Source organism: Cryptomeria japonica, chromosome 6 (genome assembly GCF_030272615.1).
Source record: "Cryptomeria japonica chromosome 6, Sugi_1.0, whole genome shotgun sequence".
Classification (NCBI taxonomy): Eukaryota; Viridiplantae; Streptophyta; class Pinopsida; order Cupressales; family Cupressaceae; genus Cryptomeria; species Cryptomeria japonica.
Genome location: NC_081410.1, coordinates 247,099,033 through 247,243,211, shown reverse-complemented (window position 1 = coordinate 247,243,211; position 144,179 = coordinate 247,099,033). Strand labels below are relative to the sequence as shown.

General features: G+C 36.6%; 1 pseudogene; it reads left to right on the top strand.

The window, feature by feature from the left end:
• Nucleotides 1-38,295: 38,295 nt before the first annotated feature.
• On the top strand, nt 38,296-120,494 carry LOC131079744 (damage-control phosphatase At2g17340-like; annotated as a pseudogene).
• Nucleotides 120,495-144,179: the final 23,685 nt, after the last annotated feature.

The following is a 144,179-nucleotide window of genomic DNA, read 5'->3' as shown; positions in this document are numbered from 1 at the left end:
TTGATGATGTTTTCATTGAATTTGATGGAATCTCTGTTCGGTTTAAACTTTCCAAATGGTTGTTGACTGCTATCACCCTTATCACTCGGAGCCATAGGATGTGATTGTTCCATTTGACTCACGGTCAGTTGATAATTGTGAAGAGTGGCACACAACTGTTGGAAAGAAGTAAACTCAGAAAACAGAAGTTTGTCTTGAATATCTTTTTGTAAATTAGAAATAAAGATTCTTTGAATATCATTGTCAGGCACTGGAAAAGAAATTTGAGCATACAAATGCTTATATCTACCAATGAAATCAGTCACTTTTTCTTTAACACCTTGTTTACAATGCATTAAATCAATCAAAGTAACTTTAGGACTTATATTGTTTTGAAATTGTTGAATGAAAGCATTTGCAAGTTGTTCGAAAGAAGTAATAGAATAAGAAGGCAACGAGCAATACCATTGTAGGGCTTTGTCTCTTAATGTTCTAGTAAACAATTTTGCAAGCAACCTTTGGTCATAAGCAAAATCAGTACAGATTGTTTAAAAGGTCTTAACATGTGTTAGAGGATCACCCTTACCATTATAAAGCTCCAAATGCAGAATTTAAACATGTTTAGGAGGAATAGCTCAAACAATGTCAAGAGAAAGTGGGCTCGCAACATCAAATGTGGGCACACTAAACTTAGATTGATTCATAGAGGCAATTTGTTGCTGTAAAGAAGAGACAGTTTGTGCAAGATTGTTAATGGTCGCTTCAGTCGAAGAGTTCATATTAGATGTGTTAGATTGAGATGGAGGTGTTGTGTTATTGAAAGAAGGCAAAGAGTAAGGTGGTGGGACCCTATGATAATTAGTCATAGGAGATGATTGGACAGGAGGAACACTACAAGGAGGAATGGAATGATTAAACGAATTGCCCCCTTGCATCATGTTCATTTGCGGAGATGTAATAGGAACACTCATTGAAGGAATGAATGAAGAAGTCGGATTGAATGAAGGAAGAGGGTTAATTGAAGAAGAAGGATTGCCCCCATGACTGGTGATCACAGGAGGAATGTCTTGTGTAGAAGTAGCCATTATGTTTGATGTAAAGGTAGGTATGCTAGCAATAGAAGTCATCAAAGGAATAGAATGATTGACTTGAGTAGGAGGTTGTGTATAACCTAAAGTTTCAGCACAACTCTTCATAGGCATCACATTTGAATCCACAATGTGTGCAATACCATGCAAAATATCAATTCCATTCTTATCACTTTGAAGCATACATTTTAGATCCTCAATTAAAGCAAGAGCTTGACTATCGGGGTATTCTTGAGACATCCATTGTCGAAAATCATCAAATTGGTTATCCAATTTCGAAATTTGTTCTTCAGAAACCTCATGGAGAGCTTCTTCATCATTAGGAGGATTAGAGGAATTACCCATGTCCTCGTTAAAAAGGCTATTCAAATTAGGTTCCATCTCCTCGGTAATTAAACCTCGGAAAGACTTAATTCTACGGCTTCGTCTAACGGGAATAGTGTAAGTAGGGCTTATTGTCGTAAAACTCATGCACTAGAGAAGGAGAGAAAATTTTGATTTTAGAGGTAGCAATTTTCAGTAAAATCAGCCAATCTTCTGGATTTAAGCTGTTAAATGCAATCACGACAGTCTCCCGAAATTTCGGGAAAAATGTCCGGGACCGTGGCGCTCGGAGTGCAACACGGTCCTTGCAACTTTTTTCAAAATTTGCAGGGATGAAAGGTATGATGATTTTAAAGCCAATCTAAAAAAATTGAGTGGTTTTACGATCTGTAGGTAGGCCAAATTAAAGTTGCAATCTCAAAATTGAACCCTACCCAGATTGTCGAAAAATGCAAAATTTGAATTTTGAAAAAGAGAGGGAAACTGAAATTTTGAATTTTATGATTTTAGAGGGAATGTCAAAAGCAATGCAAGTTTTGAAATTTAAGAATTGACTCAATTTCACGCAAAATTCAATTTTGAAAGCGGAAATCAAAGTTGTTGTAATTAAGCACTTAATTTCAAAAGTCACAAAATGCAAGAATTTGAATAAAGCACTGAAATTTTTAATGAATGTTAACACACTTTTCAGATTTAGGACAGTAAGAACACAATTTTGACACAAAATTTCAGTTTCAATGATTTTTTGAATGTTTAAAAGCCTTAATCCAAGCAATTACAAGACCAACTTTGACTGTAATTTTGAAGGTGTTAAAATTGATAAAATCAGCCAAAATTCTTGATTTTAGTAGGAAAATACAGTAAGATCTCGCTCCCAAACTTTTGAAAAAAATGTTAGGGACGATGGCGCTCGGAGTGCACACGGTCCTCGCAACTTTTTTCCAAATTTTCAGGGATGAAAGATATTGTGATTTTATTGCGGAATCCAAAGTTACAGCTGATTTGGAGATGTTTTGATCAGTGAAATTGTCAGTCAAAGGTTGAATCAAGAAGGTTTCAAAAATTAGGGTTTTGACACTTAACCACTTAATTTTCAAAATTAAAGCACAAATATGAATTGATAATTTGTAATAGAAGGGCAGATCTGAAACAAGCATTAACATTTAGACATTTCACAAGCTTAATTACTAAAAAGAAATTTTAGGGTTTTTATGCAATCACCTCTAAAATTTTGCAAAAGATCAAACATGGAAATGTAATCAATTTTTTTAGATCTAAGCATGAAAAATCAAAAAGGATGTTCACGTCGGGTTCACCAAAATGTAAAGTAGAAAATCGCGATCGAACCCTAGTTGCTCTCCCCTCTTCCAACTCCAAGGAGAGAGAAGGGAGATTCACTAGGGTTGATGGTTTTCACTTAGGGGAGAGACTTTACATTCAAAAGAGGGGTTGAAACCCACAAGATCCAATCCCACACAATGCAAGATTGGATGCTAAATGAGTTTCAAGGGGTTAAGACAACAAGGCTACCCTCTTTTGTAAAGAATGTGCATAGGAGAATTAAGCTAGGAATGCATAGAAAGTGACAAAGATTCGCTTATAAACTGAGATAGGAATACAGTATGAAGCTGCGGACCTGGAATTAGCAGTAAAATGTCGATACGGCGCTGTCCTGCAAATTTGAGCAAAAGTTGTCAGGACGATGGCGCCCGGCGCCATGGTCCTCCGAAAAATCCGCGAAACAAAGGGGGATCTGTTCGTCTCTGCACAAGGATTCCAGATCTTCAATTTCAGCCGCGTACCTGCAACCTTGTTCTAAGGATGTTTGTATCCTTATGTGCGAAGGTTTAGATGTTGTATGTTGTATGTTGTAGTAGTATGTGATCTCCTCTTCAATGGTTGAATCCTTGTCTTGAATGCAACACTTAGCCTTGAATGGAGACTTGAAGTGATCAATTGCTTGAAGGAATGCTTGAATGCTTGAATGCTTGAGTATAGTTTCCACGCCTTTTCCATCATATCGAATGAAAGAGGAAAATGTAGTTTATATACTTGTCAATTAGGGCTGATAGACTGATTTTCTCGACCTTAGGCCGACCAGGAAAGATAATTTCCAAATTGCAAACAAAAAGACCCGAGACCCCTTAGGAGACCGGGCCCAAAATAGGACCCAGGGACCAGGGCGCTGGGCGCCATGGTCCTGGGGACCAGGGCGCTGGGTGCCCTGGTCCTGAAGGACCAGGGCACTGGGCGCTTTGGTCCCACCTCCCGGGACAGCAGGGTGCAAGGAGGTTCAGGCCAGGGTGCTTGAAAAATGCAGTTTTCAGTGTCGTAATCAGGTTTTGGGGTCTCCATTCAAGTTGCGTGTTGCGTCGCCATCGTGAAGACCGAAATTCAGTCGAAATTGCAAGTGTCACAATTTTAGGATGCTACATTTAGCCCCCACTTTAGCGGGAGTATGTATGCTCATACTTCCGGTAAAGTACAAGGAAACAACATTGAAAGACTTTCACCACGTCAAGGAGGCAAGACACACCAAGCTCCCAGTGGACTAAGGATCTTACGACTTCGATTGACAAAGTAAAAGGGAAGATCACGAGGGAGAACCATGACTGTCAGTAGTAAGGTTCCCTCACTATGAGTCATGCAAGAAAGATATCAAAAATTCTCAAGGCAAGGTTAAATTTTCCCAGGAAATTCTCAAGTATCTTGAAAAGATATGAACGGGATGTATGCCCCCCTACGTTAAAGCGATTGCACACGCATCACCGGGGGTGATTGCTTTAAGGTAGTGATACATATAAGAATGAGAAAGGAAAGGAGCACGTTATCGCAAGGATTTAGTCCCCAAGTGTGAGATAAGCCCAAGGATAATAGACACAAAACACAAAGCACAAGGTGACTTCGCTTTCCTCCGGGTCAGTATGCTGTATGATAATTCATGTATATATATCATATGTATGTATGCATAATTGTTCTTCATTCCCCAATCAAGCAAGGTCACCTAGAAGAAGGGAACACATGTGTCTTTTGAGTCAACATGAGAGAGACCAAAAGAGATCTCAATGCTTTGCATCATCCTCAAGTAGACAACACCAAGGACAACAAATAGAAGAATGAGAATAACGTATAGAAGAAGTAACACAAGAGAGGAGGAGAGAATCTGCTATGCTAATGTAACTAGTCTAGCACGTCATCTACCCCCCGATCTTGCTGATCAATGTTTCGGGAAGGCAGGGAACATGCTAGAGGAGGAACATCCAACATAGCAGATGGAGCTATCACAAGATCCAAACAAGGGCTATGTTCATGTTCCGAGCCACGTTGTTCTTGTCTAGGAGCTAGGATAAGTGCTTTAGAAAATTCATTAGATAAATGGTTATCAATATCAACAAGTTCATATTCACTATCAGAAGCAAGAGGAGTAACATTTTCATCTATATCATCATCAAGATTTATAAAAATAGGATTTTTAACTCGCACAGGATCAAGACCATCATGCATCTTATGTTTAGGAGATTTAGGCTCAATGTCCGGCTGAGGAGAAAATGGAATAATGCTTGTTGAAGGTGTTTTTGGAGATTTCAAAGTTTGAGAAGTAGCTACTTGAGCTCTAAGACGACGCTTTCGTCGGCGTTCACGTGTAGAACGATTTCGTCTAGTCTTAGTAGGAAGTGAAGAAGATTGAGGAGGAGGAATGTTCTCATCCCTATCACTTGGGTGTTTAGGTTGTGGTCTCTTAGGTTGGATAATAGGAGAAGAAGAAGGTCTCTTCTCTCTATAAAAGGAAGGGGGAGGAACTACTCCATATAAGGGAGGAATATTTGGTTTAGGAAGAAGACCAAGTCCATCATGACGAGGAGGTATAGGTCTACGCTTAGAAGGTTTATTAGATAAAGGCATAGTCACATCCATAGGGATGGGTTGGGAATCTTCTTGAGGAAAGACATTAGTTTTATCTTTCAAAGGAAGAACTTCCTTCTCAAGAATGATAGGAATGTCAAGTTTAGGTGTTCTAGGTTCACTTAAAGATAGGATCATATCTGTTTTCCACTTTTGATAAGATTTGAAAAGATGATCACTTCGCGGAGGAAGGGATTGGAATTGTTTAGGCCAAAAGTAATCAATAGGAACGCTAGAAGTTCTTTCAGCTGGTTTAAAGAGACTATGATTGACAGTAACAACTTCACCATTATGGGGAAATTTCAAACACTTATGAATAGGAGAAGCAATAGCTTTCATGGAAGATAGCCAAGGATAGCCAAGCTTCACACGAAATTGTTCGGATGAAGGAATAATAGCAAAGTTCACATCAAGGGATTTGTTATGGACCTCAATAGGCAATGTAATAGAACCAATTGCGGGAGAAGAAAATGCATCAAATAGTTTCACAATCACATCTGTTTTGTCATAGATCACTTGATTCAATTGCAAAGTAAAAAGAAATTCTTCAGTAATAACATTAACCATGCACGAAGGATCAATAAGCACTCCACGGCAAGGTGTATTCTTGACTTTTGCAACTATGTATAAAGGACCATCAGGTGCCCTAATAGTTTCACTGGAATCAAACGTGATGGAAGGTTCTTTAGGGTTTTCTTGCTGCTCTACAAAGTTAATCACACTCAGAGCCATAGACACAAGACCATCAGATGAAAAAGAGGAATCATTAGTCTCAATCGCATTAGAGGTATGAGAAGGTAATGGATCAGTGAAAATCTGAAGATTTTGATTAGGAGGAGCTACAGATGTATTGCCTTTATCATTCACTCCAGAAATAGAAATAGTATTATTATCAATCAAATCTTGAATTTTACCCTTTAAAGAAAAACATTTTTCAGTATCATGCCCAGGCTGACGATGAAATTGACAAAAGGCTTTGTTATCAAAATAAGGTGAAGTAATCTTTGCAGGATCAATTTGCCTTATAGGAGGAAGAGTAAGCACATTTTGTTCCAATAATTTATTCATAATACTATGCAATGATTCATCCAAAGGAGTATACTTTCTTTCTTTCTTGAAAAATTTAGAAATAGGAGGCACACCTGATGCTGCATTCACATTGTTGTTGATGATGTTTTCATTGAATTTGATGGAATCTCTGTTTGGTTTAAACTTTCCAAATGGTTGTTGACTGCTATCACCCTTATCACTCGGAGCCATAGGATGTGATTGTTCCATTTGACTCACGGTCAGTTGATAATTGTGAAGAGTGGCACACAACTGTTGGAAAGAAGTAAACTCAGAAAACAGAAGTTTGTCTCGAATATCTTTTTGTAAATTAGAAATAAAGATTCTTTGAATATCATTGTCAAGCACTGGAAAAGAAATTTGAGCATACAAATGCTTATATCTACTAATGAAATCAGTCACTTTTTCTTTAACACCTTGTTTACAATGCATTAAATCAATCAAAGTAACTTTAGGACTTATATTGTTTTGAAATTGTTGATTGAAAGCATTTGCAAGTTGTTCAAAAGAAGTAATAGAATAAGAAGGCAACGAGCAATACCATTGTAGGGCTTTGTCTCTTAATGTTCTAGTAAACAATTTTGCAACCAACCTTTGGTCATAAGCAAAATCAATACAGATTGTTTGAAAGGTCTTAACATGTGTTAGAGGATCACCCTTACCATTATAAAGCTCCAAATGCGGAATTTCAACATGTTTAGGAGGAATAGCTCGAACAATGTCAAGACAAAGTGGGCTCGCAACATCAAATGTGGGCACACTAAACTTAGATTGATTCATAGAGGCAATTTGTTGCTGTAAAGAAGAGACAGTTTGTGCAAGATTGTTAATGGTCGCTTCAGTCGAAGAGTTCATAGTAGATGTGTTAGATTGAGATGGAGGTGTTATGTTATTGAAAGAAGGCAAAGAGTAAGGTGGTGGGACCCTATGATAATTAGTCATAGGAGATGATTGGACAGGAGGAACACTACAAGGAGGAATGGAATGATTAAACGAATTGCCCCCTTGCATCATGTTCATTTGCGGAGATGTAATAGGAACACTCATTGAAGGAATGAATGAAGAAGTCGGATTGAATGAAGCAAGAGGGTTAATTGAAGAAGAAGGATTGCCCCCATGACTGGTGATCACAGGAGGAATGTCTTGTGTAGAAGTAGCCATTATGTTTGATGTAAAGGTAGGTATGCTAGCAATAGAAGTCATCAAAGGAATAGAATGATTGACTTGAGTAGGAGGTTGTGTATAACCTAAAGTTTCAGCACAACTCTTCATAGGCATCACTTTCGAATCCACAATGTGTGCAATACCACGCAAAATATCAATTCCATTCTTATCACTTTGAAGCATACGTTTTAGATCCTCAATTAAAGGAAGAGCTTGACTATCGGGGTATTCTTGAGACATCCATTGTCGAAAATCATCAAATTGGTTATCCAATTTCGAAATTTGTTCTTCAGAAACCTCATGGAGAGCTTCTTCATCATTAGGAGGATTAGAGGAATTACCCATGTCCTCGTTAAAAAGGCTATTCAAATTAGGTTCCATCTCCTCGGTAATTAAACCTCGAAAAGACTTAATTCTACAGCTTCGTCTAATGGGAATAGTGTAAGTAGGGCTTATTGTCGTAAAACTCATGCACTAGAGAAGGAGAGAAAATTTTTATTTTAGAGGTAGCAATTTTCAGTAAAATCAGCCAATCTTCTGGATTTAAGCTGTTAAATGCAATCACGACAGTCTCCCGAAATTTCGGGAAAAATGTCCGGGACCGTGGCGCTCGGAGTGCAACACGGTCCTTGCAACTTTTTTCAAAATTTGCAGGGATGAAAGGTATGATGATTTTAAAGCCAATCTAAAAAAATTGAGTGGTTTTACGATCTGTAGGTAGGCCAAATTAAAGTTGCAATCTCAAAATTGAACCCTACCCAGATTGTCGAAAAATGCAAAATTTGAATTTTGAAAAAGAGAGGGAAACTGAAATTTTGAATTTTATGATTTTAGAGGGAATGTCAAAAGCAATACAAGTTTTGAAATTTAAGAATTGACTCAATTTCACGCAAAATTCAATTTTGAAAGCGAAAATCAAAGTTGTTGTAATTAAGCACTTAATTTCAAAAGTCACAAAATGCAAGAATTTGAATAAAGCACTGAAATTTTTAATGAATGTTAACACACTTTTCAGATTTAGGACAGTAAGAACACAATTTTGACACAAAATTTCAGTTTCAATGATTTTTTGAATGTTTAAAAGCCTTAATCCAAGCAATTAGAAGACCAACTTTGACTGTAATTTTGAAGGTGTTAAAATTGATAAAATCAGCCAAAATTCTGGATTTTAGTAGGAAAATATAGTAAGATCTCGCTCCCAAAATTTCGAAAAAAATGTCGGGGACGATGGCGCTCGGAGTGCACACGGTCCTCGCAACTTTTTTCCAAATTTTCAGGGATGAAAGATATTGTGATTTTATTGCGGAATCCAAAGTTACAGCTGATTTGGAGATGTTTTGATCAGTGAAATTGTCAATCAAAGGTTGAATCAAGAAGGTTTCAAAAATTAGGGTTTTGACACTTAACCACTAAATTTTCACAATTAAAGCACAAATATGAATTGATAATTTGTAATAGAAGGGCAGATCTGAAACAAGCATTAACATTTAGACATTTCACAAGCTTAATTACTAAAAAGAAATTTTAGGGTTTTTATGCAATCACCTCTAAAATTTTGCAAAAGATCAAACATGGAAATGTTATCAATTTTTTCAGATCTAAGCATGAAAAATCAGAAAGGATGTTCACGTCGGGTTCACCAAAATGTAAAGCGGAAAATCGCGATCGAACCCTAGTTGCTCTCCCCTCTTCCAACTCCAAGGAGAGAGAAGGGAGATTCACTAGGGTTGATGGTTTTCACTTAGGGGAGAGACTTTACATTCAAAAGAGGGGTTGAAACCCACAAGATCCAATCCCACACAATGCAAGATTGGATGCTAAATGAGTTTCAAGGGGTTAAGACAGCAAGGCTACCCTCTTTTGTAAAGAATGTGCATAGGAGAATTAAGCTAGGAATGCATAGAAAGTGACAAAGATTCGCTTATAAACTGAGATAGGAATACAGTATGAAGCTGCGGACCTGGAATTAGCAGTAAAATGTCGATACGGCGCTGTCCTGCAAATTTGAGCAAAAGTTGTCAAGACGATGGGGCCCGGCGCCACGGTCCTCCGAAATATCTGCGAAACAAAGGGGGATCTGTTCGTCTCTGCACAAGGATTCCAGATCTTCAATTTCAGCCACGTACCTGCAACCTTGTTCTAAGGATGTTTGTATCCTTATGTGCGAAGGTTTAGATGTTGTATGTTGTATGTTGTAGTAGTATGTGATCTCCTCTTCAATGGTTGAATCCTTGTCTTGAATGCAACACTTAGCCTTGAATGGAGACTTGAAATGATCAATTGCTTGAAGGAATGCTTGAATTCTTGAATGCTTGAGTATAGTTTCCACGCCTTTTCCATCATATCGAATGAAAGAGGAAAATGTAGTTTATATACTTGTCAATTAGGGTTGATAGACTGATTTTCCCGACCTTAGGCCGACCAGGAAAGATAATTTCCAAATTGCAAACAAAAAGACCCGAGACCCCTTAGGAGACCGGGCCCAAAATAGGACCCAGGGACCAGGGCGCTGGGCGCTCTGGTCCCACCTCCCGGGACAGCAGGGTGCAAGGAGGTTCAGGCCAGGGTGCTTGAAAAATGCAGTTTTCAGTGTCGTAATCAGGTTTCGGGGTCTCCATTCAGGTTGCGTGTTGCGTCGCCATCGTGAAGACCGAAATGCAGTTGAAATTGCAAGTGTCACAATTTTAGGACGCTACAGGGATCATAGGCTAGGCATGTGGGATGAGTGTGGTATTCACAACACTCAACCAGTCACATTACAAATAATGCTTGTGCTTGCAAGAGATTAGGCAAATATATCTCTTCTCTACTTCAAGTACACGATGTGGTCAAATCTTCACACTATGTTGTGTGGGTAGTTTGAAGGTGAAAATATTTCCTTTCATAATAAGATTATTATGCAGAGATGAAAAGTAAAAATGACAAGTGAAACTTCACCATGGTTGGGTATTTACTTAACACATTTCAAGTAAAAAGGAAATTTGGGAGAGCAAAACCCCTTAGTAAGGAATTTAGTTACCTTTGTAAGTATTTTTGGAAGGGTGCAAAGCCCTTTTCATCCAAAAGGTAATTATTTTTATCCTAAGCAAATAGTCACTAATGGTTGATACAGTGCCTCACTAACATAGGAGGTATTCTTCGAATGCAAGTAAAGGTATGACAATACATTTTACTAATAGACCTATTGGTTTTTACCCATACAGATGAGAAATAGATTGTTCAGTGAATGCCAAATGAAATATTTTTATGAAAAGTCTAGCACAACAACAAGATCTTTTGTCAAAAGTGAAATTTTTCACTCAGGAACATAATGCAATAGAAAATGTAATTTCTGTTAAAAGTGACATATTTTTCATTAGGGGACATTCTCCTGGTAAATCAAAGGGGAATAGATTTTTATCAAAATATGCAAGTGAATTCTTGTACACGGAGGGTGAAATATTTCAAGGTGAATATTTAGACAATAACATCTAAAAATGTTTATTTTCACCAAGATGTAAAAGTCATAAAAGGGGAAATATTTTTATCGAGAATGGGAAAATTGACAACATATAAGAACAAGGCAATGAAGATATTCTCAGCATAATAAGGGGGAAAGTTCTAAAAATATTTTTCACATTTAGAGATAAATGCAGCAAAGGATGATTTTCTATCAAAGTGAAATATTTTGAGAAAGGGAAAAATGTAGAAAATAACTTTCACAAAAGGGGGAAATTTTCAGCTTTGGACCTGAGAGGAAAAGTAGGATTTTGCAGTTAGATGTGACATGGGCCAAAAATAGAAAATGTGGAGCAATGTGCAGAAAGGAGACTTGACAAGTACCTACTATTTTTAGGTTTTCAACATATTTTTCTAGCAGGGGTTCAGGTGCAACTTTTGACAATTTTTGAAAGAAGAAGAGTGTAGATTTTCAGAAGTGCAAATCTCAAGAGGAAGACATGTCATTTTAGAGATGCCTTTAGGGTTTCATTAGGTTTTATTCTTTTGATGTATATCTTTTCTCTTCTTCTAAAAAAAGAGATTCTGAATGTAACTTTTTGTAAGTGTTGGAAGCAAGACTTCCATGCATAGTTCTAGATTTAGAATAGTTTAGAGTTTTTTTTCTTAGCATGTAATCTTTTGATTTCAAATAGATGTAGTCAATGTACAATAAAATTTTATGAGTTTTTCTCAAGCTATATTCTTCATGTATTATTCTCATTTTATGAAATAAAAGATGAAGCATCCTTTATTTTATCCCAACAAGTGTGATGTTATTTTATCTTTAGCTTCTCTTCAAGGAAGAGACTAAAATTCCTAAGGTAGAATGAGAAATGGTATAATGTATATGCATGATTTTAAGGATGGCTGCAGGAAAGCTTCAATGGAGAGTGTTGATGTCATGAATTAGTGCTCAGATCTAGCTGGTTATGTTCACTCTATTTGGATTCACTTGTTACTTCTTGTAGGTTGACTCTGCTGCCCTAATAAGGCACTGGTCATGCGATTTGTTTTTCAGTTTTTTAGAATCATCCCCTTATTCAAATATCTTTTAGTTTCTACATTAGGAATAGGATTAGTGTAGTTCAACCCAACCTCAATGAGTGCATAGATGTTTATAAACTAAAATTGTAGCCAAAACCAAGAGTTTATCCATCTCCCTTAGTGTCTTTCATTGGGATGATCTGTTGTAAGTTGTAATGTCTTGAGTATTTTGAAGCTAAAAGTTGTTTAGATATTACATAGGATCACTCACCTTGGTATCGTAGAGCCAAAAGTGTAGGAGACCTCAGTCTTATGACTGAGTCTCATTCAGTTGGTCGAATCCTTTCCCAAGTTTGTTGATGAGTTAGTGGCAATTCCTCTAGGACTTGGAAACTATTGATTTGGGAATCGACCGATTGGTGACTCTGTTGGGTTTAAGTATCTAGAATCTCCAATTGGAAGGATAGAATCATTACATAACATAGACTCTAGTGGCCTTCCCATATGATTCGTAGCTGTTGGCCATTTGGTGGAATTGATTATGTGTTGCATTGATGTTTTGTCATTGATGCCAACACTAGCTATTTGGATGCTTTACCGACACCCTTTTGGTCCCGATAGGTTGAGTGGATTCTGGTTGTTTTGGATCTGACATGATCTAGTAGGCTCTAATATAGTTTGGTGATGGAATTGGCTTGTTGATGATACTCATGCTCATATTGGGTCAGTTGGTTTTGGTTTGGTGATCGGATGCTAACTTGCTTGCTTAGAAGCTTAGTTTTTGGTTCTGGTGAGGGTTTCACCGGCAGAGCTTTTGATAAAGATCTTTAATGAATTGCATAAGTGGTGTTGGTGCAGCTTCTGGTGGAGTTTCAAGATGTTGTTGGTGATCATGTTTGATTCTTGGTGGATGGAGATCATTGCTATAGCATGTGGACCTATACTGGGTCTCGGTTGATCTAGGTTAAGGATCGTCTTTAATGTAACGTGTAGATTGGACCTCTCAATGTGTTTCCAGGATGTCTTATGAGTTGGATATTATTTTTTTTGTATAAGGATAACATGGTTTGTAATTATTTAATTGGTTTATTATCCAGTGGCCGACCTAATTGTTTATGGTCGAGGATTTGTATATATAGATGTAAGATCTCATTGTAGATCATCATGGTTATGTTTTTTTTTTTATCGATAAAAGGTCGAGGCCAAAGAATTTTATTAATTTAAAAATAGATAGATTTACATTTACACCTCCATTCGGTGTGGGCACCGATAGGAAAGAATGGAGGAGAGAAAACCTCTAGTCTAGCCCAGATCCCTCAAGGATTAGAAAAAAAATTAAGAATGCGATACAAAATGGAGATACAAGATCAGAAAGGGAACATGTCCAAAATAATGAAGATTGTATGTAGAAATCCTCTGTGTAAAGATGAGCAACAGATTGCCCATCTCTTGGGGTGATGCTACAATTTGTGGGTGACAGTTCTTGCTATTCCTGAAACATAGGGTTAAGCTTGCTCTACTCCTTATGCTGCACAAAATCTTGAGAATATCTCTTACCAGAATGTTAGGAAAAGGAAAACTGAACAAGTCAACTTATATAATATATCATACCTTCCTGGATGGTCACCCTGTTAGGATACACAACTCAAAATATTAGTCTCAAAAAATCTCTAGAAACATAATGCGAGAGTGGTTACCCATCGAAGAGAATAAACTCAATAAATATTAATGAGGCAAATTCCATAAATATTCCTGCAAAGAGATCGTGGGGAGCTACCATCTTAAAGAATATGGTTCAAGAGCCTTCCAGGCCCTAATTGAGTGTCATGGGAAAGCTTTAAGTGACATAAAATTTTATCAGGTCGACCCTTAATCTAATAATATGATGCTGGAGATTATTGGAAAGAAAGAGGAAAATTGACATATGCATCTGAGACTGATTTAACTTAAAACTGAGAGAACAAGCAGGAAAATAGGAAACTATATATGAATACGAATATATAGATGTGAGTCTGAACAAAATCCTAATATATAATGTGAATGATGATAAATATATATAGAAATATAAATACAAATATATATATATATACACACATACATATATATATACATACACATATATATACATATATAGATATATATACATATACATATATATATGTATATATATATACACACACATACATATATATATATATACATATATAGATATGTACACACACACATATATATATATATATATACATATATAGATATATATACATATACATTTATATATCTATATATACATATATATATATATATATATATATATATATATATATATATATATATATAGTGACCATGGGGGGCCTAGAAAGCCTGAAGGTGGTTGGGACCGATCATACATAGGGAAGAGGATGATGCACAACATATACACAGCTTAACAAAATTACGAAGGTAAGTTAAAGTAGCCTAGAGACATTAAAGCGTGAAAGCTTCTTAAGAACAAAACACGAGACAAAACATCAAGAATATAGGGGATTGAAAAGGTAAAATAGAGATGAGGATAGCTAGGTAAGTGTTAGTCCTAAAAGAAGGCAATATCTACATAAATAATAATACCTATATATCCATGATCACATATATCCGAGAGTGAGATATGCCAGCACATTTATATACCTATGCTCATTAATGTAAGGTATTGCCTCCTTCTAGTCTTAAAGCTTATCGGTAGCAGAGCGACAAGACTTAAAAAGCTAAATTTCAGAGTTTTAAAGGAAGATAAGTGATGCCACCTATTGAGCATAAAATTTGAATGATTATCTGTGGAGTTAAATTATAAATGTCCCCTATTGTTAAAAGAAATCATCATTTTCATTAATAGAATGGTATCCCACAAGTCAACAAGCGGGTGTAATAGCATCCTATTAAGATATCCGGGTTTAGATAATATCGATGAGACCCAACGATGTCTCATCGATATAGAAGGGCCATCAAAGAAAGGAAGCGTTGATGAACTTCAGAAAAGACTCATCAAAGATAGTAATTCCATTGACAAAAGATATCGAGGAAAGCGAAGATGGTTTTCATCGACGAGAAAAGGTCTTTGAGGAGATAATACCATCGGTGCAACATAACTCACCAAAAGGAATGATCTCATCGAAAGAATAATGTCAATCAGAAAAAAGGAAGCTGCATCGATAAAAGATATCAATGAGGAAATAGGTTTCGAGGAAGCTAAAGGGCATGCCTCTGATACGCATGGTTTCACCGATGTGACTTTATCAGTGGAAGATGATAAGGGAGGATAAAGAAAGGCTTCGGTGAGACAATAGATCCATTCACTGACATGGCATGATGATTTCAATGGAAGAAGTGTTTCGGTGGAAAAATAAGGGAGGTCATCGAAGCCCGAGGTTTCTTCGACATAAAAACCCAATGGATATCAGATAGGTATCGGTGAGGAGACAACCAATCATCCTATTAAGATATCCGGGTTCAAATAATATCGATGAAACCCAACAATGTCTCATCGATATAGAAGGGCCATCGAAGAAAGGAAGCACTGATGAACTTCAGAAAAGACTCATCGAAGACAGTAATTCTATCAACAAAAGATATCGAGGAAAGCGGAGATGGTTTTCATCGACGGGAAAAGGTCTTCGAGGAGATAATACCATCGGTGCAACATAACTCACTGAAAGGAATGTTCTCATCGAAAGAATAATGTCGATCAGACAAAAGGAAGCTACATAGATAAAAGATATCGATGAGGAAATAGGTTTTGAGGAAGCTAAAAGGCATGCCTCCGATACACATGGTTTCACCGATGTGACTTTATTGGTGGAAGATGATAAGGGAGGATAAAGAAAGGCTTTGGTGAGACAATAAATCCATTCACCGACAGGGCATGATGATTTTGATGGAAGAAGTGTTTCGGTGGAAAATAAAGGAGGTCACCGAAGCCCGAGGTTTCTTCAACATAAAAACCCAATGGATATCAGATAGGTATTGGTGAGGAAACAACCATAGTGACTGAATACACAAATTCCATCGACAAAAGATATCGAGGAAAGCAGAGATGGTTTTCATCGACCAGAAAAGGTCTTCGAGGAGATAATACCATCGGTGCAACATAACTCACCGAAAGGAATGTTCTCATCGAAAGAATAATATCGATCAGACAAAAGGAAGCTACATCGATAAAAGATATCGATGAGGAAATAGGTTCCGAGGAAGCTAAAAGGCATGCCACTGATACGCATGGTTTCACCGATGTGACTTTATCAGTGGAAGATGATAAGGGAGGATAAAGAAAGGCTTCGGTGAGACAATAGATCCATTCACTGACAGGGCATGATGATTTTGATGGAAGAAGTGTTTCGGTGGAAAAATAAAGGAGGCCACCGAAGCCCGAGGTTTCTTCGATATAAAAACCCAATGGATATCAGATAGGTATCAGTGAGGAAACAACCATAGTAACTGAAGACAGTAATTCCATTGACAAAAGATATCGAGGAAAGCAAAGATGGTTTTCATCGACAGGAAAAGGTCTTCGAGGAGATAATACCATCGGTACAACATAACTCACCAAAAGGAATGTTCTCATCAAAAGAATAATGTCGATCAAGAAAAAGGAAGCTACATCTATAAAAGATATCAATGAGGAAATAGGTTTCGAGGAAGCTAAAAGGCATGCTTCTGATACGCATAGTTTCACCAATGCGACTTTATTGGTGGAAGATGATAAGGGAGGATAAAGAAAGGCTTCGATGAGATAATAGATCCATTCACCGATAGGGCATGATGATTTCGATGGAAGAAGTATTTCAGTGGAAAAATGAAGGAGGTCACCAAAGCCCGAGGTTTCTTCAACATAAAAACCCAATGGATATCAGACAGGTATCGGTGAGGAAATAGCCAAGCATCCTATTAAGATATCCAGGTTCAAATAATATTGATGAGACCCAACAATGTCTCATCGATATAGAAGGGCCATCAAAGAAAGGAAGCATCGATGAACTTCAGAAAAGACTCATCGAAGACAGTAATTCCATCGACAAAAGATATCGAGGAAAGAGGAGATGGTTTTCATCGATGGGAAAAGGTCTTTGAGGAGATAATACCATCGGTGCAACATAACTCACCAAAAGGAATGTTCTCATCAAAAGAATAATATCGATCAGACAAAAGGAAGCTACATCAATAAAAAATATCGATGAGGAAATAGGTTTCAAGGAAGCTAAAAGGCATGCCTCCGATACGCATGGTTTCATCGATGCGACTTTATCGGTGGAAGATGATAAGGGAGGATAAAGAAAGGCTTCAGTGAGACGATAGATCCATTCATCAACAAGGCATGATGATTTTGATGGAAGAAGTGTTTCGGTGGAAAAATAAAGGAGGTCACCGAGGCCAGAGGTTTATTCGACATAAATACCCAATGGATATCAGATAGGTATCGGTGAGGAAACAACCATAGTTAGGTTCAATCCAACCATGGATTGAGCCTAACTACCTGAGTTAAAGTCTAGGAGAACAGATATATGGGCATATTTAAACTGACTGTTTGTCTGAGTATCTATACAGAAATACAGGGGGTAGGAAGAGGAATAAATAAGGGGGTTAAAATAGAATCTGGGCAAGAGAAACATATGGGGATGAAAGGAGAAACATGCTAACGACCACTTAGGACATGAAAACAAAAGAGGGAGTTTCCTTAAGGTGGCACCAACAGGAGATTGATGCCATCGGCTCCCAAGTTGGCCAACTCATCCTCTCTTTTATTGCCCTCCCTATAAATATGATTGACTGTGAACCTATCAAAAATTTTGCATAAGTAAAGAGCTTTTGACAACAAAGTATTTAGTCTCCAATTAGGCATACTACCTTTCCTCAGAGCATTGACAATTATAGCCGAATCTCCTTCAATTTCCAAGTTCTTAACTCCAAGTTTCCTACCTAGATGCAGACCCTCCACTGGGGCCATAAGTTCCACCCAATTGTTGGTGTTGATGCCACTCGGAGAGGCAAGGGTTGCTAGTTCCTTTCCTTCCCAATTATGAACAACACAACCTATCCTTGCTTGCCCTGGGTTGCCACGGGATGCCCCATCAAAGTTTAGCTTCACCCAACCTTCGCCTGGGGGCTGCCATCTGCATGCATCCCTTGATCGAAGACTTGCAATAGGACCATCTCCTACAAAGGGAGGAAAGGATAAGCCTTCCCAACATTTTATCATTTTTTCATCCCAATAAGTAACAGAGGCATTCTTCAATGTGCCTGATGACAGTCGGTTGTTCATGAGCTCAATGATAGCTAACTCTATCCTGTTAATGATTCTGGGAACCTCTAGTTTTTCATTCTTAAAGAGACATATATTTCTCTCCTTCCATAGTTCCCACATAATGGAATAAGGAAGAGTTGTCCATAAACCTTCAAAGAGATAGCCATGCTTGAGGAGAGGCCATGCCTTGAGAATTCCAAAGATGGTGTGGGGGAAGGCTGCAGACCATTCAAGTTTGTTGGTGAACTAGATCCAACATTTGTGGGAAAAGGGGTAGTTAAGGAGGATATGATTGGTGTCTTCCTCATCTGCCTCACAAAGAGGACATCTACTAGGGCCCTCATACCCCATTATTCTAAATTTGTCCGCAGTTAGGAGCTTGTTCTGAACCGCAAGCAAGGAGAAGATACCTGCCTTAGGCAGACAGTATTTATCCCAACAAAGTTTCAAGGGAAGCTCAGTCATAGGTCTTAAAAATGATTTGGAGATGAGAGAGTACCCATCCTTGGAGTTGTATTCTCCTCTTAGGGAGCCATCCTAGATAAGCTTGTCCTCATTCTAACCTAAGGCAATGTTCCTTGATTTAAGAATTGCCATAAGTTTTTGTTTATCCCTTACCCGGATATCCTCATCTTCCTTCTTGATCCACTGCCAACTAGCCCCATCCTCTAAAGGGGAGATATAGTTGTTTAACAGGGGACCTCTATGAGATTCAAGAAGGATACGAGTAGCACCAAAGTCATGGATATTATCAATAGCCTTATATCCACCCCATGAATCTGACCAGAAAAGAGCTTTATCCCCGGACCCTAGGTTCCAAGTAAGTCTATCAGAGTTAATCCTCCTGCAGTCTAACATAAAATTCCATAGCCAGGACCCTCTAGGAGGGTTGGTTTCTCTAAAGATTTGGATAGAATTCCCTCCATTAAGGTATTTGTGGTGCAGCAAGTGAGCCCATTTGAGGTGGGGGGTTCTGAACATCCTCCAGACTAACTTGGCACCCAAGGCTTTGCCCTGATCACAAAGGTTTTTAATGCCAACTCCTCCTTCTTCTTTAGGTTTGCATATCTTGTCCTAGGATATGAGTGATATTTTACGATTGTCATTAGCACCTTGCCAAAAGAAATTTTTGAGATGCTTGTTGAGCTCTGCAAGTTTAGAAGAAGATAAATGTTGACAGGAGAGTTGGTAAATGGGCATAGCTGACAAGACCGATCTAACCAAGGTTTCTCTGCCTGCAGATGGGAGCCATTTTCCTTTCCAAGTGTTAATCCTGGACTTGTTTTCATCCACCAAGTTGTCCCATAATATTGAGGGTCTTCTACCCTTGTCAAGGGGAATGCCTAGGTATTTGTAAGGAAGATTTCCTTCACTAATCTCCAGGATATTGCTGATCACTTTTCCTAAGGAGGGGTCTATGTTGAACATGAAAACCGTAGACTTGGATAGATTCACCTCTTGACCCGAGGCTAGCATATAGGAATTAAGGATGCCTTTGAAGGCGCTCACTTCCCTTACACTTCCCTACCCAAAAAGCATCGTGTCATTGACAAATTATTGGTGGGTAAAGGGAGGGAGGCCGCTGGTAATGGGGATTCCTTGGATCCCACCTTCTTCTTTGGCCTTAGAGATGGATCTACCTAGGGCTTCAGCCATGATGATGAAGAGGAAGGGGGAGATAGGATCTCCTTGCCTGAGCCCTCTTGAGCTGTTGAAGAAACCTTTAGGGGAACCATTAACCAAGACCGAGAATTTGGGGGTGGATATACATTCAAAGATTAGGTTGATCTAGGATTTGGAAAATCCAAAGGCCTCCAAGAATTTTCATAGGAAGCACCAATCAACTTTGTCGTAAGCTTTGCTTATGTCTAATTTGACTAGCATACTTGGGGCCCTGTTGAGCTGGACCAAATGAATGTCCTCTTGGGCTATAATAACCCCATCATAGATTGATCTATCTACTACAAAGTTAGTTTTTTCTTCACTAATGATAATGGGGAGAAGATTCTAGAGTCTGGTTGCTAGGGTTTTGGTTAAGAGTTTGTACAGAGTGTTGCAAAGGGCTATTTGTCTGAAGTCATTAAAGCTCTCAGGATTCTCTTTTTTGGGGATGAGAGCTAAGAAGGTATTGTTGATTTCTTTGAGAATCTTACCAGAGTTCCTAATACCTTCTAAGGAGTTTGTGATCTATGTCCCCATAAAACCCCAACATTTTTGGAAAAAGCTAGTGGGGAAGCCATCTGGGCCTAGGGCCTTGTTGGGATTCATCTTCATAAGGACATATTCAACCTCCTCCTTAGAAAATTTCTTTGACAGGATTTTGTTGTGGTCATCGTTAATGAGTTTTGGAAGATTCTTGATAATATTGAGTTGGCCCCTAAGGTTGGAGCCTTCAATATTGTTTAAGATTTTATTAAAAAACCTTGCTGCCTTGGAGGCAACATCATCCGGTTTAGACGGGATGGAACCCTAGCAATTCTTAATTTTAGAAATTTGATTGACCCATCACCTTTTCTTAGTACTATTGTGGAAAAACTTAGTATTTCGGTCCCCATCACTCAACCAAGTCTCCCTCAATTTTTGTTTCCAAAAGATGTCTTCATTTGAGAGTGTCTTTTCATATTTAGATAGTAGAGCCTTTTCTTTGAGGAAGAGATGTTCATCCATCCCCTTCTCAAGAACCTCAATGTTAACATTCTTAAGATCATTTTCTATTAGGAGTTTTCTATTGAAAATATTTCCAAAATTAGTCATGTTCCATTCTAAGAGCTTCCTTTTGATAAGCTTTAACTTGCTTGTGATAATAAACATCTTCGAACAAGAGAAAATAGAGCTTCTCCACTAGTTCTCAATTAAGTTTAAAAGTTATCATCTCTGAACCACATGCTCTCAAATTTGAAGGGACATTTTTTAGGGGAGTGGTTAGATAATAAGATTAGTTGGAGGTCATCATGGTTATGTTAGAGGTCATGGTCAAGGAATGTAATGTGAGAATAATGTAATATCATTCAGGAAGAGGATTTGGTCGATCATTGGAGATCGAATTGGGTTTATGTAAGAAGATTCAGTCCTCTGGTATTGAGCTTAAATGAGATTGTACTCAGGCATAGGAGATGTTATCTTTTGCAATTCAACACTTCTCTGGATTGTAGTCAAGATTTCTATGTAGTCAGTGAGGCTCCTTTTGTGATGAGCAGTGTGCTCTAGGTTGTTGGCCTTCCTGCAAGTGCAGGCCCCTCAATTGTAATTCATATACTTACTACAGAAGTATTATCTGACTCTGGTTAGGCTTCCCACCATGGTTTTTCCCTTTACTGGGTTTTCCACATATAAATCTTGGTGTCATGTGGATGGTTTTTATTCTATGATTATTGTTTATGCTTGATTGGTTTAAATTCTATTATGGTATTAAAGTTTTAAATTGCTAATAGTTTTGGTAATCTGTGAGAACCAATTCATCCCCCCCTCTCAGTTGTCTTCTGGTAATTTGAACTGTCTAACAACAACAACCAACAGAATGGAAAATTTGTTGGGGAAAAGCTTGTCAAAAGTTTATTGAGCCGCCCATGAGTCTCTGGTTGAATGGTTTTCAGCCTGGAAAATAAGTTTTGTAGAAGCTTATGTGAAAAAAGTTAAATGACTCTGTTGTTGGAGAATACCTAGAATAGAAAAATTCTTTGAACAACTCTCTTCTATCAAAAAAAAATTCCTCTACAAGGGGGTGGTGACTTTGTACTAATATAACCTGATAACGAAGCAAGAAGAGCTCCCGTTGTGAAGGAGTTCTCAGTCAAAAGCAAGAGAGAAACTACTACAATATTTTCTAGGTATTCTTCTTTTAAAACATTTATGTGAAACCATAATTTATGTAGTTTGAAAATGAGTTCCCTATCAAGTATAGTAGCACTAGTAAGAAGGGAAAAGTAGTTATTTTCAGCTTTCATACTTCTTTGTTGTAATTTTCGTACAAAAGCGTGTTATGCTGAAAATATGTTATGTTGTCAGTAGGCACATTTAAGTGAGTCCTTAAGTATGGTTTTCAATCATTCTTATATCATTTTTGCTTAAGGATTTGTAATGAAAATAAAAGGGAAGAATCATGAAATGTGTAACTGCAATGTTTGAATGATAAGCTTGTAAAGTCCAAGCAAGATGTATTGTCATTATGTTGTCCCAAGCATAATGAATAATCATCAACTTATTCAAATCCCACTAAGGGAAGTCTTTATCCCCAAGATATACAGGCCTCTAAATTTTAGTAACATTGAGGGATACCCACATCCTTTCCCCATTGAATTTAAGGATCAAGTTCCCTTGTCCCATGCACATGAATCAGAATCAACAATACACTATGTCCAGTCATTCTATGGTTTCATTGAAGATTTTCAGTTTTGCAATGAGGAAATTGTTATGAAGTTCTTTGTGAGATCATTGAAGGATGGTGCAAGAGACTTGTATGGAAGTCTGTCTACACAAAGTATACCATCTTGGTAGTGCTTTAAAAAGATGTTCTTGGATAGATTCGGTGATATCAGTCGAGGTTGTGAGCAACCCCTTATTCCTTATAATATTCCTGCATATGAGGATGTGGTGTATGCACAAGAGTAGCATGTGTCAAGTGTTGAAAGTGCTTTTCAGATTGTGAATGTCCATGTTGTCCCAATCCATGCTTTTTAGCCTTATGATCAGTTTTATCAGCCTCAAGTCACATATGAATGCAGTCCAAGTCCTGTAGATCTAATGGAATTTGTTAGTGCACACCTAAATATGAAAAGGTTAGAGGGTGAGCCACCATATGCATTATTGTCAAGATTATTGAAAGCATTGCAATCTATTCCCATGAGCTTCATGCTTCAAGAATCCGAATGGGTAGATTTTTTTTTTCAAATTTATGAGCCTATTGTTGCTCATTGGTCAAAGAGTAGAAAATAATGAGCCTAAGTCAAATTATTGGATGGATAGACAAAAATGAGGGTTTCAAGTCTAAGATGTAGCTTAATGGTGAAAAACTACATGCTGATAATTAGGGGTTTGAGCAAAAATGTGAAAAACAAATAGAGGAAAAGCATACACCTAAAAGTGAATGTTATGATAGCCTAAATGAAGTTGAAGATGAATTCCATGAGGGTCAACACTTTCTTTCAGATGGTGACTATGATTTTGAGAAGGTTGTTGGAGATGAAATATCCCATAACATGACAAACATATGCTCTTGTGAACTTAGTGAGCTTTCAGTTGAAGAAGACAGTGATTTGCAAGAGGAAAATGTTGAAAGTCTTGGTGAAGCCTTAAAGGATAGCAGTGTGGGACATATGAATGAGCAAGAGGACACTTGTTTGATCAATAGTGAAGGGATCTCAAACTTGCTAGTAATAGAGTACCCGAGGTATGCATATGGAAAGAGTAATTAATCTATACATCCTGCTAATTTGTCTTTTGACAGTGAGGTTGTCTCTTATGATGCAAAGTGTAATGCACCCGTTGTCAATTTCCTTCCTATGCACAAACTAGTTGACATGCAAGAAGACAAAGAGATTGAGGGCATGGGATTTTTTGAATACAACTATGATTTATATGCTGATACTGAGTGTGTGTATGCTAGAAAAAACTCAGAATTTTATTTTGATGACACATGCATAGCTAATGACAATGATTTTCCAAGCAAGGGTGATCTCAAAGAAGGGGATTTAAGTGTGGATTTGTGCGAAGGCATCCTTTTTGATGAAGATGAACATTATGATGAGGGTCTTCATGTTGAAGAGAAATCAAACATTAGTTTGAAATAAGATTATAATGATGATGACAAGGTGTATGCTTATGTGGGGTTGTGGAAAGATGATAATGTTGATCCCACATGCATACAAGTTTGTTATGTGAATAGAATTATGTGGGACTCAGACTATCAAGATGTTGAAAGTTATTATCAGCTCTACGATTTGCAATTACCTAAATGGATCATGAATGATCTTTTTTCTTTTATTGATAATGGTTTGTGTGGTGTGTGTGATCTGCAAGGAGGTTCCTGTCAAAGCCAAATTTCTCCCATGCAAACTAGTGATTTGAATTATGCCTATGTTCTCAACTGTGTGTCGGATAATGAGCCTTTTGTGTCTTCATTTGAGTGATGTTTTTATAGGGTGTGATAGTGGTTTCAGTCATGATCAGTGCTACATTCACCATGAAAGTGTTTCGTATGATGAGCATGACTGGTTTTTGTCAAACAATGATTTGTATTTTCAGTTTGTGCACAAGTTTCAGAGGTTTAATAATGATGACTGTACTGATAGTTTTCAATATGATGGATAGATGAAGGATGTCAATGTGTTGGGTCAGCAATAATCCAACTCTATCACCCGATTGGCTTCAATGCAATCAAAAGAGAACCGTGTATATGACAGAGGGAATCATTGGCCTTTTTATTTAGGTGGCCTTTGGCCATCACATGTGGTTTGATCATCAAGCTAGAACAGTTTGGGGTAGAGAAGACCTTTTTGACTCTGCATCCAATGGAGTAGGAACTCGGTCTACTCCTTAGAGATCTGAGATCTTGCCATGCCTGCAAGGGGCATGTATCCTCAAGCTAGAGCCACTATTGGGACTTCAGATTTTTTTTCAAATTTTGAAGGCCTAGGTTCAAAATTTTGATTTTTGCACTTAGAATGCACTCTACTGAATCAGCTCAAGTAGCTAAGTTTGAGATCCTACATTTTTGCACCAATAGTTTCATGAAAATCCCTTGTAGGGGGGGGGGGGTTAAGAACCTATCTAATGTAGGAGCATCCCCGGTTTATAGCAATCTTACATCAACCAAAAATATTTCCATTATGTTTTGCTTTTGCAGTTTTGACATTTCTTTTTGTGTGTCCCGAATTTGGCTCACCGGAACCTGTGGAGTTGGATTTTTCTTGAAGACTTGATCATCTTCCTTACTCCCAAACTATGGAGCATTTGGACCATTTTCTAAAAAGTTATTGCTACCAGTTTGTGAGACAATTTTCTATTACCGGTTGCCTCGACCTATCTGCATTGGTGATCTATCGGATCCTTTCCATAGCTTGCAGAGCCCCGAGCATTGATTTTGATGTTCCTTGGTGTGTGGCTGACCTTTACCTATGATCTATACTTCATTCTTTGGATTTTCCAGAGGAATTTCTTTGGCAGAGGTTGACCTTGTTGGTTTTACATGTTAGGTCTTGTTCTTCGGGTTTTGGTCCCTTTTTGGGCCGACCAGATCCCCTTGGATCGTATAAATCATTGTAATAGAGCATTAGAATGTAATAAAAGAAGTTAGATAGAGAATAGAAGATAGATCTTAAGATTTGAGGTCTTGATTGTGACCTATTCTATATTTTGAACATGTTTTAGCGGGCCTGTGAGCCGGTTTCTGTAACCCAGTTGTTACTGGTTGGTTGTAATCAGTTTTCATGGTATAATTCAATCTGTTCTACATTGCCTCCATAATATCTTTGTGTTTCCATTATGTTTACTCTTGCTGACTGGTCTGGACTAATCTCTTTGCACTCCCTCCCAGTCGATGAATGCTTCACTATTAGAGATTCTATATACCTTTTTTCAGCCTCCTATGATCATTTGTGATGAATTTGTGAAGTCTCCTTTGGAGGTCCAAAAGTTGGCTTGTTGATTTGCAACAGTTTACCTTTTTTGAGTTGCCCTCTTTGAGCAGTTATATCTTTGTTCCAGTTCATCCTCAAGACAAACAGAGAGTTTCTCATGATTCTCTATTATTTTTGGAAGCCCCATGACAAGTGGAATAGCCTCACAAATCCATTTGCTCAGTTTTCTAAGTTGAATCCATTTGCAAAAGGTTCAGTATTGCAAACTGAACAATGTCAAGCAGCAAATTGGAGCCCTCTACATGAATTTTTATTTCACACCCAGTAAACCTACACATTAAAGTGTTGTACCCCATGATTCCTTATAAAATTGTCCACCACTTCCCAGATTTGTAGCCCCCTAGCTCATAATTTGATTAGTTTTCAAATCCTATTCCAAATGAACTTTTTCAGGGTTCAGACGCAACAATTTCTAGATTTTATGAATAAGCAAATTTGGAGGTTAATATCTTTTTCCTCGAATGTCGTAATGACGATCCATCTGAGGCCCTAGATTCTTCATATTATAATCTATCAGTGTGCTAGGTTGCAGGCTTTGATCAGGTGTTTGGGTTAGTTTTTAAAGCCAATTTAGGGGTTTATCTAGGTTTTTTAGCCAAAGTTCAAAGTTACTAAAATGTCACATCCGATGATTGCTCAGTCAATTTTTCATATACAGGTTCACTCAGTTGGTGATTGAAAGAATTTATTGGTGATCAATTAGCCAGGAATGAAATTTTTTTTAGTCGGGCCCACCAGAGGCCCGGTTGCTGACAAAGCCTAGACAAACAGATTCATGCTTATATTATTTAAATCATTTATATTTAAATAATATTGTAATGTGGAGTTAATTTAAATGGAAGTGATATGGGGCAAACTCAAATAGAATTATTTATTTGAGTTATTTTATCAATCTATTTTGATGTTTAGTGACACCAGATAAAATTAATAGAAGTAAATCATGATATATGACTTCTTGGGGGAGAGCAAGAAAACTAATATTCAACCATTATGTAGAACTCCAACAATTAGAGGATTAAATTCACATGAATGTGGGGGAATAAATTGTATCCTCAACTTTGCCTTATGACATAAAATCATGCCATTGCTATGCATTGTGGGAAATGGAAAGGTTTTGGTTGGGCTCGATGTGGAGGGTTTTAATGAAAACATTACCTCGCAAGATTTTTTGAAGCTTTAATTTGAGGTGTGGGATAACAGGCTAGCCATGAAGAAGGCTCTTCCCTGCCACCCCACAACCTTAAATTGGGGCAAACAGAGCATGCATGGGATAGGGAGGAGTGGGGCCATCCCGCCACTCGACGACTCTCAGCCAATGCAAACAAAAATAGTATAGGACAAGAAATAAGCCAAAGGTATTTGGAGAGAGCACTCCTGCCATCCTAAGAGATACACAAGGCGACCAAGAAGACATTGTGGGATAAGATAAAGTGTGCTAAGAAAGAAAGAAAAGAAAAGTGACAAATGTGGGAGACACATAAAGTTAAGGTATCTCAAGAACCAAGTGCAAAGAATGAAGTTTTAGGGTTCTCGTAGGATACTCACTCAATATAGGAAATGTCCATGCCGCTAGGAATGAGTTCATGCATTTGTGTCACCAAAATCTACACAATGCGTAATGACTTCCATCATTTTAAGAAATGTTGTATCGATGGGGAAGTGAGCATTATAGTTTTGTATGAACCCTTGATGCCAAGGGCACAACTTATATCAAAACAAGTCCATGCAAGAAGGATATAACATGATGTCTTCTTGGAGATGATGACAATTTTTAGGGAGTCTTCAATCAGATTACTTCCATCAAATAAGTATCTAGAAGGGAGCTTGTGTTTTCATGTTTTCCTCTAAGCACCTCAGTGTTTTAGAGTGACCCACGTGAAGCTTCTGCATAAGTTGTCTGAGATTTCATTCAAAGAAGGGATAGGTTCTTTTTCTGGCAAGAATAAGTGGTCTACCTATCACACAATGGACTCACAATATTTCTAGTAAGGGGAGAAAATTAAATCTTAGGGATTTTGAAATGCTCACAATCGTTGAAATTCATGAGGGAAATGTGATTTGGCAGGATGCTTTGATTATAAAATGCATGATATGCACCAGCTGCGTTTATGGAAAAGGCATAAGAGGGATTTTGTGAACTCTGAGCGGGTATGTGTTTTAACATTGTCTATGTTTTGAATACTGATCAATGTTGAGTGCAAGCATAAATTGGATGGAAGTGGGGAGTGATCCTCATAGTATCAGATGGGTGGGAGAGAAATCAAGGCATGTGAACCATTTCATGTAGTGCTTCTGGGAAATGGATCTCATGAAATGCCATGATTACAGAGCACATTTGACTCCAGGCTTTGTAATCCATCTAGCATCCCTTCTACCCTATGTAAATGGATATATGGAGTAGGTCATTCACAACCACCAAAGCATAATCGAGGTTTATCAAATTCTATAGATTACGGAAAACTAGTGGTGAAAGTATGAAGTGTCAATGTTAAAACCCAAAAGCATTTACCACCAATAAATTTTGTGGGTATTTTGAGACCCTAGTTTTCTTGTGTAGGCAGAAATGATCGAATCCACAAGCCCTCCACCAGCACCCTCCTTTCCAATGCTAAGATGGGAATTCTAGTGTAGTTTATTGACATCCATCACAGTGTATGAAGTGGAGGCACTCTGTCAATTCCTTGATGCAGGCATGAATGCACAATATGGGATCACAGGCTTGGCATGTGGGATGAGTGTTGTATTCACAACATTCAACCAATGACATTAAAAATAATGCTTGTGCTCACAAGAGATTAGGCAAATATATCTCTGCTCTACTTAAATTACACAAGCATGTGGTCAAATATTCCCACTATGTTGTGTGGCTAGTTTGAAGGTGAAAATGTTTCCTTTCATAGTAAGATTATTACGTAGAGATGAAAAGTAAAAATGGCAAGTGAAACTTCACCATGGTTGGGTAATTACTGAGCACATTTCAAGTAAAAAGGGAAATTGGGAGAGAAACACCCCTCAGTAAGGAATTCAGCTACCTCTGTAAGTATTTTGTGAAGGATGGAAAGCCCTTTTCATCCAAGAGGTAATTATTTTTATCCTAAGAAAATAGCTACCAAGGGTCAATGCAGTGCCTCACTAACATAGGAGGTATTCTTGGAATGCAAGTAAAGCTATGACAATGCATTTTACCAATAGGCCTATTGGTTTTTACCCATACAGATGAGAAATAGATTGTTCAGTGAATGCTCGATGAAATATTTTTATCAAAAGTGAAATTTTTCACTTAGGAACATATTGCAATAGAAAATGTATTTTCTATTGAAAGTGACATATTTTTTGTTAGGGGACATTCTCCTGATAAATCAAAGGGGGATAATTTTTTATCAGAATATGCAAGTGAATTCTTGTACATAGAAGGTGAATATTCAGACAATAACATCTAAAGATGTTTATTTTTCACCAAGATGGAAAAGTCATCAAAGGGGAAATATTTTTATCAAGATTGGGAAAATTGACAACATGCAAGAACAAGGCACTGAAGATATTCTTAGCATAATATGGGGGAAATTTTTATAAATATTTTTCACATTCAGAGATAAATGCAGAAAAGGATGATTTTCTGTCAAAGTTAAATATTTTGAGGAAGGGAAAAATATGCAGAAAATAACTTTCACAAAAGGGGGAAATTTTCAGCTTTGGACTTGAGAGGAAAAGTAGGCTTCTACAGTCAGATGCAAAAGGAGCCAAAAATAGAAAATGTGGAGCAATGTGCAGAAAGGAGACTTGATAAGTGCCTAAGAGGTATTTTTCAGGTTTTCAACACATTTTTCCAGTAGGGGTTATCTCAAGAAGAAGACATGTAATTTTAGAGATGCCTTTAGGTTTTCATTAGGTTTTATTCTTTTGATGTATATATTTTCTCTTCTTCTAAAAAAAAAAGAGGTTTTGAATGTAACTTTTTGTAATCATTGGAAGCAAGACTTCCATTCACAGTTCCAAATTTAGAGTAGTTTAGAGTTTTTATTCTTAGCATGTAATCTTTTGCTTTCAAATAGATCTATAGTTAGTGTAAAAGAAAATGTTATGAGTTTTTCTCAAGCTATATCCTTCATGTATTATTCTCATTTTATGAAATAAAAGATGAAGCATCCTTTATTTTTTTCCAAAAAGTCTGGTGTTAGTTTATCTTTAGCTTCTCTTCAAGGAAGAGATTAAAATGCCTAAGGTAGAAAGAGAAATGGTATTATGTATATGAAGGATTTTAAGAATGGCTACAGGAAAGCTTCAATAGAGAGTGTTGATGTTATGCATTAGTGCTCAGATCTAGCTGGTTATGTTCACTCTATTTAGATTCACTTGTTACTTGTTGTAGGTTGACTTTGCTGACCTAATAAGGCACTAGTTATGGGATTTCTTTTCAGTTTTTAGAATCATCCCTTATTCAAATATATTTTACTTTCTGCATTAGGAGTAGGATTACTGGATGTTGGTATGGTTTTTTCATTGATGTCAACACCTACTGAGAACAAGCACTTTGGAGATCCAGCAACATTCACCAGCAAACAAGTAAATTGTGCAACAATTATTGGTATATGGTTCACTGGTAGGATATAATGTTCACCGGTACCTGGAATGATATGGAAGACACTTGGTAATGTTGAAGACATCATGTGGACACTTTGTTTTGAAGAATTAATCATTGGTATATTCATATTTGCATATTTGCTTTTACCGACAAATAGGTCCAAGTTATCTAGGGTTACACCGGCAGGTTTATCTTTTCCAGATCAGCATGGCATGCTATGGAAATGATTTATTAGTGTTGTAAATGCATCAAGCTGACATGTTCAATTGGTTGTTGCATTGGATATTATATTGTATGTAAAATGATTTTATTGTAATATCTTGTAGAGGTGACCTACTAAAATTGGTCTTAGGGTATGGTATAAATGTAAGATCTTATTTGTAATATCAAGTGTGGAATGCGAAAAAGAATTGAGTGAAGGTATATGGAAGATCAAGTAGGGATATACATGAAGACATCATTTGAAGGTGAAGCTAGGTTTTTGTAGAAGCATATCAACATTACACCGGTACTGAATCCAGCATATGAAGATGCTATTTTGTGCAGTACATTCTTATTGGATTTAACCATCCAACTGTAGTCAGTGTGACTCCCATTTTGTGATTGAGCAGTGAGCTCTAGGCTGTTGGCCTTTTTGCATGTGCAGACCCCATTTACATAAACTTACTATCTACAGTAGTATCATCTGATCGTGGGTAAAGTTTCCCACCATGGTTTTTCCCCTTACAGGGTTTCCACGTACAAATATTAGTGTTATGTGTTGTGGATGACTTTATGTTTATGTTTCATGCATTAATCCTTACTGGTATAACAATTTACTGTTAACATTGTCTACCGGCATACTTAACTGGTTTACCGGTATTAAGCATTAAGTTGGTAAATAAGTTTTTGGTTTGAATTTATTAGACAACTGATTCACCCCCCGCCCTCTCAATTGTCTCCGAGACCTAGCAATTGGTATCAGAGCTTAGTCCTCTTTTGTAGAAGTTTAATTGAGGAGATCCAATGTCTACTAATTATTTCAAGAAGGACAGTCCTAAACTTGATGGAACCAACTATGGGATATGGAAGATCAAAATGGAGACACATCTGAATTGCATTGGTAAAGACATCTGGGAAGTTACTAAGAATGGTTATACTGCTACTGTAGCTGGTCAGACTACTCAAACTACCTTAGCTAAAGATGAAGAAAATGACTGCAAAGCAAGAGAAGCACTTTTGAGTGCATTATTAGATCAACAAATCATTGGATTATCAGATAGGTCTACTGCTAAAGCTATTTGGGATCATTTGGAAACACTAAATGAAGGAGATTCCACAATCAAGATTGCAAAACTTGAAAGCTTCCGAGTCAGGTATGAACATTTGAAAATGAAAGAAGATGAAAGGATTTCTGCTTTTATGGAAAGAGTAAATGAAAGTGTTTTGGGTATTAAATGTTGTGGAGGAACCTTGAGTGAGGATGAAATTGTTTCAAAAATCTTAAGAGGTTTGCCACCGACATATAAAATGAAGGTTACTACTATAAATGAGTTGAGAACAATGCCGAATACATCAGTAACTAGGGATACATTGATTGGAAAACTTTCAGCCTTTGAAATTGAGGAATTTGGTCCTGTTGCTACTATAAAAATTGATTTAGCCTTTAAAGCATCAACATCATCTACTCCATCATTTGACAAATCAGACTGGAGAGCCTTTTATGCAAGAGAACTTGAAGAATCTAGAAAGGAGAATGAAGAGCTTGAAGAACTTGAAACACTATTTGCAAGGAAAATGCCAAAAGGTCCAATTGGAAGTAAGTATGAAGGTAAAGCACCCTTTAAATGTTGTAACTGCAATAAGATTGGTCAAATGGCTTCAAGATGCCCTAATAGACATGCTAGACTAAGAGAAGAAGCTAGAAGAACATACAAGCCTAATCCTGAATATCAGAGATACAAATTTAAGAAGAACAAAGATAAATCTTGTTACATTGCTGATGAAGGTGTGACTGATGATTTTGATGAGGATCCAATAGACAATGGATGGGTTTTTGTTGCTATAACAAAAGATCAACCGACACCTATTACTCAACTGGTAGAACAAGCCCTAGCAGCTAAAGTTGAAGCAAAGGATGAATGGATCATTGACTCCGGATGCTCACATCATATGACTGGAGACAAAGGTAAATTATTGAACTTCCAAGAATACAATGGAGGTTTAGTAAGATTTGGAGATGACAAAGCTTGTTCAATCAAAGGTAAGGGTTCAATATCTCTTGATGGTAAGCATAACACTGACAATGTCTACTATGTTGAAGGATTAAAGCATAATCTTTTAAGTGTTGGTCAATTAGTTGAGAAGGGATTTCAGTTACAATTTAAAAATGGAAAATGCAAAATCATGAATAGAACTAGTTTGGAAATTACAACCGGTAATCAGACTAGAGGCAATATCTTTCATTTGAATAACAGTGAAAAGGCATGCTTAATTGCACATATAGATGAAAGTTGGTTGTGGCATAAGAGATTATGTCATGTAAATTTTGATTGCATGGTAAAAATCAATACTTCTAAGGTAGTGAGAGATCTACCTAAAATTGTGAAACCTCATAATACAATTTGTAAGGAATGTCAATTTGGAAAACAAGTTAGAGCTAGTTTCAAAAGTATTCCAGAAAAATCCAATAATGCTCTTGATTTAATTCACATTGATTTATGTGGTCTGGCTAGAACTAGAAGCTTACAAGGTGATAGATACTTCATGCTAATTATTGATGATTATTCTAGAATGTGTTGGGTTACTTTTCTCAGAGAGAAATCAGAAGCACTTGGAAAGTTCAAACTATTCAAAGCAATGGTTGAAAATGAAACCGGTAAGAAAATCAAATGTTTAAGATCAGATCAAGGAGGATAATTCACATCTAAGGACTTTAATACATTCTGTGAAGTGAATGGAATCAGAAGATAGTTATCAGCACCTCGGACACCACAGTAGAATGGAGTTGTTGAAAGGAAAAATAGAACTATCTTAGATGCAGCTAGAAGTATGTTATCAGAAGCAAATCTACCACATGTGTATTGGAGAGAGGTAGTTAGCACTATTGTCTATACATTCAACAAAGTTCACATCAAAGGTGAAACCGGTAAGACCCCTTATGAACTATGGTTTGGTAATACTCCTACTCTTAAGTATTTCAGAATTTTTGGAAGTAAATGTTATATTAGAAGAGATGAGTATATTGGCAAATTTGATCCTAGAAGTGATGAAGGAATATTTATTGGTTATTCATCTAAAATCAAGGCATATAGATGTTTTAATAAGAGATTGCAAAAAATTGTTGAGAGTACAAATGTAAAGATTGATGAACAATTCAGAGGAACTTCAAGGTATATAAACTCTAAACTGGCAACAAAAATTGTGACAAATGAACCTATACTGAATCCACCGATACAGAATGAAGATCCAGTTACCCTGGTATCATCAGAAGATTCCATAGTAATTGAAGAACAACAACAAACTAAGACACCCCGGTATGTAAGATTGAATCATTCTGAAGATTAGATAATTGGAAACAAATTCAAAGGAGTTATGACAAGAGGAAAATTGGCAAATGAAGAGGTATGTCTTATTTCTCAAATTGAACCATCATCTATCAATGAGGAATGTGAAGATAAATTTTGGATTAAAGCTATGGAAGAAGAATTAGGACAAATTGAGAAAAATAATACTTGGACATTAGTTCCCCGGCCTAAAGATAAAAATGAAATTGGAAACAAATGGGTATTTAGAAACAAACTTAATGAAGATGGTAAGGTTGTCATAAATAAAGCAAGACTAGTGTGTAAGGGATATTCTCAGAAAGAAGGAGTTGATTACAATGAAACCTTTGCATTGGTAGCTAGAATTGAGGCAGTTAGATTATTTTTGGCTTTTGCAGCTCACAAGGATTACAAAGTTTATCAAATGGATATTAAATGTGCATTTTTTAATGGAGATCTTGAAGAAGAAGTATATATTGAACAACCTGATGGATTTTCTTTGATAGATGACAATGATATGGTTTGTAGGTTAAGAAAAGCTATGTATGGATTGAAACAAGCCCCAAGAGCTTGGTATGCAAGGTTGGATAAGTATCTTTTGAAGATTGATTTTACTAAAGGAAATGCAGATAGCAATTTATATTACAAAATAACTAATGATGACATCTTGATTATTGAATTATTTGTTGATGATATAATCTTTGGAGGAGAAGATGGATTATGTAAGGAATTTTCTATTGAAATGCAGCAAGAATTTGAAATGTCTATGATTGGAGAAATAAAATTCTTTTTAGGTTTGTAGATTTCTCAGACTGATAAAGGTATATTATTTAGTCAATCCAAGTACTTGAAAGAATTACTAAAGAAATTTGGGATGGAGAACTCTAAACCGGTAAGCACACCTATGACTACAAATGTCAAAGGGATGAATCTACACCTGTTAATCCAACTAGATACAAATCTATGATAGGAGGTTTACTGTATTTGACACAAACCAGACCTAATATTATGAATGCAATATGTATTGTTTCTAGATTTTAGAGTAATCCTAGGGAAAATCATGAATCAGCAGTAAAAAGGATTTTTCGGTACTTACAAGGCACATCAAATCTTGGATTATGGTATCCTAAAGATGAAAATTTTGATCTATGTGCATACAGAGATGCAAATTGGGTAGGAGATGTGGATGGTAAAATGAGCACCAGTGGAGGAGCATTCTTTCTTGGAAAGAGATTAGTTTCTTGGTTGAGTAAGAAACAAAGTTGTACATCTTGATCAACAGCAGAATCAGAATATGTTGCAGCAGCAACTAACTGTACACAAGTATTATGGCTTAAGCAAATGTTGAAAGACATAAAGGTAAAATGCAAGGAACCCATTACTATATACTATGATAACACTGTAGCAATTGATATATCTAAGAATCTGATATTACATTCTAAAACTAAACATGTTTCTATCAAACTAAATTTTCTAAGGGAAAAAGCTGAAGAAAAGGAGATAAAACTAGTTTATGTGAATACTAAAGAACAACTTGCAGATATTTTCACAAAACCTTTGCCTAAGGAGACTTTTGAGTACCTCAGAGATCAGCTTGGAGTCATACCACCACCAGTAGAGACTTAGACAGTTGATGATTGTCATCAACCGGCAGAATTAAAAAGACAAATCTTTATTCCAGTATTTGATGAGGAAGCTACTTCTCAGGGGGAGTAGTTGGTATTTTGTATGACTTGACTTTGGTATTTGATGTCAAAGGGGGAGAGATATCTATGGAAAAACACATTATCTTTTTTGGGAGAGATTTTTTTTGAAAAACACACTTAAGGAAGAGATTGGTATTGAAAATAATCTTTGGATAATCACATGTTACTCCCAGGGGGAGAAATGGAGATTGTTGGTTTTTGTATTTGGCATTTCTGTTTTGGCACTTTGATGGTTTTTCCATCTTGTGTTGCCATCAATGCCAAAGGGGGAGATTGTTCTTATTTTGGTATGGTTTTGTCATTGATGTCAACACCTACTGAAAACAAGCACTTTGGAGATCCAGCAACATTCACCGGTAAGTAAGTAAATTGTGCAACAATTACTGGTATATGGTTCACCGGTAGGATATAATGTTCACCGGTAACTGGAATGATATGGAGGACACTTGGTAATGTCGAAGACATTGTGTGGACACTTTGTTTTGAAGAATTAATCATTGGTATATTCATATTTGCATATTTGCTTTTACCAGCAAATAGGTCCAGGTTATCTAGGGTTACACCGGCAGGTTTATCTTTTCCAAATCAGCATGGCACGCTATGGAAATGATTTATTAGTGTTTTAAATGCATCAAGCTGGCATGTTCAATCAGTTGTTGCATCGGATATTATATTGTATGTAAAATGATTTTATTGTAATATCTTGTAGAGCTGACCTACTAAAATTGGTCTTAGGGTATGGTATAAATGTAAGATCTTATTTGTAAGATCAAGTGTGGAATGCGAAAAAAGAATTGAGTGAAGGTATATGCGAGATCAAGCAGGGATATACATGAAGACATCATTTGAAGGTGAAGCTAGGTTTTTGTAGAAGCATATCAACATTACACCAGTAGTAAATCCAGCATATGAAGATGCTATTTTGTGCAGTACATTCTTATTGGATTTAACCATCCAACTGTAGTCAGTGTGACTCCCATTTTGTGATTGAGTAGTGAGCTCTAGGTTTTTGGCCTTTCTGCATGTGCAAACCCCATTTATGTACACTTACTATCTACAGCAGTATCATTTGATCATGGGTAAGGTTTCCCACCGTGGTTTTTCCCCTTACAAGGTTTCCACGTACAAATATTGGTGTTATGTATTGTGGATGACTTTATGTTTATGTTTCATGCATTAATCCTTATCGGTATAATAATTTACTGTTAACACTATCTACCGGCATACTTAACTGGTTTACTGGTATTAAGCATTAAGTTTGTAAATAATTTTTTGGTTTGAATTTATTAGACAACTGATTCACCCCCCCCCTCTTAGTTGTCTCCGCGACCTAACAGTGGAGAAGCACAACCTCAATGATTGCATAGATGTTTATAAGCTAAGGTTTTAGCCAAAACCAGGATTTTATCCATCTCCCTTAGTGTCTTTGATTGGGATGATCTATTGTAAGTTGTAATGTCCTAAGTATTTTGAAGATGAAAGTTGTTTAGACATTACATAGGGTCACCCGCCTTGGTCTCACAGAGCCAAAAGTATAGGATACCTCAATCTTGTGACTAAGTCTCGTTCAGATGGCCGAATCCTTTTCCATGTTTGTTGATGAGTTAGTGGCAATTCCTCTAGGACTTGGAAACTATTGATTTGGGAACCAACACCTTCATTGATGATTTCTGTTGGAAGACATGAATATATTTTTTGAAGAATAAAGATGAGGCCTTTAGTAGGTTCATAGAGTTTAAGGCTCTCATGGATAACCAAATAGGGGGAAGATCAAGATACTAAGATTTGATAATGGTGGTGAGTATACCTTGAATTCCTTCAAATATTTATATGCTTGAGAAGGTATCAAGAAAGATTTTATAGTTTTGTACAACCCTTAGTAGAATTGGGTTGTTGAATGGGAAAATAGGGCTATAGTTGGAGCAGCCAAGGCCATGCTTCATGAACAAGATCTACCTTGGTTTTTATGGGCAGAAGATTGCAATATTACCATGTATTTATAGACTAGCAGCCCACACAAAGTTCTAGGAAAATTGACTCTAGAAGAGGCATTCACTGGGAAGAAACAAGATTTGGATCACATTCGCATCTTTGGATGTCTTGTGTATTATCATATTACCATGGAGAAAAGAATCAAGTTGGAACCAATTATAGAGAAGGGTATCCTAGTTGGATATAGTGAAACTTCCAAGGCCTATCAGGTCTACATTCCTACCATTAAGGAAAATGATTCTTCATAGAGATGTGAAGTTCAAGGAAGATATGGCTCTTAAAAAGACTAGTAGCTTGATGGATGAGGAGGAGAAACCACCCATGGTTGAGGTAGCACAAGAAAGCTGAGCAGTTTGATTAGAAGGAGGAACAAATAATTCCTTGGCCTCATATTCATATTACCAAGAAGAGGATAAATAGGATGGCTAAGTAGACACTGAGAGATGCCCATGAGTATGTTGGTGTTCCTTAGGATTCAGTCAGAAAGAGAGACTCCCAAACATTATTTTGATTATTTGACACTTATGAGTGGATTAATTAAGGTGGAGCCTTCCAGCTTTTAGGAGGTATCCAAGCACCAGGTATGGAGGGATGCCATGATGGAAGAGAATTCTTCCATCAAGAAGAATAACATGTGGGAGGTAGTGCTGGGACTCGAAGGTAAGTTTTTGGTGGGCTTGAGATGGTTGTATAAGATTAAGCATGTATTAGATGGCAGTGTGGAAAATTTCAAAGCCCAATTTGTGGTTGAAGGGTTTTATCAGAAGGAAGGGATTGAATATGATGAGACCTTTTCTTTGGTATCCAGGTACTCATCCATAAGGGCTATCAGTTCTATAGTAGCACAAATGGGTTGGAGGATTCACCGGATGGATGTGAAGACAACCTTCCTCAATGTAGTGATTGGGGAAGAGATTTACATAGAACAACTTGAGGTTTATGAGGTGCATGGGAAGGATTCCCATGTATGTAGGTTGAAGATAGCACTATATGGGATCAAGCAAGCTCTCAGGGCATGGTATGCATGTATTGATGGTTACTTGTAGAGTGTGGGCTTCACCAAGAGTAAGGTTGATCCAAACCTATACAATGTTCAGGTGAAGGGCAAACTTATCATATTGGTGTTATATGTTAATGATGTGTTTCTCACAAGGACAGAAGAGCTCATAGCACACTGCAAGTGGGATCTTGGAGGAGAGTTTGAGATGAAGGACTTGGGATTGATGCACTACCTTTTGGGATTGGAGTTATGGCAAAAAGAGGGAGAGATCTTCCTTGGACAAGGAAAGTACACAATTGATATCCTAAAGCAATTCAAGATGGAGGACTATAAGTCAATGTCCATGCCACTTGTGACCAACTGGAAGAAGATTGATGATTCTACATCAGAGGCAATGGACCCAACTTTATACAAATAGTTGACAGACTCTATTATGTATCTAGTAAACACTAGGCCAGACATTTGTTTTACAATGAACTCAGTCAATTTATGGTGGAACCTAAACATGTGCATTGGAAATATGTGAAGGATGTTTTGAGGTATCTCTAAGGTATAGTTGATTATTGGCTGAAGCATATTCAACAAGATGGGGTGAAACTCAAGGGGTTCTCTGATGCAGATTGGGTAGAAAATATAACTGATAGGAAGAGTACTTCATGGTGCAATTTCAATTTGGGGTTAGGAGCAGTCTCTTGGTACAATATGAAATAGAATTTAGTTGCACTAAGTTATGCAAATGTCAAGTATATGACAACTAGTATGGCTACATGTGAGGCTATTTGACTTCAAGATATTCTAGGTAGGCTCTTTGATTAGGAGCAAGATGTGATAATCAAAGTTGTATCAAACTCTCTGATAATCCAATGTTTCATGGCAAGTCAATGCACATTAAGATCAAGTACCACTTCACCAGAGATTATGTGGAGAAGGTGAAAATGAAGCTACAATACATTACTATGAACAAACAAATAGCATACATCCTAACCAAGGCCTTGATGAAGAGTAAGTTTGTATTCTTCAAAGATAAGTTGGGTGTTGTGTAGAACACCTTCCTCGCTAAGAGGGAGTGTTGATATTTTGTAGCTCGAAAGGTGCTCAATGATATGGAGTGTGGAGTTGCTTAAGTGTAGCTTGAGTTGGATATTCAGTAATAACATGTTTTCTTTTCTATAATAGAATGTTTGTGGACAATGAAGTAGAGTTGTGAGATTGAATTAACTCCAAGAGTGGTTTTATGTGTAAGTTAGGCTGAGTTATGTAAGGAAAGTTTCTTTTCTCTTGCATCATGTAAGGAAAGTTCCTTTCCCGAGTTATGTAAGGAAATTTTATTTTCTCTTGCATCACATAAGGAAAGTTCCTTTCTCTTGCATGTTCATGAAAATCAGTAGGGCTATATATGTAAGATTTTTGTAGCAATATTGCATTATATTCTAGAAATGTGTGTTTTTGTAATGGGCTTCTTGTTATTTTGCTTCCACTATTATCATTGTTAATTAACCTAGAGTATTAGTTGTTACAAATTAGGTAGATAAACATTATTCTTGTTTCTTTTCTATGAAATTTGTTGAGCAGTTAAATCTATGATTGAATTATAGAACTTAACATGGAGATGAGAACTAATATGGCAAGATGAAAGGTAAACGAGCCTACTTGTCAAAATGCAAAAATAGAGATAAAAGACCCACAACGTGTGCATATATTGGAACACACAACTACAACCTTTCCTCAATACCAAACTACAAAACCTTGGACTTATTCAATGTTGGAAAACAAAAGTTCATTTCAACATGCCATGAACTTTGCATTCTATTTTGCAACATGGTGAAAACACTCATGAATTTTGAAAACCCCTAAACTCCCTTGCAATGCAGGCAACCAGTAGAGAAAACCATTGCTGCTATTTCATCTTCATGCAATACTATGCATTCTCTTTTCCTGAAACATGGTGTTCATGTTCTTTGAAATGTGTCATACTCCTTAACTTCCTTCTCCACGTGAATGAAGCTAGAATAGAGAAATTGTCCTCCCACAAGAAGAATACAGAAGCTTCATCAATGCAAACAACATAAAACCCTGGACTCTACATGCCTTAAATATGTCAACATAAACCTTTTAATGTGAGAAGTATTTTAGAGCTTTTACCAAAAATAATATTTCTATTTTCTCTAGCGTTTGGTTCCTACGACTCTAAGAGAAAGAGTATAAAATATGAGAAAATTTTTTTATTGACATATCACTGTCAAGATGGAAAAAAAATATGTCAACAAGGATATTTATAAGCAGTTTGAAAATAATTTGAAGGTGGATAGTTTGTTCAAGTTGTTTGAGGAGGAAAGACTTACAAAAATATGATTTTCTTGATCAAGATCCATAACAAAAGAGCTGACTTAGAAAAATCTAAAATATTATTGGATTTGGAACTTTAGATCCCTTAGACCACTTGATCTTGTGAATGTTATTAAAATTTATTCCTTCATTTATGAACTTTTTCTCAATAGATCCTATGGATAGCTCAAGAGTATAAATAACAGATGAAGTGGCAACTTGGTAATGAAGGGAGAACGGGCATCCGAAAAAAGCCATCTGAGATTAGTATGTGCATCTAGAATCTAATACAAACACACACTACTATGCCATAAAGTGGAACTAGACAATTTATTTCCCACATTAACCCTTAGAGGAAAGTGATTGCAGTTTAAGATCTTCCCAGATCAAACAACAGTTTCAACAACATGCATACATTTAGATTCAACAACACAAAATCATAAAATAAAAGAAAATACATAATAATAGAACACATATTTACCATGGGGAATACCCTTTTAGGTAAAAAACCCCACACTCCAAAATCAGAGAGCCATTGTATTATTTAGCAACAAAATATAGTTACAATACAATCTTTAGGCTCTATGCCTTAACATGGAGATTTACATCTTGCTCCATCATAGAAAAAATCTAGTAGCATAAACCCTGCAATAATGAGCTCCTCTCTTAAAAACTCCTCTAGTAATTCTTATATTTATAGAGCTTACAATGCAAAAAACAATAGTCTCCCAAAAGCATCCACATTTAGTGTATCTGTGAATGTAATTAGAAGTTTCCTTTTGCATAAATCTTGTATAAATAATATTTAATACAAATATTATATATTCCATAAATACAAATCATCTAAGATGAGATAAACAAGCCTTTTGATAATTCATTTTTTTTCATTTTGCTCTAAGCCTATTCGAGTGGAAGATTTGGTCCCACTGGTGCCTCCTTGTAAAATTGTTGTTGACCTTACAAGAAAAGTATGGATCTGGTTGGAAAAGAGAAGCAAAACTTGTAGATAATTACAAAGCATCCAATGAATGAAAAATTACACTATATTAATGACTACAAAATGCATAATTTATAATAAAGAACCAATGCATGAACCAAACTAATGGAGAAAACATTGAAATAAAACTAGAAGAGGTAGAGAGAGTTCAAAATTAGAACAACTCCTTCATTAGCTTCACAAATAGAGTATTCGTAAATCACATAGAGAATAGAAAGTAACACTAATTCCCCTCCTTAATTCTAACTAAGGAGATAAAAGCCTGAGGAAGGGAAAGAGGAAAGAAGAAAGAGAAAACCCGGTGGGAACAAAACCCCATCAAAATTAACACTAATTATGAATGCAAGCTTCTATATATGTTGCAATGTCCTTCACCCCAAGAAGGTCTCAATGAAAGTGAAAAGGAATACTCAATGTATCCCCCCATAATGTGTAGTTAATGGTAGATGCTTGAAACTAGATGTAGAAGATGTCCCACAATCGTTGAACAACATTCCTCCTCATAGGATGAAAAAAATCTAAAAGTGTATGCAAGATATCTTCCCATTTTTGAAACAAATATGTGGGAAAAAAATTTGAAATAAGTTATCTCTTTGAACTCTTCTCGATGGTCGCCATGTTGATGTTGAAAGTTGTCATAATCAAATTAGACATTCTTGTTGGCAATTGACACTCATCTGATTTAGTTGTGTTGTCATTGATGGCAACACATATCATTTTGGGTTTGACACTTAACCAATACTCATCAATATTCATGTTTCAGCAACCGGCATTCAGGGAAACTAGAAAACTAGGAACTGGTACATGAGGCCAACATAGGAGATTGATCTGACAGGTCTACACGGTAGCAATCATCAACATCGGTCATGAAGTTTAATTTATTTATTTTTGTCTAGGCCGACACATAAATAAATTATAATATCATTGTAAGCCAACATAAGGAATTTATGTTTATGTTTGGGAAGGGTATTTAAGTCAGTTTGGTTAGGATATTTTGGAGATGATATGATATTGAGAGATATACATATGATGTGAGATATAGTGTTATTGTGCAAACAATATTGATCGACTATATGCAAATATAATATTTTGTAGTCAGTCTTGGTTATTGGTTTAAAGGTTTGGGATGCAAAACAAGTTACTGATAAAGGAGGACATAGTGGAAATCGGTACAATGAGTGCTTGAACTGGAGATCATCTAGCATAGCAGATTCATTCTTTGAGTTTAGAATTTTGTTTGTAAACCAGTATTTGGTGTTTGTAATCAGTAAGGCTCCTTTTGTGATGAGCAGTGTGCTCTAGGTTGTTGGCCTTTCTCCATATACAGGACCCTATTGTAATATTTATTCTTTTAGCCAGTGGATAGATATTGTGGGTCACCAATCCCACCATGGTTTTTCCTCTTTGAGGTTTTCCACGTATAAATCTCTGTGTTATGGTGTATATTCTTGTGGTGGCATTATTTATACTTGTTATTATATTTTTTTATGGTTACTGGTTACTGAAACACTTTGTTTTTTATTAAGGAAAATCAGGTTTTAAGGGACCCAAAACCCGATTACATTATGAAAAGATAAGCATGAAAGAAGCAAGAGAGAACAGGACAAAGATAGAAAAGCTGCAAAAGACTAGCAGAAAAAATAGCAGCAAGGGAAAGGGACAACACAAAGCCAATGAGAGACTGGAAAACAAAGACCAATATTACATATCAGATAAAAAAAATTATACTCTTCCATGTCCTTCACCAACATCATCATAGCCTTAGTAGCTTCTCTTAGGTCTTTGTTCTCTTGCTTCAGATGAATGTCTTTAGTCTTTATCTCCACATCACAAGTAGTCTGCCTACTTCTTCATCTGGATGTTTGGGGAGCAGAGCTGGAGGTTGGCATATCATCAATGATCACCATTTATTTGTTCTATTGATTCCTCTCTAGACAATCCACCAGGGCATTCATATTATGAGACAAAATCCTCAAGACCTCAAGACTGTGATTCATAAAATTCTTCAATGCCTTCTCAATTTTAGCAACCTGATTGATGATGATTTCATTTTCAACCTCAGCCTTATCTTTGACAATTCTGATCACATCTTCCAGATGCTTCAAGTCTCCCTTAATCATATCTTTTTCCGACCAATCCTGCATTTCAATTTCATCCTCTACCTCACTAGTTTCCACCTCCACATCCTTTTTCCTAATATTTGTATCCTTAATCAAATCCTGAATCTTATACTCCACATCTCTCTGATTATTCTAAATACTGGTAATATTTTCAATTACTCATTTCTGGAAATTAAAAAATTCCAAAGTGCTATTTTTGGCAGCATTCAAAATGGAGTCCGTCATTTTTCTACCCTACTCAGAGCTCACAGATTTAGGGTTAGCTTCCTCCATGGTATTCTAGGCAACATTCCTTCTACCTGAGACAATAGGGTTTGAAGCAGGATTTTCAACATAAACTTTTCTCTTCACCTCCTCCTCTTCTCCTACATCCTCTTTCTTCTTACTCTCTGCTTCATAATTTGTCACCTTCCCCTATTCCTCTTCCATACCAGCTTCCACATCCATGTCCTCTTTATCGACATCATCAACCCTCCCTTTTTTTATGGAGAGGAGTGTTAGACGAATCATATTCAGACTCAGAGCCATCATGACTATCTAAAATATGGGCATTTTCCACCAAATGATCATCCTTACTAACCCTAGCTTTTTTCTTCAACTGTTCATAAATGAGCAGGATGAGACCTTGATGAGCTAAGGGATAGGATTTGGGTTGTTTGGCATGGTCAACTAAGCTCTCATTCAGGGAAGAAGCTAAACAGAAAGGCAAAGATATCTTAACCCCATGGCGGAAATGGTTAAGAATAGCAAAATGATAATTATAAGCCTTCGTAAACCTACCATCAACAATTAGGTATTCCATAAAAACCCTTAACATCTTTTGCTAGAAGGACTTTACCTGATGAGGGAGGTAGTAAGAAACATTGTCTTTCTTGGTGAGCTGAACCTTCTCATCATCAGTTTTAGGGAAATTTTTAATAGCTTCTACCGCAAACTTTCGATCTCTGTAAAACTTGATGCCTTCCTTCTATAATCCCATTACTTCCACCACCAAATCCTCATTGAGATTCCAGGTCTCCCCAAACAGAGTGACTTTGTTGTTGTTCCATCCCTTGGCAAAGCCTTGAGACACCGGCTTTTTGTTGTCGTGCAATTTTTCCATGTAGTCTGTGAAACCATGTCTATGGAGCCTCCTCCAAACTTTATGCTCACTTTTCCAATTGTCACAGCCCGAGGGCTCATTCCAGTTAAGGTTACCTCCCATGTTGAAATGCAGTTTGAGGTTTTTAATAGAACACAAATTGCTCATAAACTAAATACCAAGACTTAAGCGCAGGCTCTTGAACAAAATGTTGGGTTGAAAAAATAGGGTACTTTCCTTGAATTTGAAAGGGTATTTAAAAATAGTCACAATGAGCCAACACTTATTATGATTAGCCCCATCACACCAGTGATCATATTAACGATGCCTAAAAAAAATCATTGACTGACACTTCACATAACCCCAATCTCTGTCTTTGATATCCGGACCCAGAGAGGTAATGATATAATTAACTTGAACCATGGACACAATCAAATAATAATTCTGCTCGAACATCCTTCTTACAGTAGGCTTCTCTGATATATTTAGCATCCTCCTCTAAATAAACCCCCTCATTAGCTAAAAGGTCAACAAATTTATTACCTTCCCTTAGAGTATGGGAAATGAAAACACTATCATAGTCATTTAATAACTTTTTAGCACTTTCAGTAATATTGAATATGTTCCAAGAGGGAGAGCTAGTACCTTTGATAGCTTGAATAATATTGAGGGAGTCCCCTTCTAGCCATATTTTTTTAAATTTAAAACCCTGAGCAAGCTGGAGGCATTTGACCATAGCCTGAGCTTTAGCAACATGATTGTTTTGAACTCCAAAGGGAGAGGCAATAGCAGCAATACAAACACCATGAGTATTTCTGATGACTCCTCCCCCTCCTGACTTCCCAGGATTGTCTTTGGCTGCCCCCATCAAAATTCACCTTGACCCAATCATGATAGGGAAATCTCCAAACAAAATTTCCTCTCCTAATCTTAAGGTCAGATTTGCAAACCTTGTGAATCAAATTCCATTTGGTGAGGATACCTTTCTCACTATCATTCATGTTAGAAAAATTCCATTGCTTGTTGTTTCTATGAGGAATGTCTATGTTTTCTTTTATAGCCCTACAAATCTTTTCAAAAACCACCTGAGGTGTACACTTAGCCTCCCTAAAAATTCTATTATTTCTCTCCTTCTAGATATACCAAGAGGTCATAGGAAGGATCAAGGACTAGAGGGTCTTGATGAGAGGATATTTAGTGGGAAAGATCCATTGCCAAATAACTTCCTTGAGACTGTTATGCATAACCCATTCAACTTTCCATTGCGCCCAAAATTTACTCCAAATTTATGAGGTTAAGGAGCAATGGATAAACAGATGATCCACTAATTATTCTTCTTTCTAACATAGCTCACACCTATTAGTAAGCATGAAACCTCTACGAGCCAAGTTATGAATGGTAAGAATCCTGTTGTGAACTGCAAGCCAAAAAAACATGTTAACTTTAGGAATAAGAACTCTATTCTAGATTTTAGTCCATATTGGGTTGCTGATCTGAGTAAAAGTTTTTTTATAAGCAGAAGCAACAGTGAAGTTACCCCTAGGATTACTCTTCCAAAGAAAAACATCATCAAAATATTTATTAATAGAAAAGGACAGCAGATCCTGATGAAGCAGTGAAAACCCAACATTAATAGAATCAAGCCTCACCCATTTATTCTCTCTCCAGTAATTACAAACCATAGGCCCATACCTTCTTTTGCATTCATCAATGAATTGACTCCAGCCCTAATTTAAGAGAGGTTCATCTTTAATCCAAACATCCTCCCAGAACCTAATCTTGTCGCCTTTACCAAGAACCCATCCAGCTCCAGCTTTGGCAACTTTTAGGGACTTGATTATACTATTCCATATGAAAGACCCAGTAGGGATGTCTTCAGAGTAGAGAACAGAATGAAGAGGTTGGTCCTAAATATATTTATCAAACCACACCCAATTCCAATCTTTCTTAATGCCATAAGCCCTCCATATCTGTTTGGCAAGCAGAGCTTTGTTAAAAGTTTTAAGAACTTTAATACCTAAACCCCCCCTGCACTTAGGCTTACATACCTTGTCCCAAGTGACCAAGGCAATCCTTTTTTTTCTTCAACTCCTGACCAAAGAAATCTTTTCTGAATCCTCTCTAAAGCTTCAGCAAATTTAGCTGGAATACCAAATAGACTAAGAGCATAGACAGGGAGATTCTGAAGGGTTGCTTGAAGAAGCTGAAGCTTTCCTACTTGAGATAACATAGATCCTTTCCAGCCAACCAATTTCTTGTTGATTTTATCAATTAACAAGTTCCAGGAGTTTGGGGGAACCAAACCCAGAGGGAGACCCAAATAAGTGGAGGGAAGCATTTCCACCTTGCACCCAATGATGTTAGCAATTCTCTGCTGCCTTATAATAGGGGTATTCATGAAATAGATAGCGGACTTCCCCCAATTAACTTTCTAACCTATCACCAAAGAATATGAGCTAAGAGCACCTTTGAAGGTAGCAGCCTTCCCAACAGAGGAGTATCCCATTAAAATTGTGCCATCAACAAACTGTTGATGAGTACAAGACACATTAGCAAAGGAAGGTTGAAGACCTTTGATGGTTTTATTCACTTTTATTTTTTGAATTAGTCTACTCATACTCTCCACCAAGATAGTAAAGAGAATAGGATAAATAGGATCTCCTTGCCTGAGCCCCCTAGAAGATTTAAAAATCTAGACGGAGTCCCATTAATAAGTATAGAAAAAATTGGAGTGGAAATTAGTTCTCTGATTACTTTCATTACCTTCTCATCAAATCCAAAGGCCTCCATAATTCTAAAAAACCCCTACCATTCCACTCTGTCATAGGCTTTTGCCAAATCTAATTTTATTAGAAAACCTTCTTTGTTAGCATCATTAAGAGAATGAATATTCTCATGCATAAGAATAATAGAACCCAAAATTTGCCTACCAGGGACAAATCGTTTTTACTCCTTAGAAATAATAAAGGGTAGGACAACCCAAAGTCTGGAAGTCATAACTTTAGAGATAATCTTATAAAAGGAGTTACAAAGACTTATTGGCCTGAAGTTTCCCATGGAATCCGCCCCAGCCACCTTAGGAATTAGGGCAATAAAAGTAGAATTTATTTCCTTAAGGATTCTTCTGGATCTGAAAAATTCTTTAACAACATTGACCTTATCTTTCCCCACAATATGCCAATATTCCCTAAAAGAAGAACATAGGAAAGCTATCCAGTCCCAGAGCCTTATCCTGTGGAAAAGAGAATACAACTTTCTTAATTTCCTCAACAGAAGGGATAGCAGAAAGAGCCTTATTCTAGTGAGGTTCAATAATCTTGGGAATGTTATCAACCAGGTCCTGTTGCTTAGAAATATCAATATCTCTACTACCAGTAAGGAGCTGAGAGAAGAACCTAACAGCTTCATCCCCAATGTCATCATCTTTAAGAAAAATTTTATCATCAGCAATTAATCCTGATATTCTATTAGCAACTTTGTGTTTCATGGAGGTCATGTGAAATAATTTAGTGTTTCTTTCCCTAGCTTCCAACCAAATAGCCCTGGATATCTGTCTCCGGTAGATTTCCTCCCTAGATATAATATTGTGAAGTTTGACTAAAATATCATCTTCCTTAGCCTTGGGATACTTATTATAACCATCTTTTTGAATAGAGTTTTGGATCTGTTCTAATTCCTCCTTCGGCTTTTTTTTTATTCAAAAAAATCTCCAAAAACCTTCTTATTCCAGATCTTAATGTTATCTTTGATGTTTCTAAGTTTTTTAGCAACTTTGTACATGGCTGATCCATCCACATCAATATTCCACCAATTGGCAATGGATTTTTCCAAAGAGGGGTAAGTTATCCACATTTTCTCAAACTGGAAAGGAAAACAATGTTTACTCTTAACAAACTCAGCAATAAAAGAAATGAGATAATGATCCGAGCCAATTCTATTGATAACAGACAAAGAACATATATGTGAAAGGATCCAGTCATTAGTGATAAGGGATCTATCAAGCCTTACCTGAATGAGGTCTTCTCCATCCCTTCGATTAGACAGAGTGTAAGAAGCTCTACTAAGATTAGTATCAATGAAGGCATTGGCATTGATGAAATCCATCAAGTCAGTCCTACTATCTAGTTGGGCTTGGGTTCCTCCAAATTTGTCAATTCCTTGCAGCGAAGTGTTGAAATCTCCCATCAATAGCCAGCTATCCTGAGAGAAAAACCTTCTTTTCTATTGGATTTTATCCCAAAATTCACTCCTAGTAGCTTTGGAATCAAGGGCGTAAATGTTAGTAACCACCCATTCTTTTCCTTCAGTGATACTTTTAACTTTCATTGATATAATTTCATTGATATAATATTACCATCTTCATCAATCGGATCTCCTAAAATAGTTTTGTTGTTCTAGAATATAGCCACCCCACCTGATGCCCCATTCGAGATACTACCACAAACTCCTCCATGTTTAAAGAATTTATATTTTCAACTTTTTCCTTACTCATTTTGGTTTCCTGAACTAGGATGATATCTGAATTATGATCTCTAATAAGATTTTGTAAGACATCCTGTTTATTGAGACCATTTAGGCCTTGAATGTTCCAAGAGATTACCTTCATTTGGAAACCTAGGAGTAGGATTCTTGAATAGTTTGCTGCCTTCCATCAGCTATGTTTTGTTTACTCTCCTAGTCCCTGTGCCACTTCATGGGTTTATGACCCTGCGGAGATTTGGAAAGACCAATATCTGCCTTAGATCTGGTCCTAGTTTTAACCCCATTAGAGCATCTTATCTTCTTATTTTTCTTTTCTCCAATCCCTATTATCTCTTCCTCATGTTCATCTTTTAGATCATCCTAAAACACTTTGTTAATAAGGTTAAAACGTATCTTACGAGCAGAAACTGATTCACCCCCCTGTCTCAGTGTTCTTAGATTCTAACAATTGGTATTAGAGCCTAGTGCCTTGGAGTAAGGCTAACAACTTAAGGAAGATCCTGAATCCAGAATACATGGAGATGAGTATGGAGAAACAACTTGTAGTATCTCTTGAAGACTATGATGTTGAAAGGATGAAAATTTTGAAATTGCAAGATGAGTTGAACTTTGCAAAGGAATTGATTATTATCCTACAGGAGAGGTCGTCATCTTCTCAAGCTAGAAGAAAGGAACTTTTGCAAAATCAGGATGATGAAGAGAAGAATGTTCTTAAAGAACAATGTCAGAAGCTAATTCAGGAGAATATTGTCATAAAGAATGAAATGCAAGCCTTAACTATGAGGATGTCCAAGGATATTGAAGATAGGAAAAAGGATGAAGAAAATCTTGGCAGATCTCTGAAATAAAGATCTGAGGAATGCATTAGGCTGGCACATGAGAATAATGTGTTGAGAACTGAACTAGCGCAATCCCAAAATAATGAGTTGGATTTGGAAAGATTGATAACAGTCCTAACAGGTGATCTAGATACTGCAAACGAATACATAGACAAGTTCAAGGACATTTCTACAAAGCTTGATGAACTATTCAAGGATAAAAGAAGCAAGGGAGACACTAGAGGTCTTGGATTTGAGCATGGAGAAAGCTCTGGTACTGCAAATGAAGTTGAAACAATCGGTTAGAAGGAGAATCCACTTGTAAACTAGAAACTATCAGTAAGGCAACCCAATGCACATAAATTCAATGGTAGATGTTTGGTTTGCAATAAATTTGGTCATATGGCAAGACATTGTAGAAATAGAGAAAATCAGGATAATAATGCAATTCTCGGTCAGTGTTCAAATTATAAGAAGTATGGTCATAGGATAGAAGATTGTAGAGTGAATGTGAGATGTCATGCATGTGGAAAGTTTGGACATATGGCTAATCAATATAGATCAAGATATGATCAAGGATACATTAAGGCAATTCTAAAAAATAATGTCACTTGCTATGCATGCAACAAAATAGGACATATTGCTAAATTCTGCAAAAGCCAAAACAATCTGGTAGGAAATGATGAAAAAGGAAAATAGAAATTTGATGATATCCAGAAGGAGCATGAGAAGAAATGGGTTAGGAAATCTGAAGATCAGCCGACAGAGACAATCAACTCGATTACTCAACTGACAGAGTAGAATGTTCCTGCACGGGCAAGAAACTCATCTGGTAACTAAGGCATTAGCCTTAAGGGAAGGCAAATTAATGATAGATCTTGTATTACCCCTAGTAGTGGTCTGAAAGCTTGTTTTAGATCCTGGAGAAGTCAGTCTGAAGGTTTCTCGGCACTAAGGTCATGGATTTTGAATTCGGTATGATAGAGCACCACGCATTTACGTCAATGAGAAATTAGGGTTTTTGCTGAATAAAAGAGAAATGTTGGTTCATTTCTGATCACACAACATTCAGAGAAAAGAAGAGTGAGTTTAAGGTGATTCAAGGTGATAAAAAGCATTTTCAAGTGAATTCTAGTGCATTTGGTGTGGATTTTCAAGAACTTTCACCAGCGAAGGTTGTGAGGTATTTTATCAGTTTTTGGACTATCTTTTGTTTGAAATGGCTTATGGATCTACTCCTACTCTTGTAGGTGTGGCTACCCCTATTGTTGTTGACATCAAGGATCATCCATGCCTGATTTTCATACAATGCCCTCAGATTGCGAAGGTTGATGATTCAGTCGGTGCATTTTCTAAGGTTCGAGAAGAAGTTCTGTATGTTGAAGATGTTTGTGCATATATCCACTGCACTCTAGAGGATTTAGGTTTAGCTGAGATCAAAATAATGTACATGACAAATATGATAGATAGGAGGGGATTGATGAAACTAGAATTTCAAATTCTAAAGGATTAGGGTTTCATAAACATTTTGGAGATGTCAAAATTTGAAGATGAAATGATCTGGTATGTACTAAGCCATGTCAATGGGGAATTCATATGGTTGGACCGACCTTACAAAATCACCAAGGAGGTTATTCATGTAATCAATGGTTTGCCCCAAACTGGTCAGACTCCCAGAAGGAATAAAATACCTAACAATGAGGTTGAGAAGTTAACTGGTGCAACTTTTGACAACTAGTCAATGAGGATAAGCACTATCAGAGACAAAGTTGTTCAATTTGTAAGCATGATCATCGGTTACAAGGTAACCCAATCAAAGTGATTGAACTTTGTTTCTAGTTCATGCAATTACTGTGCTCATCAGATGGTTAAAGGAAATGATAGGTATGATCTCTATCAATGGATGTGTGAAGAACTTATTTTAAGCAATCTTGTTGTTTGCTTAATGCTTTTCTTTTTGAATGAGTTACTAGGATCCAGTAAAACTCAATAGGCATTTGATATGCTAAAAGAAAAGAAAATAAAGAATGCTATAAGAGGTTTAGGATAGGACAAGGAGAGAGAATCCATTCTATGGGGTTATTTCAAATCATTTCAGAAGGCTATGAAGAAAAGAGAGAGTGCCTAAACATTTTGTTGATAAGTACTCTTTAGAAATCTGCTTTATGGTTAAGAAGGATGAAACATTGATGGAAGTAGTGCAACCACAAAAGATCTGGATCACTGAGATGGGTTATGAGGTTGATGCTAAGATCTTGGACTTATATGCCAAGACTCTTATTGATGCTCCAGTTGATGAAACTGAGAAAACCTTTAGGACAACAAAGCAAAAGGAATCTGAAGTTTAGATAGGTTTTAATCAAAAGAAGAGGGAAGGAAAAATCAAGAAGGTTGGGGAAGCTATGGAGAATATGTCCTCTGAAATCAAGCAGATCATTAGATTGGCAGAAGGGTCATCTCCAACATAAGTTCAGACTCCACTCATAGAAACAACCAACAAGGGTATACTGAAGAGGAAGAAACCAGAAACTTATATTGCCCCTGTTGAATCCAGTTCTGATACTAATGTTGTGCCCCCAAAGATTCCCCAGACATACATTAGGATCAGAGGAAGAATCATGTGGAAGGAAAGGTACAAAAAGTGAAGGTCACTCCTCCAGCAGCCCCAAAGAAAATTTTGAAGGAGAGGAAACCAATAGAGAAGAGGAAACTAGCTAAATAATCTTCTTCTACTCCTAGCAAGAAGAAGAAATCAGAATTAGATATAGCTCTTGAATCCGGTAAGAGTATTGAGGTCACTCCTCCTCTCTCAGTTGCTGAATTGATAGATCAAATAACTATAGATGGAATTTAGAGTAATATCCAACATTATTATGAACATATGGATGATAAGGATCAAATGGAGATTGAGAAAGCACTTTTGTTCTATTTATATATATAAGAAGGTATTACTTGAGATTGAAAATCAAATACCAAGAGATTTGTACAATAAGATAGATGCTAGGAGATTATCTCAAATGAAGAGGATAAAAATATAAAGTTGCAGGAGTTATTAACTATTTGTGGTACCATAACTAATGAGGAGTTGTAGCAGTGTCTTGAATATGATAATAGAACAATTTTTTGGAGCAGATATCAGAATGTGAGTCTCATGGTAGGTAGAGTAAATGAAATAGTTAAGGAGACCCATGAGGCATGCGTAAAATTCTTTGTAGATAAACCAGATTTCTTTACTGCACCTATATTTCCACCTAAGTCTAGTTTTGAAGACATATCTATTGATGGTAAGGGAAAAGGTATATTGGGGATGGATTCACCAGTTTTGGGACATAAATTATCACTTGTACATAATGTAGAGAAACCAGTAGTTAACTTTGAAGTTGTGCATGATAAGCAGGATACACTAGAATGAAACATTCTAGATGTAGAGGTTATTGATGTGGATATAGATAATAAACAGGTTGAGGATGTTGAACCTCTGACAAAAAATGTACATACTGAAGAGGCTAAGGTTGAGACGGTTACTGCACCAAGTGGTGAAGCCACCGGTGCTAGTCAGCAAGTTGGAGAGTCTAGTCATTCATTGTTGGCACTTGGGTCATCTAGTCAAGTTGATTTTGGGCAGAAGAACATTGAGAAGCTGAAAATTTTTGAATTAATGTTTGTTGCAGCTCAAAAGTTGAGGAAGGAAGGATCATAAGACAAGCAAGTCATTGAGCAGGCCATTCCTCTTTTGCAGTAGCTAGTTCTAGGATACTCTAGTTTGGTAGCTAGACCCTTTGGTAAGCTTAAGAGTTTGACTGAACATATTGAAAAAGAGATTCAAACTCTTCAATAGATATCAAACTGGGAATTGATAGAGAGATACAATGCAGCTAGGAAGGTCACCTATGACAATATGATCATATCAAACAAGGTCAAGATGACAGAGCAACTTACAAAGATTGATGAGGCTCTTAATCAGTGCATTTGTATATATAGGTCTTGTACTAACACCGACAAACTTACAGCTGACTTGGAGGTGAAAACAAAAGATGCAAAGGCCTAGTTGGAACATCTAGCTAACAATTTTGATGGTACTCAGTCATTGACTAGTGCCATTGATGGTCAAATTTTGGTTATAGAATCTAAGATATCAACCTTGGAGAAATATATGGACAGATTAATCCAGCGAGCTAGGGAATTGAAAGGATTGGTAAGTCGCCAGTTGAACACTTTATTACTTCATAAGCGAGAAAGTCTAGAATTGATGAATAAACCCATACCAATGGATCTAATAGAAGAAGAACTACATGCATACATTCTTAATGGGTTTGTATCTATTTTGGGAACTTTGAAAACTGGTTGGGATACTTAGGATTTTTGAAGGGTTCTTACCCAGATATATTCAAGTATATCTAGATCCGGTTAACACATTTTGATTTCATTCTTTCATTATTTTGCCCTACCTTTGTCATTGATGTCAAAGGGGGAATGGTTGTTGTGAAAAATGTCAAGGGACATAAGAAGTAATGTATAGCTCAGGGGGAGCAGGGTCAGTTCTGGTCATCAGTTTTTTGAGGAACTGGGACAACACTTCAATGATTCATTTTCACATGAGTGTTGACATCAATGCCAAAGGGGGAGATTGTTGGAAATTGACACTCATTTGGTTTAGTTGTGTTGTCATTGATGGCAACACATATCATTTTGGGTTTGACACTTAACCAGTACTCACCAATATTCATGTTTCGGCAACTGACATTCATGGAAACCGACAAACTAGGAACCAGTACATGAGGTCGACAAAGGAGATTGATCTGGACGGTCTACACAGTAGCAATCAGTGGCATCGGTCATGAAGTTTAATGTATTTATTTTTGTCTAGGCCGACATGTAAATAAATTGTAATATCATTGTAAGCTGACATAAGGCATTTATGTTTATGTTTAGGAAGGGTATTTAAGTTAGTCTCATTAGGATATTTTGGATATGATATGATATTGAGAGATATACATATGATGCGAGATATAGTGATATTATGAAAATAATATTGATCGACTGTATGCGAATATAATATTTTATAGTCGGTCTTTGTTATTGGTTTAAAGGTTTGCGATGCAAAGCATGTTATTGGTAAAGGTTGACATGGTAGAAACTGGTATAGTTAGTGCTTGAATTGGAACTCATCCAACATAGAAAATGAATTCTCTGAGTTCAAAATTTTGTTTATAAACCAATATTTGGTGTTTTTAGTCAGTGAGGCTCCTTTTGTGATGAGCAGTGTACTCTAGTATATTGGCCTTCCTACATGTGCAAGCCCCTATTGTTATATTTATTCATTTGGTTAGTGGATAGATATTGTGGGTCACCAATCCCACCATGGTTTTTGCTCTGAGGTTTTCCACATATAAATCTATGTTTTATGGTGTATATTCTTGTGGTGGCATTATTATACTTGTTGTTATATTCTTTTATGGTTATAGATTACTAGAACACTTTGTTAATAAGGTTAAAACTTATCTTACCGATAGAACACTGATTCACACCCCCCCCCCTCTCAGTGTTCTTGGATTCCAACAATTCTAATCCATGTTGTTGAAGATGACAATCTAGAATCTCCTAGAAACTAATTTAGAACACAATCGAAAGACTCAAGTAGCTCCTTTGAAGGAAAATAAATGTCCTCAAAATGTTGTGCCAAAGTATCCACACTCGTATCAAGTTGTGGGGAATGATCATGTAGAGAAAGAAGAAAAGGATTAGAATGTTCCCTCACAACAACTAAAGAAGAATCATCCTAATCAAATAGAGGATGTATGCAATTAATAGTGTCATCTAGATCAAAAATAAGGGACTCTACAAACAAACAAAATATGCGTGGTAGAAATTTGTCCCAATGAACTGAATCCAAAACTAGAGTTTTAGGGGTAGTTTTGTGCATCTACAGGCTAGACCTACACATGTATTAAGGTGGTGCATATTTATTAATAATACCTACACTAATAAAGCACTTTGTTGCATCTATAAGGCATTAGGAGTTTGCAATTGTAATGTTGTTGGACATTTGTAACTTTGTTGCACTATTATGAAGGTTCTACACATGTGTCAAGGACCTGAGCATATGTTTGTGCTATATTTGACTTAAGTTGACCATAGAGTTTGATTAGGGTTCTTTTTGAGTTATAGGAGAACTTATATGCACTATTAACGAGGGAGAAAAGTATCCCTATTGGGGATCTAATAACCGAACTAACAAATAATGAGCACATTGCGCTTCATGTGGTTAGTTTATGGCATGTAGCTTGGATAACTAAAATTTGGGCTAATCTGAGTATGATTGTGGCTTTAGTTGAGAGATGGCATAGTGAGACAAGTAGTTACCACTTGTCAACCAAGGAGATGACCATCACACTAGAGGATGTTTATTGGATTTTACGTGTATCAATTGATAGACAATAAGTAGTGTACGATACTGGCATAGGATTATAAGCTATGGAGAAAGTGTTTAATGATAAAATTGATGTGATTGGGATTGATTTTGACTTGCATCTAGCCATCGTTGAGTATGAGGCCTACCCACTAGTAGTTATCAATATCATTGTGAGATCTTACTGTCGAATAGGAGTTTTCTCAATTAGGTTTGCACCATGTTAGACTTAAAATCCAATAATATATTGATACATGGGGATGATCTCAAGGTGTGGGTACCTTTTGTGAGCTAAAACCTCCATGTTGAAGGGTTGGCTCCCTTTGATTTAACACTTGAAACCTATCCTAACACTAATGATTTGCTGAGGAAAAGGGATAAAATTGCTTAGATGAAAACTACAACTAACTTTGGTGATACACCCTAATAGAAGGACTTATACTTTCTACTTAAGCTTACAATGACTCAATGAAAATCTCAACTTCTTGCACAAGAGTTTGTTTTGCAAACATTAACTTAATCATTTTGTAGAAAGTACATTGTATGTTGTTATTTTTTAAGGAAAAGAAAACCTTATCATTGCTTAACATCCCTATACCATCATTTAATAATCTACAACTAGAAAATGAATATATTTTATGCTCATACATGTTGTCTTAACACATGTCTTAAGAGGTTTAAACATATAAACACAAGAAAAATATATGCATGAAAACTAAACATAATATGGTACAACCAATAGAAGGCAAAATATTATTTATATTGATCAAAGAAACTCTTTTACAACAGTTAAAATCTAAAAATGCTCAAAGTTTCCATAAAAATGACTCTTACAATGAGATATTAGTCCAAGAGTGATTGATCTTGAGTTACAAACTATACTTTTTTTGATTCAAAGAGATCAAAAGTAGCTATAATATTTGCAAAAAGAAGTAAGAACTAACTTTTTTACAAAGGAAGAGTTATGCTTTATAAATAGAAGTACTTTTTTACATCATTCTTGACAATTAAATGTGAAGAAAAAAGGAGGAGTTGATTACTTGATATTTATCTTCTTGGTCATCCATCTTCCTTGTCCCTAATTTTAAGGAGGGAAAACTATTCCAAGAAGGTGTTTTGATGAAGAAAAACCTCTATCTTTGAATGGACCATAGATAGGGTCTTTAATTTTGTCCTTAAATTATTGAAATCAGCTTGAAAAAGTCCTCAAAATACACCTATATCTTCTCCACCACCTACATAGCTTACTAATCTCATCCTAGATTCCCTCCTTATGTTGTAATAACTCTCCTTTTTATCCTCAACCTCCAGAGGGTCAGATGCAACTTTTGGGGGGTTATAAAGACCCTCCCAAGTACTTGGAATTGAACCATAATGTTCCCAAACCACCTCTTGAATGCATAAATATCCTTTGAGCACTCCCACACATGTCAAACATACACCTATCAGTCTCAAAGTATCCCTTTATCAATGTCTCCTTTGTAATGATTGATATTTCTACCTTGATGGTTTGAAATCACTGTCATTGGTTAAAATCATTATTGTCTCTTACATAATCATTGCTTTGTGATTCACTTCAATGGTCTGCCTTCTTGATTTCAACCTCAAAAATTATAGGCCCTCATTTTCTTGTCCTATCTTGGTCCTTACTGTTTCATGCCTTAAAGTTTGAGATTGTCATGGTTTTCATGGTGCTCTATGATTTGGTCAAAACATGATGCTCTAATCTGAATCTTCCATACCTTGAGCTCTTTTCATCCTTATTCACTGCTATTGTAGCCCTTGTGGGATTCTCTTATATGACTTTAACTTCAATGTGCTTTTCACCTTATCGATAGTTTCCTATGATTTGAGTTTGTAATACATTGTTTCTCATGAAATCTTTGATATTTTGACTGTGATTGAGCTCCCATTCTATTCTTTTGTTTGGTCTAAGACTGACCTTTATGACTGGACTATTCATTAACTGTTTTGATCTTTGTGGACTATTTATTTCATTTATATGTGACCTTGTGAAGATTGAATTATCATTGGCCAATAAGGTCTAGGCCCTATAGTGATCTTCTATGGGCTGCCTTTAGAACTCTAAATCCAAGATCATGTTTTTAAATATGTAAGAAGATTATGTTTTCTCTCTCTCTAAATTTGTCTCGGATATGTTCTTAAGGCTTCTCATAGAGGATGAAAATGTTTTCATGAATTGTTGTTATAGTAAACTACTATCATTTATATGTGTCCATACAGTCCTTTCTTGTGATAGTTCTAGGATTTTGGTGACACACCTTAGCTTGTAGATACTTGCTATCTTGAAGGCTTTTGTTATAGGTTCTAGCTCTCATAAAACAAATGTCTCTTTTTTCTTGCCCTTGGTCTTCATTCATAGTTAGGTTTTTCTACTTTTTGTTGAAGACTTATTCTTTTGATTTGCCATGAAGGCTTGTCAATGGTATTGGAATACATTTCCATAAGGGACTTTACTATTGCCATTGTTCTATAATGATTTGATTATCCTCTCACCACACTAGCTCATTGTTCCTTCAATTCTCTTGACTGAAATCTTCTTGGGTATGTCTTTGTTCTCACTATATTTTTGATATTCTATCAACAATCTTCCACTGTACTCTTTCTTTATAAAACTCTTGATAGATATCTTAGGTGTTGCTTTAACCATTAATTATTGTGTTTTGGGTTTTTTTGACTATCATGGAGGCTTAATGTTCTTATATTGACTTCTTTTAAGAGATCATCTAGCTATAGCATGGTGATTCTTCTTACCTCAAGGTGTAAAACAAAATAAAATCCTTCTCCATTTCCCCTTTTCTTGGATTGATATACATGGTATTGTATCTTCATCTAACATGAAAATATCATGATTTATTGCCCACATCTTGTCTATTTCCATAGAAGCTTAATGTCTCTCACAAACTTGGCACTAGTTTATCCTCTATCATATTTTTGTTGTTCACTAGTTATAATGGCATTCCCCCCATCATAAACTTTCTTTCTTGTGGACTATTATGTTTTTCTCACTCCATAAGATTATCATTCTTCTTGCTACATTAATTAGTTCCTTCACACTTAATCATGAACCATATCATGGAGGCTCTTGACTCTTATTTCCTTCACTATGCTTTGAGGCTTGTACTCTATTAAATTTTATTCCTTGTCTTTGGTAATGAATTGCATGCCTTTTTTTTAAGTATCTTCACGCATATTATAATGTTGTGGATCTTCTAGACCACAAATGCTAGTATTTTTCAAGTTTACAGCTATAGGCTTAGCATTTTCAAAGCTTAGATATCCAACTTGAGATACTTTCTCATCCAAGTTGTTCCTCACTAGCTTACTCATGGAAGCATCCATATTTGAGGTTGACACTCTTGATATGTCAATATTACCAATAGTGTCCTATGAAAAACAATCTATAGAACTAGAAGATTTTCCTCTAGTCTCATTTGCCATATCACCAACTAACATCACAATTTTTCTTGAATAGATTCTCTTACAATACCCATGCCATCTATCACTTGGTGTTCCTTGTGTGTATCTAAGGGACCTTGTTCTTCTTTTATGCCTGGTAACTTGCTAAAATGAATAATCAGAACTGGAGGCTCAGAATGTAGTGGCTCCAATGGAGAAGATGCTTTGGGAGAGAAAGGGGTGGAGATGGAAGCCAAAAAAATTGTTTTTTGTTGAGAACACTTACAACAACATAATCAAAATGTTGTGTTGGAATAGTAACTCCATTATTTTCAAATTTAGTTGTAGATAAGACAATCTTATGCAATATCTCAACAAAAAAATTTCCACTCTCTCCCTTAAACCTCTTTTAAGGGGTTTGGTGCAACTAGGATATGTTGTTGTCATTGATGTCAACATATTCCTGTGTTTTACTATTGTAGAGAATTGATTCAGTGATTTTAGTGAGTTGATCCAGTTGGTTTATCTATTTAGGATACTAAAACAACTAGAGATACTTCATTCCTTATTGATTCCATGATTATATATGATGATTTGATCGAGTTGAGGATTCCAATATGGAGACTAGTTTTCAGTGTTTTGGTGTTTAATTCATTGTGCTTCGGTATGATCATATCTTGTGTTGCGGATTTGGGAAAGCGTTTGGGATTTTCATGTGTATCTTCATTTCAAATGGTTCGTGATTTGATGATCTGCAAACTATCTTTCTTGTCTGAGTTGTTGTTGTTAAGCGTTCTTGAGTGTTAGTGTGTTGATCGATGAAGATTTGGATAAGTGGTGTTGGTGTAGCTATTGTGGATGGTTCTAAGGTGCTTGTTGGTGTTTCCTAATCATGTCATATTTGTTTTGATGGTCCTCATTTATCATTGTGTGTGTTCTTGATGATCTTATGGGTCCAATGATATTCTTTATTTTATGCGGTATTTTTGGTGGTGTAACGTGTTGCGGTTGATCTTGGCGAGAATTCCGGTGGTGGTGCATGTTTCAGAAGTTGATTTAGGTCCATGCTATGTTGTCTAGGACATTGTATTGGTCTGGTGGTTGATTTATGTATTGTGTGATGTAATTTTATAATTAAGTGTTAAGGGTTTGGCCGACCTTGTAGTCAAAGTTGATGATTTGTATAAATGGGTGTAATTGGTGGTTCAGTGAGGTGTCATTGTTGAGTATGCATTATCAGAGAGTGGTGTATGTGTGATCAAGTGAATTCATCTTTTGGTGTGGTATATTGAGAAAATATTGGTGAAGGGAAAACATATAAGCTTAACTGGAACTCTAATTAGGCTTTATCAGATGCTATTATTGCAGTTCATCTTTGCAAAATTGTAGTCCAAATCTTTTTGTAAGGTAGTGAACCTTCCCTGAGGGTTGGATCCTTCTGGGTCATTGTAATTTGAGGAATGAGTTCTAGGCAGTGTGCCTAAATGTATGTGCATTCCCCATTGTAATATTTACACATACTACTACAGAGTATCATCTCATTGTGGGTAGGTTCCACCATGGTTTTTCCCTTAACCGAATTTTTCATGCCAAAATATTGGTGTTATGTGTGTTGTTGTTATTGTTGTTATATTTGTTTTTTCTATAGTTGATCAGATTTGAGATTGTGCTTAATTTGTGTAAAGCAGTGAAAATTGATTCACCCCCCACCTCTCTCAGTTTTCCTTCCTTGTTGCCAAAAAGTGGTATCAGAGCTAGATTCTCTGGAAGAAGCTTAACCACTTGAGGAGATCCGGGATGACAACCTATGTGTTCAAGAAGGACAGTCCTAGATTTGATGGAAATAATTATACTATATGGAAGGATCGAATGGAAGTTCATTTCAAGTGCCTTGGAGAAGATTATTGTAAGATTACAAAGAATGTCTACAATGTTCCTCCAAATGGACCGGTTACTGCTGATGAAATCAAGGAAGTTGAACATAACATAAGGGCTAAGGAAGTGTTGCTGAGTGACTTGACCAATTTAGAGATGATTAATGTGATGTGACTTTAGTTTGCACATGAGATATGGAAAAAGCTAGAGGTCTTGTATGAAGGAGATGCACAAGTTAAAGTTGCTAAGTTACAAAGTTTGAAGGGAAAGTATGAGACATTGAAGATGGGAGAAGATGAGAATATAACATACTTTATGAATAAAGTGAATGAACTTGTTATGAACATCATATGTGCTGGTGGAACTCTTGAGGAAGATGAAATTGTTGCTAAGGTAATAAGATCCTTTCCTTTTGCTTATAAAGCTAAAGTTGTTGCTATTGATGAGATTTGAAGTGTGACTATTGTGACAAGAGACATGTTGGTTGGTAAGTTAGCTGCATTTGAGTTGAGCAAATTTAAAGAATCACATGGTAAATATAAGACCACATTTAAAGCCTTTGTATCTAGGAAGCAGTTGTATGATCCGAAAGAAAGTTCATCTAGGGTTTCAAGGTATGAAAGAGAAATGAGAGAGATGGAAGAGCATGAGAAAGAGTTGGATGAGCTTGAAGCACTTATTGCTCAGAGATTACCTAAGGGAGCTAGTAAGTATGATGGGAAGTTACCTTTGAATTGTTTCTCTTGTAATAAGATAGGACATTTTGCTTCTAGGTGTCTTGAAAGAATGTCTAGGTATGATAAGCATGATAAGTATGACAAGCCCTATAAGCCCTACCGAAAGTACAGAAATCAAAAAAGATGCTACTATGTTGTTGATGAAGGTGTGACAAATGAGGAATCAAACAATGGGAATTCAAGAGATGAATTTGTATTTATTGCTATCAAGATGAACCGGTACTAGTGAATCCTACAAGCTTCATTGTTGAGGAGAAATTTGTGGCTGCTAAGATTGAAGAAAAAGATGAATGGGTAATTGATAGTGGTTGTTCACATCATATGATAGGTGATAAGATTAAATTTGTGAATATGGAAAGGTATGATGTGTGAGGGTTGAGAAACACAACACCATAGGACCCTAAAGATCTTCTGTAAGCTGAATAATCTGTTGCAAGGAGAAGCAAGGAAGCAAAAAATAACTAAAAACAAAAACATAAAAAAAATATGCTCAAAAGATGAGAACTCAATATTCACAAAATGTGTAATGTGATAATGATACAAAGAAAATAAAATTAACCTCTAATAGGTCAAGAAACCCTAAAAGGAAAAACCTAGGCTTGCACATAATAATTAATAAAAGAATTAATTATTATGCACCTCATGTTAGCTTAAGTGTAAAAAGAGATAATAGGGAACTTAAAGAATTAAAAAAATATTGTTTAATTAATCAAGTAAAGACCCGATTACTCTAATACCCCCCTTAAGCTAGACTTAGGGAGAAGCTAAAACCTAGAATAGCTATAGAAAGCAAGAAAGATGGGTCCAGGCAAAAAGGCCTGATCAGGTACCCAAATACAATGAAATCTCTATGAAACGGAGACAAAGGAGAAAACCTAGTGGGAAAAAACTCCTCTCCAAAAAGAGATAAAAGAACATGCTAAAAGAGGAAGAAGGAAGGAAGGCCTCATAAAGACCCCCCAAGGGCAACTTCCTTCACCCCAAGCATAGAGCACAACTGAAGATAGCGCGGCGATGCAAAAGGTTTCATGAAGATGTTTGCAACCTGTTCGGTAGTGGGAATGTACTCCAGAATGAGAGAACCATCCTGAATCAACTGGTGGATGAAATGCATGTGAAGCTCAATGTGCTTTGTCTGTTGATGCTCTACCATGTTGCAAAAAATATGAATAGCACTCTGATTGTCACACCAAAGAACAGTGGGACTATCAGGAGGAAAACCAAACTCAGTCATCAACTGTCAAAGCCATAAGATCTCCTGACTAGCGAACACAACAACTTGGTACTCAGCCTTTGTAGATGATAATGCATGAGTAGTCTTCTTCTTGCAAGACCATGTGATAGGACCAGAGCCAAGATAGAAAACAAAGCTAGAAGTAGACTTTCAATCAGTGACATCACCATCCCAATCTGAGTAAGTGTAGGCAACAATGTGAGGTTCCCCTGATGTGTAGTGAATGCCATGAGAACTAGAGCCCTGAATGTACCGCAAAATGCATTTGGTAGCTTGACAATGACTCTCATGAGATCATGGGAGAATCGAGAGATAAGGCCAACCACAAAGGAAAGATCAGGACGGGTGTGAGTTAGGTACAACAAACTGCCAACTAACTACTTGTAAAGTGTAGAATCTACTAAAGGAGTGGGACAAGTAGGAATCAAAACAACCCTTGACTAAAAAGGAGTGGGAGCAGGCTTGTAATCAAGCATACCAAAGTGTCAAAGCATGTCAAGAGCATACTTCTACTAGTAAATGTAGATCCCATCAGAAGACTGAATCACCTGAAGAGCAAGGAAATAGTGTAGAAGACCAAGGTCTGTCATCTCAAACTAGTCCATCAAGGCTCATTGAATATGCTGAATCATAGAGGATGAGCTACCTATGATGAGGAGATCATCAACATAAAGCACAAGAATTAGGATCTCACCCTCAACAAGCTGAATATAAACTATGTGATCAAAATGACTATGGGTGAAACCAATGGAGACAAAGAAAGAATCCATCTTCTCATACCAAGACTGAGGGGCCTCTTTGAGACCATACAATGAACGCCTAAGTCTGCAAACCAAAGAACTATCCTGCACAAATCCCTGAGGCTGCTCCATGTAGATTTCTTACTATAGGTCCCCATGCAAGAAGGCACTCTTCACATCCATTTGAAAAATAGGCCATCCCTGAGAAGCTGCAAGAGAGAGTACAAAGTGAATAGAGTTCATCTTGGTGACAGGGGCAAAGGTCTCGGAGTAATCAATACCCTCAACCTATGAGAAACCCTTCGCAACAAGACATTCTTTGTACTTATCAATGGAACCATCATTAACATACTTAGTGCGATACAACCAGAGACACCTAACCATCTTTATGCCCTTAGGAAGAGGACAAAGATCCTAAGTATGATTCCTCATCAAAGAAGAATACTCCTCCTCCATAGCACAATCCCACTCAGGGTGTTTTGTAGCCTCTGAAAAACTTCTGAGGATCATCTGAAATGGCATGAATCAAAAGACTAGAATCCACAGTATGAGAATGGGTGCGACGAGTATCTGAAGGATCACTGGCCATAGAACCTGTCACCTCAATAGTAAAGCGAGCCCACCTGGGCATCTGAGGTGGAGCAAGTGGAGGTTGGGATGGTGGATCGTCAACACCATCATCAAAATCATCCTCAAAATAATCCTAAAGAGATGCAGTAGAAGGAGTAGGCAAAGGAGTAGACATTGGAGTCGGGGTATCCACTGTGGGAAGGCACTCATCAAACTGAACATCCCGTCGAAACAGGACCTCTCTGGAATCAGGATCGAAAAATCAATATATCTTAACATCCTCACAGTAGCCAACAAAAATGAGGGGTCAACTTTTCCACTCCATGGATTTCCTCTAAGCATCAAGAATAAAAGCCCATGCCTCACTGCCAAATACTCAAAAAAAAGAAACATCAGGCTTGTCATGAGAACAAGCCTCCTCAGAAGTCATATGTCAAATAGCCTTATGAGGCATTCAATTTTGAATATAGTTGGCACAATTGACTACCTCAACCCAAAAAGATGAAGCCATGGACCTAGACTAAATCATACAATTCACCATCTCCTATAAAGTTTTGTTCTTGCATTAAGCGACACCATTCTGTTGAGGGGTGTAGGGAATAGTAAACTGATGCTGTAAACCATGCTCAGTGCAAAAATATCTGAAAGCCTGATTCACATACTCCCCCCCATTATCTGTATGTATCCACCGAATAGAATAGCCAAACTGCTTCTCTACAAATGTCTTGAAGATTCGAAATGAATCAAAGACATCAGACTCGTACTAAAGAAAGTACACCCATGTGCATCTAGAGAAGTCATCAATAAAAGGGAATACATACTTGGCCCCAGAGAAAGGAGTGGGAAATGACATGAGATCACTGTGAATCAACTCCAAGGGTGCCAAAGCATGAGAGACTCTTCCCTTCAGAAAGGGATCTCTGCGATGCTTGCCAAGGACACAACCATGACAAACACCATCAGTACAAGAAATCTGTGGGAGCCCAAAATAAAGTGTCTATGTACTCATTTGCTGAAGATATCTGTAATTGACATGGCCCAAGAGCTCATGCCAAAGATTACTCAATGAATTTGCATGTTCTATAAGAGATAAAATTGCACCTATAGAGGGCTCAAATCCATCAAATTTGTATAGATGAGATGCAGTATCAACACTCTCAGTAGCCACAACCAAATCGGAGTCATGGAGGTCCCGAATAACCACATCATGTGGTGAGAACTCAATTGTCTTACTAGAACCAGAATGGAAAATTTGATAAATGGACAGGAGATTCATCGAGATATCAGGGACAACCAGAACATCCTGCAAAGTACCCCCATCCAAAGAGACAGAACCTTAACCCAAGACCGAAAGCTGAATTATGTCACCCATTGCAATCTGTGAAGTACCACAAGAGGCAAGAGAAGTAACCAACTATTGAGTGTGAGTCATATGGTGAGAAGCATCATAATCAAGTATCCATGTGGACCCATAGGTCGAAGCTTGAGTAGTGAGAGCATGATTTTTTCCTATGGAAGGAGAAGACATCTGAGGTGAGGAGATGTGATGCTATTGCATGGCTTCCTCTAAAGCCTCTAAGTGTTTCCAACACCTAGAAACTAGATATCCTTCCTTGCCACAAAAAATGCAAGTGTCTCCTGATTTCTTCTTAGTCTTGGAGGAAGACTCACTAGACTATGAAGATTTCCCATGTTTCGGAAGAAATGGTTGTTTAGAATTAGACTTAGGAGGAGGCTTGGAGGAATTCTCACTGCCAACAGAATTCTTCTTGGGCTTCAGTTTCTGCTCTTGCTTCTCCTTAGAGGACTGAGCAACCAATGCTTTGTTCTTGGATCCTGAGAGCATATCCAGCTGAGAAAGATGAGACTTCTCACAAGATAGACACTCACAAAAAACATCAAAGGTAGGCATGGTGGAGTAGAAAGCAGAGGCAAAAATTTGAAAATGACCCCGAAGCTTTGAAAGAATCAAGTGAATGCACTCTGTGTCTGTCTTGGTCTTGCCACATCCCTGAACAACAGATTTGGTAGTCTTGAACTTGTTCAAAAAATCCTCAATGGTGGGAAAGGAATCAGGTGACAAGGAAACCAACTTTGCCTCAATTTGTAATGCTTGAATCTTATTCACCCTCTCGAAGAGAGACTCAAACTTCAACCACATAGCCCGAGGAGTGAGCAACTCATCAAGGTGAAACAAAAGACTATCGGAGACATGCAAAGAGAGAAAACCCATGACCTCATCCATCTTGTTTCTGTGTTGAAGAAGCTCATAAGGATGCTGCAAGAGAGGTTGAACCTCATCCAAACAAGACCACAACCCTCATGCCCAGAGAAGCCTCATGATGTGGGGCTTCCACGTGTGATAGTTATGTGAAGTCAACAACTCAACTGAAGGATCTGCCATGAAAAAACTCTGCACCTGCACCTGCTTGTTGGTTTTTTTCATTATGTGATCTTTCAGAATAGATAGAAGATTCAGAAGGGTTTGTTTGTTTTGAAAGTTTTTGTGTTCTTGATTTCTTATATAAATGACAGAAAGTGAGAAAAAAACACCCCCCACAATAGGTAAACCCAAACCCTAGTACATACTGATGAGAAGGAAGTAGTGCATAAGAAAAAAAAATCAAACTAAAATCTCATATACCTGATAAAAATTATGAGAAATAAGATCACATATCTGAATAGAGCATGCTGAGAGCTTTCCAACGCCTATTCATTTTCAAAAAAGGGAGTCTGTTTGCCCATTCTACGACCCCGAAAGTGCAGAAAAGAGTCCCAATTTTGACTGGAAAAAAGTACAGTCAAACAATAGATTCGGAAAAAAAATCCAAGACCACGAGATCTGGCTTGAAACCATCTTTCCGAAGCCTATTTTTTTTTCCAAAAAATGACTTCGAATACTCAAGATATGGCCAAAAAATGAACCCCCCCTCAAAAAGGCAAGAGGGTGGTGGTCTGGTGGAGAAGCCAGATGGCGATGGCACATGGGCGGCGCTCCGGGGAGGAGCGGTGGAGTGGTAGGGCTGTGAAGGAGGTGACTAGGCATAGGGAGAAGCATGACATTGGTGGTGGCAGGAGTCGGTGGGGGCTGAACTGATAGGTCTGGTTTGTCATATGGCGGCCAGACTATCAGGGTACAGTACCGCTGCAAAATGACAACTCCAGAAAAAATTTTGTAAACCCTTTTTGATTTTGGTTGCCTTTTTTGATTTTTTTGATTTTTGGTTGATTTGTTTTTAAAAAATAAAAAAATCAGCCTGTATGTCGTAAAAAGGCAAAAAATATTTAAATTTTTTTTTTTCTTGATTTCCATGCCAAGGCCGTATGGTTTGGTACTGAAGAAAAATTGCACTCATATGCTTAAGAGTCAAAACTAGGCAAGTTTTATATGACTATAGGGGTTTTTGGGCCTTTTGAGAATGATGGTGAGGTTCATTTAGGCCCAAAGTGCTCAGAAAGGATTATCCCTAAGTACAAAGAAAAACTTCTTGAAACCCACAGATCTGCTTCCAATGCAAAAATTCTCAAAACAAGAATATATAGCTATAGATCTGAAGCTCTGATACCATGTGAGAGTTGAGAAACACAACACCACAAGAGCCTAAAGATCTTCTGCAAGCTGAATAATCTATTACAAGGAGAAGCAAGGAAGCAAAAATAACTAAAAACAAAAACACAGAAAAAATATGCTCAAAAGATGAGAGCTCAATATTCACAAAATGTGTAATGTGATAATGATACAAAGAAAAGAAAATTAACCTCTAATAGGTCAAGAACCCTAAAAGGGAAAACCTAGGCTTGCACATAATAATTAATAAAAGAATTAATTATTATGCACCTAATGTTAGCTTAAGTGTAAAAAGAGATAATAGGGAACTTAAAGAATTAAACAAATATTGTTTAATTAATCAAGTAAAGACCCGATTACTCTAACATGATGGTGGTATAGTGAGATTTGGAGATGATAAAGCTTGTGTGATTCGTGGTAGAGGTTCTACATATTTTGATGGTAAGAATAATACTAATGATGTATTATATGTTGAAGGTTTAAAGCAGAATCTTTTGAGTGTTGGACATATGGTTGACAAGGCATATGATTTGCAATTCAAGAATGGTAAATGCAAGATTCTGAATGCCTCCAGTATAAAGATTGCAATAGGGACTAAGAATAAAGGTAATATCTTTCACTTGAATGTTGGTGAGAAAATTTGCTTGATTGCTCAGATTGATGAAAGTTGGTTGTGGCATAGGAGGATGTCTCATGTTAATTTTTTACTGCATGATAAGGATAAGCTCTACTCAAGTTGTTAGAGATTTGCCTAAGTTTGTGAAGCCCTCTAATCTGGAATGTAAAGAATGTCAGTTGGGAAAGCAAACAAGAACATCATTAGAGAGTAATTTATATACATCTAATGGATTGCTAGATCTTGTGCATACTGACTTGTGTGGTCCTACAAGAGTGAGAAGCATGCAAGGTGATAGGTATTTCATGTTGTTGATTGATGACTACTCTAGAATGATGTGGGTGACTTTTCTACGGGAGAAATCAGAAGCACTAGAGAAATTCAAGATATTCAAAACAAAGGTGGAGATTGAGACAGGGTTGAAGCTGAAGTGTCTAAGATCTAACAGAGGAGGAGAATTCATGTCCGACAAGTTTGATACATTCTATGAGAAGAATGGAATTAGAAGACAGTTATCTGCTCATAGAACCCCTCAGCAAAATGGAGTTGTTGAAGGAAGAACAGAACAATTTTGGATACTGATAGAATGATGTTGATTGAAGGAAATATTGTGCAAATCTTTTGGAAATAATTTGTTGGCACTATTGTTTACACATTCAACTAGGTCCATATAAAAGGTTATTCCGGTAAGAATCCTTATGAGCTATCGTTTTTTCATGTTCCTACAATTAGATATTTTAGAGTTTTTGGAAGCAAATGTTATATCACAAGAGATGAGAAGATAGGAAAGTTTGATTGAATATGTGATGAAGGAATCTTCTTGGGATATTCTACTAAGAGCAAGGCCTATTGGTGTTACAATAAGAGGTTGAAGAAGATAGTGGAAAGTGCAAATGTCAAGGTAGATGAATGTTCTGGGAAGCATATTAGAGCATGCAGATATGAGATTGATGATCAGGATATTGTTTCTAATCCTACACAGACTAAGCTCCTGAAGAAAAATGCTCTCGTAGAGAGTTAATCCAGATATTGTTGCTGTCGATGAAGAAGTTCAAGAGCCTGAGAATCGGAATAATCAAAAGACTCTGAGTTATGTGAAATTGAATCATTCTGAGAATTAGATTACTAGTGATAAGAAGAAATGTGTGATGACTAGAAAAAGACTTGCTATTGAAGAGATATGCCTGATTTCTAAGATTGAACCTAAAGATGTTGTTGAAACATGTAAGGATGAGAACTGGATAAAAGCTATGGAGGAAGAGTTTAATTGGATTGAGAAGAATAACACTTGGGAGCTTGTTCTGAGACCTAAACACAAGAATGTGATTGGTACTAAATGGGTGTTCCAGAATAAACTAAATGAAGCCGATGAAGTGGTAAGAAACAAAAAAAGATTGGTATTTAAGGGATGCTCTCAGATGGAAGGTATTGATTATGAATAAAAAATTTCTCCTATAGCTAGAATTGAAGTTGTTAGATTGTTGCTTGCATATGCTTCTTACAATAATTTCAAGGTATATCAGATGGATGTCAAGTTAGCCTTTTTGAATGGTGATCTTGAGGAGGAAGTCTACATTGAGCAACCAGAAGGATTTTCAATATCAGATGAAGGAGACATGGTATGTAGATTGACGAAAGCACTGTATGGACTAAATAAATCCCCTAGAGCCTAGTATGCTAGATTAGATAAGTATTTGATGAATTTGGGATTTTGTAAAGGTATTACTGATGGTAACTTATACTTTAGGGTTGAGAATGATAACATTTTGATTAGTGAAGTATTTGTGGATGACATTATCTTTGGAGGAGATGATGATTTGAGTATGAAGTTTGTTACTGATATGCAAAAGAAATTTGAGATGTCTATGATAGGTGAGATGAAATTCTTCTTAGGATTGTAGATTACTCAAACCAGTGAAGGTAATCTAAGTATGTGAAGGAACTATTGAATAAATTTGGGTTAGCTGATTCTAAACCTATTGGAACTCCTATGGTGACTCGATGCAAGTTGTCTAAGAATGATGAATCTCATAAAGTTAATCAGACCTTGTATAGATCTATGGTTGGTGGACTATTGTACTTGACTCAAACTAGAACAGATATCATGCATGTTGTATGTCTTTGTGCCAAATTTCAAGCTGATCCTAAAGAGACTCATGTTGCTGTTGTGAAGAGGATTTTTCAGATATTTGAAGGGAACTATTTATTATGGGTTGTGGTATATGAAGAATGATGATTTCATGCTATGTGCCTATACTGATGTTGATTGGGCAGGTGATGTAGATGACCGAAAGAGCACTACTGGTGGAGCTTTCTTTTGAGGGAAGAAGTTGGTTTCATTGGCAAGTAAGAAACAAGATGCTATATCTCTATCTACTATTGAAGTTGAATACATTGTTGTTGCTAGCAACTATACTTAGGTAGTTCGGATGAAACAGATATTGAAAGACATTAGAGTTGTGTATGGTGAGACTACTATTATTTACTGTGAAAATTAAAATGTTATTAATATTTCCAAGAATCTGGTACTGCATTCTAAAACAAAGCATATATCAATTAAGTATCATATCTTGAGGGAGAAAGTCAGTGATGAACAAGTTAAATTGGAGTATGTATCCAAAAAGGACCAAATTGTAAATATTTTCACTCAGCCTTTGCTTGCAAATACATTTGTGTATTTGAGAGATAAATTTGAGGTCTCTACCCATCCTGGTGAGAATTAGGTGCATGGAGATGCATCAATCTGGTGGACTTCACAGTCTTATCTTCTTATCTAGGTTGATGAGTTGGTGCTACTAGTGATAACTCAATGATGAACGAATAGTACCAAACCAGTACTAAAAGGGGGGGGGTGAACCAGTATAGACAAAAACACACTCTTAAATCAGTTTGTCAACAGACACTGTACATTGGCAGACAAACAGTAACACTGGTCCTAAAACAAAGTATAACTGGAAAAACCCAGAATGACTGAGACAAGCATAAACTAGTTGACACTTATCTTCTCATATAATCTAACACTTCATTTCTATTTCACCCTAATGCATGAACAGGTAATCTACCATCAAAGATATACATATGAGCAACTAGATCAACATGATTCACCACTTGATAGAAAACAACAAAGCATCACATGACACACTCATTTTTAATGTGGAAACCCAACTAGGAAAAACCAGGGTGGGGATGAATACCCACAAGCTTGTTTTTGAACTCTTTAGAAGTCCACTCTGTTAGGAGCCTTATCTGGTTAAAGACTGATACAATAGGTTCTGTTAGGGATCACCCGGTTAAGGGATGGCTAGAATACTCGGTTAAGGGTTAAACCCTGTTAAAGGTTACCTTGTTAGAGGATTTCAAGAACTCAATGGTTTTGAGTCACCCTCTTAAAGGATTTACAACAAGCCAGTTAAAGCTACCCTGTTAAGGGATTTCTCAACTATTGAAATGGTTAGAGATCAACAGGTATTACAATGATCTAGTAACAACACTCAATGCCAATGTAGATCCGCTTAAGCTCCTCTTTACCTTTTGCACTTACACTTTGTAGGTATCACTTCTCTCCACTGGTCTGGCAAGAATCATGTATCCCTTCTCTTGGATACACACACACAACTTTTGCCAACAACCTCTGAAAAAATCACAACATCGACCTTATAGGAAAACAAATAGGTCTGTAGCATAAACCCTAAACCTGTTAGGTTAAGGAATTCAAACGGTTCAATCCTGACCATTGAACACACTACATTAAATGCAACAGTCTTGATCCAATCTCAAGAAATTCTCCATCACCCATTTTCCACTGATTTCAAGGTGGTTGATAACCCATCACATGTTATCACCATTTACAGACTTCACACATTCCTAAGGTAGATAGGAACAATCTCCTTCATGGAAGATCCTTCATGCACACAAGGCATATGTGGCAACATGATCTGTTCTTCATTACCATGCTAACTCATCACACAAAGTCACCGATTGAGCCACATAGGCTTGAAGTACTTCAACCAGAAACCCTGAAGTTGAGACTACCAACCGGTAGTCATACAATGCTTCCATGTGTCATTTCCCATAACCATATGCCAGTTCACCTTGAACAAACACACTGCTTCACTTTGGCACAAAAGCCAGTTCACAGTGTTATACCGGTTCTCTTCTCTTCATCATATTGACATCAATGACAACACATAATGTCATTATGTCCTCATACCAGTTCACATAATGTCAACAATCTCCCCCTTTGGCATTGATGGCAATATACAAAGATATCTCTCCACTTCACATCTTCTCCCCCAATTTCTGTAGATATCTTCTCCCCCTTTGACAAAAATACCAAAGTGGAGGCACATGCTTCCCTGTTCCATTATGTTGCTCCCCCTGAGGAGTAGCATCTTTCAACACATCAATCTTGAAGAAAAATTTGACTATGCAATACCTGACTGATGTGGAGCATATACCTTTAGTTTACCTCCTAAAGGGGCAACACCCCTAATTCACCTCTTAAGTATATAAATGTAGCCTTTGGGAGAGGCTTGGTGAATATGTCTGCTAACTGCTCCTGATTGGAAACATGTTCTAGTGCAATCTCTTTGTTCTGAACCTTTTCCCTCAAGAAATGATACTTAAGCTCAAAGTGCTTGGTTCTAGAATGTAAAACCAGATTCCTGGAGATATTAATTGCATTATTATTGTCACAAAATATACTTATCGGTTCAGATACAGGAACTTTGAAGCCATTTAATACATGCTTCATCCAAATTGTTTGAGTGCAGTTCATGAAAGCTGCAACATACTCTTCTTCTGCTGTAGACTGAGAGATACAACTCTGCTTCTTACTCATCCATGAGACCAGTCTACCATCAAGAAAGAATGCACCACCGGTTGTGCTTTTTCGGTCATCTACATTACCTACCCAATCAACATCTGTGTATACTTTCAAGTTGAAGTCCTTGCTATATGGATACCACAATCCATAGTTAATAGTTCCCTTCAGATACCTAAGAATTTGCTTGACTGCAACCAAGTGGGATTCTCTTGGGCTTTTCTGGAATCTTGCAGTAATGCCAATTGCATGTGCAATATCTGGTCTGCTATGCACTACATAATGCAACTTACCAATCATTGATCGGTATTCCTTCTCATCAACCAATACTGAGTCATCTTCTTTGGATAGTTTACAACCGGTCACCATCGGAGTACCAACCGGTTTTCTATCTTCCATGCCAAAGGTCTTCAACACCTCTTTGACATACTTGGACTAAGTGATAAAGATTCAATCTTTCATCTACTGGATCTGCAATCCAATGAAGAATTTAATCTCCCCTATGAGTGACATCAAAAATTCTTTCTTCATCTCATCTGCAAACTCATGACCCATCTTGTCATCTCCACCAAAGATAATGTCATCAACAAATACCTCACAGATCAGGATCTGATCTCTTTCAGACTTCAAGTAGATATTACTATCTTCACTTGTTCTCTCAAATCCAATCTTCACAAGATGGGAATGCAGATGTTCATACCATGCTCTAGGTGCCTGCTTTAGACCATATAAGGCTTTATGTAGCCTACATACCATGTCACTGTCTTTAGATAGGGAAAACCCATCTGGTTACTCTATATACACCTCCTCTTCAAGTACACTATTTAGGAATGCAGATTTTACATCCATTTGATATAATTTGAAACCTTTAAAAGCTACATATGCAAGAAGCATATGAACTCCTTCCAATCTGGCTACAGGAGCAAATGTTTCTCCATAGTCTTCTCCTTCTTCTTGAGCATATCCTTTGCACATCAATCTGGCTTTGTTCATAATCATTGTGCCATCCTCATTCAGCTTATTTCTGAAGACCCATTTGGTACCAATGACATTTTTATGCTCTGGTCTGGGTACCAAAGACCATGTACCATTTTTCTCTATCTGGTCAAGTTCCTCTTCCATTGCCTTGATCTAGTCTTCATCTTTATGTGCCTCTTTGAATGTTTTAGGCTTGAATTCAGAGATCATATGTGAGTTTTCTCTGACTTTTCTTCTTGTAAGGACTCCTGCATCCTTATCTCCTATGATCTGCTTAGGATCATGATTCAGCTTGACATACCAAGGAATGGTCTTGATAGATTCCTCTTGCTTTTCTTCTTCATCCTCATATCCATCAGTATCAGCATCTACATCTATTGGTGTAGGAACACTATTACTGGTACTCGGTTGACTGACAACCGGTTCCTAGAAGGTTACAATCAGTTCATTTACCGCTTTCTCACTGTCGGTTTCCTCAATTTTCTCAGAGGTTTCATCAACTCTTACATTAATACTTTCCATAATTCTCTGAGTCCTGTTATTGAAACACTTGAGAGCTTTTCTCTTGGTGGAATACCCTAGGAATATTCCCTCAACACATTTCACATGAAATTTGCTCTAGTGTTCACTCCTCTTGATGTAACATTTGCTACCAAACACTCTAATGTATCTAACCATAGGTGTCTTACCAGTCCAATACCCATAAGGAGTTTTATCCTTACCTTTCTTGATGAGTACCCAGTTCATTGTATAGACTACAGTGCTCACCGCTTCTCTCCAAAAGGTGTAAGCTACCTTTCCTTGAATCAACATGGTTCTAGCTTCTTCAACCACAATCCGGTTATTCCTCTCTGCTAGGCCATTCTGCTGTGGAGTCCGGGGGGCAAATAGTTGCCTCTTGATGCCATGTTCTTCATAGTACTTGTTGAATTCACCAGAAGTGAATTCCCCTCCTTGATTAATTCTCAGGAACTTGATCCTTTTACTGCTTTCCTTCTCCACTAATGCTCTGAAGGCTTTGAACTTTACAAAAGCTTCAGACTTATCTTTCAACAATGTGACCCACATCATTCTTGAGCAGTCATCAGTGAGAATCATGAAGTACCTATCACCCTGCACACTCCTAGTTTTCATAGGACCACACAAATCAGTATGCACAAGATCAAGCAAATTGTCAGCAGTGAAAGATTTACCTTTAAAGGTTGAGGAAGACATTTTCCCCAATTGACACTCTCTGCACAAGGTGTTATCTAGTTTGCTTAGCATCAGCAACCCTCTAACTTCCTTGATCTTACTAGCCTTCATAATGTTATCAAAGTTTACATGGCAGAGTCTCCTATGCCATATCTAGCTATCATCAAATTTAGCCATAAGACATGTACTTATATTTGCATTTAGCTAAAATAGGTTACCTTTGGTTTGCATGCCAATGGCCACCAATTCACCATTCTTTCCTTTGATTCTGCACACTCCATTCTTGAATTATAGAGTGAGACCATTGTCATTCAGCTGGGAAACACTCAGAAGGTTGTATCTGAGACCATCAACCCAATACACATTGTCAGCACTACTCTTTCCATTCAGAGATATGGACCCTCTACCTTTGACCATGCATGGTGCATCATTGCCAAAGTGAACCACACCACCATCATACTCTTCCAAGGATAGAAACTTGCTCCGGTCACTAGTCATATGGTGAGAACAACCACTATCAATGATCCACTCATTGGAATTATCAAACCAGGAGACAAGAGCCTTCTTGTCTAACACATCTTCCTTGACAGCAACAAACACAATATCTTCATTTTCTTCATCCTCTGATTCCTCATCTGTGACACCTTCATCAACTGCCACAAAATAGTTTCTTTGGTTTCCTCCTTTGAATTTCTTGAACCTTTCCAGTTTGTCCTTGTTATCACCATTTGGATAGTTTTCAGCAATATGTCCTATCCAATTATAAGAAAAGCATTTCAAAGGTAGCTTACCTCTGTATTTGCCTATTCCTTTAGGAAGTTTCCTGGCAAGGAGAGCTTCAAATGCAATCAGAATCTCCTCATCATCCATTTCTCTCATCTATCTTGGTTCATCACTAGTGCTAGCTTCTTTTCCTTTTCTGGATGGTACAACAGAAGCTTTAAAAGTTGATTCAGTCTTTTGAACACTGCCATAAAAACTATTTAGCTCATAGGCTGTCAACTTTGCAATGATGGAGTCTAGGGATACTTTAGTCTTGTCTATTGATCTCAACTCCTGAATAACATCAACCCTTATTGCATAGACTGGGAATAGGGATCTTAGGACTTTTCTTACCACAATGGAATCTTCCATTTTACCACCTGCACTCTTGATATCACCAACAACGGTTTTGATTCTTATTCCATACTGTTGAATGGTCTCACCTTCAACCATCTGCATGTATTCAAACTTCCCTCTAAGGCTTTCTTCCTTAGCCTGTTTTACATGATCATCACCACCATAGATATTTTCAAGAGTATCCCATACTTCTTTGGGATTTACCATATCTTGGACATCAATAAACTTAATGCCAGATAAACTACTAATTAGGGCTTCCATGACTTGCCCATTCTCCTGCATCTCTCTCTTTTGGTCATCGGTGAGAGTACCGGTAGGGGCAACATAGGCATTCTCAACATAGCTCTAGTGTTGAGCACCCATGCTTCTGATGTATATCTTCATTTTGTCTTTCCATATAATGAAATTTTCCCTGTTAAACTTTGGACCTTCCCTCTTCATCATTAGACTAGGATCTTTACCTCAAGCGGTTAAGCTTATAATACAGAGGACCTGGAGGATGCTCTAATACCAATTGATAACTTAATGATGAACAGATAGTACCAAACTAGTACTGAGAGGGGGGGTGAATCAGTACATACAAAAACACACTCTTAAACCAGTTTGTCAACAAACACTATGCATTGACAGACAAACAGTAACACCGGTCCTAAAACATAGTACAACCAACAAAACCCAGAATGACTGAGACAAGCATAAACTAGTTGACACTTATCTTCTCATATAATCTAACACTTCATTTCCATTTCACCCTAATGCATGAACAGGTAATCTACCATCAAAGATATACATATGAGCAACTAGATCAACATGATTCACCACTTGACATAAAATAACAAAGCATCACATGAAGAAGACATCACACATGACACACTCATTTTTCACATGGAAACCCAACTGGGAAAAACCACAGTGGGGATGAATACCCACAAGCTTGTTTTTGAACTCTTTAGAAGTCCGCTCTGTTAGGAGCCTTGTTCGGTTAAAGACTGATACAATAGGTTCTGTTAGGAACTAATCCTGTTAGGGATCACCCGGTTAAGGGATGGCTAGAATACTCGGTTAAGGGTTAAACCCTATTAAATGTTACCTTATTAGAGGATTTCAAGAACTCAATGGTTTTGATTCACCAAGTTAAAGGATTTACAACAAACCGGTTAAAGCTGCCCTGTTAAGCGATTTCTTAACTGTTGAAGTGGTTAGAGATAAATAGGTATTACAATGATCTGGTAACAACACTCAATACCAATGTAGATCTTCTTAAGCTCCTCTTTACCTTCTGCACTTACACTTTGCAGGTATCACTTCTCTCCTTTGGTCTGGCAAGAATCACATATCCCCTCTCTTGGATACACACACACACAACTTTTACCAACAACCTCAGAAAGAATCACAACATCGACCTTCTAGGAAAACAAATAGGTAAGTAGCATAAACCCTAAACCCTAAATCTGTTAGGTTAAGGAATTCAAACGGTTCAATCTTGACCATTGAACACATTGCATTAAATGCAATAGTCTTGATCCAATCTCAAGACATTCTCCATTGCCCAATTTCTACCGATTTCATGGCAGTTGATAACCCATCACACGTTATCACTGTTTATAGACTTTGCACATTCCCGAGGTAGATAGGAACAATCTCCTTCATGCAAGATCCTTCACGTGCACAAGGCTTATGTGGCAACATGATCTATTCTTCATTAACATGCTAACTCATCACACAAAGTCACCAGTTGAGCCACACAAGCTTGAAGCACTTCAACCGGAAACCCTGAAGTTGAGACTACCAACCGGTAGTCATACAAAACTTTCATGTGCCGGTTCCCATAACCATATGCCGGTTCACCTTGAACAAACACACTACTTCACTTTGGCACAAATGTCGGTTCACAGTGTTAGACTGGTTCTCTTCTCTTCATCATATTGACATCAATGACAACACATAATGTCATTGTGTCCTTATACTAGTTCACATAATGCCAATAGCTACTCAGCTGGGGTAGTCAGTATGTTGTTCATATTTGTGAGTTTATCCTAAGGGGGAAAGATTATCGGGTTTGGGGAGAGAAGCTTGATCAATTTACATCTTTGGCCTTTCTATCAAATGGGGAGAGAAGCATTTGAAAAACTGCCTTATCTTTGGAGCTTTGTTTGCATGATCTTAGGGGGAGTTTGTTGGTGTTGATTTATTCCTTTGTGTTGATTTTTTTTCACATTCATATGTTGTCATCAATGCCAAAGGGGGAGATTTTTGGATATTGTTGCTGCTAGGATATGTTGTTGTCATTGATGTCAACATATTCCTATGTTTTGGTGCTGCAGAGAATTGATCCAGTGATTGTAGTGAGTTGATGTGGTTGGTTTATCTATTTAGGATGCTCAACTGACTAGAGATACTTTTTTTCTTATTGATTCCATGATGTTATGTGATGATTTGATCGAGTTGAGGATTTTGGTATGGAGACTGGTTTTCAGTGTTTTGTATTGCAGTGTTCTGGTGTTTGATTCATTGTTCCCCAGTATGATCATATCTTGTGTTGTGGATTTGGGAGAGTGTTTGGGATTCTCGTGTGTATCCTCATTTCATATGATTCATGATTTGATGTTTCGCAAGCTATCTTTCTTGTTTGAGTTACTGTTGTTAAGTGTTCTTGAGTGTTAGCGTGTTGATCGATGAAAATTTGGACAAGTGGTGTTAGTGCAACTATTGTGGATGGTTCTAACGTGCTTGTTGGTGTTCTGAATCATGTCCGATTTGTTTTGATGGTCTGTATTGATCATTGTGCATTTTCTTGACAATATTATGGGTCTGGTGATATTCTTCAAGTTATGTGGTAATTTTGGTGGTATAACATGTTGCATTTGATTTTGGCAATATTTCTGGTGGTGATGCATGTTTGAGGAGTTGATTTAGGTCCATGATATATTGTCTATGACATTGTATTGGTCTAGTGGTTGATTTATGTATCATGTGATGTAATTTTGTAATTAGGTGTTAAGGGTTTGGTTGACCTTGTAGTCAATGTTGATGATTTGTATAAATAGGTGTAATTGGTGGTTCGGTGAGGTGTAGTTGTTGAGTTTGCATTATCATAGAGTGGTGTATGTGCGATCAAGTGAATTCATCTTTCAGTGTGGTGTATTGAGAAGAGATTGGTGAAGGGAAAACATATGAGCTTAACTGGAACTGTCATCAGGCATTAGCAGATGCTATTATTGCAGTTCATCTTTGTCGGATTGTAGTCCAAATCTTTTTGTAAGGTAGTGAACCTTCCCTAAGGGTTGGAGCCTTCTGAACATTTTAATTTGAGCAGTGAGCTCTAGGAAGTGTGTCTGAATGCATGTGCATTCCCCATTGTAATATTTGCACATACTACTACAGAGTATCATCTCATTGGGAGTACGTTCTCACCATGGTTTTTTCCTTAAATGGGTTTTCCACATCAAAAATATTGGTATTATGTGTGTTGTTCTTATTGTTATTATCCTTCTTTTTGTTGCAGTTGATCAGATCTAAGATTGTGCTTAATTTTTATAATCTGATGAAAACTGATTCACCTTCCTTGTTGTTGCCAACAAACCCTTCATTAGTCAAGTCACTAGGGTTGTGCTTTACTCCTTTCTTTGGAGAAGGACTGTTAGAGTCTCTACTCAAGCTTGAGTTTAAATCAACCATCTTAGAAGATCCTTCTTCTGTTGAGGTTGCATTAACCATTCAGTTAACCCTGATAGAAGAAGCACCACTACCACCACAAACTTTACATAAAGTTAGTTCCTAATTTCCCCTTTCCCTGGGATCTACCTAGGAGACACACATGTAGCTAGGATGGGAAACAAATGGACCTCCATTGCAATGGCAAATGGAAATCATTTTCTCAAATTTTAACTGTCCTCACAACCATAAATTGTACAAATACCATCACTACCCATCACCTCTGCACTTTTACTATCTATATAAAACTCTTCCTTGTAGTAGTTAGTGACATTTGCAATCTTATATTACATAGCCCCACAACTTTATTCTCTCATTTTTCTACTTTTACATTTGTGATATTCAATATTATAGTACATAGTAAAATGGTGTAGAGACAACCTAATACATACATATCTAAGGAAACTAATGATTTCTCTTAAAACAATACGGACTTATCTTATTTCCATAAACATCTACCCATTTCCATAGATCAAAACTCAAACTAAAAAATAAATTCGATCTAGACATTACATACTTGAAAACTTGGAGAGAAAAAGGCATCAAAAAAATGGCTTAAAACTCCATGTTTAGGTTGCAATTGGAACTTAGGAAATACATGGGCGCAAGCTACTAAATCCTCCTAAAATCTCTCTATTTCCTTGCAATGTCCTATAAACCTTCTCTATAGCTCTCCAATTTTCCTTTGACTCTACTATGTGGGCCTAAAATAGTCTATCATTTGTTGTTTTTATGTCGTGAATGAAGCCTTCTTTGAACAAGAAACCATATAGCTCTGATGCATAGAGATAGATTTTAACACTAGGAAACAAACAAAATAGCATTTCCCTCTCTTTGTTTTCCCATAACATGTCAAAAAAAAAAAGAATTTGACATTTTACATTTTCAAACAAAAATATGATAGAAATTTATTGAATGAAGCCACGGAAGAAATTAGTGGAAACTTTGATTAAAAATGCATTGACTTGGATTTTGAAATATCCCCCTTTGAACACATTAGAGGTAAGATCCTTAGGAAAATGAAAAGAAAATAAATAGTGGACCCATATTAGTATGAAATACAAAAATGGGTAACATTCTTGGTGACCTCTACTAATGTTTTGGCTACTAAAAATCAAAGAACCAGTTTCCTTGACACTTCCATTAGGCCATGGACTCATAAGACCTCAAAAAACTCTAACTCAAAACTGACCCATGTTGCTAAAACACCTAACCAGCAAAAGACCAGCTGAAACCAACTCTACAACTAACTCAAAATAAAAATAAATGTGCACCAATACTTGGAGGAACCGAATAATTTTACAAAACTATGTGCTACAACACTTATTAGACTCCTACTAACCTACTCTAATATGTACAAAAGATTGATTTTACCTTAGAAATAGCTCTTGAGGTGAATACCGTTAACTGGGATTGGTTCCATCTCTCCATTCAACTTGGATAGTTTGAAGGAATTATATTGTTTGCATTCTAAAATATATATTGTCCACCCCAAAAAGAATCAAACTTGGAGTGTTTTCATGGTCTTCTTTTAAACTAATCCCACTTTAGGACAATGTCTCCTTTGAAAGTTATAGAGGTTGCTCTCTTGTCAAATGATCTATTTACTTATGCTTGGTGAATCTCTATCTTCTTCATGGCTTCATGTATCTTCTCCTCTAGCTCAACCAGCTGAGATAACCTTGCATCTATTGGCTCTTCTTTAAACATATCCATCTAATTGACTAAATCAAGTGTTGGAAGCTCTAGAGAAATAGGTAGCTTGACCTCCTTTCCATAAACTAGCATATAGGGTGAATTTCTTGTAGACCTTTTTGGAGTTATCCTATCAGCCCATAAGGCTGATTTCAACTTTGTATGCCATGCTCTTTGGTTGTCTTCAATAGTCCTCTTGATGATCCTGTGAAGATTTTGTTACAAGTGTGGTTGTTGTTGCACCAAAAGATTGACCTGTTAATGCCTGATACAACCACTAGACTTATAGAATCCATAGGAGGCCATTAAGCCATGTCACAAACCCAAGCGTTGCATTGTACAACACAAGGAGACCAAGGGAACACCTTGCAACAATCCCCCCAGCGCAAGCGAGGGGTTTGAACTTGTGGCCAAGCTCTGATACCACTTGTTACAAGTGTGGTTTCCATTGCACCAAAAGATCAACCTATTAATGCTCGATACAACAACTAGACTTATAGAATCCATAGGAGGTGGTTAATCCATGTCACAAACCCGAGCCCTACGCTGCACAACACAAGGAGACCAAGGGAACACACCTTGCAATAGATTCTTATTTGTGGATTCTACTTGTCCATTGCCTTGGGGGTAATAATTAGATGAAGTTAATGGGTGAGGTCGTTGGTGTCACAACTTGCATCATTTAATTCTTTTAATATCGAATTAGGTGTGTCTTAGAGCTTTATGCAATAAGGACAAGTTAGGATTGGGGGTTTTTTCAATTCTTCAAGTTGCTTAGTTAATTCAGCATTCTTCTACTTATATTTCATGGTAGTCAAAGAAAGATACCTTGGAGGAGTAGAGGAAGTTCAAGCTTCATTATCATCAATCTAGGTCATGAGGCTCTCCAACAGTCATTCTTTATGTTTTAACTCCTCTTTCAACTTCCTCAAATCTTCTACATTTTGTAATGCTTGAGTACTAGCTTGGTGTAATGCTTCTTTTGTTTCACTCGTTTGTTTTTTTAGATTTCCTTCTTTTACAATTTCATGTTTTTTAATTTGTTCTATCTACAGAGTGGCTTTCTGTAATTCCTCATTCTTTTGTCTCAAAATTTCTTCTAAGAACCATTATTTTTTCTTAGCTTTAGAAAGCTCAATTTCCATCCTAGATAATTTCATAACACTTATCAGCTCCTCATCCTCATTCCTTCTTTCTTCATTCTTTTTCTCAATAAATTCTTCTTCAACCACAATTTCCTTCCCTTCTCTTCTAACCAATGGTTGTGGTGATGAAGGTAATTGGGTTTCATGAGGATGAGAGGGCAATGACTATCTTTGGTCAATTTCATTTTCTTCAAGAGACTCGAGTATTTTTGTGCCTGTTCCTGAAGGTGAAGAGGACTAGGGTAATTGTTGCACTTCAGAATCATGTAAGGAACTATCATCAATAGTAATAATTTTAGATGGGGATTTTTTGGGAAGATTTTCATTTCTTTTCTTAGTAAATGTTACATCAATAGTTTTTGATTCAGAGGCATGAGGTGGTATTGGTTTGTGAGTCTCAGTGGCCTGAGAAACTTCTAGGGTTTGCACAGAGGTTTAAGAAGATGGGTCGTCAGGAGCTTGTTGGGTGGCAACACTAGGGTCATATTTTTATTTTATGTCCTCCTCATTTACCCTTTTGTAAGAGCTACGAGTAACCCTTGTGGACCTAGGATCATCGATTTATACTTCCCTTTCCTTATTTGATATTTCCATTTTTGTGAGTTTATGTTTCTCAATTTTCCTTGTTTTCTTCTATGAGTTTCCCTTTTTTAATTTTTACCCTTTTCACTGTGGGTACCTTCTTTGTCTTTTTATTAATAGGAGATGACAGAAATTGCGACCACCATTATTTCCTAGATTCCTTTTTTAAGAAATATTGCTTGAAAATTAAATGAATCAAACTATGATATCTTATTGGACTACCCTTTTCTTTCACCCAGCTATCATAGAGAAAATATGGGAATATAAGAAAGTGGCAAGATTAATTCTATCCTCTGGCCAGGTGTTTCCATACCTCAAATGTTTTAATAGCTACATACCCAATCCTAGCACAATTCCATGTTGGCCTTCACAGGTGAAGAATTTCATCAACCATAGTAATGTTGTCTTCCAAGGTTATTCTAAGCTAGTTTTACTTACTCCTTTTGTGCTTCCTTTATGGACCTACAACTTAGGTCGTGGCTCATCCACTTCATGAAAATGCATTAATTAATTCTTCGAAATTGATATGTCCTTTGTTTACTAATTCTCCTTCTATGGGAATCCCTGACATTTCACTGATTATTTGAGGTGTTACCTCTATAATTTCTCTATTGACTCTAGTGACATTAACATGAAAGTTTCTTACTAATTCTTCTACCAAGTCCAACTCAAAACCCTTGTACATTTTGTTAAAATTCAACCAACCCACTTGTTCTAACAATCTTCCCATTTGAGGGTCTAAGCTAAAACTCTTTGGTTCTGTTTTCCTCTTATTCCCCATTTTTCACTATGTCTTGGAATTGCTTCTTCAACACTGAATGTTTAAGATTAGTTATAAAAAAAATAACAAATATTTTCTACTTTTAATACCATAGATTTAGCTCAAGTGATAATTGATTACACACGTTCCTTCATTAATTTCACACTTAACCAGATGATCCTCCCGCCATTGTTGTGTACTTAGTTTTTTTTATTCATTGAGTTGGCAGTGGTCATAGTAAGTATGAATTTTACCACAGTAATAATTACTTGTAAATTTGAAATGACAAGTGATGTCATACAAATTTAATTCTTATCCCTCCATATTTATTAATTGAATACTTAAAACTTTAAAATAATAGTGCTAATAATGAGTTGGGAGAGATTTTTAAACAAACAATATTTATCTTTCTACTTTATCCTTAATTAGAAAATAATACTTTGAAAAATAACATTTGTAATAAATGTATACCTTTTTATTATTTAATGCATATTCGTCAGGAGCTTTCATGCAGAATTGATTAACTCGTGTCAATAAGGAGCTATCATGCAGAATTGAGCATTTCGCCAAAAAGACAAGGTAACATTCTAACCAGGAGCCATTTGGAGCATATGTATCAACTCAATTAGTGATAAACCAATAAGATTATCAGCAGTTACTTAGGGCTCTCCCTGCATGGACTAGATAATGCATTAAATAATCTGAGACGATCTTCTTTGCATGGAGGCTTCATTATCTAGGCAATATTATATCACGTGCATTCATATTGGGGGGTTTAATATCCAAAAAATGAGGGTGCAATATATTGCATATCAATGTAAATAGGGGGGTTTTTAATTCCGACTATGAAAAAATACAATATTTAGTGAAAATAGAGGGGCTTTTAATTCGGGATGTGTATTGGGAGGGGGTGACAAAAAAGGAGTTTAAGGCAATATTTTTTGAAAATAGGGGGATTCTTTAGTATGCCATGAATGCATGTGCTATAACCCAAGTTCACTAAGTGAAGCCCCTGTGCTTCTTTGAAGGCATGATTTCTTCTTTAGGAACAATTAGGAGCAACTAGAACTGTAAAGATAAAAATTGCAAAAGACTTATTTATGAACCATTGAGAGCCATTAGGAGTCATCGGGAGTGAACTAAAGTTGATCTAGGTAAAGATGCCATTGTTGGTTTTCAAATTTACCCTGAGGTATGAACAACCATTTCTAGTTTTCAATTCAATCCTGAGGTAGACTCTTATTTCTAGTTTTTAATCATCCCCCCCCCCCCCTTTTTTTTTGGGGGGGGGGGGGGGGGGGAAGGTAAACCGTCATTTCTAGTTTTCAATTTGCCTCCTTTATTATCTTTTTTTTGGATTCACTTAGAGTTAAGTTTCACCATAGAAATGATTTTTCATGATGAAATGATCAATTCTAGACTATAACTCTGAAAAAAATTATTCCTTTGTGGTTGGTTTGTGATATAATTTCAAACGATGACCATTTACCAGCATAGTTCTTCATTCTGCATCTATAGGTGCCAACTGAGCCGCTTCATTGTCAAAAACTTGATCAATCTCATACAGTCCCAACCATATCGTGTGAAACTTGCCTTTGAACTCTTGAAATCTAGAGTCAAATAATAATGCCCAATGTCCTATCTTAAATTAACTGGAAAATGTTTTTATCTTGTCACTCTTCTCTTTGCCTCTGTATTATTTTAGTGTGTTGCAAAGCTTCCATCCTCATTTCATCTAACCTATTCAACTATAGAATTTCGATCTAATCTGCTTCAGATAAATCAATCCCAACTTCCAATTATATTCTCAATGTCTACAACTCAAACTCAATAGGTATAATTGGAGTCTTTCCATATACCAATTCATATGGAGAGAACCCTGTAGTAGTTTTCCATGTTGTATTGTAGGCCCAAACTACTTTATCCAGTCTTTCTGGCCAATCTATTTTTCTCAAAGAGACGGTCTTTGTTTTCATATTCTCCACCTCTCTATTGGTGACTTCTACTTGTCCATTTGCTTGATGATGATATGGTGTCAATTTTGATAACACAATGATGAACAATGAGTACCAAACTGGTACTGAGAGGGGGGGGGGTTGAATCAGTATAGGTACAAAAACTTTTCCTTAACTGGTTTGACTACAAACAATGAACTTGACTGGCAATCACTAACACTGGTCATAAACCAAAATACTATTGGTTAAGCACAATGAGACTGTGAAAGATATAAACCAGAAACACTTATCTTACCACACAACCTACACCCTCATTTCCATATTATCCTTGTGCAAACACACAATCTATCATCAGAAATATAATAACTTGCTAGATCAACATGATTCACCTCTTGATAGAAATCAACAAAGCATCACATGAAAGAGACATCACATATGACACACATATTTTTCACGTGGAAACCCAACTGGGAAAAACTATGGTGGGGAAGAATACCCACAAGTTGTTTTTGGACTCTTTAGAAGTCTGCTCTCTTAGAAGCCTAGTTTGGTTAAAGTCTGTTACAATAGGTTCTATTAGGAACTGATATTGTTAGGGATCACCCAATTAAGGGGTGGCTAGAATACTCGGTTAAGGATTAAACCCTGTTAAGGGTTACCTTGTTAGAGGATTTTATGAACTTAATGGCTTTGAGTCACCCTATTAAGGGATTTACAACAAGCTAGTTAAAGCTGCCCTGTTAAGGGATTTTCCAACTATTGAAGTGATTAGAGATCAATAGGTATTACAATGATCTGGTAATAGCACTCAATGCCAATGCAGACCCACTTTAGTTCCTTTCTTCTCCATACACGCTCTGCAGGTATCAACCCTCTTATCTGGTCTGGCAAGAATCATGTATCTTTGCACTTAGATACACACACAACATTTGCCAACAACTTCAACATGAAACACAACATCGACCTTATAGGAAACAGATAGGTCAGTAACATAAACCCTAAACATTTAGGTTGAGCAATTCAGTCGGTTCAATCCTGACCATTGAACACTTTGCATTTGAATACAATGGTCTTGAACAGATCTCAAGACATTCTACATCATTCGTTCTTCACCGCTTCTTGGAGGTGATAACCCATCACACGTTCTCCACCATTTGTAGAGACTTCACACATTCCCGAGGTAGATAGGGTCAATCTCCTTCATGCAAGATCCTTCACGTGCACGAGATTGATGTGGCAACATGATCTAATCTCCATTACAATGCTAACTCAACACACAATGTCATCGATTGAATCACACAGGCTTGAAACACTTCAACTGGAAACCCTGAAGCTGAGACTACCAACTGGTAGTCATACCATATTAAACCGCTTCACCTTTAGCACATATACTGGTTCTCAACATTATACCGATTCACTTTTCTAGTTGCTTAACTTCAATAAACCTGTTCACTCTTCATCATATTACTGGTTCGCTCTTTAGCATATTACCGGTTCACTCTTTCAGCATATTACCATATTACTAGTTCACTCTTTTAGCATATTACTGGTTCTCTCTTGAGCATATTATCGGTTCATTCTTTCAACATATTGACATCAATGACAACACAATAGCATAATGTCATCATATTCTGTACATATGCCAGCAATCTCCCCCTTTGGCATTGATGGCAATATACAAAGATATCTCTCTTTCTACATCACATCTTCTCCTTAATACTGCAGATATCTTTTCCACTCCACATCTTCTCCCCCTTTGACAACAATGCCAAAGTGGAGGCACGAGCTTCCTTGTTCCACTATGCTACTCCCCCTCAGGAGTAGCATCCTTCAACACATCAATCCTAAAAAGATATAGCAAAGTAAGATCTGACTGATGTGGAGCACAAACCTTTAGATTACCTCTTGAAGGGGCAGCACCCCTAATTCACCTCTCAGATAGGTAAAGGTAGCCTTTGGTAGAGGCTTGGTGAATATGTTTACTAACTGCTCCTTACTGGAAACATGTTCCAATACTACCTCTTTGTTCTGAACCTTTTCCCTCAAGAAATGATACTTGAGTTCAAAGTGCTTGGTTCTAGCATGTAAAACTAGATTCTTGGAAATTTTAATTGCACTTGTGTTGTCATAAAATATACTTACCGGTTTAGATATAGGAACTTTGAAGGCATTCAATACATGCTCCATCTAAATAGTCTGGGTGCAGTTCATAAAAGCTGCAACATACTCCACTTCTGTTGTAGACTGAGAGATACAACTCTACTTTTTACTCATCCATGAGACCAGTCTACCACCGAGAAAGAATGCACCACTGGTTGTGCTCTTCTGGTCATCCACATTACCAGCCCAATCAGCATCTGTGAACACTTTTAGATTGAAATCATCATTGTATGGATACCATAATCCATAGTCAATAGTTCCCTTCAGATATCTAAGAATCCTCTTGACTTCTACCAAGTGAGATTCTCTTGGGCTTTGCTAAAACCAAGCGGTAATACCCACTGCATGTGCAATGTCTGGTCTGCTATGTACTACATAATGCAACTTACCAATCATTGATCGGTATTCCTTCTCATTTACCAATGTCGAGTCATCCTCTTTTGATAGTTTACAACCAGTCACCATTGGTGTACCAACCGGTTTGGTGTCTTCCATGCCAAAGGTCTTCAACACATCTTTGGCATACTTGGACTGAGTAATAAAGATTCCATCTTTCATTTGCTGAATCTATAGTCCAATGAATAACTTAATCTCCCCTATGAGTGACTTCTCAAACTCCTTTTTCATCTCATCTGCAAAGTCATGACTCATCTTGTCCTCTCCACCAAAGATTATGTCATCAACAAATACTTCATAGATCAGAATCTGATCTCCTTCTGATTTCAAGTAGATATTGCTATCTTCACTTGTTCTTTCAAATCCAATCTTCACAAGATGGGAGTACAAGCATTCATACCATGCTCTAGGTGCCTGCTTCAGACCATACAAGGCTTTATGTAGCCTACACACCATGTCACTATCTTTTGATAGGGAAAACCCATCTGGTTGCTCTATATACACCTCCTCTTCAAGTATTCCATTTAGAAATGCAGATTTTACATCCATTTGGTATACCTTGAATCCTTTAAAAGTTGCATATACAAGAAGAATGCGAAATCCTTCCAATCTTGCTACTAGAGCAAAGGTTTCTCCATAGTCTTATCCTTCTTCTTGGGCATATCCTTTACATACTAGTCTAGCCTTGTTCCTTACCATTATGCCATCCTCATTCAATTTATTTCTGAAGACCCATTTGGTTCCAATGACATTTTTATGCTCCGGTCTGGGTACCAAAGACCATGTACCATTCTTCTCTATCTAATCAAGTTCCTCTTTGAATGATTTAGGCTCAAATTCAGAGATCATACATGAGTTTTATCTGACCTTTCTTCTTGTAAGAATCCCTGCATCTTTGTCTCCTATGATCTGCTTTGGATCATGATTGAGTTTTAAATACCTAGGTATATTCTTAACAGATTCTTCTTGCTTTTCTTCTTCATCCTCATCTTCATCAGCATCAGCATCCACCGGTGTAGGAGCACAATTACTGGTACTGGGCTGATTTGCAACCGATTCCCAGAAGGTTACTACCGGTTCATCTCCTACATGCTCTCTACCAGTTTCCTCAGGTTTCTTAGGGTTTTCATCAACCCTAACATTGATGCTTTCAACAATTCTCTAAGTCCTATTGTTGAAACATTTGAGAGCTTTTCTCTTTGTGGAATACCCTAGGAATATTCCCTCATCACATTTAGCATCAAACTTGCTCTGATGTTCACTCCTCTTGATATAACATTTACTACCAAACACTTTGAAGTAGCTTACCACAGGTGTCTTACCGGTCCAGTACTCATAAGGAGTCTTATCCTTTCCTTTCTTGATGAATACCCAGTTCATTGTGTAGACTGCAGTGCTCACCACTTCTCTCCAAAAGGTGTGAGCAACCTTTCCTTGGATTAACATGGCTCTATCCACTTCAACCACAATCCGGTTGTTCCTCTATGCTAAGCCATTCTGTTGTGGATTCCGGGGGGTAGATAGTTGCCTCTTGATGCCATTCTCTTCACAATATTTGTTGAATTCACAAGAAGTGAATTCTCCTCCTTGATTAGTTCTAAGGGATTTGATGCTTCTACCACTTTCCCTTTCTACCAGTGCTCTGAAAGCTTTGAACTTTCCAAAGGCTTCAGACTTATCCTTCAAGAATGTGACCCACATCATTCTTGAGCAATCATCTGTAAGAATCATAAAATACCTATCTCCTTGCACAATCCTAGTTTTCATAAGACCACACAAATCAGTATGCACAAGATCAAGTAAATTGTCTATAGTGAAAGATTTACCTTTGAAGGTTGAGGAAGACATTTTCCCTAGTTGACACTCTCTGCACAAAGGATTTTCCAGTTTTCTTAGCATCGGCAGTTCTCTAACTGCCTTGATCTTACTGGCCTTCACAATGTTATCAAAGTTTACATGGTAGAGTCTCTTATGCCATATCCAGCTATCATCAAACCTAGCCATAAGACATGTACTTATATTTGCATTCAGCTGAAATAGGTTACCTTTGGTCTGCATACCAGTGGCCATTAGTTCACCATTCTTTTCTTTGATTTTGCACACTCCATTTTTGAATTCTAGAGTGAGTCCACTATCATTCAACTCGACAACACTCAATAGGTTGTGTCTGAGACCTTCCACCCAATACACATTGTCAGCACTACTCTTTCCATTCGGAGAGATGGACCCTCTGCCTTTGACCATACATGGTGCATCATTACCAAAATGAACCACACCACCATCATACTCTTCCAGAGAAAGAAACTTACTTCGGTCACCAGTCATATGGTGAGAACAACCACTATCAATAATCCACTCATTGAAACTATCAAAGCGAGAGACAAGAGCCTTCTTGTCTGACACATCTTCCTTGACTGCTACAAACACAATATCCTCATTTTCTTTATCTTCTAATTCCTCATCAGTGACACCTTCATCAACTACTACAAAATAGTTTCTCTGGCTTCCTCCTTTGAACTTCTTGAACTTTTTCCAGTTTGTCCTTGCTATCACCATTAGGACAGTTTACAACAGTGTGTCCTATCCGATTACAAGAGAAGCATTTCAAAGGAAGCTTACCTCTATATTTACTGGTTCCCTTAGGAAGTCTCTTGGTAAGAAGAGCTTCAAATTCCATTAGGATCTCCTCATCATCCATTTATCTGCTTTGTCTTGGTTCGCCACTGGTACTAGCTTCTTTGCCTTTTCTAGATGGTGCAGTAGATGCTCTAAAGGCTGATTCAGTCTTCTAAACACTTCTATCAAAGCTATTTAGCTCATAGGCTATCAACTTTTTGATGATGGAGTCTAGGGACACCTTAGTCTTGTCTATTGACCTCAACTCCTGAATAGCAGCAACCCTTATTGCATAGACCGATAATAAGGATCTCAAAACTTTTCTAACAATAGTGGAATCTTCCATTTTACCATCTGCACTCTAGATATCTCCAACAACAATTTTGATTCTTATTCCATATTGTTGAATGGTTTCTCCTTCAACCATCTGCATGTCTTCAAAATTTCCTCTAAGGCTTTCTTCCTTAGCTTGTTTCACATGCTCATCACCGCCATAGATGTTCTCAAGAGTATACCATACTTCTTTGGGATTCTCTTTGTCCTGAACATCAATAAAGTCAATGTTAGATAAGCTACTGATTAGGGCTTCCATGACTTGCCCATTCTCCCGAATCTCTCTCTTTTGGTCATCGATGAGAGTACTAGTAGGGATAACATAAACATTCTCAACATAGCTCCAATGTTGAGCACCCATGCTTCTGATGTATATCTTCATTCTGTCCTTCCATATTTTAAAGTTATCTCTGTTGAACTTTGGACCTTCCCTCTTCATCATTACAATAGGATCTTTCCCTCAAGCGGTTAAGCTTACAACATAGAGGACCTGGAGGATGCTCTGATACCAATTGATAACACAATGATGAACAATGAGTACCAAACTGGTATTGAGAGGGGGGGGGGTAAATCAGTATAGGTACAAAAACTTTTCCTTAACCGGTTTGACTGCAAACAGTGAACTTGACTGGCAATCACTAACTGGTCATAAACCAAAATACTATCGATTAATCACAATGAGACTGTGAAAGATATAAACCGGAAACACTTATCTTACCACACAAACTACACCCTCATTTCCACATTATCCTTGTGCAAATAGGTAATCTATCATCAGAAATATAATAACTTGCTAGATCAACATGATTCACCTCTTGATAGAAATCAACAAAGCATCACATGAAAAAGACATCACATATGACACACATATTTTTCATGTGGAAACCCAACTAGGAAAAACCATGGTGGGGATGAATACCCACAAGCTATTTCTGAACTCTTTAGAAGTTCGCTATGTTAGAAGCCTAGTCTAGTTAAAGACTGTTACAATGGAATCTGTTAGGAACCGATCCTATTAGGGATCACCTGGTTAAGGGATGGCTAGAATACTTGGTTAAGGGTTAAACCCTGTTAAGGGTTACCTTGTTAGAGGATTTTATGAACTCAATGGCTTTGAGTCACCTTGTTAAAGGATTTATAGAAAGCTGGTTAAAGCTACCCTGTTAAGGGATTTTCCAACTGTTGAAGTAATTAGAGATCAACAGGTATTACAATGATCTATTAATAGCACTCAATGCCAATGCAAATCCGCTTTAGTTCATTTCTTCTGCATACACACTCTACAAGTATCAACCCTCTTATCTGGTCTGGCAAGAATCACATATCTTTGCACTTAGATACACACACAACATTTGCCAACAACTTCAACATGAAACACAACATCAACCTTATAGGAAATAGATAGGTCAGTAACATAAACCCTAAACCCTAAACATTTATGTTGAGCAATTCAGTCAGTTCAATCCTGACCATTGAACACTTTGAATTTGAATACAATGGTCTTGAATAGATCTCAAGACATTCTCTATCATTCTTTCTTCACCGCTTCTTGGAGGTGATAACCCATCACATGTTCTCCACCATTTGCAAAGACTTTGCACATTCCTGAGGTAGATAGGATCAATCTCCTTCATGCAAGATCCTTCACGTACACAAGACTGATGTGGCAACATGATCTGATCTCCATTACAATGCTAACTCAACACACAATGCCATTGGTTGAATCACACAGGCTCGAAACACTTCAACCGAAAACCCTGAAGTTGAGACTACCAATTGGTAGTCATGCCATATTAAACCGCTTCACCTTTAGCACATATGCCGGTTCTCAACATTATACCGGTTCACTTTGCTAGATTTTTAACTTCAATAAACCTGTTCACTCTTCATCATATTACTGGTTCACTCTTCAACATATTACCAGTTCACTCTTTCAGCATATTACCAGTTCTCTCTTGAGCATATTACTGGTTTAGTCTTTCAGCATATTGACATTAATGATAACACAATAGCATCATGTCAACATATTCTGCACATATGCCAACAAATTTTCTATGTCAAACTGAACTTGTACATGAAGGCTTCCATCATTGTAGACATAAATTGTGGTTCTTGATCAAAACTTATCTCTCTAGGTGCTCTGAATATTTGGAGAATGTACTTGTATAGAAAATCAGCTACTTTGTCTTTTGTTGTTGTTGGTAATGGCTTTACTTCTACCCACTTTGTAAAATAATATATACAAACAAGAAAGTCATGATATCCTTTTTAAGGTGGGTCCACAAGTCCCACAAAATCAATTCCCCATTTTTCAAATGGCTCAAGAGCTATCTAGGGTTGTAGTGGCATCTCCATTGTTGGTGTAGGTCTTCCCATGCATTGGTATTCATCACAATGTTTCACACAAATGAAATATCTTTGGTCATGGAAGGCCAAAAGTAGCTTGCTCCCAAGATCTTGTGAACTATTATGACCACAGAATAGTGTCCTCCTTCAGGTTCATTATGACATGAATTTATAATGTCATAAAGATCTATTTCTTTCACACACCTATGAAGAATATGATCAAAGACACATTTTAAATAAAAGACCATCAATCCACTTAAATCAAAAACTCTCGCGAAATGTTGTTTCCTCAGTTTAGGACTAAAATGATTTGGGAACTTCCTTCTAACAAGATAATTGACAATGTCAACAAACCATGGAGACTAAAAAGTTATAGAAAACAAGCATTTATCCAGAAATGTGTCATCCACTAGTTCATTATTACCCTACAAAATCACTCTAGAGAGAAAATGAAAAACAACATTATCTTTACCTAGCTTATCCACAATGGTAATATCAAAATTTTTAAAAAAAAATAAACATCTTATTATTCGACCACCTACAACAACTTTGTTCATTAAATACTAAATGGTTGCATTGTCAACATGGACAAACACTTTATAAAAAGTAATATAATGTCTAAATTTATTAATTGCATAAAACACAACTAAAAATTCCTTCTCAGTTGTGTAGTTCCTCTCCATGGGGCTCAAATTTTTGCTGACATAATAAATAGCATGCATTGCTCCATTTTCATCTTTATGTCATAAAACTACTCCAACAACTAATGTGGAAGCATCCACATGAATATGAAATGGTTCTCCCCAAATAGGCCCTTTAATAATATGAGAAGTAGTTAGGGCATACTTAATAGCTTCAAATGATTTCTAGCAATCAGATGTCCATAAGAACTCTACACCCCTTTTAAGCAATGTAAACAATGGTTCAACAATTTTACTAAACCCTTCAATAATTTTTCTATAATACCCTACATGCCCTAGAAAATTTTTGACATTGGTTTGAGTCTTTGGAATTTCAATTTGTTGGATAGCTTCCACCTTCTTTAGATCAACCTTGATTCCTTCCTCAGAAATATGATGTCCCAAAACAATTCCTTATGTCATCATACGGGAACACTTTTCATGATTTAATGATAACCTATGATCCTTACATCTCTGCAACAATTTATTCAAACTTTCTAGTGATTTTTCAAATGTCTTTCCATGAACCATGAAATCATCCATATACACTTCAACACATGAAGTAGTTAAATATGCTAAAATAGCTAGAACAACTCCTTGAAAAGTGGTTGGTGCATTACAGTCCAAATGGTAAGACCTTATATGCATAAGTTCCCCAAGGACATGTAAATTTTGTCTTGTCTTGGTACTTAGGAGCCACTTGTATTTGGTTGTAACCACTAAAACCATATAAGAAAGAGAAATAATTACTACCAACTAGGTTATCAAGAACTTGATCAATAAATGGTAAAAGAAAATAATCCTTTTTAGTTGATTTATTTAATTCTTTTTAATCCATACAAACACGCCACTTAAAATTTTTGTTAGGCACAATAACCAATGGTGAAACCTGTGTATGGTGAAAATGGATAACAATAATAACAATATTGAAAGGCTAAATGAATTCAACCACCAAACCCTAGCCTAACAATCAACAAAGATCCACCATAACATATGAAGATTACCTAAGACAATGCAAATCAAATGAAATCACAAAGATTATACCATTACATGTCCAATAGGGTTTTGATCTCCATTCTTCCTATCTCCATTGATCTTGCTTGATATATTTTCTCTCAGATTTTATATGCACAAGAGCTCAACAAAGAACAGAATGTGGTTGCAAGTAGGATCATAGTGTAGTCAAGTCCTCCAAATTGTTGATTAGGTCATTAGGGTTTTGATAATAAAGGAAGCATCTCCTTATATAGAAGACACTATATGAAATGGAGGGATAAGATTGAGAGGTGTAAAAGGAGGTCAGCTAGGATTAGAGGGTAGGTAGAAGAAATAATAAAATAATGAGAGGGGTAGGTAGTGTATGAATTAAGAGATGAATGACATGTGTCATGGGTAGAAAAGGCTAATGAATTAATTAAATAAATAAAGATTTATTTAATTAATAGAAGAAGTGGGATAATTAAATAAATAAGATATTTATTTAATTTAGGAAAATGATAATTTAAATAAATAAATGTATTTATTTAAATGAGAAATAAGGCTAGAAGAGGATAAATGAATTAATTAAATAAATAAAGATTTATTTAATGAATAGAAGAATTAAGCTTAGATAATTAAATTTATTTATTTAGACATGACAATTTTAGGTGTCTACATTTTGCCCCTCTTTGAGACAATGCGGCTTGTCGCGTTGTTTCAAAGAAGATAAGATGAATTGATACAAAGTTGCCCCAGAATGGGAATGATATGCCCCCTCAAGAGATTGGATGAAAATGTCTGAAAAGATTGCAGACAATCTCTCGATAAGAAAGAAAGGCTAGAATGGACTGACTAGATAAAGTGACAAAGTCACGGGATGAGGAAAACTGACTCGGGAAACGAAGGCTAAGGCTAGGGTAGGCTATAAGATAGACCATGGGCAAAAGACATCCTCATTGTCATCTACACCTTCACGAGATCAAAGTGCAGAGCAAGAAAAGAGTAGCAGCAGTCAGCAGCGATGGCTTCCGTGCACAGATTTGACCGCGTTCGACGATTTCAGAGGCCAGCAGAGGCAGGAGAGCCGGTAGGTACCACCAAACCTCCTCATACTTTGATGCATTTATTGTTGTCATAAATGCATGCTAGTTAGAGCAATAAATGCGCTTAGGAATAGGGTACAAAAAAGTTTGAAAATGTGCAACCGCGTCTGCGTTGGTGCCAGGCGCGTCTGTGTCCGACAGGCGCGTCTGTGTCGGTGCCAGGCACGTCTATGTCTGGAATCGCGTTTGTGTCAAATGCGAGCGCGTCTGCGATGTGCAGGGGCATCTGTGATGCTCAGGGGCGTTTGCGTAGTAAATTAGCGTTTGTGCACAGCTTAGGCATGTCTATGTCATATAGGCACGTCTATGTTATACAGGCACGCTTGTGCAATCTGTAGGCGCGTTTGTGTCAGTCAAGCGCATTTGCGTTTGAAAAGTATGAATTTGCATCTTTTAGGTCAAATCGACAGTTCTGTGATGAACATACACTGTCGATTGGATAAGCTACTGAGAGGATACACTCAAGCAGGTCCTCTAGGAAGACTAGGATAGATCAAGGCACTTTGTGATGAATAGTGAGTACCAAGATAGAGTACTTTGTGATGAACAGGGAGTACTAAAATATGAGCAGCACTTTGTGATGAACAGGGAGTGCAAATGTGAGTAACACTTTGTGATGAACAGGGAGTGTCACACACGTAGTACTTTGTGATGAACACGGAGTACCACTAGGATAAATAGCAACACTTTGTGATGAACAGTGAGTGTCACTAGGGTAAATAGCCATATGCATTTAGATAGCGAGTAGCATTTTGTGATAAACAGTGAATGCCACTATAACTGACATGATTGAGTTGTTTGATTGCAGGAGTATTTGCCGATGCTAGAGTCACGGGAGAGATTCCCGTTGACGCAGAGGTTGCGATCGGAGTTGTCGTTCGAGGACCGAGCTGCCATCGAGGAGATGGGCTTGAGACATGTGTTGTACATGCCTAAGTTTCAGGCAAACATGGGTTTGCTGACTGCGCTGGCTGAGAGATGGCACTCTGAGACGTGCACGTTTCATTTGCCGATGGGTGAGATGACAGTCACCCTGGAGGATGTATATAGGATTATGCGGATACCGATTGATGGGGAGTTGATTCCGTACGATCGAGATGGCGACAGAGAGGCCCTGAGATGAGTGTTCTAGGATCCAAGATTGGAGATGAGGGCAGGACACGTGGCATGGGATACCATTACATGGATAGGATTAGCACTACCAATAGTGTTGGCAGGAGTGATCAGTGAGTTCCTTTGTATCAGTTTTGTACCATTTTGTATAATGATGTAGACACATGCGGGTGATTGTAGCCATATGATTTTGACATCATTGTATCATGACACTTTATATATATATATGAGATGATGCATCTTTGCGGCAGCTATATGCATGTGTACCTATGTGATGAGATGTTCTTATGTGATGCTTATGATATGGATGCAAATATGTATATGATGCAATGCAATATTTTTTATTTTTTTTTGTTCATTTATGTTTTATATGTGTATGCATGATGCAAATGTGAATGTATGTAATGCAAATGAATATGATAATGCAAATGTAAATTGTGCTAACATGTGTTGTGTGCAGGATGTGATGCAGTTGTGATATCTATATGTATGTATGAAATACTTATATGTGGTAATGTAGGTGCAACTACATGAAATGCAAATGTTTTTGGTGTGTCATTATACTCAGTCATGTGATAGCAAGCTACGCAGACTCGAGAAGGATGATGGAAGTCAATCAAGAAAGGGGGGATGAAAGACAGAAGATATGAAAGTGAAAGAGCTTCTTGTGGATTATCATCATTGAGCTTTATTATGGCAAGTAGGTTATGACAATCGAGGCATATGTTCGACCCAGAAAGTCATTGTACCTGTTTGCATGGAGATAAGACAGTCACAAACAAGGAATGCCCTAGTTCACACTAGACTCATAGTGTCCTCATATCCTTGGACAAGTCATAGCATTACTAAGAGACAATCCACAGACAGCAAATACAAATAGGTGACGATACCCCATCCTCGCCTTTCTAGTCAAAGACATCCTAGAGATAGAATCTCTAGTCAAAGACATCCCGGAAAAGCTAAAAGACATGTCACCAAAAAAAAAAAAGATGAAATCAAAAGAAAACCAAGACTCGATACCAACATCCAATGTAGTCCTCAAGTTTAGTGTCTCTTGTCACTTGTATAAGTCTTATTTCATTATGGTCACAATGTTCACTTTCACAGAAAGGATAGATAGCACTGAACCATAATGTTGTCTGAGTCTGTTGAAATATTTGATTTGTTGAAGCCCATTGTTGCTGCTGTGTCTCATCTGAAACTGACTGAATCCATGAAACTAATACTTTATTGTGGATCTGTGATGCAGATGTTGCTTTATTGCGGATTGTGCGCAGATAAACTGAAGAAAGCTGGAAGAAACTGTACTCCTCGAAACATGTGATGTTCTCAGTTCCACACCCATTACTAACTAAAGGAAGCTGGAAGAAACTGTACTCCTCAAAACATGTGATGTTCTCAGTTCCACACCCATCACTAGATGTAGGATTTGCCTTAGCCACAGATAGGATCTGGTTTATTATGGATGGAAAAGGAGGTGAAAAGGGAGGTTTATTATGAATGGCTAACCAATCTTAGGTAGATCAATAACAAGCCATGATGGGAATGTGTAAGTTTATTATGGATGAATTGGTCGTGAGTGTGTGCAAAGTGAAATGATGAATGAGAATCCTGAAGGAGGGAGGAGCAATGTCTCTACACATGGCGCTGGTGACCCAGTTTTCACCATGGTACTTGCCCAGGGCGCCACCGAAGTGGTTTTCACCGTTGGACGAAATTATTTCTCTTTACTTTTTTGATTTTTCAATGTTTTTGTGTCACCAAGCGCCTGTTTGCCAGGTTTTCACCAAGTAACGATTTTTTTTGTTTTATAATTTTTTTTTTGTATTTTTGAAATTTTTGATTTTTTTTTTTCTATTTTTGAATTTAGGATATTCCAAAGAGCTATGTGTAGAACCTGCAAAGGTGCATGTTGTTGATAGGATCCTCCAAAGGTTCACCTTCTATAGTTGAGAGCTGATATGCCCTAGATCCATATGCTGCTGTAATGATGTAAGGACCAAGCTAATTTGGTTCGAACTTGCCCTTCTTCTCTCTGTCTTGCTGATTTTTGGGATTTTCTCTAAGAACTAAGTCGCCTACTTCAAATGTGTGAGGCTTGACTTTATGATTGTAGCTGCATTGTTCCTTGGCTGAATGATGTGTATTTCGAGTGACTGTCTTCCTTGCTAAAGGAACTAAGGTAGAATTTCTAGTGTGTGGACTACATAGGCCCATATGCATGTCACCTGAAGAAGTTTGGGCATCCCTAATAACAAAGTCCCTTGAGGAAGCTCCATTAAAGGTCCATGATGTATCGCCAGAAGGTAAAGGATGTGTGGAACAAGTGGATGATTGATGAAGGCTTATGATTGTGAAAAGAAGTGAAAGTAGGATAGCATGATGGAGACTTAGGATCAACAAGTATGCTTTTTGACTTGAAATTTTAGAACTTTTGCCCCCAGTTATTTTGATATTAGGGGAGATCAACTCTTGCTCTTTTTCTTTTATAGGATTTTTATCCTTGACTTTGATTTTTGTAGAGTCCAATAACTTTTGATTTTGATTTGGACTGAAGGACTTTTCTTTATTTTTGACTTTTAGATTTTTCTTTCCAAAGCTTGATTTTTGATCCCCAATGAGTAAGGGCTTTTGTAATTCTTGTTGATCCAAGTCTGGAAGTGGAGTGGAAATGGAATGAGTGGATGAAATGGTAAGGTTATGTGAGTTCTCCAGAGGGTTGGCGATACGCTCAATAGATTCTTTGTTGGAACCACTCTTAGGACTATTGATATCAATAGATGCTTGCGCCACTAGAGGAGATTTGCATTCGGACTTAGTAGCCACAACACTAGGTGGTTCACACCTAATTCTTTGGCATTGCAAATTGTTTGTAGGTTGTTCCTGTTGACAGAATACCTTAGGAGATAATGGGAGTTGGTCAACATGAAATATATACTCACCACATCCTAGGTCTTTAATCTTGAACTTTTCTTTTAGCTCTGCTTGTGTGGATGTAGAAGATTTTAAGGATTCAGGATCCACATATGTCGATGAAGGAACAGCTTCACGATTGACTGGGATTGTTATTTCTGATCGAGGTTGCAGATTGTTGCAATATATGAATGGATTTGGATCCGCTTTGACGGTCACTTCAACTCCATTGTGTGGGAACTTGATACATCGATGATATGTAGATGGGACTGCGCTCATCTCATGAATCCATGGACGTCCCAAGAGTATGTTGTATGTGAGATTTAGGTCTAGGACTTGACAAACCACATCCTTTGTAACCGGCCCGACTCTGAGAGGTAAGGTGACTGTGCCCTTGGATGAACACTCTTCATCATCATATGCCTTGATGGTGATTTTGTTTGTAGAATTCACAGCTTTATCAAAATATCCCAATTGTTTAATAGTGCTCAATGTACAAATGTTTAGACCTGCTCCTCCATCTATCAGGACTCTTTTTATTTGATGTTTGTGTATGAAGGCTTCAATGTGTAATGGTGCATTATGTGGCTGACTTACAGATGCGTCATCGGCTTCTGTGAATGTAAGGGAGTGTGGAATGGAAAGGTATCCCACCATGGCTTGAAATTGGTCCACGTTTAGATCAGTAGGAACAACAGTATCTCTCAAGATTTTATCAAGAATGGCTTTATGTGCGGGAGATATGCGTAATAGTTCAAGGATTGAAATGAGCGCGGGTGTCTTCCCTAACTGTTCTACAAGGTCATACTCAGGTTTGGTTGATGAAGAGGTGGTGTTTTTAGCTGGAGCACCTTGCAAAGTGATTTTGCCTCGACGGGTTGTAACGTGACATTCAGAGGTAGGTTCGGAAGAAGATCCAACACCTTTTAGGACAATCCTGGGTCTCTGAGTAGAATTCTTAGATGCTTTGTCCTTGATGATAATAGTAGAGACGTAATTGTCCATCGAGATATTACTGATAGTTGAATCATAGTTGTAAGGTGCTCTAGTATAGTTGGCTTGGTCATCTGTGGCTTTAGCTTTTCCCTTGTCATGTTTTGGGAATGGTTCCTTAAACATCTCATGTTCTTGATTAGACGAATGTCCCTCAATCTCAATGTCACCTCTATCAATGAGATCCTGTATGATGTTCTTCAGTCGATGACAATTTCTTGTCTTATGACCCTTGCTCTTATGAAATTCACAATACTCATCATCATTCCACCAATTTGGCTTAACCTTTGGTTCATATGGAGGAAAATCTGGAATTGTGATTACCTTGTTTGCCACAAGCTTCTTGAAAACTGACTCAAGTGGTTCTCCCAATGGAGTGTACTTCCTTCGTGATCTGGAAGTTGTTTGAGTATTTACTTGATTGTTTGTAGAACTTGATCCTGAAAAGATGAATTTGGGTCGCACTGTGTTGGCATCAACAACACCATCATTGTCTGTGTTCTTGTTTTTATTCCAAAATCTTGGCTTGTCTTTTCCTTTAAAGTCATCTTTGTTTTCCTTAAATATCTTAATGACTCCTTGTTCAATTAGGACCTTTTCTGTTGCTAAGCCTTTTTCAATGACGTCCTTGAAGGTAGACAAACAAGCTTTCCTTAATTCATAACCAATCTCTTTGTTAACATTTTGGGTGAACATCTCTACCATTTGTTTTTGTGGAATCTCACAAGAGCATCTGCTGGCTAGATTTCTCCATCTTTGTAAAAATGATGCAAAAGATTCTCCCTCTTTTTGCTTGGTGTTGTACAAAGTAGTGACTGATATGTCTGTCTCTATATTGGAGGAGAAATGTTGAATAAATGCTTTTGCTAGGTCAACCCATGACTTAATACCAGGTGAAAGTTGGGAGAACCATTCCATAGCTTGATCACCTAAGCTTTGTGGGAATAATCTCATCAAATATGTCTCTTCTGCTGCTACCTCAATGCAAGCTGTGAAAAATTGTCTTATGTGTGCCTTAGGATCCCCTTTTCCTCTATACTTATCAAATTTAGGCGTCACAAAGTGTGTAGGAAAAGGAGGCATTGGAATGCTCCTGTCAAATGGATAAGGACATATGTCTCTCATTGTGTATGTTGTCTTTGGTGTATTTATGTCCTCCATTTTCTTTTGCAAGTCCCTAATTTGTTGCTCCAAATTGCTCTTAGGTGGAGATCGACTTCTTGGACCATATCCTATGTTTGAGGTACCCATTGGAGGAGGTGCATGTTGCATATATGGATGATATTGATCATACACATGTTCATATGGAGGAGGTCTGTAATGATGTTGCATATATGGACCACTTGGTATAGATTCATGTTGAGGAACACCATATCTATTTTGTGCATGTATACCATACTCTACAGGCATGTCATGTTCTATTGTATTGCCCCCAAATTTGACATGAGGTTTCCTTGTGTCCAAATTTTGAGCATGCCTTGGAATATCCCATTGCTTTGGTGGTTGATCCTTAGCATTGATATGTGATTGAGCATATTTTTCTCCATAAGACTTCCATAATGGTCTGCGAAGGTGAGTATCATATGTTTGACCATGTGTATGTGGGACCTCTGGTTTTTGAAGCAAAGCTAATGGTGATTCAGGTACCATGTGTGGTCCTCTATTTCCTCCACTATTAGGTCTCCTTTGATCCATATTGGAGTGAGGTTGTTGCAAAGGTCTATGTTCCATTATTTGAGACATGTCAAAATCGTGAGGTATCTTGGCTCCACTTTGTGCCATAATGTGTAAGAAGTATTGTCTATCTCTCCTCATTATTTCCTCAACCAATCGATTGAAATGGGGATTCATAATGGATTCTTCCACATCTACTGAATGTACTGAAAAGTTGTCCACATTGTCATTGTGTGTAGCATTGTTGTTTATAGTGTCCATGTTCTCAACATTTGGAATGTTTCTATAGGCATCCATGTCAGGTAATGTAGTATGATCAGAATTGAAAAAGATCTCATTGTCATACTCATAAGAACTCATGTTTGCGAACTCTTGAGCCTCTTTAGTTTCTCTCCTAGATTTTTGAAGACGAGTTTCAACCATGAACTAGGTATTGACCAAGATGTGTGAGACTAGATGAAAAATGGAAAGAGTATGGAAGACCAAGAGTTGGATGAAATGTAAATGAGTCTGAAGTGTACTTGCAATGTCCAAAGTGTAAGACCAAGTATGTATGTATTAGAGTAGGTGTGACTTCCAAAGAGAGGATAGTTTCTCTTGATGAGGTAAGTTGACCTTGACTCTAAGTAAAACCAAATGAGACCCAAAGGTAAGAAACCTTGATGAGGGACCACTTAGCAAAGTGTTGTTGTATGTAGTGTGTTGAAAAAGTATGATGAGGACAAGCAAGTGACCTTTTGACTCAAGTTTAGACAAATGTGAATGTAATGTAAGGTGTAAAGAAATGATGGATTTTGTGAGACCCAAAGACAAGTTGAATGCTAGATGAAAACCTAGAGAAACAACCTAGGAAGCTCAAGAATTCCGAAACTGATTGTTCTTGTTTGCTTGACTGTAAAATTTTTCCAATTTGTGAAGTTGTGACCAAATCTGAATGTTTGACTGTTTTTCGTGACAAGAGGACACAATGTTGATGAGGACTCAATGTTTGCAAGTGTTTAGACTCTCCAAGAAAAGTGTGTTGTTTGATGTAAAAATGTTTTGCATACACTTGAAAACACAAAAGACACAATGTTTTGCTGTTTGGTTTTGAATGTTTTGAATGTTTAAAATAAGTCAAGCACAATTCTTATGGCTGGCCAAGACAATAGTTGTTGATCCCACATGAGGTTTTACCCCCAAGGCTACGCTATTCAGAGCGGATACCTAGATGCTTGACCTCACTGGCTCCACCCTCGGCACTCACTTCTCAGGTCAGCCAAGCATTAGTCCCCATGAAAACTCCCCATGGCGAACTTTGTATCTCTACTAAGAACCGTATGTGTGTGGGCCGCTACCAGAGGTCCGACCTCCTGCCCCAACAACTAGAAGGATTTGGGCCTCTAAAACAAAATGGTGCTAGTAAGGGCATCCGCTCGTGTGGCCATACATGCGACACTTTCAGCTCTGTAAATACAGAAGGCTCCCAGCTGGTAGGGGTTACGCCCTACAAATGATCAAATAAATTTGATCAAATGGATTTATGGGGAGACATAGTGTCGGTATGAACTAATCAACACACGTTATTCATAGCTTTCACCATTAATACATTTGATTATAGTGGTTCGGATGAGGTGGGTTTTCCTCACTACCACTTGGGTCGTTCTCTTCTCACTAGTAGTCCTAATGACCACACGGGAAGACAGACCCTCTAAAGATTAAATAAAAAGAGCCTATTGCTCAAGACACAAAAGACAATGATTCAATTTTAGTGCACCAATGGAAGTGTTTTCTAGTCTATGAAAACAAGGCACACAATAAAAATCCAAAACCCTAGCCAAGGACCTACAACAAAGAGTTGTTAGTAGTTTGGGTTGTTTGAAATAATCACCCCTTCCTGCAAACACACAAGTTAGGTAAATTTTAAAACCCAAAAGACTTTGTGAAATAGGGGCCTTCAATAATGCATTTTGTTGACCAATTCAAAGATCTGATTCATCATAAAACAAGACCACCTGTAAAATTTCAAGAGATTTCCAGAAATATAAGAAAATCCAAAAAATTTGCTAATTTGCTCCAAAAATTAATTTTTTATGAAAAATCATAAAAAATTCATATAAAATGCAAAATCGATCCAAAAAATCTGAAATTTTTACTGGAGAGTCTTGATGGTCTTCCAAACTTGCACAAAAAAATTTCTGCAACAAATTTAAGCAGTTTGTGAGATATGAGTAAAATAATGCAAAACCCTAATTTTCAAAGATCTGATTTTTGAGGAATGATTTTGCATCAAATTTAAAATCACAAAGAATAGATCCTGTGTATAATTCTGAGAGATTTCCAAAAATGTAAGAAAATCTGAAAAATTCGCTAATTTTCTCTCAAAATTAATTTTTTATGAAAAATCATAAAAAATTCATACAAAATGCAAATTAGATCCCAAAATCTAAAATTTTTACTGAATCTTTCTGATAATTTTCTTGACCTGCACAAAAAATTTAATGTCAAAATTCGAATCGGTTTGTGAGATCTGATCAAAATAAGGAAAAACCCTATTTTTAAAGATCCGATTTTGTAGGGAAACATTTTGCATCAAAATTAAAATCACAAAGAACAGATCCTATGTATAATTATGAGATATTTCCAAAAATATAAGAAAATCTTAAAAATTCTCTCATTTGCTCTCAAAATTAATTTTTTATGAAAAATCATAAAAAATTAATAGAAAATGAAAATGTATTTCAAAAATTCTAAATTTTGGATTGAGAGCTCCTGATACTTTCTTCAACCTGCAAAAAAAATTTGGTGCAAAATTTCCTAGCTGTTTTTGAGATATGATCGAATCTCTCCAAGATCTTGATTTTGTGTCCAAAACCCTAGCTGCACAAGGTTATTCTCCAAATTGTTTTACAAAATAGCAATATAGGGTTAGAAAAATCTGCAAAAAACACAGATCTAAGAAAAATCCATGTCCCACCGGGCGTGCCAAAATGTGTATGGTGAAAATGGATAACAATAATAACAATATTGAAAGGCTAAATGAATTCAACCACCAAACCCTAGCCTAACAATCAACAAAGATCCACCATAACATATGAAAATTACCTAAGACAATGCAAATCAAATGAAATCACAAAGATTATACCATTACATGTCCAATAGGGTTTTGATCTCCATTCTTCCTATCTCCATTGATCTTGCTTGATATATTTGCTCTCAGATTTTATATGCACAAGAGCTCAACAAAGAACGGAATGTGGTTGCAAGTAGGATCGTAGTGTAGTCAAGTCCTCCAAATTGTCGATTAGGTCATTAGGGTTTTGATAATAAAGGAAGCATCTCCTTATATAGAAGACACTATATGAAATGGAGGGATAAGATTGAGAGGTGTAAAAGGAGGTCGGCTAGGATTAGAGGGTAGGTAGAAGAAATAATAAAATAATGAGAGGGGTAGGTAGTGTATGAATTAAGAGATGAATGACATGTGTCATGGGTAGAAAAGGCTAATGAATTAATTAAATAAATAAAGATTTATTTAATTAATAGAAGAAGTGGGATAATTAAATAAATAAGATATTTATTTAATTTAGGAAAATGATAATTTAAATAAATAAATGTATTTATTTAAATGAGAAATAAGGCTAGAAGAGGATAAATGAATTAATTAAATAAATAAAGATTTATTTAATTAATAGAAGAATTAAGCTTAGATAATTAAATAAATAAAATATTTATTTAATTAGACATGACAATTTTAGGTGTCTACAAAACCCATTGAATATCAAAAATTGGGTAAATGAACCCTACTTGTAGCAAAAAAAAAATCTCTTGTTTAACAAAATCTCTCAGAGTTGGATTAATTATCCTTTGTCCTTGTCTCACAGGTTTAACATCTTTAGTGTAAATGTGATGTGTACAAATAGAAGGGTCTATTCCTCTCATATCCTTATACTCCCAAGAAAATGCTTCTGTATGTTTCTCTAAAGTGAGTTTCAACTCCTCTTCTTGTGTTGGAAGCAAAGATGAATTGATAAAGAGAGCTTTGTCTAATGAGACTATAATTTCCTTTGTGTCACTTTTCCCTTCAAATGGATCTCCTATAAGTTTATTAAAAGGGTAAGGATGTCAATTATCATAATGTAGAATTTTCTTGTAACTTTCCCCTTTTACTTCTTCATGAGAGGAACATTCTTTATTTTCCTAATTGACCTCTCTAAATTTGTCATTAAGTTCATCTTCCTCTTCTGCATACTCTTCATACTCCTCAACATGTTTTGATAAGGTAACCATGGCTAACTCAACCACTCCACCCCTTTCTCACTCCATTTCCTCATCAACCTAATATTGACTATCATCATGGAATGTTGATTTGGATAGAGGATAAAGTGTTAGGATAACTGATGGACAACTGAGGGGGGGGGGGTGAATCTATGTCAATAGATTATATTATTCAAATCACTTTATAACCTTTAAATGGAGCACATAAAGATTGAATACCAGAATAGTAGAAACAGATACCGGTAGGTAATAAAACTTAATAATGAAACCGAGAATTAACACAATGCAGCCATACCACATAACACCATGATTTGTACATGGAAAACCCAGTAAAGGGAAAAACCATGGTGGGAAGCCTACCCACAGTCAGATGATACTTCTGCAGAAAGTATGTGATGCAATAAGGGGCCTGCATATGTAGGAAGGCACAATGCCTAGAGCATACTTCTCATTACAAAGGAGTCTCACTAAATACAGAGAGGTTATAACCACCTCAACATAATTGGACAACAATCCAGAAGAATGAACCACTAGAGATAGCATCTACCATGCCTGATTATAGTCCTGGTTAAGCTCAATACTGGAGGCCTTTGACCTCTTACTTAAACCCAATTCGATCACCTATGATTGACCAAATCTCCTTCGCATATGATATTTCATTCCACGACCACGACACCTAATCTACAATGAGATCTTACGTCGATTTATACAAACCTAAGGCCTAAACCAATTAGGTCAGCCACCTAAAAGATATTACAATAATATCATTACATACATCCATATTACAATGATATGCCATGTTGTCTTAAGACCAAAACAACACTAACCAATCCATAAAACGTCCTAGTAACATGTAGAGAACATGTTAACATGATACCAGTCCATAACCTAGATAGGTACTGGACCTAATCTGGGTCCACCATGCCAAAGCGATGTCTCCAATCATTTGAGCCATGATCAAGGATCACCTTCTACATCCTGAATTTCATCTAGAAGCCAGACCAACACCACTTGCATTATGTCAAATATTCTCAGTAAAAGCTCTGTCGGTAAAACCTTAAACCCTTACCGATAACACAAGATCTTCTACCGGTAACCAAAACTTGTCTGTCAGTAACCAACCATAACAGGTAGTGTTGACATCAATGACAAAACATCAATGCAACACATAATCAATTCCTCCATATTGACAACAATCTCCCCCTTTGGAATTGATGGCAACACTAAATGTGAAAAAGAAAACATCTAAGTGCCAAGAAGTGCCAAACATTTCTCATAGAAGATATAACAATGAAAAACTGAAAAATCCCAGCAACTCCCCCTGAGGAGTGCAGTCCAATCTGAAACCGATCTGAATTTTTCACATACAACTCTCCCCATTTAACATCAATGCCAAAGATATGACACAGATATCAAAATTTTGTGAATCTCAAAGCTAACTACTCCCCCTGAGTAGTAGCACCACTACATCAACCCGGAGAAACCTGGAGAAAAGGATAAAGCTGATGATGCATACCGGATTGATGGTCTACTCCATCAATTAAGTTTCTTTCAGAGGGGTAGATACCCCTAACTTGTCACTCAAATACTCAAATGATTCCTTAGATAGTGGTTTAGTGAATATATTTGCAATCTTCTCTTTAGTGTTCACATAATCCAATTTGACTTCCTTTTCTTCCACCTTGTCCTTCAGAAAGTTATATTTTATTGATATGTGTTTAGTCCTAGAGTGAAATACCAGATTCTTAGACATGTCAATAGCTGTAGAGTTATCACAATAGATAACTGTCGGTTCACTATAATTTACCTTGATATCCTTCAATGTTTGCTTCATCCATAAGACTTGAGTGCAATTAGTTGCTACTGCAACATATTCAACTTTTGCAATAGATAAAGAAATGCATGACTCTTTTTTGTTGATCCATGAAACCAATTTCTTTCCAAGAAAGAAAGCTCCACCAGTAGTGCTCTTCCTGTCATCAGTATCTCCTACCCAGTCTAAATTTGTATATACACATAAAGTGAAGTTATCATCTCTAGAATACCATAATCCATATTCTGTTGTTCCTTGCAAATACTGAAATATCCTCTTTACTACACATTCATGATTTTCTTTAGGATTGCTATGATATCTTGAAACAATAGTTACTGCATTCATTATATCTGGTCTAGTCTGAGTTAGATATAACAGGCCACCAATCATAGACTTATACCTTGTCAAATTTACCGGTGCAAATGTGTCTTTGATAGATAATTTCTCACTTGTCACCATAGGAGTACTTACTGGTTTGGAATTATCCATACCAAACTTCTTCAACAATTCCCTTAGATACTTAGTTTGACAGATAAATATGCCTTTGTCAGTTTGAGTAATCTGCAAACCTAATAAAAATCTCATCTCACCAATCATTGACATTTCAAATTCATTCTTCATATTATTAGAGAATTCTATGCACAATTTATCTTCTCCTCCAAAAATGATATCATCAACAAATACTTCAATAATCAGAATATCATCATCAGTGATCTTATAATATAAATTATTGATAGCACTACATTTAGTAAAACCAAGCTTCAAAATATATTTATCCAACCTTGCATACCAGGCTCTAGGAGCTTGTTTCAATCCATATAAAGCTTTCCTTAACCCGCAAACCATATCTTTATCATCTGTCAATGAAAATCCACCAGACTGATCAATGTATACCTCTTCCTCAAGTTCACCATTCAAAAATGCACATTTAACATCCATTTGATAGACCTTATAGTTCTTGTAAGCTGCATAGGAAAGAAATAGTCTAACAACTTCAATTCTAGCTACAGGTGCAAATGTATCACCATAATCAATTCCTTCCATTTGAGAATATCCTTTGTAAACCAATCTAGCCTTGTTTCTCACAACTTGACCATTCTCATTTAGTTTATTCCTAAAAACCCATTCAGTTCCAATAATATTCTTATTTTTAGGCCAGGAAACTAAATTCCAAGTCTCATTCTTCTTTATCTGATCTAATTCATCTTCCATAGCCTTTAACCAATGGTTATCTTTACAAACTTAAATAATAGATGCCACTTCAATTTGAGAAATAAGACATACCTCTTCATTTGTCAATCTTCTTCTTGTCATAACTCCCTTGTTCCTATCTCCAATGATTTGATCTTTAGAATGATTTAACCTTACATACCTTGGTGTCTTCTGAACTTTAGGTTCACTGCTCTGATCATCAGTCATAGTTGAATTTTCTGATTGTACTGGTGTAATTGTCTTAGTGTCTTGTACCAGTTGAGGCATGGCTCAGTTATGATCATTTCCACTGCTGATTCCCTGTCATATGATATAGATTAATTTTTGTACTGCTCATCCACTATCACATTAGCGCTCTCCACAATTTTATGAAATCTTTTGTTATAACATCTATATGCTTTTTTTTTTAATTGAATATCCAAGAAACATCCCTTCATCACATCTAGGATCAAACTTCCCAATTGAATAATCCCTTTTGATATAACATTTACTTCTAAAAATTCTAAAATATTTGACAGTAGGTGTATGTCCAAACCATAATTCATAAGAGGTCTTATCACTTTCACCTTTGATGTGAACTCTGTTGAATGTGTAGACTATTGTACTCACTACTTCTCTCTAGTAGATGTGAGGCAATTTGGCTTCCATCATCATAGTTCTTGCTACATCCAAAATGGTTCTATTCTTTCTTTCCACTACTCCATTCTGCTGAGGAGTTCAGGGTGTAGATAATTGTCTTCTAATTCCATTTGTCTCACAATAACTGTTAAATTCATGAGAAGTGAACTCACCACCTTGATCTGATCTTAGACATTTGATTTTCAATCTAGTTTTTGTTTCCACCTTTTCTTTAAAGATCTTGAATTTCTCAAAAGCTTCAGACTTCTCCCTTAGAAAAGTCACCCACATCATTCTAGAATAGTCATCAATTATTAGCATGACGTATCTATCACCTTGAAAGCTTCTAGTCCTTGTTGGACCATATAAGTCGGTATGAATCAAATAAAGCACATCATTATATTTATCAATTATGCTCTTAAAAGAAGTTCTAACTTGCTTTCCCGATTGACATTCCTTACATACTGGATTATGAGGCTTTATAATCTTAGGTATATCTCTAACTGCCTTTGTTGAACTGGTATTAACAATACAATCAAAATTAACATGACACAACCTCTTATGCCATAACCAACTCTCATCAATATGAGCAATCAGACATGTCTTATTACTAGTGTTCAAGTGAAAGATATTACCTCCACTCTGAGTACCGGTTACAATCTCCAAAGCAATTTTGTTAATGATTTTGCATTTTCTATCTTTACACTTGAGTTGGAATCCCTTGTCCACCAATTGACCAGCACTTAAAATATTATTCTTTAAACCTTCTACATAATAGACATTATCAGTATTATACTTGTCATCCAAAGAAATAATACCTCTACCTTTGATCATACATGCTTTGTCATCTCCAAATCTGACTTGACCATCATTGTATTCTTGCACGGATATAAATTTTCTTTTATCTCCAGTCATATGATGTGAGAATCCACTATCAATTACCCATTCATCCTTGTCTTCAACTTTTGTTGCCAGGGCCTTTTCTTCATTCTTGATAGCCGGTTCTGGTTCATCTTCTTTTAAAGCATAGAACACCCATTCCTTTCCATTACAGGATCCACTAGCAGAGTTTGTTGCCAGTTCATCCTCAAAGTCATCACTTACTCCTTCCTCATCCGCTATGTAGCATTGTTTTATTTTCTTGAATCTATATCTGTTCTGATTAGGCTTAAATTATTTCTTAACTCTTTCTTCAAATCTTGCATTCCTTTCAGGACATCTAGATGCAAAATGACCAATCTTATTACATGCAAAACATTTAAAAGGTGATTTTCCTTCATACTTACTTCATGTTGGTCCTTTAGGTACTCTTCTAGAAAATAAGACTTTGAGTTGCTCAAATTCTTCATCCTCTTTCCTCATATCTTCCAATTCTTTTGCATATAAGGCTTTCCAATCACTTTTGTTAGTAGATGATGATGCATGAAAAGTAGGTTCAATCTTTGTAGCTCCAGAAGATCCAAATTCTTCAAGCTCAAAAGCAGATAATTTCCCAATCAGAATGTCTCTGTTAACTGAAGTGTTTTCCATTATTCTCAATTCATTAATTGCAGTTGCCTTCATCTTGTAAGCCAGTGGAAGGGCTCTCAAGACTTTGGAAACTATTTCATCTTCACTCAGAGATCCTCCACAACATTGAATTCTCATAACAATCTCATTTACTCTTTCCATAAATGTAGCAATTCTTTCATTATATTACATCTTCAAGTTCTCATACCTTACTCGGTAACCATCAAGTTTAGAAATTTCAATAGTAGGATCACCTTCATTCAAAGTTTGAAATTTATCCCACATAACCTTTGTCAATTATTTATAAGTCAATCCCATGATTTATTGATCAGTGAGTGAACACAAGAGGGCTTCTCTAGCTCTACAATCATTTTCAATATTCTTGTCCAGGTCTGCAAGAGCAGGATTGCCAAATGCCGGATCATAAGGTGTATATCCTTTCTCAGTGATCTCCCAAATATCCTTCCCAAGACATCTAAGATGAGTCTCCATTCGGATTTCCATATCCCATAATTTGATCCAACAAGCTTAGGGATTTCTCTTTTGAAAATAGTTGTCGGTGGATTTGAAGTATTAGTTGCCATAGGATCTACTTCAAGCGGTTAAGCTTCTGCAAAAGAGGACCAAATCTCTTATACCAATTGTTAGGATAATTAGTGGACAACTAAGAGAGGGGGGGGGGGCTGAATTAGTTGTCAATAGATTATATTAATCAGACCACTTTATAACCTTTAACTAGAGCACATAAACATTGAATACCGGAATAGTAGAAATAGATACATGTATGCAATAAAACTTAAGAATGAAACAGAGAATTAACACAATGCAACCATACCACATATTACCATGATTTGTATGTGGAAAACCCAGTAAAGGGAAAAACCATGATGGGAAGCCTATCCATAGTCAGATGATACTTTTGCAGAAAGTATGTGATACAATAAGGGGCCTGCACATGCAGGAAGGCACACTACCTAGAGCATATTGCTCATTACAAAGGAGTATCACTAACTATAGAGAGGTTATAACCACCTCAAGATAATTGGACAACAATATAGAAGAATGAACTGCAGAGATAGCATCTACCATGCCTGATTACAGTCTTGGTTAAGCTCAATACTAGAGGCCTTTGACCTCTTACTTAAACCCCATTTGATCACCTATGATCAACCAAATCTCCTTCGCATATGATATTTCATTCCACGACCACGACACCCTATATACAATGAGATCTTACATCAATTTATACAAAACTAAGGCTTAAACCAATTAGGTTGGCCACCTAAAAGATATTACAATAAGATCATTACATACATCCATATTACAATGATATGCCATGTCGGCTTAAGACCAAAACAACATTAACCAATCCATAAAACATCTCGGTAACGTGTAGAGAACACGTTAACATGATACCGGTCCATAACCTAGATAGGCACTGGACCTAATTTGGGTCCACCATGCCAAAGTGATGTCTCCAATCAGTCAAGCCATGATCAAGGATCACCTTCTGCATCCTGAATTCCATCTAGAAGTCGCACCAACACCACTTGCATTCTGTCAAAGATTCTCAGTAAAAGCTCTGTCGGTAAAACCTTAAACCCTTATCGGTAACACAAGATCTTATACCGGTAACCAAAACCTGTCTGTCAGTAACCAACAATAACAACTAGTGTTGGCATCAATGACAAAACATCAATGCAACACATAATCAATTCCTCCATATTGCCAACATAAAGTGTCAACTCTTTATTTTTTACCATTAGAAATAGTCATACTACCATATCTACAATCTATAAATGTTGCTACAGTCACTGCCCAAGGTCTTCCTACTATGATTGGATATTCTGATCCTTTCTTCCTAGCTTTGAGTACCAGAAAGTCAATTGGGTAATCCCATGTATCAATTGTAATTGTAACATCTTCTAAAACACCCTTAGGTTTGGTAGTAGATTGATCTGCCAATTGAAGCACAATTGTTGTGGGTTGAATTTCTGGAATTCTTAGCATTTCTATAGTATCAACAGTGATAACATTTATAGCTACTCCTAAATCAATCAATACATTAGGTATCTCAACTACTCCTATGCTTAAAGTAATTACGAGACTCCCAGGGCCACAATATTTCTAAGGAAGCAATCTCCCTGATAATACATCATCAAACTTGGTTCCTACTTGGATTGTGGAAGAAAACTTCCTTTTTCTTCCAGGCATTTTTATACAGAGTGTCCTAATAAGTTGATTAATTTCTAGTATGTCCTTAATAGCTTGTAATAGAGGGATCTCTATATTGATCTTTTTAATTTCTTAGAGAAGTGAAGAATCTGTCTTGTCAATATGATCAAGTCGAGAGGGATCAAGAGCTAACTGTGTTATTTTAAAATGTTCTGGATAAGGTGGTTCACCTGTTACTTCCTTTGTTTTATTAGAACTCTGATCTTTTCCCCAAGCTTCCTCATTCTTCTCCCCCTCCTTTTCTAAAGTATCAAATTTTGAAGGAATATTATGATTTCTTGGTTGGATATCATTGACTCCTATTACATTCAAACTAGGAGGATTGGAATCGACATTAAATACTTGTTGAGGATGGTTATTATTAGGGTTTAGGACTGGTTGTGTTGGTATTTGAGGTTGATTCACTTGCTCAGTAGTAGTATTTGGTCCACTAATAAGAGTTGGGGGTTGCCCCTAAGGTCATTTTGGACCTTGATTCTGCCAAGGTTAAAATTGAGGTTGATTTTGCTACCATAGTGGTGGATTAGGTTGCCACTGTGGTTGATTTGGTTGCCACTATAGTTGGTTCCATTGAGGACTAACCCACTCTGGAGGTCCCCAAGATGTAGGAGGTGGTTGCATTGCATAAGGGGGAGTCCATTAATTAATATTTTGTCACTGTTTTGAATTCTAATTATTTCTAGGATCATATTGTCCCAAATAGGCATTGCATCCTGAATTCCAAGATCTTTGTCCAACATAATTAAGCTCTTCTTCTACCATGGGAGGTTTCTTCAAAAGATTCTTAATATTTGATAAGAGATTACAAGAGCTTGTTTCGTGATTCTTTTCACAAATCTCGTAAAGATCAATCTGATCAATGGGCATTCCCTTATAAGATATTTTCCCTTACATTTTGAACAATAAATGGCTAAGGGCTCAATGGCTTTTTTGTCTACCTGAATACTAAGATGAAGGAGTATATCAGTTTTTAAATTTTTTATTTCCTCTATTATGTTGGGACCTCCAAAAGTTGACAAAATTTTGAGGGCCCATGTTAAAATTTTGCTTATGACACTCAAGATCACCTCTGCAAAATCAGTCCAAGTAGCCTATTTTGAGGGTCAATATTTTGACATCCCTTGATTATCATGAGAAACCACTTTGGGATAATGATAAGTTCTTATAAGATATGACATATGACCATTTGTAGCCTCCTTGGTCAAAAGTGATGAGTTTTTGAAGCCCTTGTTTTGGGGTCCCAAGGTAAGTTTGTTGATTGCAATTGATAAACTTTTCTGAGTATCCATATTTGGAGAGTTGCATTTTTGTGCCAAATGAGTGTCATATCAAACCAATAATTTTTTATGATTTTTTACATCTTAATGAAGCCCCATGTCAATTTGTATAGCCCCATGAATCCATTTGAAAGTTTTCTAGGTCAAATATATTTGCAATTTATTTTGATTTGCAGGTTGAACTGTGTAATCTCTACTGAAGTAGCCCTGCATTTGAATTTTTATTTTGTGACCTAATGAATGACATGCAAAGGTGAATATTCCCCATGATTCTCTATATTTTTATCTACCACTTTGCCAATTTTCAGACCCCCAACACTTCATATGATATTTTTTTAGAGCCAATTCCAAATGAACTTTTCAAAGGATAAAAGTTAGCACTTCCATAAATTTTCAAAGAAGGCAAACTTGGGTCTGAATATTTTGCACATGTGATGGAATTGACCCAAACTCTTTTTCACACGTTCTCATGGTATCTAGATGTGCCATTTTTCCAAGTGATGGCCTCTGACACCAAAGTTTGCTATTTTTTTCAAATCAATGTTTGGATGGGTTTTATAATAGTTGGAAAAATGCACTTTCAGAATATGCCTGAGTAGGCAACTTCAGGGATTAAAAATTTTCATCTCATGCATCATCATGAGAAACCTTTTGGCATTTTGGATTCCTCCAATAACATTCTACAAGTTTGTCGGTTTCCAGGACTTGGGGAGGTGATTTGGTCAGTTTTTAAAGCTAGTTCTAAAGGTTACTCAGGTTGTTTTGGTTAGAATTCAGAACTAGCAAGCGCCAAGTTAAATCATCATCCACTCAAATTTTCAAGCCCATAATGCATCCAGTTGATGTTTCAGATCATCTTCAAAGGTCAGTTGTGTAGAAACAAAAACTTTTTAAGCCGGGTCCACCAGGGACCCAGCTAGAGTTGTGACCCAGTGAGACAGATTAATGTTTATTTGAAGAGATATTCAATATTTAAATAATTATTAGTTTAAATAATAATGTGGTTATCCTTGAATAATCAATGATGAAAATGAAGCATTAAAATAATTTAAATGTTGGGAGCCATATGCCAAAATGTTAGGACCTGGTTAGGGTTTTGGGCAAATAGGGTCAATTCAAGTTCATTGAAAGAAAATGTGTGCTATTTAAATCAAAATTGATTTAAATAATGTTATTATATTTCAAAATCTATTTGGATAAAAATAAGATCATTTGAATTAGTCCCTTGGTTTGAAAGGCTTGGTCTTGAAAAGGGAGAAAATGGATTAATTAAATCATTCTAAATGATTTAACAAGGAAGAAGGTGAGTATGTCCAAATTTCAAATGCCAACACGTGGTGGGACCCATGAAAACATAATGAAGAAATAAAAAATTAAATACTTTGTTGAAGTCCTATTATTTCCCATCCTGCAAGGCATAATAGTGCAAAAGGATAAAAGCCACGAGGGACAGTGGAGGAGGGAAATATTCTTCCCTCCACCCTGCACTACAAACCAAGGCAACCAAGATGAGGAGCAGGCCTGTGGGGAAGAACAAAGCCTTCCCCGCAACCCCATGAGAAAATTAAGGCCTCGAAAAAGAATGCAGGGGCACAAGATACCTAAAGGTTAGGGTAAGATGAATATGGGGGCACGAGAAAAATTAGGATTTTTGGCTTCTAACCTCAACGCTTTCATTTTCTTATCGATTCAATCTATTTTCTTGGCTAAGGAACCCATGATATGCACAGCAAAAAGAGTATAGAGGAAACATTTTAAATCTTGCTTCGGATTCTCCTCACAAACCTACTCCAACTGAGGTCACTTGGATCGAGGTTTTCAGGAAGTCCATTCCTTCTTCCAAGAAACGTGCAGATCTCAATGAATATGTTCCAGATGTTAATATCAGATCAGCCAAGTTTGTAGAGAGATATGGTCAAATTCTTGATAAATTAGAAGTAGATCCTAAAAGACATGGAGGACCTCCATATTTTTTACTTCTACATAGACTGAAAGAGCAATGTTTATGAGAGTTTGAATTCAGATATACATTTAAAAAAGTGAAGGATGAAGAGAACACAAAAGCTTTGACCCTCTTTTAAAAAGTAGTGCAAGTTATGGATGATATTGAAAATGGAGGAAAATTCTTAGAAAACGTGATAACAGGTATATTTGCGGGCAATATATTTCATTTGGGAGCTGCATAGCTTGCAGAAGTGTTTGCAAAGGATGGAATTTCTTTCTTGGTCAATTGTGAAAAAATATTATGTTGACCATGGGTAATTGATGACTTGGAGGCATTCAAGTTAATTTGGATGAGAAAATCTTGGAGGAAGGCTATCATATTTGAAGATAATTCTGGTGTAGATTTTGTGTTAGGGATTTTTACCTTTTGCATGAAAGTTGCTTCAATGAGGTACATGGATGATTCTAGCAGCCAATGATTTACCATCCATTAATGATATTACTTATATTGAATTGGTGAAAATTATCTCAATGGTGAAAGAGATTGAAGATAGGAAGGAGTACATTTTGGGCATTGGTGAAAATAATATCATTGTTATGAACTCCAGGGGTGATTTACTGGTGATTGACCTTTCATATGTATCACCCAAGCTTGCATACAATGCAAAATGAATACAAAATGGATTGGCATGTTTTTATAATATGCACCAGGGGATGTGATGATAGAGACAAATGTTACCAGGGAAAATAGGTGAAAATTCATGGGTTAAAATAAAAGATATATTGAGTCACAGAATAGGTCAAATGCAGATAAAGATTTCTCTTATTATAAATGTTGTGTTGGTGAGTAGTGGGAATGATTATTTTTACTAATAAGATGAAAAAAATTTAGCAAGGTAAATATTTAATCGCAACAGCATATTCCGGTAAGAGAGATCAAGAATGTAGTAACAAGATAGTTGTATTCACCTAGGTAAATATTTGTTGATGATTGAGGAAAAATTATTTGCCTAGAGGTGATTATTTTAATTCAAGGGCAAATTGCATCAAGGAAGAATTTTCAATAAATCTAGAAATTACTTACACAAAAAGGGGATTATTTTTATTTGATTTGTGATTATTTTGAGTTTGTGGGAATGTGGTGATCACACTAGAAGTGGGTTTTCACTACAAAGTATGCTGAAAATGATAGAACGGTTGCAGCCGCCAAAAGGAAATTTGTTTATTTGGTCATAGAGAAAATATGGGCTGCAAACAGAGACAAAAAGAATGATGCAAAAAGAAAATTTAGACAAAGACAAATAGAATGATACAGAAAATTGCAAATGTGTGTTGATAAGACAAAAAATTCAGTTACAAGCATGGGAGAAGATATGTGTGAAGATGTTGGAGTTTTTCTAATATTGTCAACTGTCACGAGCAGATGAAAGATTGGTGTAGGGCATTGTAAGAATTTTGCTCCAATATTGTCAATAAGTGTTCTAAGTTGATTTTTATCATTTTAGGGATGTAATAGGGTCCATTTGGATCACCTTGGTTGCGTTTGTGTCATGTAGGGTCCATTTGTTAAGTTTTGTCGATTTTGTCAACATATTGCAAAAGTTGTAATGTTGCATTGTGTGCATTTTTTTGTTTGTTTGGAAGACCAACGGTCAAGAATTCAAAAATCAGTTATGGACCATTGGTTTCCACTTTTTTGTTTGTTTGTTACACTTATATATTTTCCTCTCAGACACAAGGCAAAGGTTTTTGTTGCAAAATTTGATAGAAGAGCCATAAAACTACTTTATTTTATGTGTTTCACTAGTTTTTCCTCTGTTGCAGTATTTGTTCCGTATTGGTACGGAAGGATAAGGACTTGAGACAAGATGAAATTGAAATTATATTGAATCACCTTTCATTTGGAACTGATTTTTTGAAGTTTCATTGAGTTTTATGCATCTTATAAGCAAATTTCTAAAAAACTGCCCTGAAACCCTTGTTTTCAGGGTTTGAAGCGAAGAAATGTGAATATATCACCATTCCACTATTGAATTTTTTTCAAAGTTGGTGGAATGGGTTGTCTAGGGGTGATACAAATGGTTTTTTAAGGATTTGTGCAAGAGATAAAGTTTGAGGCCCTTCTGAGCAAGCCCTAGCCTAACATCTTCATGTGTTGGGCTTAGAAGTGTAGATAGAAGCAAGATTTTGTTGGAGAGAAATTGGTGAGTGAAAGTGGAGGCCAAAATCCACTTATTGGGATCCTATGTGATGTTTTTAAGCCTAAGGAGTGGTAATTTGAAGTTTGGTAATTGAATTCCTATTACTTGCTTTGGAAAAGTGGCCTAATAAGGCCTAAAAAGCCACTTTACCAGCCAAAAATAGAGGTACTTGTTCCAAAACAACCCCTACAGAAAATTGGATATGTTGTAAAATAGATAAAAGGGTATCCATAAATGTTATTATTTTGTCTTGAAATTGTTTGTACAGAAAGTTGTGGTAGAAAAACCCTCTAAGTAGGGCTATAAGGAGTCTAGCCTAGTTGCGAAGCAACTCACTTCAAAGCAAGTTATGGGGCCCAAACCAAGGGATGGTGAGTTTTTTTATGATTCCCTTATTTACTTTAGATTCCTACATTTGAAGTATTGAATCATTTTGAGGTCTATCCTAAAGTTGTGTCAAATTTGCCATTGTGTTGGGTCCAGTTAATGGATAGGTGAGTTGAGAGAAAGATTCCCATTTTGAATTTTTGTGAGCCCTCCTAGGTGAATAAATTGTGTTGGTTTTTTACTTGATTTACTTCTCTACATAAAGTGGTATCAGAGTATAGGTTTTGATTGGGAAGGAAGAAGAGAAATTGAAGTTGAGGAGACAAGATTGTCACAACGCCTCTTAAGAACAATCCAATGGCCAGAGAGATTAGAGAACTAAAAGAATAGATGCTCCATAAGGAGAGGCTCTATAAGGAGTCTCAAGAAGAATCCCTAGCTATAATATAAGCCCTAGAGAAGAATAAAAGGAGAGGTGACATGGTCAGTGGTGACAAAAGTGAACAAGAGGATGAGGGGGAAAGTGTAAACCCTCAAGGTGCAAGAGTCCAAGAGAAAGAAGGAGGAGTGGACCTTGAAGAGGAAATAGTGGTTATAATGCTCAAATTTATTAATGGGGATGGCATCAAGGTGAACATGGAGCTAGCCATGTATGGTGGAAAGATGGATAGTGAAGAAGTGTTGAGTTGGATTGATGCCTTTGACAATTATTTTGAATATGAGGAGGTAGCCGATGACAAGAAGATAAAGCTTGCAAAAACCAAACTGAAAGGCTCTACCCTAATATGGTGGAAATATGTGAAAGAGGAGAGGGGGAAGAAAGGTAATGAAAAAATTAGTTCATGGGATAGAATGGTGGCCAAGGTGAAAGGCCAATTCCTACCAATAGATTATGTTATTCAAACCTTTAGGAAGGTACAAAATCTAAAGCAAAAGGAGTTAGATGTCATGGAATAGACTAAGGAATTCCAAAAGTTGAGTATAAGAGTAGGACATAATAAAGATGAAGTAGAAAAGGTTTCAAGGTACCTAAATGGCCTGAGGTACAACATACAAGATGAAATCAGCTTGAATACACCTAGGATAGTTAAAGAGTGTTTTCAAATGGGTATGAGGGCAAAAGAGAGGATAAGGAGAAGACAAGAGCAATAAGGAAGAGGAAAAGGAAATAATTTTAGAGGAAGAGGAAACTTTGGTGCAAAGGGGGTGGTCACAAAGACAACAAGGTGAATCAAGTAGCTAGCAAGAGCAAAGTGATGAGTCAAGTGGCAAGGGTAACTTTAGGGGTAGGAGGCCTAATGGTAGAGAAAGGTTTGGTGGACAAGGGAGAGGTTCCAATTCTTTCTTTGGAAGGTGTTATAATTACATAATTAGTTTGGACACCCTACATGGAAGTGCCTAGACAAACAAGGTACAAGTTCTCATGGTGGTGAAAGGAGAACCCAAATTATGCATGAGGAGGATAATGAGATTGTGATCTCACCTTCTCTACATGCTGCCCCTAAGGTAGGAGAGTCCTTGGAAAGGTATGTAAAGTTGTTGTATAGTTTGGTTCTACTGATAATTTAGTGTCTTTTGAGATGGTAGAAAATCTCAAATTGAAGAGGAACCCTCTTCCAACACCCTACAAAGTTACATGGCTTAATGAGGGTCAACAAGTCTTGGTGAATGAGAAGGTTTGGGTTGAATTCAATATTGGTGCATACAAGGATAAAATATTGTGTGACATCATCTCTATGAATGTATGCCACCTAATCTTAGGAAGGCCTTGGCAATTTTATAGACAGGCCAAGCATGATGGGAAGAAGAATACATACATGATAGAAAAGGATGAAGTGTCATACACTCTTACACCCCTACAAGAAGATGATAAGGTAGTCCATGAAGGACTGAATGTGATGGTGGTCAAGGAGGAGTTTTTGAAGGGTTTGAGTGAAGAAGACATTGGTTATGCCATTATTGGGAAGCCTACATCAGTTATGACAACAACAGATAAAGAAGAGATACCCAAGGAAGTGCAAACCCTATTGGACAAGTATGAAGACATAGTTGTGGAGGAGCTTCCTAGCACACTACCACCCATAAGGATATGAGCCATCACATTGACATCATACCCAGTGAAAACTTGCCAAACAAAGGAGCATACAATATGACACCCAAGTAGAATGAAGAGATAAGAAATTGGATTCAAGAGTTTTTGGACAAAGGTCTCATAAGGGAAAGCTTGAGCCCTTGTGTTGAACCTACTACTTTGGCACCAAAGAAACGTGGATCTTGGAGGTTATGTATGAACTCAAGAGCCATTAATAAGATCGTAATAAAGTATAGATTCCCTATACCCTAGATGGAGGATTTGATGGATAGTTTAGGAGGTGCATGCTACTTCTCAAAAATTGATTTGAAAAGTGGATACCATTATATTAGAATAAGGGAAAGAGATGAGTGGAAAACCACTTTCAAGACCAATGAGGTTTTGTATGAGTGGCTAGTAATGCCATTTGGGTTGTCAAAGTCCCCAAGCACATTCACGAGGTTGGTGAATGAGGTCTTAAAACTATTTATAAGCAGATTTGTGGTGCTCTATTTACATGACATTCTTGTGTATAGTAAGACAAAGGAGGAACACTTGCAACATTTGGACATGGTGTTGAGGAGATTGAATGAGGAGAGGTTGATGATCAATCTCAAGAAATGTGAGTTCATGAAAGAAGAGCTTGTCTATCTTGGTTTAGTTATCTCCAAAGGTGAATTGAATATGGACCCCACCAAGGTAGAAGACATACTCAGTTGGCCAACTACCAAATCAGTAGCAGAGATAACAAACTTTCATTGTTTGGCTAGTTTCTTTAGGAAATTCATAAGGAATTTTAGTCATATTTGTTCTCCTATCATAGACACCATCAAGGGAGACAAGAAAAATAGGCTCCAATGGACTAATGAAGAAGATAAGAGATTTGAATATTTAAAAACTAGAGTGGCTCAACAGCCCATACTCACACTACCTAATTTCAACAAGGTTTTCACCATTGAATGTGATGCAAGTTGTTATGCAATAGGTGCAGTTTTGAGTCAAAGAAGGGAAACTAGTTGCATTTTTCAGTGAGAAGATTAATGAAGCCAAAAGAAAGTATTCCTCGTATGACTTAGATCTCTATGCAATGGTGTGGTCCCTCAATAAATAGAGACACTACCTCTTTCCAAAGGAATTCATTGTTTTCATTAATAATCATGCATTAAGCTTTTTGAATAGTCAAGAAAAAATGAGTCATAGACACATGAAGTGGGTCAAGTATTTGCAGGCCTATATCTTCACAATAAAGCATAAGAAAGGTCAAGCAAACAAATTTGTTGATGCTCTTAGATGGAGGTCAATGATGGTGCATGAGATACAACTTCAAAGTGTAGGGATAGATGCCCTCAAAGGTATGTACAAAGATGATGATGATTTCAAGGATGCCTTTGATGTTTGTAATCAGTCACAAGATGCTTTTCACAGTGAGTTTTTCTGATTTTGTGTTACTAGATGAATTATTGTTCAAAGGGGCTCATTTGTGTGTGCCAAAGTGCTCTATGAGAAAAAAATTGATGAGGGAGAAGAATTGTGGTAGTTTGGGTTGACACTTTTGGGTGGATAAGACCCTAAAATAGGTGAGAAGATTTTTATTTTTGGCCTAAGATGCATCTATATGTTAGAAGTTTTGTGGAGAGTTGTGGAATTTTTCAAAGGGCCAAGAGATCTTGTTCTAATATAGGACTTTATCAACCTTTACTAGTGCCTAACCGTCCATGGGAGTCAATCAATATGGATTTTGTATTGGGTTTACCCAAGACACAAAGAGGGATGATAGTGTTTATGTTGTTGTGGATATGTTTAGCAAAATGTCTCATTTTATTCCTTGTAGGACTACAAATGATGCATCTCATATTGTTGGGTTGTTCTTGAAAGATATTGTAAGGATTCATGGATTTCCTCTAACCATTGTATCTGATAGAGATTCTAAGTTTATAGGTTACTTTCTGAGGACCTTATGGAGGAAATTGGGCACAAATTTGACTTTTAGTTCTGCTTACCATCCCCAAATGGATGGGTAAACTAAAGTGGTCAATAGGTCACTTGGGAACATGCTTAGATGTTTGACAAAGGAACATGGATAGCAGTGGGATCTCATTATTCCATAGGCTGAGTATTCTTACAATGACTCCATCAATAGGAGCATTGGAAAGACTTTGTTTGAGGTTGTATATGGACTAAAACCTAGAGGTGTTTTTGAGCTCAAGGACTTAAGTGGATTAGAGAAGAGGAGTGTGTAATACCCTAAAAATGGTCACCTAAACCATGGGCCCCTAATCTTGACAACATCACCAAGGTCCTAACCAAAGGCAATTAAATCAACCTTGAGCCCCTAATCAATTAATTCTGCAATCATTAAATGTTACATGGCAAATTAATCACTCTATATTAATTAAATATTTATTTATTTAATTAATCATTCCAAGTAAATCATTTTGATCAATTATCCTATTTATTTAATTAAATATCCTAGCATATTTAATTAATAAATAAATTTGTCATTTAAATTACAAAAAAAAGGAATTAATTTAAAGAAAAAGAGGAATTAATTTACAAAAAAGAGATTAATCACAAAAAGATAAATCAATCTGCAAAAGAAAGAGTTAAATTGAAAAAAAAAGAAAAGAATTAAATTGAGAGAAGAAATCAAGCTTAAGATATTTATTTTTCTAAAATTGAGATAACTTGAGAAATTTTAGAGAAGCAATTAAATTGAATTAATCATTTTCTCTAAAATTAAAACTCAAAAGCTTTTCTTGATGAAAGAGTTTCAGTTGCATTGAAAATGCTTTTTCTAAATAAAAATCTTGAGAAAATTAAAGAAATGTGCATGGAATCAACTAAATTTATCTCCAGTGTAAACTCAAACTTGTAATCTTAATGCATTCAATCAAGGTATAATTGGAATCTATCTCAAGATTAACTTAATCTGATCTCTCAATTATTTCAATTATCTTGGTTTGTGTTTTTTTCTCGAGGAACCTCAACCACTCATTGTTAATCGATATTGACCATTGGTCTCTCTTTTGAGTCTCTATAAATTCACCCTTCATCTCTCATTCAAGACACGCTGGAGATTTATTGTTATTGTGTACTCTGGAGTCATTGAAGATATTATGCTTTGAGATTATTGCATCTTAGTTTAGCTTTTTGCATATTTAGTTTAATCATGATTGCTTGAATTCATTTAGCTTAATATTCATTCATCTAGCTTAATACTCATTCATCTAGCTTAATCTTGCACTCATTTAGCTTATTCTTGTTCTCATATAAACTAAATCTTTCGTCTTGGTGTAGTCTAGTCACTGCTATTGCTTAGACAAATCTGAGAGCAAGTCTATACTTGCATCTTTTACAAGGCAATAGGTCGATTTATTATGGTTTTCATATTCATGATTATTTTTGTCTAACCATGCATACAATGACTTAATTGAAGTGTTGTGTCTTACAGCTTGTAGACTTTACCCACTTTTCACAAACACATTTTTGGCGCCCATCGTTGGGCAAAAGACTACAATTTTCGGCCTCGTAGATCAGCTTATTTTTATTTTTTGGATTTTTCTCATACAATCACTGCTAAAACTCGTACGAGTTTTCACAAAGGCTCGAATGACAATCTGCAAGTCTTGTACGGTCTGTGGTGAATTATCGTACGACTGGGTGAGAATTATCGTATGATTTTATCATTTTTGGTATTAAAATAGATTGCAATTTTAGGGTTTTTCTGATTAGATTTTGATGGTACTAATGGTAACCCTGGCTTGTTTTCTATCTATCTAAGAGATTTTTTATAGCCTAACCAATTTTTTTGTAGAACATTTGTCAAAGAACACGCCTATCATAGAAAAACAATATGACTATTGATTCATTGTTTTTGCAGGTTGCCTAAGGAGATTCAAGTGAATATCATGTATGCTTTAAATTCATTTTTAGGCACTTAAATTGCTATCTAGTTAATGAACAAATCTATCTTTTGTGTTTTAAGAAAAATCTAAGAGGTAGGAGAGCATGCTCTTATCTGCACAGACAATCAAAAATCTAGATCCTCGAAGCTTTTTCTAAGTTTGAGATTTATGTACCTTTAGCGGGCTTGTCACAGTGGGAAAAATTAATCACCTTGTGAGAACGAACCAAGTGAGTATAGCTGGAATCAATCATTCCAACTCACTATAATAAATAGGCCTCTTGGGATTAAAGTCTCAGAGGATGAAAATATTTGAGTTTTCTCTCTTAGATCTCTCATATCGAGCATTTTGTAGGGCCTTATGGTCTCAATCATGTTTATGTGACTACAACTTGTTTCGGTACCTTGTCAGGGTATAGGCCTCAATCATGCTTGCGTGACTTCAAGGGGTAATTTTGAATGGAATTTCGTACTAAGAACTATAAGATAGAGGCTACCTGATTCACCTCCGAAAGGGGGATAATCTTTGTGCAAGAGAGATAGTAACTCTCCCAAGATACTTTCCATTTCATGCCCCCATTAGTATTTGGAGTCGGCTAATACGGTGTTGAGAATCCATTGTGTGAGACTCAGCAGCCGTATTCTGATTAGCTATTGGGTGTGTACCTGAGTCTGCAAGTAAAGGTTTTCTTCTCTAAGCCAAATTTCATAGGGTTAGCGTGTTGTGCTTGAATTCATTATACATCTTGTGTGTTTGTTGTGTTTTCATCCCTGAAACTGAAACTGGAATACTGAAATGGGAGAAAACAATAAAAAAATGTCGAAAAACTCAATGATCAAAACTCTATCTATGTCAAAAACTAGTCTCTATCCAGTCCTCTATCGTACGAGTCTACTATTTTGTCATCTGGCTATACATCTATTGTCGCATGAGTCTACTTTTTTGTCATCTGGTTATAGACCTGTTGCCATATGATTCTGAATTCATTATGTCAATTTCTCGTTTGGTCCTGTCAGAATTATTGTCCTGGTCCAAGAGAATTATCGTTTGACCTTTGAATCACTGTTGTACGAGTAATAATTATCCTCATCAAATTTTCATCTGGAGAACTTTAAACTGTTGTGCGAGTATAGGTAGCAACTCGTACGAGAAACTGTTTGTATCATCTAGAACATATTAAATGTTCATCTGGGTCTGAATACTCTGTTGTACGAATTTATGATTTTGTCAGTCTAGAACTTGTCTATTTTCAAACTTTTCCAAAACTATCATACTTGCCTAATTGGTCCACAATGAGTGTAAATCTGTTCATCATAATTCTGAGAATCAAAAATCTTGATAGTGTACCCCTGTCGTTGTGTTGCATGATTTTGTCGATCATCTTTTAGCTAGTTCCATCAAACTTAATCAAACTTAAGTCACTTAGATCATGTCTTATACAAGATAGATCATTCCTGAAACCAGACTAAGTCTTAGTCGCTTCTCTCAAATCACTACATCAAACGAATAAATAGCTCCAATTTGATCTATACATTTGCATCACTCCTAGCTCTTGGTCACATCAGTTATAAATGCCTATTCAAACTAGAAGTTCTCATAAGAAAGCTACTAAAGGTAAAGGACAATCCTTTTCACTACAGACTAATCCATTCTTTGTAGAAGAACCTCTCTCTGACAAACCTTCGTCATCAAGTATACCAATTTTTGATCAACCCTTATCTCCCACCATGTCTGGAGAAAAGAAAGAAAGAGAAGTCGCTAAACATGATACTCATGACAATATCAGCACTCATGCTAATGATAGTGATTCCTCATCTAGTGAGTCTGAAGCTTCTAAACCTAAAGAAGTTATTATAAATAGTTGTCAAAATGATAAAGATTTCCAAAAAATGATGAAAATCATAATGGCTAGAGAAAAAGAAGAGCATTTTCTAGAGCTAGCAAAACAAGCTGCTAAATTTATTACTGATTATAACATTGAAACCCTTATCACTAAAGAGGAAGAGACACCACTAGCATTGGTAAACAAATATTTGCAAGTGTTATAGACCAAAATCAAAGAAATGAAAAACAAGGATAAATCATCTATGTAATATTCTTTGGACACGATCTACCCATTCCCATTTGACAAGAACCTTTACATGCCTCCATTTCCTTCAAGAGTGGAAATTCCTAAGTTTAACAAATATAATGGTAACACAGATCCTCAAGATCATGTCAGAGAATTTTGTGCTTTATGTATGGATTTCATGCATGAACAAACATATCTCATGCGCCTTTTCCCTAGGAATTTAGGAGGACAATTTATGGAGTGGTTTTCAAGCCTACCTATGTGAATTAAATATTATGAGGAATTAGTCAAAATGTTTCTCCATAAATACTCCTATAAAATTCATCATCCAGTCACTATGATCGAGCTTTGCAATACCAAATAGAAAACAGGAGAACCTTTTCTCACTTTTCTTCAATGTTGGAAAAAGATGTTCTCTAGATATACATGGCCTATTCCAAATTATGAGAATATGGATATTTTTGTCAATAACCTAGTCCCTGAATTAAAATATAATATCCAAATGCAAGTGTACCCTTCATTCAACAAAATGGTAGATAGTGCCCTCAAAATGGAAGATATGCTTATAAAGAAAGGAGATATATCATTTTATAAAGAAACACAACAAAGCTCTAGTTCCAAAGAAAAGAACAAATACTAGAAATACGACAAAGATAATAATAGAAATGTTATTAATGATGAAGTGGTGGATACTGTTAAACCAAAATCAAAACCCACAATATTTAATCTGGCTAGCGGCACACAAGCCCTTAAAGTAGCTGAAACTGCTACGAAAAACCCTCCTAAGAAATCAAAAGAGTGGTTTAAAGAGAAGCCTTGTCTTTCAAAGCCTCAATGCGATTTCACTCCTTTGGAAGAATCATATGAATCAGCTCTTAAGAATTTATTGGCAAACAATCTGATCACATTGCCTAACAACTCTAGACCATATGATCTTGAAGTTAAACCCAAATGGTGGAGGGAAAATGAGTATTGTGAATATCATCAAAACAAGGGTCATACAACAAACAACAACATGAAACTCAAACACGAGATTCAAGACCTCATCGATGTTGGCAAAATTGTTGTTGGAAACCACACGACTAATATTGATCACAAAGCCTTCAAAGATCCCTTACTTGCTTATGAACAAGGTGATTCCTCAAAATCCAAGGGAGGTGCTAAAGTTAATTATACATATGCCAACAATGACAATGTGATTAACATGATTGAATCTTCCTAATCTTTGTATTGCAATGTGATCATTGTCAAAGATAAACAAATTAAAATGCAAACTGCAAATGCTATAACCCGCACTCAAAAGAAGGTTACTCTCAAAGGAGCTAGTTCCTCAACTTCTGATCAAACAACATCAAACCTACAAACTTCTTCAAATAAACAACCAGATACGATCACGGTAAAATCTAAGCACTTGTCTTCATCATCCTCTCCTAGTTATAGCATTATCGAACAATTAAAACAAACCACCGCTCAAATCTCCATTTTTGAACTGCTTAAGATCTCTTCTGCTCATAGAGAAATCCTAGATAGAGATTTGCTCACTACTATGTCCCTAAATATTTAGATGTAGATCGGTTTCAATCTATGGTGGGTCACCTGACTTCACCTCATTATCTCACCTTCTCTGAAGAAGATGGCAATTCACTAAATCACCCACATAACCAACCATTACACATCAAAGTTATGATCCATAAACACCGAGTCAAACGTGTTTTGATAGATGTAGGGGTTGGGTTGAATATTTGTACCTACAGTTTACTGACACAGTTGGGATTTTCTAAACATGTCATTGATCCAACAAAGAAAATAACAATCAAAGCTTATGATGAAGAAGAGAGAACCTCTAAAGGTCTGGTACTATTACTGATCAGGATAAGACCTGTGGAGAGAGATGTTATTTTTCAGGTGCTTGACCTTCCTCTTTCCTACAACATCTTGTTGGGAAAACCTTGGATTCACAAAATGCAAGTAGTACCATCTACCTATCATCAGTACTTCAAAATTTCCTTATAATGGAGTTGAAGTTGATATTCTTGTTGATACAAGCTACACCTGTAGTGCATTGAAATAGTGTGTTGATACCTTTGTTCCTCATAAAAGAGCAACCTCTGCAACTGAAAGTTTAGAAACTTTGATGAAAGACTTAGAAAAGAAATTGAAAATCATAGGTACTGGCATGGATGGATACAAGATAGAACCTATACATTCACTAATGCCTTTTCCTCCATCGCCAAGACAAACTGGAAAACCATCTAAGGCTATGAAGTGACAAACTTCAACTCCAAATGTCATTTATGATGGTATTTTTGTACAATCCTCTACTTCCATTGTAGATGAAACAAAAGAGGAGGTTGTTCTAAAATGGATTTTCAAAAAAGAAAGTGAAAATAAAGAAGTGCAACACTATGAGATTTCCCCTGAACAATATGGTCTAGGATATAAGATGATTCAACGCATGGGATATTCAGGTATCGGTCCTCTAGGAAAGCGTCAAGAAGGAATTGTTGAACCTATTAAACTACAAAATAAGTCTACAAATGATAAATATGGACTTGGATACCATTTAGAGGAGATGTCAAATCAAAAACCTACTTCTCATCATCAGTCTAAGTGGAGGAAAAAGATACCACATCAAACATCACAGGAAGTAAATACTCAACAAACTCAGGAAGAGTATGAGAAAGAACAAGAAGAACTGGAAATCAAGAGAGAAGAAGAAACTTGCAATCCAGTTCCAACTATATTAGAAGTAACACTACAAGGAGTAGAAATCCCAGAAGATATGAGAGAGGAGAAGGAAGGAATTAAATAATTATTTGCACCAGTGAACATTCTGGTCACATACACAGGAAGAATGCAAGTAGATGATTCAGAAAACTACTCGAATGAGTATGAATAAGGTCCAGAATATTTATCAGATGAATCTACTGAAGAAACTCCTGAAGAACCTAGTGATATCATAGATGAAGCACAAGAGATAGTGTGCTTAAAACTATAAAAGGAAATTAGGCTAAAAAGACAAGAAAACTATGAACAACGGCTGAAAGAAGGAAGATCACAAGAAAATTATTCACCTACTATATCTCTCTCTAATGAGATAGACAGAATAATATATGGGACTACAAATGAAGAATTGGAGGCTATAGAAGAAGGGTCGATCATTAGTCCAGAAGAAGTTGAATGGAAAAGATGACAGAGACTAACAGAGTCATCAAGGTTATGTCAACAAGTATGTCAACTACAAGTGATCATTGAACCAAATAACGAAGGAACTTGCAGCATCAAAGATGTAGATATTTATACTATACATGCTTTCACTAAGCCACTTGAAGAAGAGTCAGAGACTTCATATTTTGACTTTGATCACTCTAAAATAAGATCTATTTATGACATAACCTATTTGACACCAACTATGACTGCTTCGTTATGAATGTCAAAACTCTGTCTAATTAACCTGTTACTATCAAACCACAATATGTTAGTGGTAGGTTTGTTGGATGAGATCCCCTAAATACTAATGTAAACTTTGATAATCATGTTCCAACTCTTTTTGGTCTTGAGACGCTTATGCAAGGTAGTCTTCCTGAAATCGACTTGTCGGTTCGAGGTTGTGATGACAATACCATGAATTCCTTTGAACCTATTAAATCTTTATTCCTGGTACATCCTGAGCTTATTGACTGTAATCTCCAAGATCTACCTTTGTCAATGACTATAAATTAGCCAGTTATCTTAATGCAGTTCAATAAATGGTCTCTTCCACCAGTGAACAAAGTGAGAACATGACAGCAGTAGATGTCAAGCATCTTAGTCGCAAAAATGAAAAAATGAAAAAATAAGAATTCTGATGGCAAAAACCACACTGTGACGGTGTCAGAATAAAAAATAGTAAAAATAAAGGACGTACCTAATGGTGAAAACCTCTCTGAGGTGCCTGAAGGTGAGCTACTTGGCATTTTTCCTAATCACTTTCAAGAGCGATCATCGGTGCTAATTGAACCTACACAGCCAATAAACATTGGAACAGAAGAAGCTCAGCACACCATACATGTAGCTCAATCCTTGTCAACCGAAGAAATGAAAGAATTTGTTGATTTCTTCAAGGAAAAGAAGATCAATTTTGCATGGACATATGCTGATATGTCGGGTCTGGACCCTGACCTCATAATGCATCATCTCTCTATCACTCTCAGAGTTAAATCTGTTAAGCAAAAACTCTAAAAAATGCATCCTCTTGTTGCATTACTTGATAAAGCTGAGCTAGAAAAATTACTAAAAGTTGGATTCATCAGAGAATTGAATATGTTGAGTGGATATCTAATATTGTAATTGTTTCCAAATCTGACAAATCAATACGTGTTTGCATAGATTTCAGAGATTTAAACATAACTTGTCCAAAAGATGATTTTCCACTGTCCAATATAGACATGATAGTGGGCATGATTATTGGCTATGAAATGTACTCTCTAATGGATGGTTTTCCCAGATACAATCAGATCAAAATCAGACCTAAGGATCAAGAGAAAACATCATTCACATGTGAATGGGGAACCTTCTGCTAGAATGTAATGCCCTTCGGCTTAAAGAATGCAGGTGCCACTGATCAAAGAGTTGTAACAACATTTTTTCATGATATGATGCATAAAAATATGGAGGACTATATTGATGATACTATATTCAAATATATGAAATGATCAACACATCTATTAGAACTAGGTCCAATATTAGATAGGATGGAAAAATTCAAACTCAAACTAAATCCCAAGAAATGTGCATTTGGAGTCACATCTGGCAAGCTCCTAGGATACATTGTTTCAGCAAAAAGAATTGAAGTGGATCCCAAAAAAGTTAAAGCTATCATGGAAATTCCACCTCCAAGGAATGTTAGTCAAACAAGAAGTTTTCAAGGGAACCTCCAATCAATAAGATGCTTCATCTCTCAGCTAGGCTCAACCATTCACAAAGGTATTACGAAAAGGAGTTACATACAACTAGGATGAAGATTATGAACATCACCTGAAGAAGATCAAGGAATATCTTTCTAATCCACCTATATTGATGCCACCAATTCAAGGCAAGCCATCAATTCTCTACATATCAGCTACTGATATATCACTGGGGGCACTTTTGGCACAATGGGATGAGAACAAAAGAGAAAGAGTTATATACTAAATCAGCAGGACCTTAGTGTCTTATGAGATGAATTATACTATCATAGAGAAAGCTTGTTTGGCATTGGCCTTTGCATCATAGAAATTAATACACTCCATCCTATCACATTCTATCAAACTAGTGGCTAATATTGATCTGCTCAAATACCTTCTAAGAAAAGCAACACTTATAGGGAGATTGGCTAAATGGGTCATGGTTCTTACAAAATTTGATATTGAATATATAGAATGCAAATCTATAAAAAGATGGGTCATTGTAGATCAACTTGTTGATGCTCCGCTTGAAGACAATCAACCTTTGCACATAGAGTTTCTGGATGAATCCATCATGCACCTTACTCAGTGATCCTAGAAAATGTTCTTTGATGAATCTTTCACTCAACAAGATTCAGGTTCTAGATTACTTTTTATCACTCCTCAGAGATACTCCATCCCAAAGGCATACAAGATTCTCTTTCCTTGTACCAACAATATTGAAAAATATTAAACCTTGGTAAATGGAATCAAGTTGGCTATCGAATGGAAGGTTGTTGAGTTATACATCTATGGAGACTCTAAACTGATAATCAATTAGATCAATCATATATATCAGACTCGGGGATGAGAAATTGATGCCCTATAAAAGAATGGTTGATGACCTCAAGAAATACTTTACCTTTGTACCATTTCAATAGATTCCCAAATTAGGAAACAGAGTAGCAGATGCTATGGCTACATTGGCATCTATACCACCACTACAAGAATTTGAGTATCGCTATGAATTCCTGGTGGAAGAATTACATTATCCTGCTTATGATTCCCCCAAGTCCCAGATGGTCTTTTCTATCATTATCCATGACTCATCTCGCTATAGCCATATTTACTCTTACTTGTGTGACCAAATTATCCCTAATAATCTTACCTGTAATGAGAAAGGAAACCTTATTCGAAATGCTTCACGGTATCTCATCATAGCTAATGATCTATATAGGCGGTGCCTAGGAATTGAAGAGTCCCAACACATGTTATCTGAAGTCCATGAAGGTATTTGTGGATCATATTCAAACAGTCTCACTCTAGCTCAAAAATTGCTAAGGGCTAGCTACTACTAGCCAGATATGGAAAAAGATGCTATAAAATTTGCTAAAACTTGTGAGAAGTGTCAGCTACATGGAAATCTCATACATGCTCCAGCAAGGGATCTAATTACTTTCATCACACATTGGCCTTTTCAACAATGGGCATTTGACCTCATTGGCCAAATCTATCCTACATCATCTAATGGACACAAGATTATCATAACTGCCACTGAGTACTTCACTAAGTGGGTTGAGGCAGTTTTGCTAATCAAAGCAACCGATAAACAAGTAGCTCTATTCATCCTTAAATATATCATCTGCAGGTATGGGATACCTTTTTCAATTGTTACTGACAATGGATGGAAGTTCAAAAACAAAGATCTAGATGAGCTCTATGAAAAGTTCAAAATCAAACAGCACTGGTCATCCATATACTACCCTCAAGGTAATGGGAAAGCTCAACCATCTAACAAAAATATGCTGACTATCTTGCACAAAACTGTCAATAAATTTGGAAAAGATTGGAATCTGCAACTCAATCCTACACTATGGGCTTATAGAACAAGTATCAAAACACCTACTGGGGCTACAACCTTTTTCTTTGATGTATGGATCTGAATTAGTCTTGCCTATTGAGGTGGAAATACCTTCTTTGAGAGTTTCTTTGCAAGGTCTTATTACTGATGAGGACTACAGAATATCTAGATTGCAAGAAGTTGAGTTGCTGGATGAACGTAAGCAAGTGTCATTTGATCATCTAAGAGTGTAACAAAAGAGAATGTCTAGAGGTTATAACAATAAAGTTCAACAAAGAGAATTTCAGGTTGGTGACCTTGTTTTGAGAGAGAATCCTAAAAATCAACAGTTTCGAGACAACAAAGGGAAGTTTGAACCCAACTGGTTGGGTCCCTACATTGTTACTGCAATCTTTGGCTCTGGTGCTTATCAACTCTCAGCATTGGAAGGAGAATGACTCTGTGAACTGATCAAAACCATCCACTTGAACAAATTCTTCACTTTGTATTCTCGGCTCCAACAACCTGTACAACAAAAAAGTCCTGAAAAAAATAAAATAAATAAATGAAAAAAATCAAATGCCTTGATGAAAACCTGGTAAACAGGAACCTTGGTAGTAAAAAAAAAGGGGGGGGTCTTTGCCAAGAAGGTGAAAACCTGGTAAACCAGTGCCTCTTGTACTTACAACGCTCCATCAATCAATGCAAATTTGGCATTTCCCATTTTCACTCCCTCTTTCCTACATCTTTTCTTTTGCTTGTACATATCTTTTAGTTGCTTTTGTGACATCCTGGTTCTTTTGGAACCCTCATGGCTTGAAACCGATCAACATCCTAGTCTTGGGGTAATCAACTGACCAATTTACATGTCCTAAGTAGTTTAACCAAGTTATCTTTTTGTTGGTAGTACCAGGTCATCCAATCCAAGATAGTCACCTGTCTCCTATCCACTACAAAGTTTTCTCATTGAGTAAACAAGCAAAACAAGACTATTGCGAACAATCATTAAATTGTTTGAGATATGATTGAAATTTTCTTTATGTGTTGTCTTTTAAATTGGTTTTCGATTATTATTCACTCTGAGTAACTCGAGGAAGTCTATCTTGATTAAGAGGAGAAAGGATTGGAGGCATAATAATTTTCTTTGTTTTCTGCTTGTAGGAATGATTATGATGATCTGGAAACATCTAATCAGTTGTGTGTCTGTGATAAGTGCCTTCACATTAAGGTGAAATCACCACACATAACTTGACTCCACTTATTTTTATGCTACAGGGAGGTTGGATTCATTTCTTTGTCTATTTTGAGGGAATATCTTTAATGTGCAATCTAGATGCATGTGTAATTTGTCCAAGGATATGAATGATAAAAGAGTCATTGCAAACAAGATAATTAATATTGCATATGAAACGGAAGGAACTCTGTTTTGCTTGTTGTGTTTGTAAAATGCTCAGTGATGAAAATTAAGCATACCAAATCCAGTGACTAAGTTTAAGTTGTATTCATTCTACATTTTATACATTTCAAGTGATTTCGGCATGATAACAATGATCTCTTTATCTTTTGAATGAGTCTGAAGCAATTGTCATTTCTCAGCTAAGTGGTACCCTTTTTCATTACCGTTTCTCCGATCGAGTACTTATGTATTGATATGGTTAGCTGCATACATGAGCATCTTATATAGATCCATAGATTTTATTATATACTTATTTGCATTCATATTATTGCATGAAAAAATATTTGCATTACTAGTTACTCATTTTTCATCATTTATTTGCATATGAAAAAGAAAAAAAGAAAAACCCATCCATATTCATATCCATTACATACATCCATATTGAAAAGATATGCATACATGTAGAATAAAGTATTTAAAAAGACATCTCATAATCAATCAACACAAGTACGATGAAACCAAATCAAGAGCTCGTATATCTCATCATAATCTCAGTGTCAAGGAGTACAAATGATATCAACTATCATACATAATGTCTCATCGGAGCAAGAATCGTATAAGCTACAAAAATGGGGTATATAACAAAATCTAGGAGGTATATAAATCTATCTCTCTGCCTCTCCCTCATTGTCAGGTGGAGGAGGTGGTTCCTGCTGATCGACGTCCTTTCTAGGTGCCCTAGCTCCCTCAGATCGAGTCATATACTAATAATACGACACAACTTGTTGCACTACTAGGAGCGCTACACTATAAGCTACAACATAATGATTTATCTAGCTCGTCTGATGCAAAACCTCTCATTGTATAGAATCTCACTCTGCTCCCATATTTGTGATCTATCAATCGCGCTCAGCTCTGATCTCAACGATCTGTCAGTCTCACTTTGCCAACTGCGTCTATGCCACTTTCAACTGTGACTGCAAACCTGTCACCCTCGCCCTCAAAGACCAAACCATTTTTCTCCCCCTCTCAACCTCCCTGCTCATCCCTTTTCTTCCTAACCTACCTAGGAGCCGCTCTCTCCAACTCACCTCCAACCTTTATTGCCCTAGTCCTGCCAGCCTCACTCCCAATAGCTCCTAAGGATCCACCCTCCCCTCTTTGTCATTGTTGACCTCCCGTTGGTGCCCTATTGCTTCTAGCACTAGGATCACCTCTTATCTATCTAGGTACATCCTCTCTTCATCCCCCATATCTTCCACATCCTCCAAGTACTCCCATCTCTATGGTTGTACACCTGACAACTCCTGCATGCCCAATGCATATGATAGTCTCAATGCCCATCCTCATCTCTCCTCCTCCCCATATCTAGCATATGCTGTGAACTCCTGAATCAAAATTATCGTCGCTAAATCTTTTTATCTTTTCAAAATTGCCTAAAATGGTTGTACCCTCGCTATCTTTCAATTTCGCTCCTGAGGGGGCATACTCATTACATCTTTTCAGTGATTATTATTATTTCAAAGTTGAGAAATTTTTCAAATCTTCATCTAAATTTGAGCATAAATATTTTTAGTCAAAGAAAATCAATTAAACCTTGTTACTAGGGACATCTTAACTAAATCACATCATATTAAGTTGAGATTCTTCGATGTCAAATAAAGCAATCTCTAGGGGCATAACAATTTTTGTCCTTATCTGAATCAATCTCCAAATTGGTGTCAGTTTCATCACATCAAATCAAGTTGGCCATTATCTCTCGGTCAATCAATTTTTGTTCAATCAAGTTCGAAATCAGTTTTATCACTTTGCTTAGTCAACTCTTGTTCAATCAAGTTCGGAATCAGTTTTATCTCATGCTCATTCAGTTCTTGTTCAATTAAGTTTGGAATAGGGTTTGTTTCTTTGTTCAATCTAGTTCAATCATATTCTAGATCGATGCTTGTTTCTTGATCAATCAAGTTCAAGAACAGTATCTCACTCTTTATCGATTCTTGTTCAATCAAGTTCAAGATCGGTATCACTTTAATCAATTTGTTCAGTTTCATCACTTCAAATCAAGTTGAATATCTCGCTCTTCATCGATTTGTGATCCATCAAGTTCATGACTGATTTCTATTTGACATTAACTATTCTTTGAACCAACGCACTCCTCGCACATTAATTCAAAGAGAGGCAAATGGTCACCTAAACCATGGGCCCCTAATCTCGACAACATCACCAAGGTCCTAACCAAAGGCAATTAAATCAACCTTGAGCACCTAATTAATTAATTCTTCAATCATTAAATGTTACATGGAAAATTAATCACTCTATATTAATTAAATATTTATTTAATTAATTAATCATTCCAAGTAAATCATTTTGATCAATTATTCTATTTATTTAATTAAATATCCTAGCATATTTAATTAATAAATCAATTTGCCATTTAAATCACAAAAAAGGAATTAATCTGCAAAAAAAAGAGTTAAATTGAAAACAAAAGAAAAAAATTAAATTGAGAAAAGAAATCAAACTTAAGATATTTATTTTTCTAAAATTGAGATAACTTGAGAAATTTCAGAAAAGCAATTAAATTGAATTAATCATTTTCTCTAAAATTAAAACTCAAAGCTTTTCTTGAGGAAAGAGGTTCAGTTGCATTGAAAAGGCTTTTTCTAAATAAACATCTTGAGAAAATTATAGAAATGTGCATGGAATCACCTATTTTTATCTCAAGTGCATGGAATCAACTAATTTTATCTCCAATGCAAACTCAGATCTATAATCTGAATGCATTCAATCAGGCTATAATTGGAATCTATCTCAAGATTAACTTACTCTGATCTCTCAATTATTTCAATTAACCAGGATTGTGCTTTTTCTTCAGGAATCTCAACCACTCATTGTTAATCGATCTTGACCGTTGGTCTCTCTTTTGAATCTCTATAAATTCAATCTTCATCTCTCATTCAAGACACCCTAGAGATTTATTGTTATTGTGTAGTTTTTGCTCTAGAGTCATTAAAGATACTATGATTTGAGATTATTGCATCTTAGTTTAGCTTTTTTCATATTTAGTTTAATCATGATTGCTTGAATTCATTTAGCTTAATATTCATTCATCTTGCTTAATCTTGCATCCATTTAGCTTATTCTTGTGCTCATATAGATTAAATCCTTCATCTTGGTGTAGTCTAGTCACTGGTATTGCTTAGACAAATCTAAGAGAAAGTCTATACTCACATTTTTAGAAGGCAATAGATCAATTTGTTATGGTTTTCATATTCATGATTATATCTGTCTAACCATGCATGCAATGAATTAATTGAAGTGTTGTGTCTTACAGCTTGTAGACTTTACCCACTTTTCACACATACATTTTTGGCGTCCACCATGGGGCAGAAGACTACAATTTTTGGCCTCGCAGATCAGCTTATTTTTATTTTTTGAATTTTTTCCGTACAGTTACTACTAAAATTCGTACGAGTTTTCACAGAGGCTCGAAAGACAATCTGCAGGTCTCGTACGGTGAATGGTGAATTATCATACGGCTAGGTGATAATTATCGTACGATTTTTTGGTTTTGGGTATTACAACAGATTGTATTTTTAGGTTTTTTCTGATTGGATTTTGATGGTACTAATGCTAACCCTAGCTTGTTTTCTGTCTGGCTGAGAGATTTTTTTACAACCTAACCAGTTTTTTTTGTAGAACATTTGTCGAAAAACATGTCTATCGCACAAAAACAATATGACTATTGATTCATTCTTTTTGCAGGTTGCCTAAGGAGATTCAAGTGAATATCATGTATTTTTTAAATTCATTATTAGGAACTTAAATTTCTATTTGGCTAATGAACAAATTTTTCTTTTGTGTTTTTAAGAAAAATCTAAGAGGTAGGAGAGTATGCTCTTGTCTACACAGACAATCAAAAATCCAAACCCTCAAAGCTTTTTCTAAGTTTGAGATTTATGTACCTTTAGGGGGCCTGTCATAGTGGGAAAAGGTAATCACCCTGTGAGAATGACCCAAGTGAGTAAGCTGGACCTGAGCATTCCAACTCACTATTAAATAGGCCTCTTGGGATTAAAGTCTCAGAGGATGGTATTATTTATTTTTCTCTATGAGATCTCTCATATCGGGCATTTTGTAGGGCCTCGTGGTCTCAGTCACGTTTACAGATTATTTCGGTACCTTGTCGAGCTATAGGCCTCAATCATGCTTGTGTGACTTCAAGGGGTAATTTCAAATGGAGTTCTTTACTAAGAACTATAAGATAGAGGCTACCCGATTCACCTCCAAAAGAAAGATAATCTTTGTGCAAGAGAGATAGTAACTCTCCCAAGATACTTGTCATTTCATGCCCCCATTAGTGTTTGGATTTGGCTAATACGATGTTGAGAATTCATTGTGTAAGACTCAACAGCCATATTCTGATTAGCAATTGGGTGTGTACCTGAATTTGCAAGCAAAGGTTTTCTTCTTTAAGCCAACTTTTGTATGGTTAGCGTGTTATGCTTGAATTCATTATACATCTTGTGTGTTTGCTGTGTTTTCATCCCTAAAACTAAAATTGGAATACTGAAATAGGAGAAAACAATAAAAAATGTTGAAAAAATTAGTGATCAAAACTTTGTCCATGTCAGAAATTAGTCTATGTCCAGTCCTTTATTGTATATATGAGTCTACTATTTTGTTGTATGGCTATACATCTACTGTCGTACGAGCTTTATTTTTTGTTATTTGGTTATAGACCTATTGTCGTACGAGTTTGAATTCATCTTGTCAGTTTATCGTTTTGTCCTGTTAGAATTATCATCCTGGTCCAAGAGAATTATCGTCTGACCTTTGAATCATTGTTGTACGAGTAATAATTATCCTCATCAGATTGTTGCTTGGAGAACTTTAAACTATCATGCGAGTATAGGCAGCAACTTGTATGAGAAATTGTATGTGTCATCTAGAACATATTAAATTTTCATCTGGGTCTGAATACTCTGTCATTTGAATTTTTGATTTTGTCAGTCTAGAACTTATCTATTTTCAAACTTTTCCAGAATTGTCATAATTACCTAATCAGTCCGCAGTGAGAATAAATCTGGTCATCATAATTTTAAGCATTAAAAATCTTGATAGTGTACCCCTGTCATTGTGTTGCACGACTTTGTCGATCATCTTTCAGCTAGTTCCATCAAACTTAATAAAACTTAAGTCACTTAGATCACGTCTTATACAGGATAGGTCATTCCTGAAACTAGACTGAGTCTTAGTTACTTCTCTCAAATCAACTTAAGCTACTTAGATCACATCTTATCTAGAATAGATCATTCTTGAAACCAGATTGAGTCTTAGCCACTTCTCTCAAATCACTACGTCAAACGAACAACTAGCTCCAATTTGATCTAGACATCTGCATCACTCCTAGCTCTTGGTCACATCAGTTATAAATGCCTATTCAAAGAAAAAGTTCTCATATGAAAGCTGCTAAAGGTAAAGGATATTCCTTTTAACTACAAACTAATCCATTCTTTGTAGAAGAACCTCTCTCTAATAAACCTTTGTCGTCAAGTATACCAATTTTCAATCAACCCTTATCTTCCACCATGTCTGGAGAAAAGCAAGAAAGAGAAGCTGCTAATCACAATACTCATGAAAAT